This window comes from Salmo salar, chromosome 17 (assembly GCF_965601325.2).
Source record: "Salmo salar chromosome 17, fSalSal1, whole genome shotgun sequence".
Lineage (NCBI taxonomy): Eukaryota > Metazoa > Chordata > Actinopteri > Salmoniformes > Salmonidae > Salmo > Salmo salar.
Window position 1 is genome coordinate 20,221,369 of NC_138307.1, and position 144,179 is coordinate 20,365,547.

General features: G+C 43.2%; 3 protein-coding genes across 6 annotated transcripts; 1 reads left to right on the forward strand and 2 right to left on the reverse strand.

The window, feature by feature from the left end:
- Window positions 1-27,663: 27,663 nt before the first annotated feature.
- Window positions 27,664-32,594, reverse strand: LOC106575653 (uncharacterized). 2 transcript variants are annotated; one of them, XM_014152270.3, is made up of 5 exons: window positions 32,266-32,594; window positions 31,545-31,652; window positions 31,156-31,454; window positions 30,669-30,895; window positions 27,664-28,356 (listed from the first exon to the last, which is right to left on the reverse strand). In XM_014152270.3, exons 1-5 carry the CDS (start codon window positions 32,330-32,332, stop codon window positions 28,254-28,256), a joined length of 804 nt encoding a protein of 267 aa, XP_014007745.1. In that variant the 5' UTR covers window positions 32,333-32,594; the 3' UTR covers window positions 27,664-28,253. The 2 variants fall into 2 exon arrangements, with proteins under 2 accessions (XP_014007745.1, XP_045555134.1); XM_045699178.2 differs by having other exon boundaries at window positions 31,557-31,652; window positions 32,266-32,542.
- Window positions 32,595-37,950: 5,356 nt separating this feature from the next.
- LOC106575645 (filamin A-interacting protein 1-like) lies at window positions 37,951-119,750 on the reverse strand. Of its 2 annotated transcripts, XM_014152260.3 has the most exons (6): window positions 119,463-119,750; window positions 83,310-83,640; window positions 81,721-81,894; window positions 81,103-81,281; window positions 44,660-47,474; window positions 37,951-40,489 (listed from the first exon to the last, which is right to left on the reverse strand). In XM_014152260.3, the coding sequence occupies exons 2-6, from the start codon at window positions 83,628-83,630 to the stop codon at window positions 40,283-40,285; spliced, it is 3,696 nt and encodes a 1,231-aa protein (XP_014007735.2). In that variant the 5' UTR covers window positions 83,631-83,640; window positions 119,463-119,750; the 3' UTR covers window positions 37,951-40,282. The 2 variants fall into 2 exon arrangements, with proteins under 2 accessions (XP_014007735.2, XP_014007738.2); XM_014152263.3 differs by lacking the exons at window positions 81,103-81,281; window positions 81,721-81,894; window positions 83,310-83,640; window positions 119,463-119,750 and adding an exon at window positions 51,503-51,698.
- A 6,318-nt stretch (window positions 119,751-126,068) lies between these two features.
- Window positions 126,069-138,691, forward strand: LOC106575654 (uncharacterized). 2 transcript variants are annotated; one of them, XM_014152274.3, is made up of 9 exons: window positions 126,077-126,178; window positions 126,278-126,507; window positions 128,211-128,331; window positions 130,821-130,951; window positions 131,360-131,458; window positions 132,261-132,457; window positions 132,727-132,790; window positions 132,919-132,981; window positions 133,117-138,691. In XM_014152274.3, the coding sequence occupies exons 2-9, from the start codon at window positions 126,298-126,300 to the stop codon at window positions 133,444-133,446; spliced, it is 1,215 nt and encodes a 404-aa protein (XP_014007749.1). In that variant the 5' UTR covers window positions 126,077-126,178; window positions 126,278-126,297; the 3' UTR covers window positions 133,447-138,691. The 2 variants fall into 2 exon arrangements, with proteins under 2 accessions (XP_014007747.1, XP_014007749.1); XM_014152272.3 differs by having other exon boundaries at window positions 126,069-126,507.
- The last annotated feature ends 5,488 nt before the right edge of the window (window positions 138,692-144,179 follow it).

Consider the following 144,179-nt stretch of genomic DNA (forward strand, 5'->3'; position numbering starts at 1 on the left):
GTCTGTTTCGTGAGGGATATTAATATATTAGGTGCATGTGGTCCATGGTAACAGACTAGACATGTGATAGAGTGTGATTGCTGTGAGAAGCGTCTCACTGCTGTTTATGATCTTCTTTACGGCTTACTGTATGTACTCAGTGGAGGCTGCTGAGGGGAGGGCAGCTCATAATAATGTCTGGAACGGAGCACATGGAATGGCATCAAACACCTGGAAACCGTGTGTTTGATGTATTTGATACCATTCCACTGATACCACTCCAGCCATTGCCATTAGCCTGTGTTCCCCAAATAAGCTGGCACCAACCTCCTGTGATGTACATCTTCCTCATTTAACTGGGATATGTCTTCTGTAGGGATATGTCTTCTGTTGACGCCATTCCATTTACTCTGTTCCACCCATTATTATGAGCCGTCCTCCCCTCAGCAGCCTCCACTGGTGTGGAAGCACCTGCTTTCAATATACTTTGCATCCCTCATTTACTCAAGTGTTTCCTTTATTTTGGTAGCTACCTGTACGTTTAGTGTCATCCACCTACACTACACTCACAAAGAAGCATTGTGGATAATGTTGACTCCCCTGACCTTGTGGAAACCTTCTGGCCTGCTTCAGGAATCTAACCAGCTGTGACTCATAATCATTAAACTATACCAGCAGAAGCTTTCAGCGAGTTAAAGAACAAGATCTGTGCGCAAGTACCTCATGTTAGTCAAATGTCAACACAGAACTACTTGAATAGCCTACACACCCCCTCACATCGTTTTTCCAGTGCCTTCAGAAAGTATACATACCCCTTGACTTATTCCACATTTTGTTGTGTTACAGCCTGAATTCAAAATGGATTTCTCACTCATCTACAAACAATACCCCATAATTTCAAAGAGAAAACATGTTTTAATAAATGTTTGCAAATTTATTGAGAATGAAATATAGAAATATAGTATTCAAACCCCTGAGTGAATGTATGTTAAAATCAACTTTGACAGATTACAGCTGTGAGTTTTTCTGGGTAAGTCTCTAAGAGCTTTGCACACCTGGATTGTACAATATTTGCCCATTATTCTTTAAAAATTATTCAAGCTTTGTCAAATTGGTCGTTGCTAATTGGTAGAGAACACTTTTCAAGTCTTGCCATAGATTTTCAAGCAGATTTAAGTCAAAACTATAACTCGGCCACTCAGGAACATTCAATGTCTTCTTGGTAAGCAACTCCAGTGTAGATTTAGCCTTGTGTTTTAGGTTATTGTCTTGCTGAAAGGTGAATTCATCTCCCAGTGTCTGATGGAAGATTTTGTTTATGCTTAGCTCCATTCCATTTCTTTTTTTTATCTTGAAAAACTCTCCAGTCCTTAATGATTGCAAGCATACCCATAACATGATGCAGCCACCACTGTGCTTGAAAATATGGAGTTGACTGTTGTATTTTATTTGCCCCAAACATACCACAAAAAGTGAATTGCTTTGCCACATTTTTTGCAGTATTACTTTAGTGCATTGTTGCAAACCGGATGTATGTTTTGGAATATTTTTTATTCTTTACAGGCTTTCTTCTTTTCACTTTGTCAATTAGGTTAGTATTGTGGAGTAACTACAATCATGTTTTCTCCTATCACAACCATTAAATTCTGTAACTGTTTTAATGTCACCATTGGTCTCACTGCGAAATCCCTGAGCGGTTTCCTCACTCTCTCACAAGTGAGTCAGGAAGGACGCCTGTATCTTTGTAATGACTGGGTGTATTGATACACCATCCAAAGTTCACCATGCTCAAAGGGATGCTTTTTATTTTACCCATCTACTAATAGGTATCCTTCTTTGTGAGGTATAGGCAAGTCAGTTAAGAACAAATTCTTATTTACAATGACCAAAAGGCAAAAGGCCTCCTGCGGTGACAGGGGCCTGGGATTACAAATATAAAATAAATACTATATAAATATATGACAAAACACACATCAAAACAAGAGAGACAACACAACACTACATCAAGAGAGACCAAAGATGACAACATAGCAAAGCAGCAACACATGACAACACAGCATGACATAACAACAACATGGTAGTAACACAACTTGGTAGCAGCACAAAACATGGTACAAACATTATTGGGCACAGACAACAGCACAAAGGGCAAGAAGGTAGAGACAACAATACATCACACAAAGCAGCCAAAACTGTCTGTAAGAGTGTCCATGAATGACTGAGGGACTGAAGGACCTTACAGATAATTGTATGTGTGGGGTACAGCGATGAGGTAGTCATAAAAAAATACAGTTAAACACTATTAATGTACAAGGAGTCCATGCAACTTTTACTCCTGAACTTATTTAGGCTTGCCATAGCAAAGGGGCTGAATACTTATTGACTCAAGACATTACAGCTTTTCATTTTTTATTAATTTGTTAATATTTCTAAAAATATCATTCCACTTTGACATTATGGGGTGTTGTGTGTAGGCCAGTAACAAACAAAAAACTAAATTTAATACATTTTCAATTCAGGTTGTAACACAACAAAATGTGGAAAAAGTCAAGGGGTGTGAATACTTTCTGCAGGCACTGTATCTACTCATCAGTCAGTGAACCACCAGGCACTGGGAGAGATAGAACTGACCTAGTGTAGATTATAACAGTTCAATGATTTATAGACACTCATCAGTCAATGTCTTCCTGAAGGACATCACTACAAATGCTCCAGAGCATGATTGTGTATGAACAGAACACAAAGATGAGGACATTGCAGGTTCGCTTATTTATCAGAGCAGTAATCCAAGGTGAAGAGAAACAACTACAACAGATCTTTCATCAACTGAGAACACATTCTCATTTACAGCAACGACCTGGGGAATAGTTACATGGGACAGGGAGGATGAATGAGCCAATTGGAAGGTGGGGATGATTAGGTGGCCATGATGATACGAGGTCCAGATTGGGAATTTAGCCAGGATTTAGCTACTCTGAGTTCTGTATTTTAAAAAAACATATATACAAAAAAGTTAGCTGTCAGACTGGTGTGTTCTACAAGACAGATATCTTCCAAATACTGTAATATTGAGAGCCTTGAGGAGTACTATTATTAAGTAGAGTATCTATGTTTGAAGTGACATTGAGGTATTCTCAGTGTTCAACGCTCAGATGACATGTCAATCAACATACATAATAATGTCTGTTCATGCATTAAACATTCACATTAACTCATGTATTTGAAACAGTTTCCAACAATCAGCTGTTACAAAGAGCATTGACAGCATGGTGCCTGGCTTCGGGTAATTTTTACAAATGTAACCGTTGGAGGAAATTGGGACATGTGAAGCCTAAAAAGGGAATTACACATCAAGACAAATGGTCTCTATCTTAAAGGGACTATTCGCCCATGTTACAAATGTGTGACTGAGTTGCTCTAGTTCCTCACTGGCACAGCTAGCAGAGCTCAGAAAAGCACCTTATAGTTGAAAACTCTTCTTTGAGTCACAAGTGCATTGAAATGACTTAGGAACTGTGCATACTTTGGAGACGTGCGTGGACACTTGCAGACACCAGTTAGTCCTCTCATTCAAACCTTTGTCATTTTTGTGTCTTATGTTGCACCTACAACACATTTTCCAGGAATATTCTTATCGTGTTACTGAATGTATCCAGAATATTTTCAGAAGCAGCAAAAAGTACAGAAAATGTAAAATGCACATAAAATCAACAGTGTAATGTTTGGATTCAGTCTTGCAGGTGAACTTTTGTGTCCTCACCTTTGTTTTAATAATGCTTCCATAACCTCCCAACTGTTCCCTTAAAATTGCTGCCATGGTTTTGCATATGCTTTTCATATTTCTTCTGTTAGAAACATTTCAATTTAGCCCTATCCATATGGACCAATTCCCACAAATGTGAGAGGTTAAACATTCACATTAACTCATGTATTTGAAACAGTTTCCTACAATCAGCTGTTGCAAAGAGCATTGACCGCATGGTGTGTGGCTTTGGGTAATGAGGGTTAGAAAGAGAGAGTGTAAAATTGCTGCTTTATTTCTTATTCTTTTAACCTTTGGGAAAATGTAGACATTTGAAGCCTTAAAGGGGAATCACACAATACTTATTTTCTCTATCTTAAAGGGACTGTTCACCCAGATTACAAATGTGTGACTGAGTTGATGTAGGCACACAACTGTACTCGGCACGCTATTGTATTTATGACATGCTACCACTCCCATTGGTTTGCACGCAACAATGTTAAAACTAACTAGAGTAAGCAAACTATCCTGCATGGAGTGTATAAAACATTAGGAACACCTTCCTAATATTGAGTTGCACCCCCTTTTGCCCTCAGAACAGCCTCAAATCGTTGAGACATGGACTCTACAAGGTGTCAAGCGTTTCACAGGGATGCTGGCCCATGTTGACTCCAATGCTTCCAATATTTGTGTCAAGTTGGCTGGATGTCCTTTGGGTGGTAGACCATTCTTGATACACACAGGAAACTGTTGAATGTGACAAACCCACCAGCATTGCAGTTCTTGACACAAGCCGATGCGCCTGGCACATAGTACCATACCACATTCAAATGCACTTTTGTCTTGCCCATTCACTCTCTGAATGGCAAACATACACAATCCGTCTCAATTGTCTCAAGGCTTAAAAATCATTCTTTAACTGTCTCTTTCTCATCATTTACACTGATTGAAGTGGATTTAACAAGTGACATCAATAAGGGATCATCGCTTTCACATGGTCAGTTCATGTCATGGAAAGAGCAGGTGTTCCTAATGTTTTGTACACTCAGTGTATATTGTTAGTCACTGACTGACTTACCATAGAGCGACACATTTCTCTGGATACATTTGTAATGTTTCATTCAATCAAAAGCCATACTGACTATACCCTTCCTTAACTAAAACCCACACCTGCTCAACTCTCAAGGAAATCACATCCTGTTCACACAGAGGGTGAACCAGCCAAAGCAAGTGGACAGGGTGTTGTATGGGTCTGCCAAAATGGTCTAGTAGTCCAGAAACACCTTTCCCCCTTCCCTCCAGATGGCCAGAGGAGTCTGCCATGGCAGGGCTGGCCTGCCTGCTCAACCATGACCTCCAGCTCTGGATCAATTAGCCCAACATTAATGTTGTTAGTTTGCTACACATACAGAGATGCCATCTCTCATGAAAATCAGCTGAGAGGAATTCTCCATACAAGTCTGTAAACATGGTTAAAGATGGAATCCGCATTAGGGGAAACAGCGCCAATGTTCGCCCCCAGAGCCTTTGTTATTGTTTTGTTGATGAGAACGGAGGAGAGGTGCGTCCGACAGCGTGGTAATAACAATGTGCACTACATATTCTGCTGTTCTATCGCGCGTGCGATGATGTCAGAGGGAAAGTTAAAACAGTGTTCGTTGTTTGCAGTTGTTTGCAGTGGTTGTAATATCCAAACGGACTTGGCAGTTTCACCAATTAAGGATCCTAGCTTTCAATTAGGGGGGAAAAGCACTAACTCTATTTTTGCAACAATATTATCATTCTGGAACCACAGAGGGTCCCTTTAAAGATGGCATCCGCAGTATGGGAAACAGCGCCACTGGCCGCCCCACTACGTTGTTATTGTTGTTAGCTGCAGAGCTGAGGAGCGTCAGGCAGCATGGTAACAAAATCAGCGCAGTACATATTGTGCTCTTCTATCACACGTGCGATGATGTCAGAGGGGAAAAAAACTGTGTTCATTGTTTGCAGTTACTTCTTTGTCGTTGTAATATCCCAAACGGACATGGCTGTTTAACCAATTAAGGATTACAGGTTTAAGAGATTGTATGTGTCATTTTAACATGAAAATAAAGTACATAAAATACGAGGAATGGGATATTCCTAAAATGACACCATTCCCAAGATCTTGATTTTCCTTCATTGTGAGTATGTCAGCTCCACACCCCATATCTATTAACAGATGGGAAAGTGTGCCTTGCTTCCTCCTCTCCTCTTATATGGAGGCAGGAGACCCATGTAGGCTACACTGCTCCGGGGACCATATGTTACTCCTTCCTTCAAGGAAGAGATGGAGGCATGGAGACTTGCCAGATCACATTGGCTAGACCCCAGGGTCTTTCTCTATTGTGTCAGGGAGAGCTTTGATGGACTTCCTCCAACAATATGGACCATTTCAATTGACCCTCCAATAAACCACCTCTTCTGGTACTCCCCAAAGACCAAGAGACCCAAGCATCCATTGAGTTGAGACAGTGAGTAACTGAAGCAGTCAGGGTCTGTGTGTCACACCCTGATCTGTTTCACCTGTCCTTGAGCTTGTCTCCACCCCCTCCAGGTGTCGCTCATCATCCCCGGTGTATTTTTTTTTTTTACGTCTTGTTTGCTAAGTCAACCAGCGTTTATCTCCTAGCTCCTATTTTTCCCAGTCTCTGCTTTTCCTAGCCCTCCTGGGTTTGACCCTTGCCTGTCCTGACACCGAACCCGCCTGCCTGACCATTCTTCCTGCCCTGACCTCAAGCCTGCCTAACGCCTTGTACTCTTTTGTACTCGGACCTGGTTACTGAACCCCTACCTATTCTGACCTCGAGACTGTCTAACGCCCTGTACTGTTTGGACTCTGACCTAGTTTATGAACTCTCGCCTGTACTAGCCTGCCTTTTGCCTACCCCTTGTGTTATAATAAATATCAGAGCTCAACCCTCTGCTTCCTGTGTCTGCATATGGGTCTAGCCTTGTGCCCTTATACTGGGATTTCAAAACAGAGGTTATATTGTGCTGGGCATGACACAAACACTATCAGTTTTCTACCCAGAATACCTATGGTGATGTCTGGTTAACACCGTCATCTCCCGCAAGGAGACACATCAACTATCAGCATCATTAGTGTCTACTGGGTCTATATGAATGACCTACTGTATGTTGGGCTATACACTCACAAGAATCAATATGAATAATCCAAATGGAGTTTACATAACAGAGTATGGATAGCAGGCGTTCCCTATCTCCAATCTATTTCTAGCAGTTAATCATTCACCCACCGAGGCTACAAGCAACATTTACCACTTTGTAATAACATGGAAGGATAATGAAATAGAAAATATAAATGTAGTTACACTGCATGGATGCGAGGGAGATATCAATATCTCAGACCCTCCTGGTTGGTTTCTGCCGGAGCACTCTCCTGTTCTCTATGGCTGGGAGTGAGGTGTTAGGCTCTCTATCTCTGCAATCATAATCAACATCGATTCGACTACACTACACGCACGCCAGCATAGATTCATCTGAAGGGAGACTACCTATGTTTTCATCTTTTCTTATTTGGAATCTACCTGCAAAATGTAGACAGGATACATGTGATCACAGATTCACATTATTCAGGAATATTTACAGTGTAGTAATCTACAACTTTCTTCAGGCTTGCAGTGACCTGTATCTATTCATTTGTGGTTGGTGGAAAGAGATTAGTGATTAGAAAACACATTCAAATGTTGTAGGGTTACATCCTGCAGCTCAGGTGAAGAATAGAAAACTCCACAAAATACCATAAGACTAATGTAGGTTTCTGAGTTTCCTGGAAGCCATAACTGAGATATACAACATGCCGCCAATGACCGTCCTCAGCTTGTAGTTGTCTCTAACTTACTCGTTTTACACATTCAGTGTTAATTGTCACCTATTTTAGATTTAGTTTAGGCTTAGTATTTATGACTAAAACACTTTCTAATCATAGTCACATTTTAGTAATTTCATCCTTCTTAGTTTTAGTTATGATCGGTCGACTAAAACTTAGTCAGTCATTTAGTCAGTCATTTTAGTCCTATTTTAGTCATTGTAACTTTCTTTTGTTTTGTTAAATAGTTCATACAAACCTCTAACTTAACTTCCATCATAGCTTCCACTCCCTTAGTCACAGCCATTTCAGTCACATAATAGTCAGTGCAATCTTTTTTCAAGAGGGTAAATAACAGCAGTTTTCTGAGAAAAGGGGAGAATTGAAGCTTCACAGAAATGGCAGAAGTATTACTTGCACTCCTAATATTCAACAAATACCATTTGTTTTTCCCATAGGAAAAAAGCAACCTCAACCCGCATTTACGGACTGCAAAAGACCGCATCAATGAACAACAGCGCACATGGGAAAATAGAGCATCTGATGAGATCAAAGCAAAAAATAGCCTCCATGAAAGTAAGAGGGAGAGTAATCATTATTGTTTCTAGTTCAGGTTAGTTACTTGTGAAGTGTCCTTACTTTGCATCTGAAGAGACCGCCTGGGAGCTGTGATGGGATTGAGCAGATCAGCTCCATAAGACTGCGCAACTGAAAGATCTTAATTAATGAGAGGATTGCATGCATGCTTGCTTATGATTGGACAAAACAGATGAAAAGGAACCTGTCAAATGTCAAATGTCCAGAAATTATCGTCTAGTCACATTTTCAACAACTAAAATGAAAAGTAAATTGTAATAGTTAGCGTTTTTTTTCCAGTGTCTCCTCTCATTATCATAATAGTTTTGGTGAAGAAAAATTGGTAATTGACAAGTATTTTTCGTCATAGTTATTGTCGACGAAATTATATCTAACTGTATCAAACTTATCGACTAAAGGTTACAAATACTTTAATGTACACAACAAGCCCCCAGCAAGCTTAGTAATTAAAGCAGTGCAGTTGACAAAGCCCCTATGGTGGAGCTGAGGTAATTCTCACTGAGGTGGGATAGCCGATAAACACCTTAAAAGCCCAAACATTAAGCCTTTATTTATCTACAGCTCTCACCACGAGAGAAGGTACAGACCCTTATGCTGTGGCCCAGTGAGTTCTAGGTATGGAACCATAGGGCCGAGCCTTATTCTCTCTAGCAGATGTACAGAGTGTAATTACTGTTCGCAAAGGGGGTTCTAGCAGCACGCTATGGGCCTCGGGTCCTGTCCTACACAGCCTTTCTCTAGGAAGAGCCCTCTGGGAAAGAGCTCTGATGGGGTGGCTTGAGTCCCTGTGCCCCCTGTCACCCCCTGCCTCATGCTGTCAGATATGTAGAAGACCTTTGACCCATAAAACTGTCCCTAGATGGAAACAGGGCATATGTGCCACTACCATCGTGTTCAGTAGCAGGGCCATGTTTTGTAACCGTATGCTGGATAACGTGGAAAGGCAGCAGAGGCAGTCAAGAGAGGCGAATTACAAGGTAATTGGGGTGCAATTTTAGGAGAACATGACAGATTTGTGAGTTTAATGAGCATAGAATGTTCAGCATTTTGGTCTGTCATCTGATTTGAAATGGTTAGACATTATGTCCAAATTATTACAAGGCAATTGATTTAATGAGAAGCTGCAGAGCCAAAAGTCTGGTTTCTTGCTACCAATGCATGAAGTGGTTGAAGCTGGTTTTATTAACATACTTTTTCTTTTTTTTTACTTCAACATAGCCTACGTAACCATGAGTTATAGTCAATATGGAACTACACACTTACAACTTGGAGGCAGTTGAAGTAAAGACACATTTTAACTGTATCCTTTCAGTTTCTCTACTAGTATAACTTCCATTTTCATTGGCACTTTTATGGCCTGGTTCCCAGGTGAAAACCCCTGTAAGGTATGGCTGTTTCCTCCCCTAGTTATTAATCAAACAACAATCCTTCTAAAAAAAAAACATAGGGCGGAATGCTCTATTCCCCCGACTACGACACTCCACTGACCAATTTCCCATCAGGCACAGTGACTCACCCCCAGGTTGGTAGAAGCTGCAGCGAGACTTTATTACCTCAGCACAGGCAGACAGGGAGTCATAAAGCTGACAGGTGTGATAACTCGTCCCCACCTTGTCAGGGTGGAGCGAGGAATGGGACAAAGGTGTGATGGGGAAGGGCAGGAAGTGATCATCTTTGGAGGTGCTGAATGGTGCTGAATGGTGCAGCGACACGCCGCTGCCATGCGCCAGCCAGGGACTGACAGAGTGAGAGAGAGCCGTGGACAGTGATGGGTGACTGAAGGGGAAGCGTGACAGATCAGATCCGGCTGCTATGGGTACGTTCCAAATGGCACCCCATTCATTCTCTATATAGTGCACTACCATGGGCCCTGGTCGAAAGTAGTGCACTAAATTGAGAAAAGGGAGCCATTTGGGATGTAGCCTATGTCTCCCGTTGTTCCTCCTCTATAGAGTACAGCCGTCCTCTGGGTTGGCACTGGGGAAGCACACTCACAGGCCCTGTGCCAGGTTCTACCCCTTCTACCCTCTGCCAAACCCCCATCTCACCCTACAGTCTCAATGAAACTGTACAGCCACTGTGGGTTTGGCTACAGTTTTAAAAGGTAAAAGTAGCCTAACATTTTGTCATCAATCTACTTCAACAATAACAAATGGATAGGTCATGTAGAAGCTTTGTGACTGTCTTCTTATAACTAACTAATGACGACCTTGAAAAGATAATCAACTAAAACCTTTGAGGTGCACTATGAAGAAATTGCTCCGCCATTTCCTGGTTGCTAAAATTCTAATAGTTCGCCTAATTTCAGTTTATGTGACAAAACACGCAATCTATAGTGTAGAGAATCATAGTACCATCTAAACTGCTGTGAAATATATTTTCAATAAACAAAAATATCGTATTTTCAGCTGCTTGAAGCTGGTGTACAAAATGGAAAGTAAAAGACGCAAAAACGAAATTTAAGAACGGGAAGAATAGAACTAGTGCACATAGAAAAGATCTACAGCTTCTTAGACTTGCTTTCAATAAGAATGACTGATCTATAACACACATTCCTATTTGAATTTAGTCGGGTTACATATTGCAGCTTCGATAACAGTCTTGGGGGCCGAGGTGGGTGGGAAAAAAGGGTGAATGACTTTGATAATCTCTTACATCTAGCCTACATACTTAACAAGCTATGCCACAAAGCAAAATGTCAAGTATATATTTTGATCTCTATCAGTTTATATTTATAAAACATTAATAGAAGTGCAAGGATTTACAGCAAGAGAGCGTTTTTGATTTAAAGGTCATTCTACTGCCAAATGTCAAAATGGCCAATCGTTCCTGGGAGGCCATCATATCGTATTCATGGATCTCTGTATAACTTTGTGGCTGGGAGGCAGTACTGTCAACCAGAGCACAGACAATAACTTATTGCTGATGTAGATCACAACCAGACAGCACACAGCCACTGCCCTCTACATGAATATTTTATCTCATACATATATGCCACAGTGCCCTCAGAAACACATGATCTTCTTTCCTCTTGCCCTAGCAGTAACATGTGAATTATGCCTCTGTCAGGAGATTTGGCTTAAGACCATATTTTTACCCACCAAGCACATACACTTACACATAATAGCATACTATCATAATATCCAAATGCATGCAGGCTATATAGCCTTTATGTACAGTGTAACTCTCAGGGGGCACAGATAACTGCCTGCTTGTTTCAGCACGAATGCCCCTAGCTCCGAGGCAGAGACAGATGACACACCTCCAGACCCACCGTCAGTTCATTTACCTCCAGAATAAAGATTCAGTACTCTATTTTGTTTCTATGGTGTTTGCCAGAGGTCCTCTGTTTTGCTCAGGGTTAAATGAATTAAATGGGCGTATCGCCAAACCACTGTAGCTCCAAACCATAAGATATTTGCAGCCCCTTCCCTTCCAAGGCCTGGAGAAAGAGAGATATCGGGTTGTGTGAGTGTGTTTATCGCTTTGGCTGTCGGTGGCTCGGTGGGAAAAGTTTATCGTGCCAAAAGAAGAGTAGTCTGCAAGGGCTTTCTTTGGATACTAAGAGGGTCAGAATGCAAGGGCTTTCTTTGGATACTAAAAGGATCAGTCTGCAAGGGCTTTCTTTGGATACTAGAGGGTCAGTCTGCAAGGGCTTTCTTTGGATACTAGAGGGTCAGTCTGCAAGGGCTTTCTTTGGATACTATAAGGGTCAGTCTGCTTGGGATTTCTTTGGATACTAGAGGGTCAGTCTGCTTAGGATATCTTTGGATACTAGAGGGTCAGTCTGCTTGGGATATCTTTGGATACTATTCTGTATGAAAGGAGAAATAATATTAAGCAAGGAGCTATGTTTTTCTGATGAAACATGAAATAGTCTCTCACTGGAATCGTTCTAGTATAGAATAGTACAACATAATAGTACAAGTTCCTCAGACATTTCCCTAAAGACATCATGGAGTTGAGATCAACATCCATGTAAACAAGAAAGCAATGTAAACATCAATGTAAACAAGTCAGTTGACTAAAGTGCGTTCCAAATACACTGAGCCTACAAAACATTCTGAACAGGATGTAACTTCCTTGTGAGTTAAGCAGGGGTGGGTCTTAGTTGAGGAAGGGTATAGGTAGTATGGCTTTTGGTTGAATGAAACATTACAAATGCATCCAGAGAAATGTGTCAAACAGTGACTAACAATATACATTAGGAACACCTGCTCTTTCCATGACATAGACTGACCAGGTGAATCTAGGTGAAAGTGATGATCCCATATTGATGTCACTTGTTAACTCCACTTCAATCAGTATAGATGAAGGGGGGAGACAGGTTAAAGAAGGATTTTTAAGCCTTGAGACAAATGAGACATGGCTTGTGTATGTGTGTGATTCAGAGGGGGAATGGGCAAGACAAAACATTTAAGTGCCTTTGAACGGGGTATGGTAGTATGTGCCAGGAGCACCAGTTAATGTGAAAAACTACAGCGTTGCTGGATTTTTCACGCTCAACAGTTTACCGTGCGTATCAAGAATCGTCCACCACCCAAAGGACATCCAGCCAACTTGACACAACTGTGGGAAGCATTGGAGTCAACATGGGCCAGCATCCCTGTGGAACGCTTTCGACACCTTCTAGAGTCCATGCCCCAACTCAATGTTCGTAATGTTTTGTACACTCAGTGTGTGGTTTTTCTATATTCAGTAACCTAACTACAAACTATTTATTTATTTGAAGAAATTCCATCAGAGCTCCTCATTCATAAAGAAGATGCAGCAAACGTCCCTGTAAGTCATCAGTCAGCAGCCAGTACAGTCAGTACCAGTGTGAAGTGTGCCCATGAGCTGCATGACTGCCTTCGTCATGGGTGGCATATGGAGGCCCTGAGTCCACCAGGTGGCCCACACATCTGGCTCATTACCTCTCAGCTACCGCCATGACTCTCCACCGCTCTGACAGCCTGTTGGAATAATCTCATCAGGACCAGGGAGGCAGGGAGGGAGTCACACACTGTCATCGTAACATGCTGCTGTCTGAAATGTGCTGGAGCAGGACAGCGAAGGCAGCCATGTGCAGACCGTGCAGTGGGAATGAGTTTACATTCTTGTGACGTAAGAACGAGATGGACCTTATTCATACTTTTTCAGATAAGTGATACAATTAGGAAATGTACTAACCAGGAAGTTCCCCGTAGCCATAATATGACTGATTTAATATGGCTTCCGACAGTCGTGGACTCAGAGCTCTAAAAGACAGGAGAGGAGGACGTTAGACGTTAATTGCTGTTGTCTGGCTGACTGTCACTGTTAATGACTTACTTTGCCTGTCAGGTACTGTCTGATGATGATCTTCTAGAACAGGGATAGGCAACTTTGATGGGGTTGGGGGCCACAAAAACTCTGAACTCGCGCACACACACACACACACACATTGAGAGCAAAACATTTTAGTGGCCCTCCTCTTGACAACGGAGAGAAAGTTTTGGAGTTAATGTTGTGCAATTCTACACATTTTGCTATGGGGTGTAGAGAAAATGTTGCAAGTTTTCTGCAATTCTACACATTTTGCCATGGGGCGGAGAGAAGATTTAGGAATTTTACAGCTAATTTCCTGCAGTTTTACACATTTTGCCATAAGGTGGAGAGAAATGTTTGCCGTTTTTAATAAGATATCTGAGTGAGACTGACTAACAAAATCAATGGTGGCCCCCCGGACGGTAATTCAACCATGATAACAAGTTCAGATAGCTGGCCGCTAAACTAACTAAAATGTTAGCTGACATGGGCTAATTGACTGAATATCAGAGACTGACATTACAAGAGAAAAACTCCTGAAGCACAACCAAATGTCGTAAGTAAGCATTTCACGGTAAGGTCTAGACCTGTTGTATTCAGTGCATGTGACAAATAAAGTTTGATTTGATATATAACGTGATGATCCTCTAGGACTGTCACCAGGACTCCAGTCTATATATAACATGATAATCCTCTAGGACTGTCACCAGGACTCCAGTCTATATATAACATGATAATCCTCTAGGACTGTCACCAGGACTCCAGTCTATATATAACGTGATGATCCTCTAGGACTGTCACCAGGACTCCAGTCTATATATAACATGATAATCCTCTAGGACTGTCACCAGGACTCCAGTCTATATATAACGTGATGATCCTCTAGGACTGTCACCAGGACTCCAGTCTATATATAACGTGATAATCCTCTAGGACTGTCACCAGGACTCCAGTCTATATATAACGTGATGATCCTCTAGGACTGTCACCAGGACTCCAGTCTATATATAACGTGATGATCCTCTAGGACTGTCACCAGGACTCCAGTCTATATATAACGTGATGATCCTCTAGAAGGACTGTCACCAGGACTCCAGTCTATATATAACATGATAATCCTCTAGAAGGACTGTCACCAGGACTCCAGTCTATATATAACGTGATGATCCTCTAGGACTGTCACCAGGACTCCAGTCTATATATAACATGATAATCCTCTAGAAGGACTGTCACCAGGACTCCAGTCTATATATAACGTGATGATCCTCTAGGACTGTCACCAGGACTCCAGTCTATATATAGCACGATGTGCTTCTGACCGAGGTCAGCCTTGTTAGCTTATTAGCTCTGAGCACTAACCTCATTAAGGACAGAGTCCTCGGCCTTTACCTTCCAGTACCCTCCGCTGACTCTCTGGTCACGCTAGGGGGACGCGATGGCATTTCAAAGGTGTGCCACTTGGCCCCGAGGGCCCCAAGTGCTGCCAATCCAACCGGCATTTTCTATCCACCATAGTTACAGCGTTGAGGCAAAACTGCTGTCACGGCAGATTTTTCATGCATACAATATTCCGGCTACAGCCACTGCCTTTAATCCCAGAGAGAACGGGAGAGGGCAAGAGGAGCTCTGATGATGGATTACCACTTCCTGTCATATACTGTAGTACTAACTAGACCATGGCTATGAGCACTAGCAACAATTTCAAACACAGGCACTCAGTGAATACAGAATACAGCATGCAAGACGAAGGTGACTGGAATACCTGGAATACACTCCTACTACTACTACAGATCCCTGCCGGTTTCCTGAAATAGCCTTGTTTATTTCAATGTCAACAGAGTTATGCCTCCCTAAGAAGATTGACACTGTCGATTCCAAAATGTCACACCCCTGATATATTTAACACAACTTTTCCATCCTTTGAAATCAATAAAACACTTTAATTAACTGAAAATCTAATATTGACTCCCCATACAAGCCATAATTCAGAAATGATGAGGACCGTATTCCAACATGCATGCTTTTCCTTCTCTGTATGCACAGCCAGCTAAACCTGAAACATCAAACATTCAGCATATCAACACGGTATGTGGTGACTGCACCTCATTCCTGTGTATACCCTCATTTAGGGCCGTAATTCAGTGTTTGATAAATTGCATAAACCTATCAGAACACAGCAGGACAGGCTAGTACAGCGAGGCGAATGTGACGACAACAATGGTGTCAAGCGCCGGTACGATGACAGATCCTCTATTTATCACAGAGATAGAAAGCGAGAGATGAGGTGAAATGGGAATGTTGTTATTCCGTCCCTGGCTGTCTGGCACTCTCCCCACCCCCAGCTTCACTCCCCTTGCTTCAGCCTCTGTCTGTCCATGCCCTCCTGGCTCCTGTTTAAACTGGACTGCTTTTGTCCTTAAATGACAGGAGCTGCTGATGAAGCTGCTCCTAAATAAAGAAAGACTAGTGTAATGAATGCTGGGCCTCCTCCTGCCAAAAACTGCATTACAGGCTCTAATGCGCTCCCTTGTCTGAATCAGTCTATCAGCTAACCTGTTCCCAGAGTGAATTAAATATCCAGAGAGGAATTAAAGATGATATTGGAGGAGAAGGGGTTAGTCGGAATGAGGGAGGGAAGGAAAGCCAATGAGAGATGCATCGAGGGTCACCCAGGGCAGGTACACGACCCCGATTACCGACCCGGTGCCCAGGCGACCATTACCTTTTAAAGCCTTTGAAATGAGAGGCCTCTCCATCCTTTCCAAGGTGAACAGCTCTCCCTCTATGTTGAATGGTTCATTTCTCTGTCAGCAGGAGAAAGCAGCAAGATGGTGATAGTCAGAGAGATACCTGCTTCCACAGACTCCAAAACAATCTTGAATGTTCTCAGCTTATTTATTTATTTGCCAGGGACCATGTACAACATGTCATTGCACCAGATTTAGCTTGATAGCTCATTTTCATCTGTAGTCCCTGGGCAGAAAACAATCAACATCAATGCTACAATACACTGAGTGTACAAAACATTAAGGACACCTGCTCTTTCCATGACATAGACTGAACAGGTGAATCCAGGTGAAAGCTATGATCCATTATTGATGTCACTTGTTAAATACACTTCAATCAGTGAATGTGAAGGGGAAGAGACAGGTTAAATAAGGATTTTTAAGCCTTGAGACAATTGTGATATGGATTGTGTATGTGTGTATTCACAGAGTGAATGGGCAAGACAAAAACTGCAAGTGCCTTTGAATGGAACGGGGTATGCTAGTGGGTGCCAGGCGCACCGGTTTGTGTCAAGAACTGCAACGCTGCGGTGTTTTTCACGCTCAACAGTTTCCCGTGTGAATCAAGAATGTTCCACCACCCAAAGGACATCTAGCCAACTTGACACAACTGTGAGAAACATTGGAGTCAACATGGGCCAGCATCCCTGTGGAACATGTCCAACACCTTGTAGAGTCCATGCCCTGACGAACTGAGGCTGTTCTGAGGGCAAAATGGGGGGACGCAACTCAATATTAGGAAGGTGTTCCTAATGTTTGATATAGTCAATGTATATATATATATATATATTATTTTTTTGTATATATATACACACACATATATATATATATATATATATGTTTATATATAAAAATCTAAATATAGTATAACAATAGCAATACGTAGGGAAGACCATTTAGTGTGAATGCAATGATACTTTTGTTAAAATAGATGATTCATCTTGTCTGAAACCATGCAATTTCTACTCAGACGAGGCCGGAGATATTTTTGTGAAAATAGATTATTCATCTCGTCTGAAAACATGTATTTTGGGTACTCAGACTAGGCTGTAGACATACCATAAATCTTTCAGACTCCAAAACAATTTCTACATAGTGTTCTCAGCTTAGTGATGCCTGATGAAGACAATGGTGACAAAATATGGACCAGAACTAGTATCTCTTGCTGTTGATATAACTCAGTTTTATTGGGTCCTTCAGAGACCAACTAAAGTACTATTTTCAAACCAGGTCATCTTGCGATGAGAAAACAGGCCTATAATAGGAAAATGAGCAATGGTGAATTGTTAATTCATTATCCCAATGAATTAGTGATTGAGAGAGGGTGAGATACATGAGGCATATGAAGAAGAGGGGCTGCAGATGCTCCCTAGTGCTCAGGGGGCTCAGAGCAAAACAAACACACAACCCATGTCACAAAACCAACCTCTCCCACTCTATTTCAGAACACTTTTCTTTGTGTAGGGCACCAGGTTACTAGATGTCTTTCACCAACACATTTGTAAGCCCAGTGATAGAACTCTGGATGCATAAAACAAATAACCATATGCATATTAATTCCCTTCTTCGATCCATATGACGTTTGTACTCTTACCGAGATATTGTCAGTTTCAAGTTTAATCTTTGAATTTCAACTTGAATATATCAACTTCCCTTCCATCGCTGAATACTGTACATATAGAAAATACAAATTTATTCTGGGAAGTGCGTTTTCTCCCCCTCAAGGAACGAAGCAGAAGTCTTTAAAAAGAAATCCCAGAAGGATTATCTGGACAGGCCACAAAGAAATGTCTCTGGAGTGAGAATATTGGGCATCCTGTCTTCTGACACACAATACTGCCAAGGGAAGGAGAGGAGTCTGACAGTGGCAATAAGAGCGCATCTCCTCCTTCTGCTATCAATATGTACAGCTCGTAAAAAAATCAAAAATGTGTTTATGCTTTGACAATAACACTAGGATTGGAAACCGCAGAGCATTTTGTTAAAAAAACTGCAAGAAGTGCAAGTTTTTTATTTTATTATTTAGGCACACAGACTCTGATATGGAACTGGGTTTCTATGGATAATGATGTATGTGGCTTTTTTCACCTCAAATAAATATTGTATTGCTCTTCAATACAAAAATACATCAAACCTGACGCACAGGTCAATGCTAGATATAATGTCCTCCGTAAATGTCTTCCTAACCTTTAGCAATATCAGCATAACAAATAGATTATGTAATTTCGATAAATAATGAATGATTATCAAAAAGCAGTGGTGGAAAAAGTACCCAATTGTCATAAAAGTAAAGTAAAGATACCTTCAGAGAAAACGACTCAAGTAAAAGTGAGTCACCCAATAAAATACTACTTGAGTAAAAGTCTATAAGTATTTGGTTTTAAATGTACTTAAGTATCAAAAGTAAATGTAATTGCTAAAATATACTTAAGTATCAAAAGTAAAAGTAAAAGTATAAATCATTTCAAATTCCTTATATTAGGCAAACCACACGGCACGATTTTCTATTTTTACGGATAGCCAGGGGTACTCTCCAACACTCAGACATAAATTATAGTTTATTTTTGTACTGGCCCCCCGTGGGAATCGAAACCACAACCCTGGCGTTGCACACACCATGCTGGCGTTGCAAACACCATGCTCTACCAACTGAGCCACAGGGAATGACCTGTCCTGCTAAGCATTCAACATGTAATGAGTACTTTTGGGTGTCAGAGAAAATGTATGGAGTAAAAAATACATTATTTTCTTTAGGAATGTAGTGGAGTAAAAGTAAAAGTTGTCAAAAATAGAAATAATAAGTACAGATACCCCCCAAAAACGACTTAAGTAGTACTTTAAAGTATTTTTACACCACTGTCAAACAGTTGTACCATTAGAAAATAACAGCTGACAATTGAGGCTACATGATTATATGGAATTAAGGAGGAATTTTACCTCCGTCGCTAAACACGTCCATTCACCAGCTGACTTTGCAATTAGTTGAAAACCTTCCTTAACTCAGCACAGGTTGTGTGGAGCATACCGAAGAGACTACCTCCATCTGTGAAATAACAGTAGTGGGCGCACAAAGGCTGGTACGTACCGTACCAGGGAGTACGTTCACATAGTACAGTAATAATTGGATATTAAACTGATTATGGCAGAAGGCCGAATATGGCAATAGTCATGTAAACACCTTACTCTGCTTATCTTAATCGTCGTATGGTCAAAATCGAAGTAAGCATACGATGACTAAAATACCTGGTTTTCTGATCAATTTTTCAAATTATTAGGCCATGTAAACACCTTAATCGGCGTTCCAGCGGTTTGATCTGCGCATGTCCTAGCATCAGACGAGCCCTCTATAGGGTGAGTGAAGTGACTTCGGAACAACTGAATGTATGCGTCTTAGAAGTCGTTTTCACATACACGCTATATATGTCCGAACTCAGAATCAAATATGCTTCCCAAAAATAACATGGTCGCTGTGTTAAAACGTTTATTTTGATATGGCGATTTTCTGCATTTATCAGTGCCATCCGTTAGCCTGATTTCAGATGTGTCCACGTAAACAAGATTATTAGGGAAATAGTTTTTCTTGCGAAGCATGCAAACGTTTTAATCGAACTATTATATGAATCTGACTATACCGTACTCAGTAAATCCTCCTCATGTTTAGTTTATCACAGGTATGTCATGTGTCACCTGTTTGGAAGAAATGTAAGTGAAGTTTATTAAGCAGTAAGTACCCCGTACTCAGTAAATCCTCCTCGTGTATATGTAACAAGTATCCCTTATGGTAATCTCTTGTGGACAGACTACGCAAACATAAATGGTACCGTAGATATGTCATGATACAACGGATGCGATAAAGAGCAGCATTTGTCCTTAGATTTTCGTCACTGTTTATTTGGAGAAATCCCGATTTCACAGGTGTTAGCATCTTTTGAATTAAGGAAAGGGTTCCGATTTTCTTTCTCCCTCTTCTCTTAACACGTATGGACCCAGAATTGAATCGAGCATCTGACCAATTACGCAATACTTTAGTTCTAGGTTAATTTAGGCAACATGCTCTTCTTCCTCTACTAGATGGGATGGCTGGAGGAGACACGTGCTATTCTGCTGTAGTTTGGTACCACAGATGGGTGCGATCTGTCCTAAAGATGCCTGAGCTGTGCTGACTGTACATCTCTGGTGTTTGTTGTCAACATGCGGCACAGGCCTGTACGCGCACACTTGCACACAAAACACAGCCTGCAATTGGAGGCAGTGCACGTGCACACTCAATGTGACGTTCTCAAAAATCTACCTCTGTGGATGAGAAGAAAAACTAACTGAAATAGCATTTCTAAAAGGTATTCTTCAGAATCCAACCAGCCTTTATAGATTAATGATATAAAATGTGCCATACTCTTGACATCAGACAGCAAGCTATGTCAAGTCTAATTATACCCGGTCTATAATTATACTGCATGTATATTCAGAAAGCCAAAAAACAGAAACCAGAGACTCTAAATAAAATTAAAATCAATGCGAACAAATACAGTCTCATGCAATTCCTTGTAACCATCTCAATATATCTAAGAGTACCCCCTTATCCACAGCAAATCATCAGTGCATTCAGTACAAGTTCTTCACAGCACTAACAATAGTGCACTAGCAGTGCAGAAGTTCTTCATGTTAAATACCTAAGGTCATAACTTAAATTGGTATTTTATCTTTCTTTTTTGACAGACATTTCCTAATTTCTGCAGTTGACATGAATTAGCATGCTATCTAATATCCTTGTCATCACATTAAGCTGTCTGAGCTTGATTTGTTGAAAAATGACACACTCATGTCAGGTAAGTGTCACAGATGAGCAGCTAGCGTTGCCTTACTCCCTACGGTAGAGCAGAGCCAACAAAACATACTTGTGTGTTAAGAGTAAACCCATGGAAGAAAGACTGACTGCCAGACATCACTGATTGTTTGGCTTGTATTCATGTTATCCTCCTGATGGCACCAACACAGATAGAGAATCAGCTGCCAGCCCCCTCCCTCTCTTCTGAGGAGTAGGCACTGATCTGCCAGAGGACCCTGTACCTCTCTCCGTTTATCTGACAGTTGATCCTCTTCCTCTGGGCACTGCCGCTACTGCCTTCCATCTGTGGAGGCGACCGTCAGGACAGGACAGACATGTCACTGTAGCATGGCGACTGGGAAGGTCCCGTGCAGAGCTGCTTGTGATTTAGAAACTTGGCCTTGCCAGAATCCCTCCTCCTCACATTAATTTGTCATGCACAAGTTCACCGCTCAACGCACAGACACACACACACACACCAAAGGAGATCTCAAGACATTATAAGCAAAATGGAAAAATACAGGAAGTACAGATGATTGCCCAACAGGGAGAGAACGATAATCCTAATCAATATACTATACTACTCTCCTCCACCCACCCAAATCACTAAGCTATAATCGGCACACTTGCCCGTATCATTCAGCCAGCTCTGGATGGTAATATCATCAAGGGAAATTCTGATTCTTCCCTGATTCTTTTGTCGGTTCTGATAGGAGGCTACATAAGGGAGAGAGGAGTTCCATGTAGACGGAGAGTAAACAAAACCTTATGACTGAAACACAGCGACTCTGTCTGTCTGTCTGTCTGTCTCCAGGGCTTTGGTCACAGTCACTTTTCTCATTTCTAACTTGTCAGACTCGGCTTCATCTTTTTTGAAATCGCCATTGAAATCCCCATTCGCACCATGAGGCACTGGAGCAACTTGACAGTGCAAATATGACAGTAACACATTTGGACCGAAGAGCAAAGAGAATGTATACAGACACCACCACCAAGGCCTACTGAGACTGTAGACACTGGAGCCTACTACAGCCCAACTTTAATAGACACTATATCAGTGTTCTATATCTATGCTGTCTGTTACTACGTAAAAGCTTCAAGAAGTGAGAAAGTCATCCACCTATGCCATGTTGTATAGGCTAAATCACCATCCTCCATCTTGGCCCCGGGAGCAGTAATATAGAATGAGGGTTTATTTCTGTGCCACTGCGGTCGGGTGATACTGAGTAAGTACACCTTTCTTTCTTCCGTGCAGGTGAGTGTGTGATAATAGTTTGTGCAATCCAAGGCTGCTGGAGATAGTGCCTGCAGGACTCTGGTTAATTTGCTGTTGCCAGTGATGTGTTAAATGGCCATCTGTGAAAAGGTGAGAGCCTCAGTAATGACTTCCTGTCTGGATGAGAAGGAACGGTGGAGTTTGGGTCTGACTTGGGGGGGGGAGTACTCACACTTGATGTTCCTGGTATAAACTGGTATCATACTCACTGTACAGGGCAAGTTGAAACTGCATGCATTTGTGCCACTGGCGCTACACAACCAGAACTGTCAGTCAAAGTTACCTACAGTGATATGGCACCATGGGGAATTTGAGAGTGAGTTTTGCTCTATTTCATTAATTTAAAAAATGACAAAGTGTTTTCTGGTTCACTAACCACATTCTTTAATAATGGTTAGTTAATACAAATATATACAGTATATCCATTTATGATTTGGAGCTCAGCAAAATTTCAGCAAGTAATTTAACTATTTCCAAAATCCCAGAACTAGATAAAATGCGTAGTGAGGAGTTATTACTGCACATGTTTTACTGGCCTTACCTCACCAAGTATAGTATAGATTGAAAGGGCCACATCAGCTATACTCAGACATTGCAGTTCAACTCCAGCCCTGTATTTGAGGGTATTATGCTGGTCACCTCTGAAATAGAGTTCTCCCACCTTAGAGAACGTTCACCAGTGGATAATTATCCCTAATCATCAGCTCAACAAGCCTACTGTGTAATTTTACAGTAGTTACTTTGGACAGCTACAGCTAGCATTCTGCTTTCAGCTTGATCAGCAATTCTCTGTGCAGGTTTGGTCACAGCAAGGTCACACCAGATCGACTTCAGCATTCAATGTTTGTCCAAGTCCCCAGGACGTTGGGAGAGGCCTTTAATGCATCCACTAGGGGCAACGTGAGCACCGATCACCATCTGGTGCAATGGTTGCCAACTCCAGTCCTCATGTACCCCCAACAGTACACATTTCTATTGTAGCTCTGGACAAGCACACCTGATTCAACTAGTCAACTAATCAACAGGCCCTCATTTAATATATATATATATATATATATTTTTTTTTTTTTATTAAAACATGTTATTGTTTTTATTTCATTCAGTGGTCATGCTGCTGCTCCCCCTATGATCATTCCACTCCACCTCAACAGTCTTTACTCTGCCTCCACACCACTGGACATTTATATGCCACAGTTGTTATGTATATTTATTTATTTAAGTAGGCAAGTCAGTTAAGAACAAATTCTTATTTTCAATGACGGCCTAGGAACAGTGGGTTAACTGCCTTGTTCAGGGGCAGAACGACAGATTTGTTCCTTGTCAGCTCGGTGATTCGATCTTGCAACCTTTCGGTTACTAGCCCAACGCTCTAACCACTAGGCTACCCTGCCGCCCCAGTGCTAATTGTATTGTTTTATTACCATTTCCATAATTTTATTTAACTTAGTCCTGCATGTTGGAGCTCAAAACTGTTTTTACCCCTTTTTTGTCCCCAATTTCGTGGTATCCAATTGGTAGTTACAGTCTTCTCTCATCGCTGCAACTCCCGTACGGTCTCAGGAGAGGCGACGGTCGAGAGCCGTGCATCCCCCGAAACACAACCCCACCAAGCAGCACTGCTTCTTGACACAATGCCCATCTAATCCGGAAGCCAGCCGCACCATTGTGTCGGAGGAAACACCGTACACCTGGCCACCGTGTCAGCGTGCACTGTGCTCGGCCCGCCACAGGAGTCACTAGTGCACGATGAGACAAGGATATCCCTGCTAGCCAAACCCTCCCTAAGCCGGATGACGCTGGGCCAATTGTGCGCCGCCTCATGGGCCTCCCGGTCGCGGCCGGCTGCGACAGAGCCTGGACTCGAACCCAGAACCTCTTGCACAGTGGTCTAACGCAGGGCCACCACCCGGGAGGCCTAAACTTAAGATTTTAACTCTACCCTGCAACCAAACCTGCCACCCTGTACATGTGACTATTAAATAATCTGAATCAATGAGTTGTCTGGGGGCTACAACAAAAATATGTGCAGTTGGAGATACTGGAGGACTGGAGTTGGGAACCACTAGTCTAGTAGTGTCAGAGGATCGCAGGTTCAATCCCAGGGCTGGAGTTGGGAACCACTGGTCTAGTAGTGTCAGAGGATCGCAGGTTCAATCCCAGGGATGGAGTTGGGAACCACTGGTCTAGTAGTCTCAGAGGATCGCAGGTTCAATCCCAGGGCAGGGCACTCATTTTCATTTTTTCTGTTATTACCCTATCCCCAACCTTAATCAGTTGGAATGAATGTCTAAACTTAACCCCCGGACAAACGTTGAATACTGAAGTGAGATCTTATTGGTAATTTACCTTTCACTCTAGACCGAATCCTTCATGCCTATCACTGTGATGTGCTTGATATAAATTCAAATGGAAAATGGCACTTTCTGATTTATTGAGAATGCAAAGTGTGTTTGACTGATTGGGTTTCTACTGTGTTCCGTTTGATGGTGCGATTTCATTGAAACTAAATTGATCATTGAAAAGTTGGACTGTAAGAAGCAAACAAAATGTAACCGTATTGGATACTGCTTATCTGCCTCAATTGTTCAATACAGACCATGAACTCTGAATCAGAATCTAGCATGGGAGTGTTTGAGTCAGAGTAATGACATTGTAGTCCTAGGGGGGAAATTCTGGGATGATGCATGAACTAATTACATTTTTATCACACTATTTTACAAGGGCTTTATTTTACAGCACCTGATTGAAAAGCGAATAACTAATAACATATTTTCAAAACAGTAAAAAAATCTGTGAAAAGGCTTTAACATGCAAGTGTTGATTTCTAGATCATTCAGCACAAATCTTTCTAAGGAGCGTTGTCACTCAGCTCTTGAGTGTGTGTGTGAGCGAGAGAGAGAGAGAGAGAGGAGAGAAGGGGACTGCTGCCCGTACTGTGTTTTGTTCGATGGGCCACTCTCCTGGAGAGAGGCAAAGTGAGGACACACTCGCCAAAAGTGCTGTCCCCAGTCAGCCATGAAAACAGCATCAGTGTTCCTGCTGCTAAGCTGCCAGCACTGAAATGAGACTGTCTAATGACACAATGCCCTAGGAAGGCTCAGGTCAGCAGCCCTGCCTAGGCCCTCACAGAGGGCAGTCTGCCGTGTCACTTCAGCTGGCCGGCCCACTCTCCACACAGGGACGAAAGTGAGAGGACTGAGAATGTCCCCATAACAATCTCTACCTCTCAGAGTGGGTGTTATTACTCAACAGGGACCAGTTTCTGTTTCTGAAAAGGACTGCATGGGCAGTTAATGATCGAATGTCTTAATTACTTTTTAATGAAAATAACTTTTTTTACCCACATAAGACAACGTAACAAAATATCATGAAGGCAATGGTCTGAGCTCTAAACCCAACGGTCAAGCTCCAAAACATTCCAAAATAGTTTTGATGTTTAACATGCAGTCTAATTCTGTTTGCTCCCCAGGTCAAATAAGCCAGGTGCTCATGAATATAGAAGGAATTAAAGATGCGTGAAGTTATTAATTACAAGTTCGAGATTTTTAACAAGGTTATTCTTTCGTTTTGCTTTCCAGTCAGAGACACTGCTGTCAGGTCATCTCCTGTTCTCTCTCCCCAGGTGGCCCTGAGGGCTGGATACTCAGACAGCAACAACAGCCCTCGCAATTCATCCAAATGCAACAGTCAGCCATGGTTCTCATAAAGGAAGGTTGGTACGGGAGTGTACATGGTTCATAAACACAGGTCAATGTTGAATGTGAAAAGGGAAGAACGATAATGAATACCGAAATGAAAAATGCACTTTAAAAAAAACCTACTCATTGTTCATTTTACTTACTGAAAGGAGTAAACAAATGTAGCAAGATTACATTTTACAGTAGATGGCCAGTTAGAATCAAACTCCCAGACAGGAAATGTACATTTTTCCGTACCGCCAGTGTGCATTGAAGAGCTCTCTCTCCCCCCATCCCAGCTCCATACAACAACCAGCGCATGGCTGTCTCATTGGGAACGCCAATTAGAGTTAAACTGAAATGTTCTGTGAGGATATTGTGATCAAGGCTGCTAACAATGGATAAATATCTCCACATGATTGCCTGTCAAACTGATTTATAAGGAATTCGGAAAGAAAATGCCCCCCATGCTCATCCTGATGTCATTATTTACTTCTTAAAACCTTAATTCGGACTTTAAAAAAAACGTATTTCTTGGTTCAAAAATGCTCCTCTCTAGACTTTACCAGAGATATGCTGAGATGGATGTAATGGAATTAAATCATGAAGGAATACATAGAAGTAAAATAGCAGCAATGCTGCAGAGTACTTGGGTTGTGTCTGAAAACGCAAGCCATCAAATCCTTGCTTCCTCCGTCCTTACCTCAATATTCTTCTCAAAGCAAATGAGGCGGCGCTCCTCGAACCTCCCCAGAGCTTTGAGGAAACAACGACTGAGGAAGCAAGGATTTAGGAATGTTTTCAGACACCATTATGGACACTGAGGAAACGAGAGCGTTCTGATAATTGAGCAGTTGTCAAGGACACTGATAACACACTGCAGAGATGGCAACACCCTCCTGTGTCCTGCGAGGTACGCTAATCACAGTGTTTGAGAGTGTGAACACAAGGCTTCATCTGCTGCGGGTTAGTCTTCATTCAGATCTCTTCCAAAAAGCAATGAATGTTACTGCTAGAACTGGATGTAATGCCACACATCTGGTGATAAAGCTTTATGTAATAGTGTAAACGAATTAGCGGGCAAGGCTAGATTTCACTCTCCTCATTCATTCAGCGTTAACCCATTGGCTATTTCTGAATGCCAGTGAGTGTGTGCTGGTTTATACAGAGGTTGGTGCACAGGATAAATCATGTAACATGGGCTCCACACAGTGGTGGCACAGGAAAATCAGACACCATCACTGAGTAAAAGGGCAACCAACTACTGCAGTGCTCAGCAGAAAACATTGAGGAACATTCTGATGGAAATATATATGACGTTAATTAGAACATAATGTCCCAGTGACGTGCAGCCTGAGGAATCACGTCAGTTCTGTTCATGAGGCTGTCCCACTTCTATTGCAAAGAAGTATTGCTAATGAGATGTAGCCATCACAGACAAGTCAGTCACAGACCATCTAAACAAGAAGAAAATGGAATTCTCGCATGCTTGCACTGAACTTCTGTCCTCTGGATGAGACAAAATGCAAGGGGAGAACCAGCAAATTAAGTCAGTGACAAAGCAGGTCTCCAATGTCTCAAAACAGTAAATCAGTGGCATGTGTTTTAGATGAGACAAAACCAGAAATTGACAACAGAATGTTGAAAAACTAAGTAGAATTTTATTAAATTAGATTCTATTATCAAAATGTCAAGTTTCCAGGATGAAGAAAACAGTGCAAAACAGTTACTTTAGACAAATATTTACAAGACAGGTAGCATTCAGCCAAGTTGAAATAAGGCAGCTGTATCATGGCATTTTTCAAAACATCCACAAAAACATCCCCCACATATAAAACATCTTGGTGAAAAGGACATTCATAATTTCCCTATGACAGCATTTCACATTTTAAAGGCCATTTCATACTTTCCTTATGATAACATTCAATAGTTCAATGGCAATAAACACATTTTACAAAACAACTTAAATACAAAAACTTAAATTCATATTTAAAAAACAGCTTACCAAAATTCAAAGCTTTCTCTTGTATTTACTCTGAGGGAATACTGTAGGCAAGGCGGAATACTGTAGGCAAGGGGGAATAGCGCAACACAAGGCAAGGATACCAAACATAGTTGAATGGCAACCACTGATATACGCTGTTCAATAGTGCAACCCCATAGACTTGGAAGCCGTGCTGATTGTTGTCAGCTGATCTTAGTGTTGGCCATTTCAGCAGGTTGGCCATTTCAGCGGGTGTTCATGGAACAAACCTGTGCTTCGCCGAGGCTTCTCTCCAGCTCCTGAATACAAGGATAGATCAACTGACTGTGCAGCTGTGCCATTTTAAACCTGAAGGAAAGAGTTATAGAAGAGTTGAAAGGAGCAGTATTCCCACTGATTTCGCTTCACAGTTGGAAAGAAAAAGTATCTGAACCCTTTGGAATTAGCTGGATTTCTGCATAAATTGGTCATCAAATTTGATCTCCATCTAAGTCACAACAATACAGTGTGCTTAAACTAATACACACATTGTATTTCTTGTCTATATTGAATACATCATTTAAACATGCACAGTGTAGGTTAGAAAAAGTTTGTGAACCCCTAGGCTAATAACTTCTCCAAAAGCAAATTGGAGTCAGGAGTTGGCTAACCTGGAGTCCGATCAATGAGACAATTGGAGATGTTGGTTAGAGCTGCCTTGCCCTATAAAAACACACAATTTGAGTTTGCTATTCACAAGAAGCATTGCCTGATGTGAACCATGCCTCAAACAAGATAGATATCAGAAGACCTAAGATTAAGGATTGTTGACTTGCATAAAGCTGGAAAGGGTTACAAAATGATCTCTAAAAGCCTTGATGTTCATCAGTCCACGGGAACACAAATTGTCTATAAATGAAGTGCAGCACTGTTGCTACTCTCCCTAGGAGTGGCCGTCCTGCAATTATGACTGCAAGAGCACAGCACAGAATGCTCAATGAGGTTAAGTAGAATCAGCTAAAGACTTACAGAAATCTCTGGAACATGCTAATTTCTCATCTGTTGATGAGACTACAATACGTAAAACAAGAATGGTTTTCACGGGAGGACACCACGGAAGAAGCCACTGCTGTCCAAAAAAACATTGCTGCACGTCTGAAGTTTGTGAAAGTGAACCTGGATGTTCCAAAGCACTACTGGCAAAATATTCTGTGGACAGATGAAACTACAGTTGAGTTGTTTGGAAGGAACACACAACACTGTGTGTGGAGGAAAAAAAAGGCACAGCACACCAACATCAAAACCTCATCCAAACTGTAAAGTATGGTGGAGGGAGCGCCATGGTTTGGGGCTGCTTTGCTGCCTCAGGGCCTGGACAGCTTGCCATTATCGACGGAAAAATGAATTCCCAAGTTTATCAAGACATTTTGCAGGAGAATGTTAGGCTATCTGTCCGCCAATTAAAGCTCAACAGAAGTCCAGTGATGCAACAGGACAATGACCCAAAACACAGAAGTAAATCAACAACAGAATGGCTTCAACAGAAGAAAATACACCTTCTGGAGTGGCCCAGTCAGCGTCCTGACCTCAACCCGATTGAGATGCTGTGGCATAACCTCAAGAGAGTGGTTCACACCAGACATCAAGAATATTGCTGAACTGAAACAGTTTTGTAAAGAGTAATTGTCCAAAATTCCTCCTGACCATTGTGCAGGTCTCATCTGCAACTACAGAAAACATTTGGTTGAGGTTATTGCTGCCAAAGGGTCAACCAGTTATTAAATTCAAGGGTTCATACTTTTTCCCACCCTGCACTGTGAATGTTTACACGGTGTGTTCAATACAGACATAAACATAATTGTTTGTGTGATTAGTTTAAGCAGAGTGTTTGTCTTGTTTTGTGACCGAGATGAAGATCAAATTTTATGACCAATTTATGCAGAAATCCAAGTATTTCCAAAGGGTTCACATACTTTTTCTTGCCACTGTAGGTGTCTTTTACTCCCGGTGTTTCCATCAGGAAAAAGTTGTGCCGGTCAAATGTCCAAACATATTTCAATTTGCCAGACTGATGCCAATGTGCAGTTTCTCTAGAGAAAAATCTGATCAAGCACAGGCTGGGCGATGTAGTAGGAGGTTGTAATTTCCAACAGACCAATGTTCTACATAATTACCACGTTTTCTGCGCTGAACTAACTACAATGACCATAATCCATTTGTCCGGTCTGTGTGTTTTTACACAACTTATTTACACGAGGTAATAAAGCTAGAATCCATAATGTTGCTAGGTGCACTGTTGCTCCTAAATTAGAATTCCAAGCTGCACAGCAGAATATTTAAGGGCATATGCGAGTAAAATGGTCACACTGGAGCCTCATCTGTCAGACTCACTTTGTGAACCGGTATCAGGTAATACAGTGTTGAAAGTTTGCTATAGCAAGAGCTCAAGACTAACAGGCAGAGTTTACAGACTAGAGAGATACGATTAAAAAACAACCAGAACCAACCTCCATGCATAGCCAAAGTGATTTTATAGAGCATATTTATTTATCTGGTTTTATGCATTTTTACCGTCCAAACGCTGCCAATTCTCAGTCAACGGAAACAGTTTAAAACCCAATACAGTGTTAACAATTCAAGCATGACCTGTGAAAAGGTTCCAAAGAAAGGAGGACTCTTACCTCCTGTGCAGCTCTATTGCTTTGCTGGGGTCTGGGCAATAGTGCTGTAGAGCTGTGATGCAGTGTGCTGCCAGCATGCTGTAACACTGTTCCCTCACCAAGTTGTGGCTGCTGGTGTCCCACTGTGGCAGTTCACTGGTGTACCTCCACGCCACTAGGGCGTGCTCCAGAGCAGACTCCCACTCCTCATTCTGCAGCAGCAGCTGACCCCACTCCTGGCAGGAAACCTGGGAGGAAAAAGACAAGGTTCGTTCAAACACATAGCAGGTGATGCAGCGTAGTACCAATCACCATGACAACCCAGAATTTCTAGCTATTAAACCATCTTAGAAGGACTTAAGTCACACACAATCAGCTTGAATAAAGTTAGAGTGTAAATCTTAAGACGTATATTATTTACTGCAAGATTAAACTTCAGGTCAATTACCCGAGTTACATTCACATAAGGGTAACTTAAAGAGCATAAAACATAAATGTTGATACTCACTTTAAACACCACCAGGTGTGGATATGCCTTTCTGTAACAGTGTGCGTCTCTGTTGGACCCCAGGCGTGAGTAGGGTATAGATCTATAGACATTGGTCTTCTTCAGGTGCAGGTCCTCCTGTAAAGGTTTCAGGTCCGTAGTGAGGGCTCTGGGCTCCTGCCTCTGCCCCTGTTCTACTAAGATGAAAGATCTTATGAGCTGCACAAGCTGCTGGTTGGACAGGGGTGTCTGGTTGTCTTCCATTCTCTCACTTTGGGCCTCACTCCGACTACTCCCTGTTCTGTATATGGCTGGGTTCACTGCAAAACATACACCACCGTATTGAACACAGGCAAACTAATATAAGACTAGAAAATGAATGACATGATCCATTTAATTTGCTTACTAACATGAATGCCCACGTTTTGAGTTGCTGGTCAGGTTTCTGCCTCTAGAGGTGGTTGAGAATGGAGCTATGCGTGAACTTAGAACCTCCAGGTATGACCTTCTCAGTCGAGCTGCAAAAAAACATTTGGCATTACTTTAGAGTGCATTTGTGACTACTAACGTTACAGGATCATAGTTATCCCAGTTACAATATTCTTCTAGTTGTACTAGATAGCAAGGCAGATGCAATGTTTTGGTACTTGCATAAAACAAACAAAAATTGTCATGTCTTGCTTAATTAATAGCTACAAACATCTCACCCACAATCTTTATTACTTAGCTAAATGTCCAATATCAGCACGTTAGCTAGTTATAACTAGGTAAAGTTGTTAGCAAAGGCTAACAATAGGTACCATGTTGTGTCAATGCAATTGCTAACTCAAAGCTGGCTAACTAGCTAGTTGACCACAAGTTAAAATGGACTTATTTCCATTATTAGCAAATTGACACAATTTGTTTGTTCAGACTCAGTGTTTTATGGGATCTTACTGGCTGACTTCATTGTTATGATTTAACATATTTAGAAAATAAAGGTAGCCGTTACTTAGCTAGTTAGCCACATTTGTTCCTGGCGCGCGCTTACTTTACCAAGGACAGCTGTTATGATGCTGAAGTTGGAGGGAAATTTAGCGGGCTAACCAGCTAACGTTACCTACTTTATGAAGTTGTTGAAGTCAGACGTACCTGCAATTTTCGGCTGTGGAGCTGGGATTTCCATCAGGGCACGTCTTGAGTGACACATGGTTGCCATATTAGATACTTTGGATCAAAACGACAGACCTCTTTCAAAAAGTTTGCCAGTTATGTTGTTAGCTGTCTAGTAGTGTGCAGCCAACAGACTGTAAAGGTTGTACTAATAACACGCAGCTACCGTCTGCCAAGTACCTCAAATAAATGACATTAAATTAAATAGTTGCTGACAAAACTTTGCAAAGCTGTTCTCCCGCGAATGTATGACAAAATACTGCTTCAAGAACATAGCGCGCGGGCGTTGCTTCAATACCCATCAATCTGATTGGTTATTGTCGAAACAGGCGCGTGCATTTTTATTGGAGAATGGGATCTGTGAAACAGGCGCTGTGTTGAAATACAACAAACAATAGCTGCTTAAATACAGTAGGCCGACACATGTACTGTTGTGAATTAGGACTTACGTAGCCATTTGTGAAGTGGTTGAAGTCTGACATACATGCAATTTCTGGCTGGAGGATAGTTAGCTTGCTACTTTACAGCAAAAAGACATAGACCTTGCAAACATTTGACCAGTTCTGTTGTGGGCGACCATTGATGGACTTTCTTTTAATAACATGCAGCTGCAAAGTAGCAAACAAATGACAACAAATGTATTATGGTAATAGTCATTGCTATGAATTTAAAAAATATTCTTCTGTGGGGTTTATCAGAGGTTGGCATCCAACGTTATGAAGCATTACCGCCACCTACTGTACTGGCCTCTTATGAAAAAAGATTGCAGTAAGAGTGCAGTATATACTGGGTGGTTCGAGCCCTGAATGCTGATTGGCTGACAGCTGTGGTATATCAGACCGTATAACACGGTTATGAAAAAACATGTATTTCTACTGCTCTAATTAATTTGGTATCCAGTTTATAATAGCAATAAGGCACCTTGTGATATTGTGATATATGGCCAATATACCAGAGGTGTGGACTCAAGTGACATGACTTGGACTTGAGTCAGACTCGAGTCACAAATATGATGACTTGCAACTCGACTTTGACTTTAACACCAATGACTCGTGACTTATCTTGGACTTAAGCCTTTTGACTCGACCTGACTTGATACCCTTCCCAAGCCCAAATATGAAAAATGATGCTATTAAAAAAGGTGTGCAGCGCATCAACTCTTCATTTAACGGATTACAGTTTGAATCAGACAGCAGCCAATCAAATTGTGCCAGTTGAGAAAAAGTTGAGCGTGGCAGTGCAGAGGAACGTCGGCGAGTGAATTCAGATGGAGCCCTTGGAAAGATGATACCCAAAATTATTATTTTCGGATATAAAGACTACGCTGTAGTCATCAAAAAATGGATTGTAACTTGCAAAACATGTGGGAAGAAAATTCCAGAAAATCACAGAAAGCAACAATTTCCAACTTTGTTCAACATTTGAAGCTGCACAAAGAACAGTAAGTCGTGGCTAATATAGCCGACAGCTATATATAACTTTGCTAGTGTAGCATGTAGGCTAACGTAACGTTAAATCAATGAGCCTCCACACAGTCAGTCAGTGCGGGAACGTGATCATTGCACCCAAGATTGAGCTACAGCTGGCCAGGCAGTTGGTAGTCTAAAGCCTGCCTGATGTTACTGCTGTTCCTAAAACCACTGACATACGTTAGCCTACTGTAACCACACAGAGAGGGTGTGTGTGTGTGTGTGTGTGTGTGTGTGTGTGTGTTTGTGTGTGTGTGTGTGTGTTTGCGTGCCTGTGTGTTTGCGCCCCATAGCGATCCTCGATAGTCGATCGCTACGGGGGGAGGGGGGGTCTTTCTCATGGCTACACGTATTTCCATGGAAATAGATAGTTTATTTGGAAAGTAATAAATATATCTATTTTTAAAGCATTCATGATTTGCGTAAATGTAATATACTAACTATTACTATTGTTAAAAATATGAAATGGTGTTACATTTGGTGAAGAGCACATTATAACTTGTTTAGGACTCAAAACTCAAAGTTTAGGACTTGAGACTTGACTTGAGACTTGTCGGTCTTGACTTGAGACTTGACTCGGACTTGCCTGTCTTGACTTGGGACTTGACTTGGGACTTGAGTGCTAAGACTTGAGACATACTTGTGACTTGTAAAATAATGACTTGGTCCCACCTCTGCAATATACCACGGCTAAGGGCTGTGTCTAGGCACTCCGCGTTGCGTATTTCAGAAGAACAGCCCTTAGCCGTGGTATATTGGCCATATACCACACCCCCTCATGCCTTATTGCTTAATTAGAGTGCAGTATAACGGCGGTATGCAGCAAAATAAATAACAATGTTTATAATAACAATAACAATGTTTTTATACTGCAGTAATTTTGCAGTGGAACTGCAGTTAGAGTGCATTTATTCTGCAATTACTGCGTCCAAAATACCACAGTCAACTGCAGTTACTGCACTTTTACTGCAGTTTCAAAACTGCAATCTTTATTTGTAAGGGGCCTGTGGGCCAGAGAGGGAGGAACTAAATTCTACCTGCCAGCCCCTTTTCTCTTAAAAAAGATAACAAAATATTTGAGACTGTATATCTGCCACGCTGATCCTCAACACAGGGGCCCCTCATGGGTGTATGCTCAGTCCCCTCCTGTACTCCCCATTCACCCATGACTGCATGGCCAAGCACGAATCCAACACCATCATTAAGTTTGCCGACGACACAACAGTGGTAGGCCTGATCACCGACAACGATGAGACAGGAAGGAGGTCAGAGACCTGGCAGTGCGATGCCAGGATAACAACCTCTCCCTCAATGTGATCAAGACAAAGGAGATGATTGTGGACTACAGAAAAAGAAGGACCGAGCACCCCCCACCCCCCCATTCTCATCAACAGGGCTGTAGTGGAGCAGGTTGAGAGCTTCAAGTTCCTTGGTGTCCACATCACGAACAAACAATTTTTGTTATTTATTTCACCTTTATTTAACCAGGTAGGCTAGTGCAAAGGAGCAAAGTAAATAAATAAATACAGTATGGGGATGAGGTAGTTGGATGGGCTATTTACAGATGGGCTATGTACAGGTGTAGTGATCTGTGAGCTGCTCTGACAGCTGGTGCTTAAAGTTAGTGAGGGAGATATGAGTCTCCAGCTTCAGTGATTTTTGCAGTTCGTTACAGTCATTGGCAGCAGAGAACTGGAAGGAAAGGCGGCCAAAGGAGGAATTGGCTTTGGGGGTAACCAGTGAAATATACCTGCTGGAGCACGTGCTACGGGTGGGTGCTGCTATGGTGACCAGTGAGCTGAGATAAGGCGGGGCTTTACCTAGCAAAGACTTGTAGATGACCTGGAGCCAGTGGGTTTGGCGACGAGTATGAAGCAAGGGCCAGCCAATGAGAGCATACAGGTTGCAGTGGTGGATAGTATATGGGGCTTTGGTGACAAAAACGGATGGAACTGTGATAGACTGCATCCAATTTGTTGAGTAGAGTGTTGGAGGCTATTTTGTAAATGACATCGCAGAAGTCGAGGATCGGTAGGATAGTCAGTTTTACGAGGGAATGTTTGGCAGCATGAGTGAAGGATGCTTTGTTTCAAAATAGGAAGCCGATTCTAGATTTCATTTTGGATTGGAGATGCTTAATGTGAGTCTGGAAGGAGAGTTTACATTCTAACCAGACACCTAGGTATTTGTAGTTGTCTATATATTCTAAGTCAGAACCGTCCAGAGTAGTGATGCTGGACGGGCGGACAGGTGCGGGCAGCGATCGGTTGAAGAGCATGCATTTAGTTTTACTTGCATTTAAGAGCAGTTGGAGGCCACGGAAGGAGAATTGTATGGCATTGAAGCTCGTCTGGAGGTTAGTTAACACAGTGTCCAAAGAAGGGCCAGAATTATACAGAATGGTGTCGTCTGCGTAGAGGTGGATCAGACAATCACCAGCAGCAAGAGCGACATCATTGATATATACAGAGAAGAGAGTCGGCCCGAGAATTGAACCTTGTGGCACCCCCATAGAGACTGCCAGAGGTCCGGACAATCATAGTCCAAACACACTAAGACAGTCGTGAAGAGGGCACGACAACACCTATTCCCCCTTGGGAGACTGAAAAGATTTGGCATGGGTCCTTAGATCCTCAAAAAGTTCTACAGCTGCACCATCGATAGCATCCTGACTGGTTGCATCACCGCCTGGTATGGCAACTGCTCGGCCTCCGACCGCAAGGCATACGGCCCAGTACATCACTGGGGCCAAGCTTCCTGCCATCCAGGACCTCTATACCAGGCGGTGTCAGAGGAAGGCCCCAAAAATTGCCAAGGACTCCAGCCACCCTAGTCAGAAAATAATCTCTTTGCTACCGCACGGCAAGCGGTACCGGAGCGCCAAGTCTAGGTCTAAAAGGCTTCTTAACAGCTTCTACCCCCAAGCCATAAGACTCTTGAACAGTTAATCAAATGGCTACCCGGACTATTTGCATTGTCCCCACCCCACCCCCCATTTTTACGCTGCTGCTCCTCTGTGTTTATTATCCATGCATAGTCACTTTACCTCTATCTACATGTACATATTACCTCAATTACCTCGACTAACCGGTGCCCCCGCACGTTGACTCTGTACCGGAACCGCTTGTATATAGCCTTGCTACTGTTATTTTATTGTTGCTCCTTAATTATTTGTTATATTTCTATATTTCTTTCTTAAAACTGCATTGTTGGTTAAGGGCTTGTAAGTAAGCATTTCACTGTAAGGCCTACACCTGTTGTATTCGGCGCATGTAACAAATACAATTTGATTTGATTTGATTTTGTATCTAAGGATGTTCTACTCAGTATGCTCTTTAAACTCAATTCCTGCACCACCTTCTCCCTCATACTGCATCTCTATTTCCCTCTCATACTGCCCACGCTATCAGTGCATGCTCCACTATCTCTGTTTCCTGGCAGTAATCATACCTTCCTGTGGTTGGTGACTAGAGGGAGTACAGCTCTGACCGGAAGTTACTTTTTGTAGCAGGTTAGCAGAGAATTTGAGCTAAACCTAACCCTTTTCCTAACCTTAATCTAAGTCTTCTAACCTGCCATGTTAATTATCCTAACCTGCTGCGTAAATTGTCCTAACCTGCTATGAAAAAGTCTGGTCTTAGCTGTACTACCTATAGTGAGAACCCCTTCCTGTTGGATGCGTTCCTATCACATTTAATGTCTTATTCAACCTGCAGTGTCCCACCGTTAGCCTTGTAAAGATGTCCTCCTCTCTTCTGTCTCTTCCTGCCATCCTCTCCTCCCCAACTTTCCTCTGTACTTGGAATAGATGCCTGCCCTTAGTGTTGCTGTTCCACTGCTCCTGCCATCTCTGCACCACGACTGTTCTTATTACTCCCTTAAGCCTCTTCCTTGCTAATCGGCATCTGCACATCCACCTCCTCTCTCCTAAGGGCCTGTTTAGCCAGCACATCTACTTCCTCATTCCCTTCCACCACCACATGGGCTGGTACCAAATCAAAACCTAGGCCTGCATTTACACAGTGGTGAAATTCTGTGATGGAATACTGTGAGAATTACCAATTTAAAAAAAACACAATTATTAGTTTGCACAATTCATATTCCCACCAGATTGGGAGTTTTTTTTTAATGTCCTATATGTCAGGCAGAGCAAGCTGGATTTCATTTTATATAAAATAAAATGTAAATGTGTATATGTAGATATAAAAACAATATTTATTGATAACCAAGTAATAGGCTGATCATTACATTTCAGAGATCATCACTGAGGAGGTCGCATTCAACATAAAATACCAATAATACATTATTGAAACTGTTAATAGCATTCCCTTTTTTGCCACTCAGAATTAGACTAATTAAGTAGTGGATGTAAATGGTCTACCACATTAAAATAGCAATACAGTTCATGTTTCAAGGGGAAAATACACATTCATATTTTAATGGTATTAGCAATAACAGTAGCATATATATCATAATTGATCAATTACTGCAATTACTGCTCACCAGGGGCGCAACTTTGGTTTTAGAGGTGGGGGGAAATTATATATATATATAATGTATATATACACAGTTGAAGTCGGAAGTTTACATACACTTAGGTTGGAGTCATTAAAACTTGTTTTTCAACCACTCCGCAAATTTCTTGTTAACAAACTATAGTTTTGGCAGGTCGGTTAGGACATCTCCTTTGTGCATGACACAAGTCATTTTTCCAATAATTGTTTACAGACAGATTATTTCACTTGTAATTCACTGTATCACAATTCCAGTGGGTCAGAAGTTTACATACACTAAGTTGACTGTGCCTTTAAACAGCTTGGAAAATTCCATAAAATGATGTCATGGCTTTAGAAGCTTCTGATAGGCTAATTGACATAATTTGAGTCAATTGGAGGTGTACCTGTGGATGTATTTCAAGGCCTACTTTCAATCTCAGTGCCTCTTTGCTTGACATCATGGGGAAATCAAAAGAAATCAGCCAAGACTTCAGAAAGACAATTGTAGACCTCTACAAGTCTGGTTCATCCTTGGGAGCAATTTCCAAATGGCTGAAGGGACCACGTTCATCTGTACAAACAATAGTACGCGAGTATAAACACCATGGGAGCACGCAGCTGTCATACCGCTCAGGAAGGAGACGCGTTCTGTCTCCTAGAGTTGAACGTACTTTGGTGCGAAAAGTGCAAATCAATCCCAGAACAACAGCAAAGGACCTTGTGAAGATGCTGGAGGAAACGGTTACAAAAGTATCTATATCCACAGTAAAACGAGTCCTATATCCACATAACCTGAAAGGCCGCTCAGCAAGGAAGAAGTCACTGCTCCAAAACCGCCATAAAAATGCCAGACTGCGGTTTGCAACTGCACATGGGGACAAAGATTGTACTTTTTGGAGAAATGTCCTCTAGTCTGTTGAAACAAAAATAGAACTGTTTGGCCATAATGACCATTATTATGTTTGGAGGAAAAAGGGGGAGGCTTGCAAGCCAAAGAATACCATCCCAACTGTGAAGCACGGGGGTGGCAGCATCATGTTGTGGGTTGTGCTTTGCTGCAGGAGGGACTGGTGCACTTCACAAAATAGATGGCATCATGAGGAGGAAAATAATGTGGATATATTGAAGCAACATCTCAAGACATCAGTCAGGAAGTTAGGACTTGGTCGCAAATGGGTCTTCCAAATGGACAATAACCCCAAGCATACTTCCAAAGTTGTTGCAAAATGGCTTAAGGACAACAAAGTCAAGGTATTGGAGTGGCCATCACAAAGACCTGACCTCAATCCTATAGAAGATTTGTGGGCAGAACTGAAAAAGCGTGTGCGAGCAAGGAGGCCTACAAACCTGACTCAGTTACACCAGCTCTGTCAGGAGGAATGGGCCAAAATTCACCCAACTTATTCTGGGAAACTTGCGGAAGGCTACCTGAAACGTTTGACCCAGGTGAAACAATTTAAAGGCAATGCTACCAAATACTAATTGAGTGTATGTAAACTTCTGACCCACTGGGAATGTGATGAAATAAATAAAAGCTGAAATAAATCATTGTCTCTACTATTATTCTGACATTTCACATTCTTAAAATAAAGTGGTGATCCTAACTGACCTAAGACAGGGAATGTTTACTTGGATTAAATGTCAGGAATTGTGAAAAACTGAGTTTAAATGTATTTGCCTAAGGTGTATGTTAACTTCCGACTTCAAATGTATATATATTTAATTTTTCCTACCCGACTGCTCGGAGGCGTCCGCATGGTCCTAAAGTAAACCGTTGCCTTGTTTTGTATCACATTCCAATTATAAAGTCCCGTCCCCAGTAAAAGTTGCACCCCTGCTGCTTACACAGACAGATCAGTGATTTTGTTTGTTGTTGTGAAAGACATATGCTAGTTAACCTAGGCCTACTAATCTTCCTATTTTGGTGTTTTCATTATCAATACCGAGGCACACAAAAGCAGAAGTCTTTGTAGCAACAGGAATACATCATAATTGAGATCATAATGTGATGATACATCCAAGTGTGTGACGTTATATTCTAGTGGGGCGGTTGACCATATTGAGGTTGTTGGCTGCACTCTGAGTACCCTGCAGCGCCTTCTCTGAGGAGAGAGCTGTCTGGGGCTGTCCTTTATTGCTCTGCCCTGGATTGACCACACTGTTTGTTCCTTTTGTACTGTAGGCTTTAGGTTTGGGGATCCTGGTTGGGCCTGGGCGTCGGAATGCTTCCAAGGGGATCTGAGAATAGATGGAGAGAAAAAAGGGTTCAATATCCTTACGATATATAACTTTAGGTTGTTTATCAAACTGACCACAAGATGGTGCCAAATAATGTTTTTTGGCATACAGTAGCAAATATCTAGCAGTTTTTGACAAAACACATTACAAAATAATTCATTACATGCTTATTAAGACATGTACAGGCTCATGTATGCTGCAGTATAACAAGTAGACTAATAAAACATTACTCTTTAAGTAAAGCTTTGACCATTTTTTCAACACAACCGACCGCTGTAAAGAATGGAACTAAAGAAATCCATGATTCCCTTTCTGATACCGTCTTTGGAGTTTATAGAGCTATTCACACACAAGTAATTGTTATACTCCCAAAGAAGGCTTATAAGAGAGAGTGGGGAGGGAAAATGTTTGGAGACAGGTATTGGATCTTGTTTTAGCACCAACTGCCAAAACAGCCACAGGAAATGTCTCCTATGGGGTTTGCATCACTGCATTGTTTACTGCACAATCAGCTTAAACTGTCATCTAATGCTCCTAGCTCTCCGTCTCATCTCTGCCAGAAGGTGATGTCACCGTAGGAGCTCTTCATGTTTGTCATCGCTCTGCGTTTAGTTTAAACCCCTCTTTGTTCTCTGCTCAGTCTAAACCCCTCTCTGCTCAGTCTAACCCCCCCTCTCTCTTTGCTCAGTTTAAACCCCAGTTATTGCCCAGTTTAAACCCCTCTCTCTCTCTGCTCAGTTTAAACCCCACTCTCTCTCTGCTCAGTTTAAACCCTGCTCTCTCTTGGCTCAGTTTAAGCCCTACTCTCTCTTTCTACTCAGTTTAAATCCCTCTCTCACCCTCTCTCTCTCTCGCTCTCTCTCTCTCTTTCTCTCTGCTCAGTTTAGACCCCCCTCTCTCTCTCTGCTCTGTTTAAACCTCTCTCTCTCTCTCTCTCTCTCTATTCAGTTTAAACCCCACTCTCTCTCTGCTCAGTTTAACCCCACTCTCTCTCTCTACTCAGTTTAAATCCCTCTCTCCCTCTCTCTCGTTCTCTTTCTCTCTGCTCAGTTTAAACCCCACTCTGATCTCTCTCTCTGCTCAGTTTAAACCCCCCTCTCTCTCTGCTCAGTTTAAACCCCTCTCTCATGCTCTCTCTCTGCTCAGTTAAAAACTCCCCTCTCTCTTTCTCCTCTGGCTTTAATGTAACTGCATGTGAGACTAGAGGGATGATGATGAGGGCGCTTAGAGCAAAGAAAGACAAGAAGGGGAATAGATGATGATGATTTACGTCCCAAATGGCAGCCTATACCTATGGGCCCTGGTCAAAAGTAGTGTGCTATATAGGGAATAGGGTGTCATTGGGGAGGCGGTTCATCATGCACATTAAGGCATTCTCCCAGACCTGTTGCGCAATATAGGTTATTATACTGTAGTTTTAAACGTTGCAGCTTATTTCATCACTCTTTCTTTCTCTGAGAGAGAGCTCTTGTGAGACACTCCACTTTCATGCCAAAAGCTATTGAGTGAATCTACCCAGTCCAAGGAGTGAGTGGTTAAACGCTGTTAAAGACCAACTGTAAGTGAGTGTGTATAAGTGTTTTATGGTTTCGAAAATTTATTCTAAAACGTGCAATGAACCATGTCCTTAAATCCATGCAGGACATCAATTTGAAATGTGTTTTGAAAATGAGGTTAATGGACCAGCAAATCTGTGTGGGTCATTTCAGGGGGCCATGTTGATTTTACACGGAATGACCTTTAATTATAAGCCTCCTCCCTTTGGAGGCATGCAGCAGGAGTACTAGAGTAAGCACTTCCTCTGCCACGGACAGACCAGCCTGCAGTTCAGTAGGCCGGCCTGCGTTCTGCAATACTGGCAAAGATGCACGGTTGTCTCCATGGCAACAAAACACAGGATTTGTTTGGTGCTTGGATTGTGGTGTGAGACACTATTTCACAGCACACTAATGGGCCTCAGGATCCTCTTTCGTTCACAATATGAGGCCTTTGTTTGAAATGGGCCCTGCCCTGTCCATTTATTTTCCTCTCCTTGTTCATTGGGCCTATCGGTCAAGGTGTTTGGATACAATTGTGATGATGACCGTTATTGTAAACTATACGTGAATCCCATCAACTCCTAAACTAGCCTGGGATTAGCCTATGCAGGGTCGCCAGAAACCGCTTACATCCGGTTTTCATAGATACAATATTTTCAACCTAACTTCTGTTTCCCCTGAATAACGGATGTGGGAACTCCGCTCAGGCGTCTTTTTACGCCTGCTAAATTAGGCTAGCCTGTGATGTACACTGAAGATTAGTCTCGCCTCTGATTGGCTACTTTATTTTCTGTATTGAAAAACAGCACAGTGGATGATGGTGCTGTGTGATTGTATAGCTTACATAGACCTTAGATTTAGCTGACATGCCAAAGGTCATGTGTCAAGTGAGATATAAAAAAGGAAAGGGTGTGTCGGACTATGAAGCCATCATCTATACTACTTGCACTTTGCTCTCGTTCAATATGGACTGTGATGTTATTTTGACATCAGAACATATGATCTGCCTGGCTCGAACAATGACCTCACTAGATGTGAATAAGTACGATCAGATAGATAATGACATGGAGGATATTTAAGGACACAGCTGCTCTGATCCCTTGAATGAATAGCATCTTGTTTAGCCTGCAAATTATTCTTGGGCATTGAGAGATTGGGATCCTGTTTCCAAACTTCAATGCTCCCAGCCTGAATCGATTTAAAGCTTGATATAGACACCTCTTTATAGTGATACTGACTCAGAGGGTATTTGGATTGGGTGAATGCGTGAATAGATCTGACACATGTATGCTTCATTCAGGTGAGCTTTATATTACCAATGTCACTCAGAAGTCTCTTCATGATAAGCCAGTGCTTTGAGTGATGAGTGTGGTTTTTCTTCATTCCTATACCGCAATCTATTTGCGTTGTTGTGTAGGTTGCATGATAATTTGCCATTAAAACAACTGTATGTATTTGCAAAAGAATCATACAACACTATGATGAATTTAAAGAATATTGATTCAAATTGATGCAGAGAGTTGCAGCAAAGAAACATCCACGTGGAGAAGACCCTCAATAGTTAAAGCACCTCTTGTTCGTCCAAGCTGACTTACATGTACTTTCCATGGTATCATTAAAGAGGAACTTCAAATTCACTCATGCTAGTCTTTACTCTTGGTAACTGGGTTTTTGTGTTTGGGATAGAAGGAGAAACTATGACATCACCAGCCTATGAATTTAACTCAGCCAAGAAAACACATGTCAGAATTCCCTGGCCTTTTTTTTCGTTTTCTAATAAATTCTGGATGTTCACACAAGAGTTCTTCTGAGAGTCCTGCTAGTAAAAAACATAAATTAAGTGGCTCTAAAATGTCCTATTCATTGTATGTGTGTGTCTTGATGGTTGAAGGACAATGGACTTCTATCAGAGGTTGTATTGATTGAAGACTATTTCAAATGGTTAAGGTAGCACTTGAGGAGTGAAAATTAGATCACAATGAAAAAATTAAATATAAAAACTAGAAGTTAGAAAACATGCATAAATAAAAAACATTTAAATATATATTTTAACCTTGAAATATATTCCTCATTTTCATCATTCAGCATGCAGGGTTTACCACTTTTGAATGAGTAAATGAAATATGCAAGCATGGATGACAAACTAAAACATAACTTTTGCACACTTTAATATTTAGAAAATAAATCAGCTTAAACAAAATGCAAGTTGTGTAATATGAAGTTTAAACAATTGAAACGGTCCATCAGTGAATAGTCTTAGTACATGGTATATTTACCAAATAGCATATACAGTAAAGTTACCCCGGTGTTCAGTAAAAGTTTCTTACTACAAGTGCCTTCAAAGGGTTATTGTTTTGTTTTCTATTTGAATGACAATTCATGCATGCAAACATCTTTCCAAACAGAACCAACCAAACAAACAAACCCCAAACACAAACAGAGAAGTGGTTAGGTCGGCCTCTCTTCATACAGATCAAGTAAAATGGAGGTGGATGGATCAAGATCGGATGACTAGGGACTGAGGAGGTTGGGTTGGGATAGGTGGTGGTAATGGGCGGCGGACAAACTAGGGTTTACTAATGGGGTGAGGTATCTTGGGATGGGGAGTCAGTCAATCATAGGCATTACTTACTGTAATTTGTGAAGGCCTTTTGATTGGGGTGGATGTTGGCTTTATAGTGATGCTACTTGTGATTTTGCTGTTGCCTTTGACAGGGGTACCATTGGATAATACAGGAGTTCTCTGCTCCTGCCCAGGTGAGTAGCATGGGCTCACAGGCTGGGGTGTAGTGTTTAAGCTCTGAATGAAGGGGCTCCCTAAGTGAATGTGGATTTTGTTGTCCTCCGTGGTGATGACGTTGGGGCCGGAGCTGTTGGACCTCTGAACCTGCCAGCTGCTCTGCCTCTCTGGTGTCACCCTGAAGACTGCATGACCTCCCATGACCTCTACTGGCTCCGTGGACAGGGACCGGTCAGGAGTGCCTGTTGTGACCGACACAATCTGGATGGGTGACATAGCCCTGTCTGGAGTGACCGACCCAGAGGAGTCTGGGGTCATTGCTCTAGAGTAGGTGGCCATGGTGAAGGGAGATATGGCTCGATCAGGAGTGCAGGGGGAACCATCTGACGAGGGGGACCTTTGACCTTTGTTTCTGGTAGTCGGGGAGATGGATGCGTTCTGAATTATGGTGATTCTTTGTTTGGGTGGACCTCCGCTTGTGGGGATGACTGCAGTGCTGGTGTATGACTGGGTGTTTTCTGCGGTGGGGCTGGTGATTTCTAGCATGGCCATGTTATGCCCGTGGTCTGGGGTTACCTTGATGTGCAGTGGTTGCCCGGGGCTGTGTGTCAGAAACACATCTCCTTGCTGCACATGGTTCCCATTCTGTCTGGGAACCTGCACTTTCCCATTGACTGGGTTGTGGCTTTCTTTGGTTTTGAGAAAGGGGACTCTCCTGATGTTGTTGTTGAGGTTGTTGACATTGTTGAAGAGGGAGGGGTTACATTGGGCGAGGGGCAGCTCATTGTTGTAGTTTGGATTGTGCTCAGAGTCACTCTCTTCGTACAGTTTTCCATTCACCACGGCCCGCTCCAGTGGGGCGATGCTCTTGTAGTTGGGTCGAAGGTGTTCTGCTGGATCTGTCTGTACCTCCTTGGTGCACACCTGTAAGTCTGAGAAACGTCTGCCGTTCATGCCTGGGCGGAGACTTTTGCTGAAGCGACGGTATCGCTCCAGCTCCCGATTGAGGGTTTCCATCTCTCTGGCCAGTTCTTTATTTTTCACCTCTTGCAGAGTCAGTTTTCTTTGCAAGGTGGAGTGGTCGTTTTTCATGCGACAGATGTTTTCCTCTGTGCCCATATATTCATGGATCTTCTCTTTTAGGGCCGCCACCTCTCGGGTCAGATGACTGGACTTGGCCTCTTCCTCTTTCAGACGCTTGTAGAGGATGTGCTCCTGGTTGGACTCTTGCTTCTCTGCCAGTTGGTACTTTAAGAGCTCGTTCCTGGATATTTCCAACTCCTCCATCAAGGCCTTTGCTCGCTCTTGTTCCCTGGAGTATCTCTTCTCCATTGACTCAAACTCATCCTCAGTCTTCAACAAGTCGTCTTCGACAACCTTCATATCTTTAAGTTTTCGCCTCAGGCGCTCAACTTCCTGTGTAAGGTCTTTGACTTTGTAGTCCTCTTGTTGGGAGTGCTTGGCGATGGGCGCCTTGATGTTTTCCTCTTTGGCTTTGTTCCTCAGGAATTCCCTCTCTGCAGCTTCCAGTGACTGCAACCTCTTTTTCATCATGGTAACTTTGGACTGCAGGTCGTTGCTCTTTTCCTCCTCGGCTTGGAGCTTGGCCTTGAGTTCATCCCTGTCCTTGGTGGCGCCACACATTTTCTCCTCAAGCTCAGCATTCGACCTTAGGGCTTTCTTGCTTTCCTCGATAAGCTTCTCTGTTACTGTTGTGACTTTGTCCTGCTCAGCTTGCAGTTTTCCAGTGCTGTTATGGACCTTGTCCTCCATCGCTTTCAGTTTCTCAGCCATGGTCTTCCTTTCATCCACCAGCATGACCGTCAGCGTCTTCAGCTTGGTGAGGTCTTCCTTTAGTGTAAGCTCTGTCTTCTCCAACTGACCCTCCACGGCCTCCAGTTCTTTGACCCTCGCTTTCAGGATGTCCATCTCTCTGGACAGAACCTTTGACACTGTCCTCTCTTTGTCCAGATTGCACTTTAGTGCGTTGCACTCCTGTTTGCTCTTGCCGAACGCATCCTCTAGTTTCTCCAGCTCCATGATCCTGTGGTTCAGCTTGTCCACATCAGCCTTCAGGCTACGGCTTTGGCTGGCTTCCTTCTCCAGCTTCTTGTTGAGGTCCCTGCACTGGTCCTCCATTCTGACCAGCTCCTCGTCCTTCCCCTCCATCTCCAGAACCCTTTTCCGTAACTCCTCCACCTCATCCATGAGGCTGGAGTTGCCACATTCCCCACGGCTGATCTTGTCCCTCAGCTCCTGGAGCTCGTCCTCGGCCCTCCGGAGGGTCTTGTTGGTCTCCTCCAGTTCATCCAGCTGCCGGCTGAGTGTGGACAGTTTCTGCTTGAGCTGCCGGTTCTGGGCATCCTCGCTGGTCAGTTTGGCTGTCATGGTCTCCTGTTCCTGGTGAAAGCGACTGGCTTGGTCGCCTAGCTCTGTCTCCAAGCGAAAAACTTTCTCCTCCCCCTCTTGCACCTTTGCATTAGCAGAGCTCAGCTCTTCCTGGGTGTGGGAGGCGCTGGCAGTCAGTTCCTGGACCTTAGCAGTCTGTTGGGTCAATTGCTCTGTGAGGCGCTGCTGCTCGTCCACGACCATCAACGCAAACGACTTCAGCTTGGTCAGCTCCTCCTTTAGGCTGGTGACCTTCTTGTTGTTCTCCTCCTCTTTCCTTTCCTGATAGGCCTTTTCCTGGTCAATGAGCAACTTCAGTCTGAAAGAAAAGCACAAGAAGAAGAGAAAAAAGTTTGAAAAAAAAGAATGTTGAACTTTTCACTGATACACACATTGGACAACTGACACATGGGTGGAGAAGGTGATGGATGACACAGGGAGCAACATAACACAACATCAATAATATAACATAAACAATATACAGTATATCAGCTTGGTAGAAAATTGTCATTCGTTGTTTGCTTGTGAAGTGTCAAATGTGTCTAATTCTTATTCCCAAAGTGCCATCGGGCCTATTATTAGTAGGAATGCAGACACACCATAAACACTCATGGGTGTCACATTTGTCTGACCATACTGAATGGATTTCTGAAGGGGTTTGACATTTTATGTAATGGAAACTTTAACAGTTCATAAATATAACTGTGCTAACTTTCCCAAGTCGGTAGCCTGACATACACTTGCAGTGTGTTCCTTTTAAGGTCCCCCAATAGCAGTTAACTCTCATATGGGATGGAAACTCTACACGCCGTAGTAAAAGTCCAAAATAGTACTTCTTATAGTCATTCCTATACAAATTTACTATCTATATTACCCTTATTAGGATTTGCATTACTGATTACTGATGTCCTGTATTGCTTATCTACTGTTACTTGAAAGAAGAAAAAGAATAGAGAATGGACTAAATGCAGTGTTTGTACTGTGTGAGGATGTTCCATCCAAATGCACTCTGATCTTTGGCTGTGGTGGCTAGACTTTTCTAGAATGCTGAATGTTTACCCTGACCCCTATCTGACAAAAATACTCCCATCAGTCCCCATCAAACTGTAGACTAAACCCGTATTCAGCCACACTGCTGTTTTTTAAATGTCCCAGTGAATACAGTCCTCTTTCATACCTGTTAGAGGCAGCTACCCTGCTTCAAGAAACAACTAAGCTTACATTGCAGTTATTTTAACGTCTAGAGTGATATTGAGTTCATAGTGTGTACTTGTGAGCATGTGTGTAGGTGTATGCCCAGTGTAAATGTACAGTCTACTGTATATACAGCATATGTAACAGAATCACGGGGGAAGCTGGGGTCACAGTAGCTGGCAGGGCATGCATCGCACCGGGCCAGTGTGCCTTCGCTCCAGGCAGCGTCGGAGGGGATGTTATGACTGCTGAATGTGCAGCTGCCAGCATGCTAGCACAGATGTCGCATTGGCATGGAACAATCCCCTAATTAAGGGGTTCCTCTACTACCCCCTGCCTCCCTCTCTCTCTGGTTATATATTTAAAGGAATCCCCCCCGCTTCCAGAGGCAATTACAGCCTGGCCGGATAAACAGAGGGCCTCTCTCAGGGATCACTAATTACACCTAGTCTCCTGTAGAGGAACATGATGTCAGCATGATAGCTGGTAGAACTGGGGCTAAGGCAGGTCCATGGTAGGGCTGGGGCCGTCCTATGTCCTATGATGTTAATCCCATGATGTTCCACATCTTCCACTGTGCCAGAGATCTGATGATCAAAGCTGATCAGCTTGAAGTTGATGTACAGTAGGATAGCATCAGATGGGGAGGAGTTTGTAAAGGCCTCTGGTGTCCCACTGAGAAAGTTCACAATGGGAATGTGTGGTATAGTCAGTTCTACAATATCTGAAGACGTCTTTCTGGCAGAAACGATCGTTTTGAAAAATCATCTAAATCATGATATTCTATTAACATTGCTGAGACGTCAGGGCAGAGCAGAGGAGTGGCAGCCATATAAAGGCCTGCAAATGTAGCTAGAATGTAGCTAGAGCTAGACTGCTTTATTTGTATCCTTGTTTACTCTAGCAGTTATCTCTGCTACCCAGTTATGCGCCGTTTTCCCAGTGATGTAATCAAACCAGAATAGAATGTGAGCCGAGGTCCTGGACTTTAGACTCTGCTAGTTAGTACAAGTCATCCTGGTTTCCCCATTTTTAAACACAGAGGGTTACATTGTGAAGATACATTATGGAAACAGAAGATACATTCAGGGAAACTTCCATGTATTATTAATCAGGTGCTTGAGATCAGCCAAGGCATAATAGGCTATATGATGTCTCTGGAGAGGAATTACATGTATTCCCTAGGATCTTAATAGCTTGACATGAGAATACTGTGTCCCTCCTAATGGACAATCATTGGATTCTGTTTCCCATGGACTCAGAATTCTGCTGGACTAGTGGGACTTGACAATCGAATAACACAACTTGGGAGAGCAGACGTTGAACTGCCAGTGAGTCAACTGTGACTATATGGTTGAAAGGGGAATAAGAGGGGCATGAAGGTTACCACTTGAAATTCTCAACGGTTGCCAATGAATGATGTACTAGTTTACCCAGTTCATCCTGATACGGCTTTGCCATCAAACTTGGTTATACAAGATGTGAGCTGCAGAGAACAGCGACTTTGTTTATTAATCATTGAAAAACGACCAAATCCTATTCTAGATGAATTAATTCTATTGCGCGATTAACTTTGGGATTTTACTGGAATGTTGATTACAAGGTACGGTAAAGGCCACACTTGATTGAACAATTTATTTTATCACTGCCAATTTTCCAAATAGAGCCAGTCTGTCTAAAACGGTACATTCCCATAAGGAGTTTCTATGTCATGGAAAATAGAGTGGTGCCTTCTGCATGGTAAGCAGTTAAGAAATGGGTGTGGGTGCAGATGGCTATTAACCCAAAGCCAACCATTCACCTACTGACCTCTTCTGAGCAACATCAGCATGCAGAGGGGAAAACACACACACACAGCCGGCAGCAGGATGTCACCATGCCCACCATTATTGCGAAGGCCACAGAGGGCTTTTCCTCACATTTAAACAAGCAGCTGTGGCCAGTGGCCTCAGAGCTGGAAACTACGGCTCAGACTCTGTAAACAGTGCTGCTGCTGAGATGATACAGGACATGCCAGTATTCTGTGTGTATGTTTTAGAAGTCAACATCCAAGACAATGCCCTTGTAATAGGTCAATTTCTTGCCCTTTCCCTTAAAACACCAGATTTTATTTGACATTTATATTAACAGGGAGTCTCATTGAGACCAAGCTTCGAGGCCTCTTTCACACGGGAGCATACACATAATTTACAGAAGACATTATAAAACAATGATCTGTTCATGTTTGATCCTGAACCCTGTTTTTAGTGTAAATAGATAGAAGCAGTCAGTTTGTTACGAGGATTATTCCTGGAGTGCTTTATGAAAGAGACAGGAAGCTGACCAGCATACGTCCAGCAGAGTGCAATCAGTAAGCAGTATGGGCTCATAAAATTATAGCCAATATTTGTATGCCTTTAGTTGAATGACTGTGCTAGTTAAATATTTTATTTTTAATAATGACATTTTAGGGGTTTAGCTGGCTATGCTGTACGTTACACAATCAATAGCTCGTCAAAAAATCTATATTTTTCAGGTTGTTGAATCCATTGTAATATCTGAGTTTTATATTCAAACTTAACTTGTTGGTTCATAAATGTATCACTCAGAAGTGATTCATTTTTTCACAGGAGAGCAGGTTCAAATAACAATTACCATCTCTTTTATTTCACCAGGCACATTTCCCCCGGATTCTCACAGACATTAGAGTGTCGTGTGAGTGTTGAGTGGCCCGTTCAACTACGCTTAGGAAATGAACCACTGAATTACCCATAGTTTTAACTCACACACTGAATCAGCTTCTATCAATGTCCTCCCTCAATGGTACATTTGAAAATCACAATTAGGGAATAAACATATTGTTACAATATTTAGTTACTGTACTCAGCATCCGTTTAATTGTATTCACAGTTTCCAAAATATCAGACTGAAATTTGTCAAAATTGTTTCCGCATTTTTTCACGAACTTGTTGAATGAAACCTTTATTTCTAATAGATTGCCTATAATTGTATCCCAAAAGACACAACTTTCCCAGAGTCAGAAATCAATTCTTTACACTAACCCAACTGAATGTCAACATCAAAGCTGTACTTATCCCCCTTGCACTCAGTCACAGTGCTCCATAACGAACCAACAGAGCAGCTAAGTTGAGTTAAAGTTGCCTTGCCTCCTACCTGTTCCATAGGTCTGTCCGGTGGCAGCCTCAGTGATTGAAGCTCATTATGTTGCCGTACTCTCTCTGTCTCTCAGCTCTCACACAGCGGTCTGTGATGTGGACATTCCAGCAGGGAGACCAAACAATAAGATATGTCTCACTGCATGCTCCCTGCCTATGGAGCATTACATCATCAACATGCCCTTATATGGAACTTTGTGTTGTACAGCCTCCCTGCCTCTCAAAGGGGTGTGTACTCCTGTGTGTGTGTGTGTGTGTGTGTGTGTGTGTGTGTGTGTGTGGTGTGTGTGTGTGTGTGTGTGTGTGTGTGTGTGTGTGTGTGTGTGTGTGTGTGTGTGTGTGTGTGTGTGTGTGTGTGTGTGTGTGTGTGTGTGTGTGTGTGTGTACAGCCTCCCTGCCTCTCAAAGCGGTGTGTGTGTGTGTGCGTGTGATAGAGAGAGATTCTTTGCATGTGGGCTTAAGCGTATGTGTGTGTGTGTGTGTGTTTGTCCACCTAGGTGTGGTGTGGGCCTTAAAACAAGAACAGAGAGGAAAAGTGTTGAGTGACGTCTGTAACGTGTGAAATATCTGCTCTCTCCGGTCTGTCTGTACTCCAGAGGCAGAGGGTGAGGAGAGACAAGCGATTTAGGTTACAACATTTCCTTCTGGCTTTCCTCAGTAGGAGTCATTGATTCAACAGAAGAAAAAAAGACAAAATTAACGTGACCGACAACCGTGTTTAGTAAGGAAATCTGTGTGTGTTTGGAATTTATTCTTGTAATACACTATTAGAGCTGAACCGAATTAGAAACACGCCAAACATTTACATGCAACACTTCACACAATCAACAACACAAACATACAGCAACAGTATAGGACACTACTAATCCATAATGTTGGATTGTCTGTAAGACTGTTATTAGGGACTGCTAATCGAGTGCTGTCTGGACTTTTATTGCCGGGATTTCAACATGACCGTTCATCTAGAACCGATCCTCACATTTACAGTACATCTCACAATTCACATTTACAGCCCTCTGTATTATCACAGACGGCTCATTGCTCAGTCTATTCTACAGTGTGCCTATCTTTCCCTTGATACCAAGACTCCTCTCTCCACTTCACACAAGCAAAATGATAGATTCACACTAAATAGCTGGCAGCGAACTACACTCAAACTAAGCTAGTACCCAACTGCATTACGTTCAGCGGGCCAAAATACTGGATATAGCCTGCTAATAGAGATCATTGAGTAAATTGTCCTCCCGTATCGGTTCAATGTCCCCATTGTCGTCGGACAGAACATCAGCTGTTCGCTGAAACAACGGAGTTCACATCGTCAGCACGGACGTAACATGACATCAATCATCCTCGTTAGGGGGAATCAAGGAAACACTGGGACATTTCCTGTCCCAAAATCCTCTAAATCAGATGTCACAGCTTCACAATGGGCGCCAAAGCTCGGTTGCCAAGCTGTAGAAAATTAGGAAATACTGCAAAGACAATGTAGAATAGAGATGTCCATGGAAGGCCAGAGAGCAAGGAGCCCAACACCCCCCCCCCCTTGTTAGTGGTTTGAAAATGGCAGCAACCACAATGAAACAAATACGTCATTTGACACGGTGCAATCAAGTTTCTTGAGAACATTTTGTGGTGATAACCCAGATTATACAACGGACCGAAGGACCAAATACTGATTACATTTGACTCTGTCATGATCTTTCTAGAATTTTTGAACAATTTGTTTGTTCCTGACGTAAACACATTCCTTCATTTAGAAAGCCCAATTAGGGTTGGTCTATTTCTGAATCTGTACATTTCCAACACATCCTAGACAGAGTGCTCCCGATCCCAGATGTTCTTCGTTGAACATGAAAGTTGGCCACACAAACATGTTCTCTATGTGAAGCATCTGCCAAATTATAAATAGTGGAAAAACGAATCCGTTTTATGTAATGTCTTGGTACATGAGTCTTCCTCTGATACTCCGAAATGGAATGTAGAGTATTATGAATCAGCTAGATTGAGTGAAAATGTGTGGTTTCAGAGAACATTTCCCATGAACACACAATCTTAGAGCTACATGTGTATCCACGGCTCCCAAAGTGTGTTGTACTGAATAACGCTTATATCTATGACGTTTTCGTATATACATGATTTGTAAAGCATTTATGTAGGCCTTTTAACGGTCTTACGTCTTTATCAGGCCTTTGTAAGACATGATTGGTTCAAGTGACCTTCTCTTGAGACTTGCCAAGTGAATAAAACCAATGTTTCAAGCCATAAGTTCTTTACCATATAGGAAGAACCACCATGACCCACCATTTGGGAATCAAACCGTGCCCCGAGATGACAAATGGACTCTCTCCCTCCTGTGAGTGCTGTAGGAGTATGCAGACTGTTACTGCTGTAGGAGTATGCAGACTGTTACTGCTGTAGGAGTATGCAGACTGTTACTGCTGTAGGAGTATGCAGACTGTTAGTGCTGTAGGAGTATGCAGACTGTTAGTGCTGTGGGAGTATGCAGACTGTTAGTGCTGTAGGAGTATGCAGACTGTTAGTGCTGTAGGAGTATGCAGACTGTTAGTGCTGTAGGAGTATGCAGACTGTTACTGCTGTGGGAGTATGCAGACTGTTAGTGCTGTGGAAGTATGCAGACTGTTAGTGCTGTAGGAGTATGCAGACTGTTAGTGCTGTGGGAGTATGCAGACTGTTAGTGCTGTGGGATTATGCAGACTGTTAGTGCTGTGGGAGTATGCAGACTGTTAGTGCTGTGGGAGTATGCAGACTGTTAGTGCTGTGGGAGTATGCAGACTGTTAGTGCTGTGGGAGTATGCAGACTGTTAGTGCTGTAGGAGTATACAGACTGTTAGTGCTGTGGGAGTATGCAGACTGTTAGTGCTGTGGGAGTATGCAGACTGTTAGTGCTGTGGGAGTATGCAGACTGTTAGTGCTGTAGGAGTATGCAGACTGTTAGTGCTGTGGGAGTAAGCAGAATGTTAGTGCTGTGGGAGTAAGCAGACTGTTAGTGCTGTGGGAGTATGCAAATTGTTAGTGCTGTGGGAGTATGCAGACTGTTAGTGCTGTGGGAGTATGCAGACTGTTAGTGCTGTGGGAGTATGCAGACTGTTAGTGCTGTGGGAGTATGCAGACTGTTAGTGCTGTGGGAGTATGCAGACTGTTAGTGCTGTGGGAGTATGCAGACTGTTAGTGCTGTGGGAGTATGCAGACTGTTAGTGCTGTGGGAGTATGCAGACTGTTAGTGCTGTGGGAGTATGCAGACTGTTAGTGCTGTAGGAGTATGCAGACTGTTAGTGCTGTGGGAGTATGCAGACTGAGACACATGTTTGCGTAATACTCAATCCATGCCTGGGGCCTGAGTACCTGACACATATGACATCACTAGTCCCTAAATCAAATCCATATGGCTACTATGTTCTCTCTCTCTCTCTCTCTCTCTCTCTCTCTCTCTCTCTCTCTCTCTCTCTCGTCTCTGTCTCTGTCTCTGTCTCTGTCTCTGTCTCTGTCTCTCTCTCTCTCTCTCTCTCTCTGTCTCTGTCTCTGTCTCTCTGTCTTCTCCGTGTTTGTGTAAAGGCTGAACTGACTATGTAGTAGGCCAGAGTGAGTCTGGGATCCTTTGACCTCGTAACACAATAACCTGTCTGTGGAATCTGGCCATCCTGAGGGCTGCTTTAGTTATACTGTCTCAGAAACAGGCTACCTGATAGAAGTGTATCAGCGTTAGATAATATATAGTATTGAGTACCACAGTATGAGTCATAAAAACAGAAATGGTTCCAATCGTTTTTTCACCATTCATTTTTCCATCTGGGATTTTAGAACTACTTCAAATAAGGTCTGTGTTTCATGTAGACTTACCCTGGCGTGACGTTTTGATAGCCTGGTCTGTGTTTCATGTAGATAGCCGAGCAAATCTACTTCGGACAAGGTAACTTTGATCAATAATTAGCGTTGTGAATTGTTTTAAGTAAATTGAGACTAATATATTGATAAAACACCTTGTCTGAGAGAGAATTACTCGGCTATCAAAACGTCATGCCAAGTAAGCCTACACTGAACACACAATTAATTTACAATTGTTGCCAAATTCACGATGTGAAAAATAAATGGCGGAAAAAACATTGGAAACATTTCTGTGTTTTTATGGCAGACTATACTATACATGGTATACTATATCTATATGAAGGCAGTGGCATAATGGACAAAACAAGTGTGATATCACCAGGAGAAGATTATAGGTACAGTACCAGTCAAAAGTTTGGACACACCTAATCATTCAAGGTTTTTTCTTTAGGCAAGTCAGTTAAAAAAAATAAAAAATCTTCTTTTAAAATGAGGAAGACATCAAAACTATGAAATAACACATATGGAATCATGTAGTAACCAAAAAAGTGTTAAACAAATCTAAATATATTTTAGATTCTTCAAAGTAGCCACCCTTTGCCTTGATGACAGCTTTGCACACTCTTGGCATTCTCTCAACCAGCTTCACCTGAAATGTTTTCCAACAGCCTTGAAGGAGTTCCCACATATGCTGAGCCCTTGTTGGCTGCTTTTCCGTCACTCTGCGGTCCAACTCATCCCAAACCATCTCAATTGGGTTGAGGTCAGGTGATTGTGAAGGCCAGGTCATCTGATGCAGCACTCCATCACTGTCCTTCTTGGTCAAATAACCTTTACACAGCATGGAGGTGTGTTGGGTCATAGTCCTGTTGAAAAACAAATGATAGTTCCACTAAGTGCAAACCAGATGGGATGGCGTATCGCTGCAGAATGCTGTGGTAGCCATGCTGGTTAAGTGTGTCTTGAATTATAAATAAATCACAGTGTCACCAGCAAAGCACCCGCACACCATCACACCTCTTCCTCCATGCTTCACAGTGGGAACCACACATGCGGAGATCATCCGTTCACCTACTCTGCGTCTCACAAAGACACGGTGGTTGGATCCAAAAATCTCAAATTTGTACTTATCAGACCAAAGGACAGATTTCCACAGGTCTAATGTCCATTGCTCATGTTTCTTGGCCCAGGAAAGTCTCTTCTTCTTATTAGTGTCCTTTAGTAGTGGTTTCTTTGCAGAAATTCGACCATGAAGGCCTGATTCACGCAGTCTCCTCTGAACAACTGATGTTGAGATGTGTCTGTTACTTGAACTCGGTGAAGCATTTATTTGGGCTGCAATTTCTGAGGCTGGTAACTCTAATGAACTTATCCTCTGCAGCAGAGGTAACTCTGTGTCTTCCTTTCCTGTGGCGGTCCTCATGAGAGTCAGTTTCATCATAGCGCTTGATGGTTTTTGCGACTGCACTTGAAGAAACTTTCAAAGTTCTTGAAATTTTCCGGAGTGACTGATCTTCATATCTTAAAGTTCATGTCTTCTGTATACCACCCCTAACTTGTCACAATACAACTGATTGGCTCAAACTCATTAAGACAGAATACAATTCCACAAATTAACTTTTAACAAGGCACACCTGTTAATTGAAATCCATTCCAGGTGACTACCTCATGAAGCTGGTTGAGAGAATGCCAAGAGTGTGCAAAGCTGTCATCAAGGCAAAGCGAGGCTACTTTGAAGAATCTCAAATATAAAATATATTTTGATTTGTTTAACACTTTTTTGGTTACTACATGATTCCATGTGTGTTATTTCATAGTTTTGATGTCTTCACTATTATTCTACAATGTTGAAAATAGTAAAAATAAAGAAAAACCCTTGAATGATTAGGTGTGTCCAAACTTTTGACTGATACTGTATATATAAAATTGACAATGTAACAGTTGAATTTGAAGAGCGACACCAAACAGGCCATAATTTAGGACAAAATAACTGCCATCACCTCATAAAGGACACACTCCTGTTCTAGCCTTTGGTGAGAGGACGGGTGTGTGTGAGTGTGTGTGAGTGTGTGTGTGTGTGCGTGTGAATGCTTGCATTAGTGTGTGTGTGTGTGTGTGTGTGTGTGTGTGTGTGTGTGTGTGTGTGTGTGTGTGTGTGTGTGTGTGTGTGTGTGTGTGTGTCGACAGGGCTGTGGTGTGTGTCTGTTGCCATTTCTGGGTGCAGGCAGCTGATAATAATTACCTCTCAAGTGTTTGGACTGATGCTGCAGCTCTGGAGTGCTTTGGAGTAGGATGTTTCCAATGGTTGTTTCACAGGAGGCACAGTGGATTTCAAAGCCTGGGTCCTGGGGCCATTACAGACATAGGTCCTGAGACCTGGGGCCATTAAAAGGTCCTGGGGCAGTTACGGACAGAGGTCCTGGCGCCATTACAGACAGAGGGCCTGGGGCCATTACAGACAGAGGTCCTGGGGTCATTACAGACAGAGGTCCTGGGGCCATTACAGACAGAGGTCCTGGGGTCATTACAGACATAGGTCCTGGGGTCATTACAGACAGAGGTCCTGGGGTCATTACAGACAGAGGTCCTGGGGCCATTACAGACAGAGGTCCTGGGGTCATTACAGACAGACGTCATGGGGTCATTACAGACAGACGTCCTAGGGCCATTACAGACAGAGGTCCTGGGGTCATTACAGACAGAGGTCCTGGGGTCATTACAGACAGAGGTCATGGGGTCATTCAGACAGACGTCCTGGGGTCATTACAGACAGACGTCCTAGGGCCATTACAGACAGACGTCATAGGGTCATTACAGACAGAGGTCCTGGGGTCATTACAGACAGAGGTCCTGGGGCCATTACAGACAGAGGTCCTGGGGTCATTACAGACAGAGGTCCAGGGGTCATTACAGACAGAGGTCCTAGGGCCATTACAGACAGAGGTCCTGGGGCCATTACAGACAGAGGTCCTGGGGCCATTACAGACAGAGGTCCTGGGGCCATTACAGACAGACGTCCTAGGGCCATGACAGACAGAGGTCCTAGGGCCATTACAGACAGAGGTCCTAGGGCCATTACAGACAGAGGTCCTAGGGCCATTACAGACAGAGGTCCTGGGGTCATTACACACAGACGTCCTAGGGCCATTACAGACAGAGGTCCTGGGGTCATTACAGACAGACGTCATAGGGCTATTACAGACAGACGTCATAGGGCCATTACAGACAGAGGTCCTGGGTTCATTACAGACAGAGGTCCTGGGGTCATTACAGACAGAGGTCCTGGGGCCATTACAGACAGGCATCCTAGGGTCATTACAGACAGACGTCACAGGGCCATTACAGACAGAGGTCCTGGGGTCATTACAGACAGAGGTCCTGGGGTCATTCAGACAGACGTCCTGGGGCCATTACAGACAGACGTCCTAGGGCCATTACAGACAGACGTCATAGGGTCATTACAGACAGAGGTCCTGGGGTCATTACAGACAGAGGTCCTGGGGCCATTACAGACAGAGGTCCTGGGGCCATTACAGACAGAGGTCCTGGGGTCATTACAGACAGAGGTCCTGGGGTCATTACAGACAGAGGTCCTGGGGCCATTACAGACAGAGGTCCTGGGGCCATTACAGACAGACGTCATAGGGCCATTACAGACAGACGTCATAGGGCCATTACAGACAGACGTCATAGGGCCATTACAGACAGACGTCCTAGGGCCATTACAGACAGAGGTCCTGGGGCCATTACAGACAGAGGTCCTGGGGCCATTACAGACAGACGTCCTAGGGCCATTACAGACAGACGTCCTAGGGCCATTACAGACATACGTCATAGGGCCATTACAGACAGAGGTCCTAGGGCCATTACAGACAGAGGTCCTAGGGCCATTACAGACATACATCATAGGGCCATTACGGACAGAGGTCCTGGGGCCATTACAGACAGAGGTCCTGGGGTCATTACAGACAGACGTCATGGGGTCATTACAGACAGACGTCCTAGGGCCATTACAGACACAGGTCCTAGGGCCATTACAGACAGAGGTCCTGGGGCCATTACAGACAGAGGTCCTAGGGCCATTACAGACAGAGGTCCTGGGGCCATTACAGACAGAGGTCCTGGGGTCATTACAGACAGACGTCATGGGGTCATTACAGACAGACGTCCTAGGGCCATTACAGACAGAGGTCCTGGGGTCATTACAGACAGAGGTCCTGGGGTCATTACAGACAGAGGTCCTGGGGTCATTCAGACAGAGGTCCTGGGGTCATTCAGACAGACGTCCTGGGGCCATTACAGACAGACGTCCTAGGGCCATTACAGACAGACGTCATAGGGTCATTACAGACAGACGTCCTAGGGCCATTACAGACAGAGGTCCTGGGGTCATTACAGACAGACGTCATAGGGCTATTACAGAATAGAGGTCCTGGGTTCATTACAGACTGAGGTCCTGGGGTCATTACAGACAGAGGTCCTGGGGTCATTACAGACAGACGTCACAGGGCCATTACAGACAGAGGTCCTGGGGTCATTACAGACAGAGGTCCTGGGGTCATTCAGACAGACGTCCTGGGGCCATTACAGACAGACGTCCTAGGGCCATTACAGACAGACGTCATAGGGTCATTACAGACAGAGGTCCTGGGGTCATTACAGACAGAGATCCTGGGGCCATTACAGACAGAGGTCCTGGGGTCATTACAGACAGAGGTCCTGGGGTCATTACAGACAGAGGTCCTAGGGCCATTACAGACAGAGGTCCTGGGGCCATTACAGACAGAGGTCCTGGGGCCATTACAGACAGACGTCCTAGGGCCATTACAGACAGACGTCATAGGGCCATTACAGACAGAGGTCCTAGGGCCATTACAGACAGAGGTCCTAGGGCCATTACAGACATACATCATAGGGCCATTACAGACAGAGGTCCTAGGGCCATTACAGACAGAGGTCCTAGGGCCATTACGGACAGAGGTCCTGGGGCCTGGGGTCATTACAGACAGACATCCTAGGGCCATTACAGACAGAGGTCCTGCGGTCATTACAGACAGACGTCCTAGGGCCATTTCAGACAGAGGTCCTGGGGCCTGGGTTCATTATAGACAGACGTCCTAGGGCCATTACAGACAGAGGTCCTAGGGCCATTACAGACAGACGTCCTGGGGCCATTACAGACAGACGTCATAGGGCCATTACAGACAGACGTCATAGGGTCATTACAGACAGACGTCCTAGGGCCATTTCAGACAGAGGTCCTGAGGTCATTACAGACAGAGGTCCTGGGGCCATTACAGACATACGTCCTGGTCCTCTTACATACAGATTAGTGAGGAGCTGGCAGGAATAAGCCTTCCACTGCATCCCAAATGTCACCCTATTCCCTATAAAGCACAGTGCCCTGGTCAAAAGTAGTGCACTATATAAGGAATACACACTACAGATGGGCAGGTCCCAAGTGTGGTCAGTCGGTTGAAGAGTACTTCACCGCTTAGCAGCTATGGCTTCCTATGAGAGTACACTGCAGGGGAAAACACATTACTTAGGCTACATAACATGCTATTTTCTTATAGCTCTGGCTGGCCACAGTCTCTACTCCCTATCTTCAGCCAGTGATTAGTGCAATGTCTGCTTTGCTTTGGCTTCTTAAACTGTATAGGAAGCACGGGAGAGATAAACAGACATTACTAACAGATCTGGGTCTGCCTGGGCGATCCTTAGATCCAGATCAGCTGTCAGTTGTGTCTAACGAGGGGCGACAGGTAGCCTAGTGGTTAGAGCGTTGGGCCAGTAAGGTTGCTCGATCGAATCCCTGAGCTGACAAGGTACAAATCTTTTGTTCTGCCCCTGAACAAGGCAGTTAACCCCCTGTTCCTAGGCCGTCATTATAAATAAGAATTTCTTCTTAACTGACTTGCCGAGTTAAATAAAGGATAAACATTTAAATATCTGTTATTAATCCTTGGCCATATCCTCCTGGATTATCAGGAGTCTCAGGTTATCACAGATCTAGGATCAGATTACACAACCCTAAATCCCAACCTTAACAATAAAGAGCATGAAATACAGTTCCTTCAGAAAGTATTCATACCCATTGACTAATTCCACATTTTGTTGTGTTAGTCTGAATTCAAAATGGATAAAAAATAAATATATATCACCCATCTACACACACCATTGACAAAGTGAAAACATGTTTTTTGACATTTATGCATATTTAATGAAAATGATATACAGAAATATCTAATTTACATATAGTGCCAGTCAAAAGTTTGGACACACCTACTCATTCCAGGGTTTTTCTTTATTTTTACTATTTTCTACATTGCAGAATAATTGTGAAGACATCAAAACTATGAAATAACACACATGGAATCATGTAGTAATCAAAACACTGTTAAACAAATGAAAATATATTTTATATTTGAGATTCTTCAAAGTAGCCACTCTTTGCCTTGATGACAGATTTGCACACTCTTGGCATTCTCTCAACCAGCTTCATGAGGTAGTCACCTGGAATGCATTTCAATTAACAGGTGTGCCTCGTTAAAAGTTCATTTGTGGAATTTTTTTCCGTCTTAATGCGTTTGAGCCAATCAGTTGTGTTGTGATAAGGTAGGGGTGGCATACAGAAGATAGTCCTATTTGGTAAAATACCAAGTCCATATTATGGTATGAACAGCTCAAATAAGCAAAGAGAAACGACAGTCCATCATTACTTTATTTAAGACATGAATGTCAGTCAATGCTGAAAATTTCAAGAACTTTGAAAGTTTCTTCCAATGCAGTCGCAACAACTATAAAGCGCTATGATGAATCTGTCTCTCATGACCGCCACAGGAAAGGAAGACCCAGAGTTTCCTCTGCTGCTGAGGATAAGTTCATTAGAGTTACCAGACTCAAAAATTGCAGCCCAAATAAATGCTTCACAGAGTTCCAGTAACAGACATCTCAACATCAACTGTTCAGAGGAGACTGCGTGAATCAGGCCTTCATGGTCGAATTGCTGCAAAGAAACCAGTACTAAAGGACACTACTAAGAGGAAGAGACTTGCTTGGGCCAAGAAACACAAGCAATGGACATTAGACCGGTGGAAATCTGTGCTTTGGTCCGATGAGTCCAAATTTTAGATTTTTGATTCCAACTGCCGTGTCTTTGTGAGACGCAGAGTAGGTGAACGGATTATCTCCGCATGTGTGGTTCCCACCGTGAAGCATGGAGGAAGAGGTGTGATGGTGTGCGGGTGCTTTGCTGGTGTGTGCCAAGTGTGCCAAGCTGTCATCAAGGCAAAGGGTGGAAGAATCTAAAATCTAAAATATTTTTGAAAAATATTTTTTGGTTACTACATAATTCCATGTGTTATTTCATAGTTTTGCTGTCTTCACTATTATAGTAAAAATGTAGTAAAAACATTTTTTTAAATAAAGAAAAACACTTGAATGAGTAGGCGTATCCAAATTTTTGAATAGTACTGTAAGTACTCAATACATGTTATAATCATCTTTGGCAGCAATTACAGCCATGAGTCTTTCTCGGTAAGTCTCTAAGAGTTTTGCACACCTGGATTGCACATTATAATTTTTTTAATTCTTCAAGCTCTGTCAAGTTGGTTGTTGATCATTTCTAGACAGCCAATTGTAAGTCTTGCCATAGATTTTCAAGTTGATTTAAGTCAAAACTAGGCCACTCAGGAACATTCAATGTCGTCTTAGTAAGCAACTCCAGTGTATATTTGGCCGTTTGTTAAAAGGTGAATTTAAAGGTGAATTTGTCTGTCAGTGTCTGATGGAAAGCAGACTTAACCAGGATTTCCTCTAGGATTTTGCCTTTGCTTAGCTCTATTCTGTTTATTTTTATCCTAAAAAGATCACCTTAGTCCTTGCCGATGACAAGCATACCCATAACATGATGCAGCCACCACCATGCTTGAAAATATGAAGAGTGGTACTCAGTAATGTGTTGTGCTGGATTTGCCCCAAACATAAGGCTTTGTATTCAGGACATAAAGTTAATTTCTTTGCCAAAATGTTTGCAGTTTTACTTTAGTGCCTTATTGCCTTTTTATTTTGTACAGGCTTCCTTCTTTTCACTCTGTCATTTAGGTTAGTATTGTGGAGTAACTACAATGTTGTTGATTCATCCTCAGTTTTCTCCTATCACAGCCATTAAACTGTAACTGTTTTAAAGTCAACATTGGCCTCATGGTAGAATCCCTGAGAGGTTTCCTACTTCTCTGTGAACTGAGTTAGGAAGGTCACGTGTATCTTTGTAGTGACTGAGTGCATTGATACACCATCCAAAGTGTAATTAATAACTTCACCATGCTCAAAGGGATATTCAATGTCTGTTGTTCTTTTTACCCATCTACCAATAGGTGCCTTTATTCACGAGGCATTTGAAAACCTCCCTGGTCTTTGTGGTTGAATCTGTGTTTGAAATTCACTGCTTCACTGAGGGACCTTACAGATAATTGTATGTGTGGAGTACAGAGATGAAGTAGTCATTCAAAAATCATGTTAAACACTATTATAGCACACAGGGTGAGTCCATGCAACTTATGTGACTTGTTAAGGACATTTTTACCCCTGAACTTTTTTAGGCTTGCCATAACAAAGGGGTTGAATACTTATTGACTCAAGACATTTCAGCTTTTGATGTTTAATTAATTTGTTTAAAAAAATAAAGTGTATTGTGTGTATGCAAATGACCAAAAAACCTAAATGTTATCAATTGTAAATGCAGGCTGTAACACAACAAAATGTGGAAAGAGTCAAGTAGTGTGTGTACTTTCCAAAGGCACTGTAGATCTGACTCTGGACCAGCACCTGCTACCATGCACATGGTATAAAGGCTCTGATCATAAACTTATATGTTGTGTATCAACCTGCATTATTTAATAGTAGTCATGTATCACTCCAAAGACTTGTATTCCAGTCATCTTTCATACGCTCCAGATGGAAACTTATATATGTCTGATATATGGAGATGACCTGCTCATGAACCTCAATGTCATTCCCTGTCTGTCCTATCCCCATGAACATGAACCCAGGACTGATATGCTAGGCCTAGCTACTGTAGGTAGAACGATAATTCAGTAAACCTCAAATATTCTGTTGCTAAGCGTTAAATCACTGGTTGCCTTTGTTATTTACGGTTTGGGAAAAGGTGCTAAGGAGGGGAAGCTGCTATTTAACTTGTACAGCCACTCCCTTCCACCCCTACTGCTGTTCTAAGTGTCTAGTGTTCCTTCCAGCAAGGTCCCAGCTTGAAACAATACAGGGCTAGGATTAGTGCAATTAACATACCTGCACTTCAAAGTCGAAAAACACCGGAGCTGAGTTAGATTACAGCTAACATAAGCAACACTTGTTAAACGCAAGCCACCGGGGGCTGCAGCTGTAGCCTGGGACTAAAGTTGTTCTTAAGAAAGATATATCCGTCATTTCCCTCTGCATGCATCATCTATAAACAGTATTCAGTGACTATATACAGCGGAAATGGTTTCCTAATCCATGGTTTCATTATTTTGCAATGCAACGGTGGAAGAATCCACAGGCTATGTCCCCTATTAGGAAATAATGCCCCCCGTGACACAACTTCATCGCGTAGCTATTTCAAAACAACCCTGGACCGTGGGGACACTTTTCTGTCTCTTCTCTGGAAACAATTCTATAATTAGATTTAAACATGACTTGTTCTACAGAAGAAGTAACCAGCATTAGAACAAGACTTTTACTTTAACCAGACACCCAAGAGAGAGCCAGGTCTCAAGAAGACGACCCTATTCTACTGTACATCTGTTATGACCCCGACAAGGTGGGGTCAGATTGTGGGCTGTTCCCATGAATAGGCCTCTGATGGCACATTAAGGCACATCAACGACAACCAAGGGATCGCTACTATCACTTCACATGCTTTATTACAGGAGTTGTCCACTCCCTAATCCTCCCTAGACCCTGCCTTATCATTCAGCTGGCTAGTCAGGGTTTCCGTTACAGCAAGCCAACCAACTGCTAGTTGGAGCTCTGGGTTGAACCCACTGGCCTAGACAACAGATGAAGATGTGAGTCTGTGTGTTGACCAGGAATGTAAATGATGGTGATTGGGGCTTTAGGCGTGACACTCACTGGAATTTACTTAGCAGAGACTCTAGACGGCAGATGACAGATTTCTTCTGTGGTGTGTGTGTGTGTGTGTGTATGTGTGTGTTTAGGTTGAGATTGTGGCTCATTGTGTCTGACTGAGAATGACATCATCCCCCGTCCTTGAGCTTCCATAAGGGAGGAGAGGAAGGAGAGATGGGAGGAGAAGGGATGGGAGGCTAGGAGGAATGGGAGGATGGGAGGAGGAGGGCTGTGGTTTGGGATCCTGGTTAGTTGGAGAGTTCACTCTATTGTCTAGCTGCTTCCTGGCCAGGCAGCTCAGCTCTCATTGAGTGTCTGAAACACCCCCATCACCACGGCCATTATCTCTCCCTCATTGAATTCATCAAGCTTTCCTCAGCATGAGGCCTGTAGGCCTGATAAACAAGACATGGTGGACGTCACTACTACAGGCCCATGTCAGGGACTGGCTGACACAGACTTAGTGTTGATTTATTAATGAGAGCTTCCCTTGCACTCACGACTCACACGGCCCATGTTGATGCCGTCATCGTCTGGTCCGAGAGTGTTCTCACCTCAGCGACAAGACACAACAGATGGTTTGGATCTGTCTGAGCCCTTGGGGTCTCTACAGTGGGAAATCTTGGAGAGATGAGAGAGAGAATTGTAGAGTGGCCAAACTAGCCTAGCCCAGCCTAGGCCATCTGGCCCCTCCCAAGTGTGAAGGAAGACGTATAGAGGACGACTTTTAGGTTTGATATAAAGGTCTGCCATTGAGCCTAGAGCAGAGTCACCGTAGTCAAGTTAATGCACGTTGTCTACAAACAGTTATACCCGCAATTTATAATAGGATGTTCAAGTTTGGACACTTCTACGGTGCGGCGGTGCCAAACGGAACCGAGCCAAAACTTTACCTGCAGTCACAGAGCCAAAAAGCTACATCAGATTTGGTCTTTGTTATTTTGGTTAATCATAAAACTGCCAGTAATACCTGGGAGCTTGAAACGTGAGATCATTATGTTCTTTGTTTAAACAATGAGTGTGCTTTAAAATATGAGGTCATACTATACTTATATTAAATTAGAGATCCAGGCACAGTGTTTATGCACAGGGTTTTATTCTCATGTGCTTGCTTGTCCACATCGTTCCTACCTTCTCTCTAGCTACATACTGAACGTTTATGAGTATTGGCTAAAACCATTCCCTGCTGTCATCCTGAGGATATAGAAAAGGGAGGAGCAGGTGGAAGAGGAATGATGTGTAATGTCCTCAATCTAACCCTAGACTTGTTAATCGGATGTTAATGTCTTGGTATGTGTGGTGCTAACTTGTTGCCGTGGTTAAAACTACATCTGGATCCCAAGTTGCAGAAGTACTGTAGTATCTATGGTACATGGTAACAACAAGCGTTACAATAGTATTCTACGTTTCAGTTTACGGGCCTACATTGTGTGTCGATTGGAACCATTTTCTTATGACTTGAGGGAGGCTGAAATATTGAATACAAGAAACACAAAAATACAAAAAAGTAACCAAAGACTGTAAACCCTTTGATATAACACCACTTCAACCAGCAGCATCCCTGATAGAGACTTACAGTATCAGAACCTGACTTGTGTTCAGCCTCCTCACTCTGACCTTGATCCTCCCCAGTTCACTCTCTCTCTAAGCCAACTCTATGGCCTCTTCAACTCTCTAGACTCCTTCATGAACTTCTTTTGACCCCCCCCCAACTCTCAGTTCTCCGTAAGGCACCTCTTTTATTACCAGAGGATTACCTTGGGTGACCCCCACACATTTATCTCCAGATATTGGCTCCCTTTGGTCTTGCTGCTTGATACAGACTGACAATATGTTTTTATGTGGAGGGAGAGAAAAGTAAAGTAAGGGGGGGGGGGGGAGTTAATGGTACTGTAGATATCTGATCCTGTTCACTTCCCCCTGGCCTCATGTGCTGTTGCTGTATCCTTTAATGTTACACAAATTGCCCTCTCAGGTTTCTCTAAACCTGTGGTAAACTGTACCCCTCCGAAACGCTCATAACATCGAGAGAATAATATGAGATCTGCATCAAACACCAACATTATACGATAATCACACACAGTGTGCTGCTTATTCGGTCATGTAGAAAGATAGAATGGCTGAGGGTAGAGCAGGTACTTGATTATTCACTTGAAATGGTTGCTCAAAAGCAGTTGTGCCAAGGACGGATTTGCTAACCACCATTTTGTAATTAGATGATGTTTCTGGGGGGGATGTTGTTTTTCTATAGTGCTGCAGTTGATGGAAGTAGTCTTTCGAGTTGTGTGGCCTTTAAAACTACTGTAATTAGCCACTCCAGCCATTGGGCCTGCTGTATACTTGTTACAATTGACTGAGAACTGGTCAAGTCTCTGGATTCCTGTCGTAAAAAGCCTGGATTTCGTTTTATGTTGAGCCATGGGTATTCACACGATTTGAATTACATTTCTGTAATGTTCTCCAAGAAGCTTGGTGGGCTTGTAAAATGTTAAAGTGTCTTAATGCTTTTACACCTTGTCCACGTGGCTTTTGTGAACAACTTACATTAGTCTGGTTGTCTTGTATTGTGTGTCGTTGTGTTGCCTTCGGAAGTGTTGCATTTTTTCAGTTTTTGCTACACAGCCAAGTTTTGCCATTTTGAATATAGACGGATTTCACAATCGTCTTCATTCCTATGACCTTTAGAATAAATGGAAACAGACACCTGCATTGGGCCAGGCCAAGAGAAGAGGAAGGAGACATTTCAGACACTACTGGGTTTCTTATTTCCCTGGTTGAAACATCTCATCAAAGCCCCCAAGATGCAGTGGGACAGGGTGGTCCCTGTGACAGCTCTTCATTGTTTCCTGCCAAACACCTAGTCTAGTTTTATGGTTTGGTTTCTATATCATGACTTGACATCCGACCACCTTCAGTCTCGACAAGTTCTCCCAAGGCTTCAGGATATGGCCTTGAATTAATCTCTCCCATTTTAACCACAAACTATTCATCTGTCCCATTGTAACCACAAACTCAACCCCTTGTCTCAGTTTCAGCCAGTCTATTCTTCTTGGACTTGCTACATTTGAAAGTCGACACTTGTAAATTCCCTGTGTTAGTGAAGGGTGTGTGGGGACATGTTAGATAACAGTTATTAGCAGACTGACCTAGCTTGCCTCTAACAAAGGGCTGCATTCACACAAAACAAGTAAACAAACTTGATGGCAGCCGTGTCGAGTCTGCGTCAGCAGCCGAATTCCCGTCAAGGAAAAGTAAATTGAACCTCCATCCCCATAAATGTTAGTAATGAACAGTTATCACCTCAGAATTAGCAGTTTCCTAACTCTTTGCGCGAGTTACGAGGTCAACTTTAGATTTTACACAAAGTTAATAAAACTGTGTGTACACACAGATGCTGGACGTGTGTACACCACATTACCTTCCATGTTGATGGGATAGCCCCATGAATAATAGCAGATAGAAATCCAACTCTGACTCATTGAGGACGTAACACAACATCTCCTTGGAACATTACTCCTAGTATATGGTGAATGCTCACGTTTATATCTGTGGAATAGAAGTATGTCCAATGATCAGAAGTAAAACAAATATTTTATTTGTCACATGCGCCGAATACAACAGGTGTAGACCTTACCATAAAATGCTTACTTACAAGCCCTTAACCAACAATGCAGTTAAGAAAATAGAGTTAAGAAAATATTTACTAAATAAAGTAAAGTAATTTTTTTTCAATAAAAGTAACACAATAACAATAATGATATACAGGGGGTACCGGTACCGAGTCAATGTGCGGGGGTACAGGTTAGTCCAGGTAATTTGTACATGTAGGTAGGGGTATGGCTTAGAATTCGTTGGTGTTTGTAACAATACAGAGTTGTATTTTTACATTTTTTGTATTTAACTAGGCAAGTCCGTTAAGAACAAATTCTTATTTACAATGATGGCCTACACCGGCCAAACCCGGACGACGCTAGGCCAATTGTGCGCCGCCCTATCGGACTCCCAATCACGGTCGGTTGTGTTACAGCCTGGAATCGCACCAGGGTGTCTGGAGTGACGCCTCAAGCAGTGCCTTAGACTGCTGCGCCAATGAAAATTAAGCAACACACAGCACTTGACATAAACCATTAGACTTTACATCAGGGGCAAGTCATGTCAGAGAGAAGCCCCTTATCTCTGGTTGTTCTGAGCAATCCAGCCCCCTGGCTTGTACAAAACATGTTCATGTCTCTTTTGGCATGTGTTGTTACTGACTGCTCAATGTCATACGACATGACAGAACACAGAATGACACAAGATTGCAAATATAATTCCTCCGAAAAGATTTGCATGAAATGCCACTGTGATTACGGGCAGATGCCATCAAAACACAAAGAATGTTTGTTTGCCACATCCCAGTTTGAATGAAACATTTTCACAATTCAGCCAGACAGAGAGAGCCGTCCGGCCCGGAGAATGGAGAATGCATTCACCTCGACGAGAGATTAACTCTGGGCTCCTTTTCCCCCATAATTCACTCACTATCTTGACACCATGTTGGCGGGAGAGCGTGAGCAGCTCCAGCACATTGTACAGACAGACACAGCTGCTGCTGCCAGCGTCAGAGATGTCATGTTCAAGTCTATGTCCAAAATGGCACCCTTTTCCCGTTATAGTGCGGTATACCAGGGTCCATAGGGCTCTGATCATAATTAGTGCACTATATAGGGAATGGGGTGCCATTTGGGACGCACACAACCTTCAAGCTGTCAGTCGCTTCCTTCCAGCATGACAATATGAAAAGAACTTCCTTTACCCATGTTGTGCCAGCCATAATTTAAGAGGTACTGTGTAGGCTATCCACTCAAACAACTGCTACAGAGAGAGAGAAATCAGATTGCTGGTAAAAGTATCCTCAACATGTAATTCCTGGCACTTTTGCTTCTCTGTTGTAATTGAAGACTTGTCTTTACTCACTCATCCGATTCTACGGAGGCAGAACATGGGGAAGACATTTCAGGCTTACTGGTGTGTTAACTGCTAGATTTCCTTCCCAAAGTTCCATTTACTTTTTGGAATACCTCTGGGGGAGTGGAATGAAACCCTAATAGCTGGACACACTTACTCAAGGGAGGAATCCATTTATACAAGGGACAGTGACACAAACTTGGCAAATCTTAACTGGGCTTAAATTCCCCAAAAGTTGGAGTTTTACAGTACATGAAAATGCGGGAGGGAAGGAGTGGGAGGCATAGTTCATTATGAAAAGCACTGATGTGCTTAATCATCCAAAGTAATACACTCTCTCTCTTTCTCTGTCTCACAGGGTGAAAATAGGAGCTGAGAGTAAAGTATGTACTCTGTGGTCTGCCAGGCTAATCACTGCATTCTGTCAGAGATATGTAATCACACGACGCCATACAATGACGGCTACCGGACCTAATTGGCCCACACATTTACAGAGGTAACGGAGAAGCGTCTGACAGCTCTGCACACTAAGAAAAGCACTTACATGTCGTAAAACGGGTCTTTAATCATTATGTCCAAGGTTTTAGTTATAGTTCACCTCCTAGACACATTACTGGTTGAGGTTCAGCTAGGTACTGTACTGTGGTAAAAATATGGCCATCATTATACAGTGGGGGAAAAAAGTATTTGATCCCCTGCTGATTTTGTACGTTTGCCCACTTACAAAGGAATGATCAGTCTATCATTTTAATGATAGGTTTATTTGAACAGTGAGAGACAGAATAACAACAACAAAAAATCCAGAAAAACGCATGTCAAAAATGTTATAAAATGATTTGCATTTTAATGAGGGAAATAAGTATTTGACCCCTCTGCAAAACATGACTTAGTACTTGGTGGCAAAACCCTTGTTGGCAATCACAGAGGTCAGATGTTTCTTGTAGTTGGCCACCAGGTTTGCACACATCTCAGGAGGGATTTTGTCCCACTCCTCTTTGCAGATCTTCTCCAAGTTATTAAGGTTTCGAGGCTGACGTTTGGCAACTCGAACCTTCAGCTCCTTCCACAGATTTTCTATGGGATTAAGGTCTGGAGACTGGCTAGGCCACTCCAGGACCTTAATGTGCTTCTTCTTGAGCCACTCCTTTGTTGCCTTGGCCGTGTGTTTTGGGTCATTGTCATGCTGGAATACCCATCCACGATCCATTTTCAATGCCCTGGCTGAGGGAAGGAGGTTCTCACCCAAGATTTGACGGTACATGGCCCCGTCCATCGTCCCTTTGATGCGGTGAAGTTGTCCTGTCCCCTTAGCAGAAAAACACCCCCAAAGCATAATGTTTCCACCTCCATGTTTGACGGTGGAGATGGTGTTCTTGGGGTCATAGGCAGCATTCCTCCTCCTCCAAACACGGCGAGTTGAGTTGATGTCAAAGAGCTCCATTTTGGTCTCATCTGACCACAACACTTTCATCAGTTGTCCTCTGAGTCATTCAGATGTTCATTGGCAAACTTCAGATGGGCATGTATATGTATTCTTGAGCAGGGGGACCTTGCGGGCGCTGCAGGATTTCAGTCCTTCACGGCGTAGTGTGTTACCAATTGTTTTCTTGGTGACTATGGTCCCAGCTGCCTTGAGATCATTGACAAGATCCTCTCGTGTAGTTCTGGGCTGATTCCTTACCGTTCTCATGATCATTGCAACTCCACGAGGTGAGATCTTGCATGGAGCCCCAGGCCGAGGGATATTGACAGTTCTTTTGTGTTTCTTCCATTTGCGAATCATCGCACCAAATGTTGTCACCTTCTCACCAAGCTGCTTGGCGATGGTCTTGTAGCCCATTCCAGCCTTGTGTAGGTCTACATCCTTGGAGAGCTCTTTGGTCTTGGCCATGGTGGAGAGTTTGGAATCTGATTGATTGATTGCTTCTGTGGACAGGTGTCTTTTTACAGGTAACAAGCTGCGGTTAGGAGCACTCCCTTTAAGAGTGTGCTCCTAATCTCAGCTCGTTACCTGTATAAAAGACACCTGGGAGCCAGAAATCTTCCGGATTGAGAGGGGGTCAAATACTTATTTCCCTCATTAAAATGCAAATCAATTTATAACATTTCTGACATGCGTTTTTCTGGATATTTTTGTTGTTATTCTGTCTCTCACTGTTCAAATAAACCTACCATTAAAATTATAGACTGATCCTTTCTTTGTCAGTGGGCAAACGTACAAAATCAGCAGGGGATCAAATGCTTTTTTCCCCCACTGTATATCTTGTGTATTGAGTACAGTGCAGTAAAAGTGTCCATTAGTTGTGCAGTGGGTTTTTAACAGGCTTTCTCATCACAATACGTAACCTGGTGGGATCTGCTTCAGTTCTATTAGAGGCAGACCTTAGTGGAGCACACAGATCAAAGCGTTGGTCTCATCATTGTCACGTCCATGGCTAGACAATCCTCTCACTATCTGGCAGTAGAGGAGGAAGAGAGACTGTTGGCAGACTAGTCTGTCAGGTCACAATCAGGAATCAGCTCACATTTTCCAATCGGTCCAAGGCCACGCCTGTGTGACACAATTACAGTATGTACAGGTGTGGGATCTTAATTTGACCAGTTTCTCACAGCAGGAACGTAATCCTGCAGCAACAGGACATGTGAATAATTATATGGATTATAATGAAATGGACATTTTTGTAGGGGTTGATGCATTTTTCGTGAGGGAAAATCAAGTCTGAAATTTCAGAGTGGAAACTTTAGAATCCTTTTTAAACTTCTCCTGGTTTGGTTTTTAGGTTTGATTTATTCACACCCAAAAAAATAAGTGAAAGACAAAACAGTAGACATAAAAAAACAGGTAAAAAGAGTGTGCAGGTGAGGTATGAAGCCCAAAAGGGCTTATATGAAAACCACACCATAACTATAAGCACAACAACTAAAAGTTTGCAACAGGGTGATCAAATGAACTGTAAAGACAGAAAAGAAAAGAGAAGTGGATTTCCCCTTAGGTTCCATATTTAGTTTAGTTTGTAGCTTCAGCCACCTCAAGAGGATACGTTTCTACCTGAATACACACTGTATCATGTGAACTGCCATAAAACATATATACAGGCTTTTCAAGTTCAGACAAGAAAGTATTCAGAGAGGAAGTCATAAAGCAAACCACATTAACTACAATAATCGTCTAACAAGTCTGGATAGTAGGTATGGTATTTTCGTACGAAAAAAGCAGTTTTCTTGTGAATGAGAGTTTTCAAAGGATGAATCGTAGGACACTGACACAACTCTCACACTTGCAGAAATTCTGAAAGCACGGAGTTATGCTGGCTGAATCGCTTAAGCCAAAATTCCCTCAGTCCGTATTTCCCAGAAGTGGAAGGGCAAAGATGTACTGACACAACCGGAGCCGAGTTCCAGCCCGCTTTGTTTGGACAAAGCACATCGAGGGGAGTCTGTGTCATCTGTATGTTTAGAAGGAGTTGGTGAATATGTCATAGCTGTGTGATGATTCTGGACCTCACCACAGTTCCTGTGGTTGGACCTTAGAGCACACTACTACACACATTTCAAACAATGTCTCCCCTTCACACATGGAAAACAAAGTCATTGAGAGTTTGCTTACTGCAAGTGTGTGTGTGTGTCTCTGCTCTTCTCCTTTCCAAGTCCATGACCACTGTTTGCAACTCTTTCCACATCAAAAAGCAGAGACAAACGATCATATAACATTTTTTACATTCCAATTAAAGATGGTTTCATGTTTCTTTTATCTGATTCCTTGCTGGGGATAAACATTTTGCTGGCAAGTCGCAACATTCTGTCATGTTTTCTCTATACCTTCAGCCCTACATTGAAATTCCAAACAGGAATGTACAGCCTGCGTAAGTGTAGCAAAGCATTCTGGGAGCCGTGGCAATACAGGTGTGCTATTCCTTAATTAAAGTCATGACCAACTGTTATGAGTCTTGGCTGGATGCTCTGGAATCTAATTGGTCAGCAACAGATGATTCATCACTCTGCTGCCTCTAGTAGTTAATGAGAGAGTAATAGCATCTAAAAGGGATAGTCAAGATGTGACAGGGGATCCTGCTTGTGCCTGCACCAGTAACAGCTGGATGATAACTTCTTAAAACATAGTTCTAGACATTTGTAGTCGATCCTACCCTGAAGGTGTAGTCATACTGAGAGAGGTATGCTGTTCCTGCTCATACATTATAATGAGTTAATGGAAGCAGATCAAAATGCCCCAATGTTTTATCTTCGAGAACTGAGAAGGATCTGTGTCCCAAATGGCACCCTATTCCCTATATAGTGCACTACTTTTGACCAGAGCCCAATATGGTGTTCGGGTCAAAAGTAGTACCCTACATAGGGAACAGGGTGCCATTTGGGACGCAAGGTGATAATAAGCATCACAAGGAATGATGGAATGGCAGTGGAATGTTCCAGATGCACCTGAATGATGTAATCATGACAGGGTCAGTGGACCGGCACACTGAGTCCCTGTGTGTGAGATGGGACAGTAGAGATGTAGAGAAAGAACACCCATCCATCTTACTATGCTGTCAAACCAATGACCAGAGCGCTACTATTTCAAGAGAAACAGCATTTTTGTCTAAAGGTATAGTCACCCACTAACAAGAAAAGAAAAACGTCCAGATTTGCATATTAACATATTAGTCAAGCAAATGAACCTTTCACCTTTCAAACCCAAAAGAGACAGAGTGAGCTGAAGTGCCTCGGTGCTGTACGTTACACACGTGTTGAAGTCATGTTTCAGACAACATCTGCTGATGGTTAGAGTGCTCAGTGCTACTCTACTCTCACACCCCACTACTGCCACACACAACACACTGTACACTGTAGTGAGGTCCTCAGGCCTGGACATGGCTCAATAGCCAATTAATCAGAGGGGGCTACTTGACCTCTATCAACCCCCCCCAAATCCCCTCTCCCCCTTTGCCCCTTTACTCCCAGATTAACATGCTACATGATCTTTCCAGGACCAGGAAGGGTCACCCAACAGTTGGAGGCTCAGTGCAAAAATAAAGAGGGAGAAAGAGACAATGAGAAAAGAGAAAGAGGGAGAGAAAGAGAGGAGGAAATGGAGGGAGAGAGGGAGAGAGAGAGAGAGAAAGAGGAGAGATAGAGGAGAGAGAGAGAGAAGAGAGAAGGGGAGCTCTGGTGTCTCATCTGTTCTTAAATCCCTACACATAGCCCTTGTAGTATGTAATCACACTCGCTGTTTGCCAGCAGGGTCCAGAAAGGAAATGACTACATCCAGCGAAAATGCATCATACAACAATGGATTAACGGGCTTCAAATCAAAAACTGGTGCTGCACAGTGCTCTTCAAATGGGTGAGCTATGGCCAAGCTTTAGTGCTTAGATCACAGAGGCTATTGTTGCTCTCTTCAGACCAGTGATAATTGGTTTGTCCATCTACATTCTGTGTGTTCTGAGGTTTTGCTGTTTTGTGTTTCTGCCCCCTGTGATTATTTTGGGGAATGGCTGTCTTCAGAACAGAAGCTGCCACACGATGTATCAGGTCCTGAAATGGGACGTCTGCTACAGTTAAAGTATTTATTGAAATTGCTTTGGGGAATTATTTTTGCTGTAGACATCCAAGAGAGTCGAAGAGAATGTGTTCCCATTTTGAGCAAAAAGGTTTATGGTTCAAAGAAGCCTTTTTGCCCCTGGTTCATGTCCATGTTCGGTCCAAATGGTAAACACAAGACAAGACAGCAACACATGTGACAGTCTGGTGGGCTATTGAATGTCAATACTCAGAGTTACTTTGAGCAAGTGACTCCACTGTTTCTTTGTCCAGGCCCAACTCTATTTAGTTATTTTGTTTGGCTTGAATAAACACTGTTCGTCATACATGCTACTTATTAAGAGCCTAAATGATACAGTCTTAATAGAACAGAACCCTTCAGTAATGTTAAGGGTTGCTGACTCTCTAGACATTTGATAGTTTGTAACAGTATAGGATGATAGCATAATTACCCAGAATTCAGCCATGTAAAATGAATCAGTCCTTTGACGATAGTCTAGACCAGGTATTCCCAAACTGGGGTTCCGTGCAATGCCGCCGGGGGTACGCCAAATAAAAATGTGATTCACATTTTTTTTAAATTATAATTGAAAATTCTTCACATTTTCAAACAGTCCATTTATATTTTCCAACGGGGTTATACATTTGGGTGAGATTTTTCCCCTCGCCTGAGTAGCCTCGTTTCACTGCCAAAAATAAAATTAAACAATCTAGTGTTCAGCGAAATAACAACACAATGTCAAATACAGGTAGCCTAGTCAAATAACTAACATCCAATCACATTAACCGTTACTCTCTCACGGGAATTCCACTAACGGTCCATATGTAGCCAAACGTAGCTGCTGCTCATTCCGTTTGCTCGAAAATTGATAAATGGTTAAAAAAGTAAGGCCCACGTCCATAGAGACACATACCAGCTCTACTGGTAGTACTGCTACTACCAGGAGTACTACACCTGCACCTGTCAACAAGTTGGTCTGCTTCCACAAGCACATCCAATGCTAGCATCAGTAATACTACATTTGTTGTTAGCCCAGGTAGCATGGACACTGACAGTTGTGAATCTGATGCAGCCAAAGTGCTACTGCCCCCTTACTCGGGAAAGCACCAAACAACAGACAGGGATGTTGGACCATCGAAGAGGCGCAAATATGATGAGAACTACATTGACTTGGGGTTCACATATATTGGCAGTAGTGCCTTTCCTCATCCACAGTGTGTTATATGTGTAAAAGTACTATCTCACAACTGGATGAAACCTTCACTGTTGCGCAGACATTTAGAAACAGAACATGCCTATTTGAAAAATAAGCCACAGGAGTTTTTTGAGCGAGAATTATGACAACTTTCGAGTAATAAGACATGTATAAAAGCAAAAGATACCATTAATAAGAAGGGGCTAGAAGAGTCTTAAATGGGAAAAGGCCAACAAAAACTATACAGACAATGACTTCATTAAACAACACTGTTTCACGACGCATCAGTGACATGGCAGGAGATGTTTTGAAACAATTACTGCTTCGCATATAAGCCAGTGAATTCTATTCGTTACAGCTGGATGAGTCAACAGACTTGGCGGGCCTGGCACAGATCCTGGTATATGTCCGTTACGTTTATGGGGGGTCAATTAAGGAAGACACCCTCTTCTGCAAACCAGGAGAGGATATTTTTAAGGTACTGGACAGCTTTGTGACATCAAATGGACTTTGGTGGTCAAGATGTGTTGGAATCTGTACTGATGGCACAAAAGCCATGACAGGGAGAAATAGTAGAGTGGCAACAAACGTGCAAGCAGTTGCAGTTGTGTACACTGCAGCATCCACTGAGAGGCTCTTGCTGCCAAAGGAATGCCTGACAGCTTGAAGGACGTTTTGGACACTGTGAAAATGGTTAACTTTGTTAAAGCAAGGCCCCTGAACTCTTGTGTATTTTCTGGCCTATCTGGGTGACATTTTTACTCGCCTGAATGATCTGAATCTAGGATTACAGGGACTCTCCGCAACTATATTCAATGTGCGAGACAAAATTGAGGCTATGATTAAGAAGTTGGAGCTCTTCTCTGTCTGCATTAACAAGGTCAACACACAGGTCTTTCCATCATTGTATGATTTTTTTGTGTGCAACTGAACTGACAATGTCAAATGTGATATAGCGAAGCACCTGAGTGAGTTGGGTGTGCAATTATGCAGGTACTTTCCCGAAACGGATGACACAAACAACTGGATTCATTATCCCTTTCATGCCCTGCCTCCAGTCCACTTACCGATATCTGAACAAGAGAGCCTCATCGAAATTCCACCAAGCGGTTCTGTGAAAATAGAATTTAATCAGAAGCCACTGCCAGATTTCTGGATTGGGCTGCGCTCAGAGTATCCTGCCTTGGCAAATTGTGCTGTTAAGACACTGATGCCCTTTGCGTACCTATGTGAGAGTGGATTCTCGGCCCTCACTAGCATGAAAACTAAATACAGTGTGGCAAAGAAGGGGGTCGAGTGATAAATGGCAGATATGTGAGGGCAGAACTAATAAACGGGCTCTGCCCGATCACTAAAATGGCCACCCCGATCAGAACTACAGATCACAAAAAAATACAATTCCCAGAAGCAAGGGGAACCCTCAGAAGGTGGAGCCGACCCACAGATAAAAGGTCAAGAAAAACCAGGAAGAGAGAGAGAGGGCGGGAAGGATCTATGAACCATAGAGAAAGAGACAATCTACATTGGCTGGATATACCGTGTACGAGCTGGACTGTTTTGGACTTACCTGTTGGCGTTTAGACCTGGACCTACCGAGAACCAGATTTGTGTACCGAACCCTGCTATCCTTGACCTTACCTGCGGCCCGGGTGGACCAGGACAGCGAAACAAACACACAGGTACTGTCATGTTCGAAAGAACTTTCATTCTGGGCTGACTTTGGTGACAGTTTCCCACTTAATTTGTGACAAACGCTCCTAACTTTGAAGAGGTTTGCCACAACAGGCACAGACTCTGTGTGGAAGATGATTCCCACGAGCCGGGTTATGACAAAAACTCACAGTCATTCTTATGTTTAATAAATGTATTGTGTAGCGTGTGTGTGGCAGGCTTACAATGATGGCAAAAAACAACATTTGAGAGTGCGCTGACTCTGGTGCTAGAGGGGGTACGCAGCTGGAGGTTGAATGTTTGAAGCGATACGGGACTATAAAAAGTTTGGGAACCACTGGTCTAGACAAACAACCAGGGATTAGATGAGGTAAGACAACACCTCAGAGACACCCACCTTTACTCTACTGTCGTTCCCCAAGCACTTCACGTGTTGCTCTAGTTCTGCTCTAGCCGGTCTCTGAGCAAAGACAGATGACGAAGCTCTACTTTTTTTACAGTTTACGCACTCAAGCCCAAATCTGGATGTCCTCTAGTCTACAAAGCTATGGTCAAACTTTAGTCATTACCATGGCGACCTGATATCTTGTTGAACATGCAGTATGATTAATGCTCTTTTCCTCCTAGACCATTGTGTTCTTTCTCTCCCGTATAAATCTTTCACCTTGTTCTCACAGAGTAATTAATGTGAACCCTGGAAGGAGGGATATTTATCATGGCACTCCATCACTTCCTGACACGCTCCTCCGAACCGTGACTGAGCCCAGTCCTGCAGGCCCAGGCCGTGGCCACGGTCCGCCAAGCCAAACACACCGACCGACCCAGAGAGGTTCTGATAATGCGGTCATCATAATTAGGGCACCTCGCTCTGGACCGGGCTGATGGCCAAATCTCTCTCTCTCTCTCTGAATTGATTTGGTGGACGTGTGAATGAATCTGGCTGAGGCAGCAGGGGCGGATAGAGGGAGAGATGGATGGAGGGAGAGATAGAGGGAGGAGGTCATACTATACCTGTATGGTACAGTCTAGTCCGTTTTACACAGATTTACAATGATAGATGTCTCTACAGGAAGGCATAGCCTCAGTCAGAAGGTGAACTCCCTGTTAGGGCTTGAAAGTTCTCTGTCAGGGTGGATACACTTAAGCCAGATCTCTCTGACTTCACTTCACACTGACTGACATTTCCATATAAAGACATTACTATTGAGAGAGAGAGAGAGAGAGAGAGAGAGAGAGAGAGAGAGAGAGAGAGAGAGAGAGAGAGAGAGAGAGAGAGAGAGAGAGAGAGAGAGAGAGAGAGAGAGAGAGAGAGAGAGAGAGAGAGAGAGAGATATGTTGCTTATAACAACGGCAAATGCAGTTTAATTTTGGGCCAAGTCATCGAGTTTGACTTCAACACACCCGATCTGAACACTATGGTCGAGTTTCTAAGTACCGAAATGAGTCTGGGTCATGTTTGAGTTACGACACAATTAATGTCTATAATAGGGGAACTCTGTACTCTGTCAGATGGTCTGTTAATGTGTATAAAGTGTAATGTAGTGTTTGTTTTGGACATCTCCTTGGCATGCCCATTCATTTGCTGTAATATTATACATAGAGTATATTACAGTTCAATTATCACAGAGTTGCAGAAACCTGGATGAAACCTAAACATGTGTAAAACTGGGAACCTTCAAGAAAGTTTTTCTCTGTATGTAACTATTCATAATGTCGTTCTAAATTCCAGGTAAATACCAGCTAACCTAAAAGAACACGTATTAATCTAATATCTAGCCTACACAAACATCAGTATGAATCTGTCTATAGCAGCTATTCAGGATTGGGTTATTGTGCTTTGGAAGCCAATGAGTAACGTTTCTTCTGGCATCATGCATCACTCTGTCGTCCTACGATAACATGTCTCAACACAACCTGGGTTATAATGCAGTCACGTCATTTATAAGGGGATTACCAATCAAAGGCAACCTGATTCTGATGTATTGAATTATTTATCAAGCATTTGATAAATAAAAGTCCCTATTTTCTATGTGAAAACAGCAAATAAAAATCATCCACAAAGGTTTTGGAATGTAAGTGTTCATTTCAAGATCATTCATTCAACACCTTGAGGAGCCTTTCTGAGGGGCGAGCTCAGCTCTTGTGTGTGTGTGTGTGTGTGTGTGTGTGTGTGTGTGTGTGTGTGTGTGTGTGTGCGTATATGTGCATACATGCGTGTGTGCCTGCCTTTGCGCATATATGTTTGTTAAGTTGAGAAACAGATCAACCAACAGACCTCTCTCGTTCCTGCTCCAGCAGGTTGGTGAACTCGTCACTCTTCCTCATGAAGTCTCCATGGTTCCTCTTCTCGTCATCCAGCTTGTACAGGGCGCGCTTGTGGGACTGCTCAGTTAGCAGCAGCTGCTCCAGCATGCGACGGTGGGTCTCCCTCTGCTTCTCCACCAGCTTGTCCAGCTAAGAGAGACCAGAGCGTTTACTGACCACTCCAAATACACTTCCTGTCACCTCTATGTGAGGTGATATCGGATGTATAAATGTATTTCAAAACGTGATTGTCCAGTCATGAGACAAAAACCCAAAGTTGATCTTTGAACCTACAAAGTAGCTACTTCATATACATTTTAGCAGACTCTTATCTAGAGTGACTTACAGGAGCAATTAGGGTTAAGGGCCTTGCTCACGGGCACATCAACAGATTTTTCACCTAGTTGGCTTGGGGATTCGAACCAGCGACCTTTCTGTTACTGGCCCAACGCTCTTAACTGCTAGGCTACCTGCCACCCATATACTGTAGCTGAAGTTTCAACCCTTCCAAGTCGTCTTATCTGGGTGCTACACTTCACTGACCCCAGACTTTACTGAGCTGCTGTATTGAATGTTGAGACTGTGCTACCTCAGCCATGGGCCTCTCGTAGATGTCTTCCTGGAAGGTCTCAGCCTTGCTCTGGACGGTGTCTCTCTGCAAGGCCTGAAGGACCTTCTGTGGGGTGACGAACCCATACTGGGCCTCCAAGAGGGCCAAGTCAATCTTCTCAGCCTTCAATACCGTGATCACCTCGTCTCTGGCCTGTGGTAGGGGAGAGAGAGAGGGAGAGAGAGAGAAGAGGACACAGTTCTATGAGCATGATAGCTAGACTACCCATGGTTTAGTATTACCAAGAAGAAAGACTACCCATGGTTTAGTATGACCAAAAGCTAGGTTACCCATGGTTTAGTATTACAAAGCAGCCTGTCCTATAGCTAGACTACCCATGGTTCAGTATTACAAAGAAGCCTGTCCTATAGCTAGACTACCCATGGTTCAGTATTACCAAGAAGCCTGTCCTATGGCTAGACTACCCATGGTTTAGTATGACTGTACCAAGAAGCCTGTCCTATAGCTAGACTACCCATGGTTCAGTATTACCAAGAAGCCTGTCCTATAGCTAGACTACCCATGGTTCAGTATTACCAAGAAGCCTGTCCTATAGCTAGACTACCCATGGTTCAGTATTACCAAGAAGCCTGTCCTATAGCTAGACTACCCATGGTTCAGTATTACCAAGAAGCCTGTCCTATAGCTAGACTACCCATGGTTCAGTATTACCAAGAAGCCTGTCCTATAGCTAGACTACCCATGGTTCAGTATTACCAAGAAGCCTGTCCTATAGCTAGACTACCCATGGTTCAGTATTACAAAGAAGCCTGTCCTATAGCTAGACTACCCATGGTTCAGTATTACCAAGAAGCCTGTCCTATAGCTAGACTACCCATGGTTCAGTATTACCAAGAAGCCTGTCCTATAGCTGGACTCCCATGGTTTAGTATTACCAAGAAGCCTGTCCTATAGCTAGACTACCCATGGTTCAGTATTACCAAGAAGCCTGTCCTAAAGCTAGACTACCCATGGTTCAGTATTACCAAGAAGCCTGTCCTATAGCTAGACTACCCATGGTTCAGTATTACCAAGAAGCCTGTCCTATAGCTAGACTACCCATGGTTCAGTATTACCAAGAAGCCTGTCCTATAGCTAGACTACCCATGGTTCAGTATTACCAAGAAGCCTGTCCTATAGCTAGACTACCCATGGTTTACTTTATCAAGAAGCCTGTCCTATAGCTAGACTACCCATGGTTCAGTATTACCAAGAAGCCTGTCCTATAGCTGGACACCCATGGTTCAGTATTACCAAGAAGCCTGTCCTATAGCTAGACTACCCATGGTTCAGTATTACCAAGAAGCCTGTCCTATAGCTAGACTACCCATGGTTCAGTATTACCAAGAAGCCTGTCCTATAGCTAGACTACCCATGGTTCAGTATTACCAAGAAGCCTGTCCTATAGCTAGACTACCCATGGTTTACTTTATCAAGAAGCCAAGTATTCTGCCTCTCCTCACCAGATAACCCAGAACCAGCCAAACCCTTGCCCAGTCTCCTAGTCTCTCCTCACCAAACAACCCAGAACCATCCAAACCCTGGCCAGTCCCACAGTCTCTCCTCACCTGCAGTTCTCCTTCTAGCATGGAGAGCAGGAACAGAAGGTCGTCTCGGGAGAGGTCCCTGGCCTTCCCGCCTGCTGCCTTCTCCCTCCGACTGTTACTGCTGGCACTGCCACTCCCACTGCTGCCGCTGCCCTCCTTTTCCTTCCTCTGGACAGTGCCTGTGTTTGTGCCTGTGTCATCGGGGGGCTCCCTGTGCCTGGCCCGTCCTGCACCCCTGCCCTGGGGCTCCTCACGTTCTGTGGCCCGCCGCTGCGATCGTGCCTGGTGCTGAGCCAGCTTGGCATTTGCTGTGTCCTCTAGGCTGTTGCTACGGGAACGCATGGTTTTTTACCTGCAGGGGGAACAGGAAGGAACATAGTGGGAGGAGATTGATAGGTGGGTTGGGGTGGGGTTGGGTGTAGCCGTGGGGTAAAGGGTTGGTGGGTTGAGGCGGGTGAGAGCTGTGTGAGGGGAGTGATCTGTTTTATTCAGCCCCGAAGCTCAGTCGTCCAGGCTCTGTATCATTGTATAAGATGGTGGTTTGGTTAAATCACTGACTCATGACAATGATGAAGCCATGAATGGCCCGATAGTCTTAAGCTCCATTCACTGTGTCATTTATCATTTTCTGCGTTATATAGTACCGGGAAAGGTAAACGTACACCTTGATGAAAAAGTGATTGTAAATACAAATCCTGAATAAACATAGGCCAATCTCTGTTCTGTGTGTTTGATCTGAGGATGAAAAGAAAAACGCCTTGAATCATTCATTACATCACCAGTTGTATTAGTGGCCTGGCCTGGCTGACAGTTTATGAGTAAGAGGGATAGCTGTTTGACTGCATATGTACACATGCAAGGCACGGAATGATTCGGGGATGATGTCATCGCCGCAAGCAGCAGTCTGCTTGAACAGATCTAAACTCAGAGATCTGGGCTCCAGGCGAGAGCAGAGAGCAGCCATATCCGTTAGTGAGTGTTTGCTTACACCATCACAATGCACTAGTCCCAGGAGGATAGCGTGTAATTCCGTAAACCTTCATCAGGGTTCTGTTGATGAGTAAACTGTGCCACAGTAGACACTAAAGCAATCAGGCCCTGTTTTGTCCTAATGGATTGCAGCTATTACTCACAGTTAGTCTTGCAACATTTGAGCTGTTCAAACAGACAAAGGGCACAGCTGGGATCCAGGTCGACAAGGAGCTGGTTACGCAACACCTCTAAAGAGTTCAACCCGGGTCACTGTCTTTGGCTGTCCCCATAGGAGAACCCTTTGAAGAACCCTTTTTGGTTCCAGGTAGAACGCTTTTGGGTTTCATGAAGAACCATTTACACAGAGAGTTCTACATGGAACCCAAAAGGGTTCTACCTGGAACCAAAAAGGGTTCTCCTATGGGGACAGCCGAAGAACCCTTTTTTCTAAGTGTGTACTGCCAAAGTGCCAAACCTGACGATTGCAGAGTGCTCAGTGAGTGTATAATAATATCTAACAATCTCTTTGATTGACTGTCCTGACAGCTCAGATATGCCCCAGTGTTCTCTGCTGTGCTGTGTGTGTTTGTGTGAGACTGAAATAGAGCTGGCTGGAGTGGAGCATCTGGCATGTCTCCATATCAACTCTGGCTGTTGTACGCTCACTTCCCTGACAAAGCTGTGTGTTTTGAGAGTAAACATTGCCGAGGGCCAACGCTACTGGTCAGTGTTGGGTTTGACAGTCACACAGGCTGTCCTGTTCCATGACTGTAATGGTTGGAAGTAGGAGTGCTGGGAAACCTATACTGTGAGAGAACTATACTTCTGTTTAGACCTCTCACTGGGAACATCTAGGGTTCCAATCCTAGGCTGGATCACTCCCTTTGGCACATCTATACTGGCTTTGTACACTACTTTCAGAGAAACATTGGTAACACTTTATTTTTAGAGCCTACTTTCCTTTGGAAGCTCTCACCCATTTCACTCCCTCCAGATCATGTCATAGTCCAACAATAAAGTAAACAAAAACTAACAAGAATGTGCAAAGAGAGACTTTTGCTGGAAAGTACCAGTTATTCAAGCAAGCCAAATGAAAGCAAGGTTTGAGATGATGATGTTTTTGGAATTATCTCTGAACTTCTCAGAAGAGCACAAAACAAAAACACCAGTTATGTAACTGCTGATGTAGTCTATGTATGAACTATGAGCATGGTTTTTAATGTTGATGTGTAGTCTATGTATGAACTATGAGCATGGTTTTTACTGTTGCTGATGTAGTCTATGTATGGACTATGAGCATGGTTTTTAATGTTGATGTGTACGCTATGTATGAACTATGAACATGGTTTTAAATGTTGCTGATGTAGTCTATGTATGAACTATGAGCATGGTTTTTAATGTTGCTGTGTACGCTAGGTACGAAACCACAAACATAGTTTGTCGATGAGCACATTCTGTTTTGCTGCCTGTCAGCTTGGCCAAGGTGTGAAGTGGAATCTGCCAGAACACAATTAGTTAGTCACCATATGAGGTAAGAGACCTTGCATGGCCTCTTCTACTGCTAATGATGATGAGGTGCACTACAGTGGTATTATTTTACCAGAACATTCCCTCCTCCATAGTGTTCTGAACAGCAAACAACATCTTCACGTCAAGTATAATCCTGGGGAGAGTTCATAACGATACAATCTGTAACCTGGAAATGACCACTGAACAGATTCCCAATCCCCAGAATGTACCTTTAAAGTCAACTCACCTACAACTTTATAAGGAAGGTGATTGTTATGAAATACTGATACACTACACTAAACCCAATGGGCAAAACTGGTTGAATCAATGTTGGTTCCACGTCATTTCAACCAAAAATGTCTATGCAATGACGTTGAATCAACGTGGAAAACTGATTGGATTTGCAAAAAGTTATCAACGTCAGGGTATTTCGTATTTTTTTTACCCACCTTTCAACCTAAATCCAATGATATGGTGAAATGTTTTACTTAATTCACATTAGATGACAACTCAACCCAATGTAAATCAAATCTAGATGTTGAACTAAAAAAGCACAATGCCATGACAGTCTTCTCCCCCTCCATGTAGTAAACTGACCAGACTAGTTTGACATTCATACTCTGTGACACTATGAATGAAAGAGTTTGTAACGTGTGTGAATCTGCCCAGAGAGATTACATTTAATCATGATTTGTTTTCCTACTAATCTGGCCAGCTGAACATCACACAGGGTGAGTCCCAAATGGCCCCTTACTAACAACATAGTGCACTACCTTTGACCAGAGCCCAATAGGCCCGGTCAAAAGTAGTGCAATGCAAAGGGAATAGGTTACCATTTGGGAAGCAAACACAGTCATTGTGTCAAACCGGCTCAGGCCCTTTCACATCTCATTGTCTCAGTCTTCTACAGGTCCACAATAGGAGCAGGATCACAGCCAAAAGGTGATGTAATGATAAACAGCACTTCATACTGTTTGCAGAGGATTAGCTATTGCTTTTGGCAGAGAGGACATTACCATATGCACGCAACATGGACTCATGCTTGTGCATGTCTATAGGCCTATACTTTACTGCATTTTAAGTAATATCAGTACACACACACACACACACATCTCTCTTTCTCACACACACGGTACTAACTAGTACAGGTAGGTACTGTAGATACTACCTCTATAGCCAGTACACAAAGCTTGCCTGAAAGACCTGTAACATATCTGTAACATAACAGTCATCATTCCTCAACACAAACTTTGTCTAAAATAGAGTAGAAAATCGTTTGACAAGTATCATGACATCCTGATGTGATTATTACCAGAGTAATGACCTAGGAAAGAGTGCTGTGAGTTGGGTGGATGTGAGGGATCTGAGGTTGGGTTTATAAGGCTGCACTGTGCCCTCGGCTTGATGAGGTCACAGACCTGGCAGAACTAGACTCAGCCTCTATCTTACTAAATGGAAACAAAGTTTGTCAAAGGCGCCTGACCTTTACATTGATGCCATGCCTGCCTCTCACTCTCTCTCTCTGACGTGCTCAAAGTAATAGTTGTTCTCTCTCTCTCTCTCTCTCTCTCTCTCTCTCTCTCTCTCTCTCTCTCTCTCTCTCTCTCAGGACAGGAGCTGCTGCTTGTAATTCAGACTGTAGTCTGCTCTTACATACAGATGAAGTCGGAAGTTTACATAAACTTAGGTTGGAGTCTCATTTTTCAACCACTCCACAAATTTCTTGTGAACAAACTATAGTTTTGGCAAGTCGGTTAGGACAGCTACTTTGTGCATGACACAAGACATTTTTCCAACAATTGTTTACAGACAGATTATTTCACTTATAATTCACTGTTTCATAATTCCAGTGGGTCAGAAGTTTACATACACTAAGTTGACTGTGCCTTTAAACAGCTAAGAAAATTCCAGAAAATGATGTCATGGCTTTAGAAGCTTCTGATAGGCTAATTTACATCATTTGAGTCAATTGGTGGTGTACCTGTGGATGTATTTCAAGGCCTACCTTCAAACTCAGTGCCTCTTTGCTTGACATCATGGGAAAATGAAAAGAAATAAGCCAAGACATCAGTTTTTTTTTTTTTACCACCACAAGTCTGGTTCATCCTTGGGGGCACTTTCCAAACGCCTGAAGGTACCACGTTCATCTGTACAAACAATAGTACGTAAGTATGGGACCACGCAGCTGTCATACCGCTCAGGAAGGAGACAAGTTCTGTCTCCTAGAGATGAACGTGCTTTGGTGCGAAAAGTGCAAATCAATCCCAGAACAACAGCAAAGGACCTTGTGAAGATGCTGGATGAAACAGGTACAAAAGTATCTATATCCACAGTAAAACGAGTCCTATATCAACATAACCTGAAAGGCCGCTCAGCAAGGAAGAAGCCACTGCTCCAAAACCGCCATAAAAAAGCCAGGCTATGGTTTGCAACTGCACATGGGGACAAAGATCGTACTTTTTGGAGAAATGTCCTCTGGTCTGATGAAACAAAAATAGAACTGTTTGGTCATAATGACCATTGTTATGTTTGGAGGAAAAAGGGGGAGGCTTGCTAGCCGAAGAACACCATCCCAACCGTGAAGCACGGGAGTGGCAGCATCATGTTGTGGGGGTGCTTTGCTGCAGGAGGGACTGGTGCACTTCACAAAATAGATGGCATCATGAGGAGGAAAATTATGTGGAAATATTGAAGCAACATCTCAAGACATCAGTCAGGAAGTTAAAGCTTGGTCGCAAATGGGTCTTCCAAATGGACAATGACCCCAAGCATACTTCCAAAGTTGTGGCAAAATGGCTTAAGGACAACAAAGTCAAGGCATTGGAGTGGCCATCACAAAGACCTGACCTCAATCCTATAGAACATTTGTGGGTAGAACTGAAAAAGCGTGTGGAAACAAGGAGGCCTACAAACCTGACTCAGTTACACCAGCTCTGTCAAGAGGAATGGGCCAAAATTCACCCAACTTATTGTGGGACGCTTGTGGAAGGCTACCCGAAACGTTTGACCCAAGTGAACCAATATAAGGGCAATGCTACCAAATACTAATTGAGTGTATGTAAACTTCTGACCGACTGGGAATGTGATGAAAGAAATAAAAGCTGAAATAAATCATTCTTTCTACTATTATTCTGACATTTCACATTCTTAAAATAAAGTGGTGATCCTAACTGACCTAAGACAGGGAATTTTTACTAGGATTAAATGTCAGGAATTGTGAAAAACTGAGTTTAAATATATTTGGCTAAGGTGTATGTAAACTTCCGACTTCAACTGTACATATCACTTGGTAACGATTAAATCTTGACGATTATACGCGACACACATAGCAGTCCTGGCGGCAGACAAAACCCATCCTCCCATGAAACCTCTCTGCTCTCCAGACCCTGACCGTGGGACCTGTCCCACATGGACCCACACCACCTGAAACACTTGTTTGAGTAACGCAGACTGATATTGTATTTCAAGCCCACTCTTCACATTCCATAGACCGCAATGTATTTACCATTAACTTATTTATTACCAGAAGTCAGTCCATGGTCTTTAAAAGGAGTATTTTCTGTCCCGGTTTACAGATAGGGTTATGGTGATGACTTCAATTTACGTGCGTGGGGAGGAGGGTTGGAGGGATGGGGGAATGAAGGAGTGGGGAGGCTGTTAAACAGAGAGGTCAAAAGGTGAGGATGCAGGTGTGCTTTTAACACACTCCTCTTTTTCCCTTGCACACACATACAAACACACACACACATAGTATGCACACACACGTATGCAATGCACATACCCAGGTGCACACACAGACAAATAGACACTTTCCTCTTAGATCACTGAGATTTCCTCTTGATCTGTATTTATCTATTTCATAATAATGATTTGTTTTTTTGGATCAGACATTATGTATTTTATCACAATTTCCACAAAACTCTCATTACCGCAACAGATTTCAAAGTCCAAAAAAGATATAAACAAAGGGCTGTTTGAGAATAAGAACCTCATCCTGAAGGCATATAAGTGAAAAACATTTACTGAACTAAGGACTACTCCTCTAGATGATGCATCGTGGGGGAATAAAACTTTATTGAAAAACTGATTGGAGATTTTACAGGAATTTGAAAAAGTGTTACGGTAATGAGACATGTTCACAAAACGCTGTGTTTGTACGTAATAAATATTATAGTTTTATGTACACTTCAGCTAGTATACAGTACCTTTGTTCATAAATCATAATCTACAGCAACATATTTTGTGTTTTATTGAAATAAATTACATTGTAGCTATTGGCTAGACTCTAATCCCTTTGTTTAGATATCTGGAGCTATAGGTTACCCTCTAATCCCTCTGTTTAGGTATCCATTGCTATAGGTTACCCTCTAATGCCTCTGTTTAGATATTTGGAGCTATTGGTTACCCTCTAATCCCTCTGTTTAGATATCTAGCTATAGGCTACCCTCTCATCTCTCTGTTTATATATCTGGTGCTATAGGTTACCCTCTAATCCCTCTGTTTAGATATCTGGAGCTATAGGTTACCTTCTAATCCCTCTTTTTATATATCTGGTGCTATAGATTACCCTCTAATCCCTCTGTTTAGATATCTGGAGCTATAGGTTACCTTCTAATCCCTCTTTTTATATATCTGGTGCTATAGGCTACCCTCTAATCCCTCTGTTTAGATATGCATTGCTATAGGTTACCCTCTAATCCTCCTGTTTAGATATCTGGTCATATAGGCTAGTCTCTAATCCCTCTGTTTAGATATGCATTGCTATAGGTTACCCTCTAATCCCTCTGTTTAGATATCTAGCTATAGGCTACCCTCTAATCCCTCTGTTTAGATATCTGGTCATATAGGCTAGTCTCTAATCCCTCTGTTTAGATATCTGGTCACATAGGCTAGTCTCTAATCCCTCTGTTTAGATATCTGGTCACATAGGCTAGTCTCTAATCCCTCTGTTTAGATATCTGGTCATATAGGCTAGTCTCTAATCCCTCTGTTTAGATATCTGGTCATATAGGCTAGTCTCTAATCCCTCTGTTTAGATATCTGGTCATATAGGCTAGTCTCTAATCCCTCTGTTTAGATATCTGGTCACATAGGCTAGTCTCTGATCCCTCTGTTTAGATATCTGGTCACATAGGCTAGTCTCTAATCCCTCTGTTTAGATATCTGGTCATATAGGCTAGTCTCTAATCCCTCTGTTTAGATATCTGGTCATATAGGCTAGTCTCTAATCCCTCTGTTTAGATATCTGGTCATATAGGCTAGTCTCTAATCCCTCTGTTTAGATATCTGGTCATATAGGCTAGTCTCTAATCCCTCTGTTTAGATATCTGGTCATATAGGCTAGTCTCTAATCCCTCTGTTTAGATATCTGGTCATATAGGCTAGTGTCTAATCCCTCTCTTTAGATATCTGGTCATATAGGCTAGTCTCTAATCCCTCTGTTTAGATATCTGGTCATATAGCACGTAGCACGCGCTCCAGCAGGTATATCTCTCTGGTCACCCCTAAAGCCAACTCCTCCTTTGGTCGTCTCTCCTTCCAGTTCTCTGCTGCCAATGACTGGAACGAACTACAAAAATCTCTGAAACTGGAAACACTTAACTCCCTCACTAGCTTTAAGCACCAGCTGTCAGAGCAGCTCACAGATCACTGCACCTGTACATAGCCCATCTATAATTTAGCCCAAACTACTACCTCTTCCCCTACTGTATTTATTTATTTTATTTATTTTGCTCCTTTGCACCATATTATTTATATTTTAACTTTGAACTTTTTTCAAACTACAAATCTACCATTCCAGTGATTTTCTTGCTATACTTTATTTACTTTGCCACCATGGCTTTTTTTGCCTTTACCTCCCTTATCTCACATCATTTGCTCACATTGTATATAGTCTTTTTTTTCTTTTTTCTACTGCATCATTGATTGTATGTTGTTTTACTCCATGTGTAACTCTGTGTTTTTGTATGTTGTCGAACTGCTTTGCTTTATCTTGGCCAGGTCGCAATTGTAAATGAGAACTTGTTCTCAACTTGCCTACCTGGTTAAATAAAGGTGAAATAAATAAATAAATAAATAAAAATATAGGCTAGTCTCTAATCCCTCTGTTTAGATAACACACCACAGTCAACTCATCCTGAAATCTCTAAAACACAGTTGTCTAACTCATTCCACAGAGGACCGGGTGTCTGTGTGTTTTCGTTCCTCCCTTGTACTTGATTGATGAATGAAGGTTACTATTTAGTAAGGAACTCCCCTCACCTGGTTGTCTAGGTCTTAATTGAAAGGGAAAACCAAAAACCTGCAGACACTAGGCCCTCCATGGAATGAGTTTGACAGCCCTGATCTAGGGGTGTCAGCTGATGGACACTATGATACATCCAACACACAGAGTTACATCACTTTTATCACGCCATTTCAGCACTTGCATTTGTACGCTTTAATTGCACATTCCAATGTTCCATTTCCATAGTGTAGGCTATAGCATTTCTCTCAGGAGACATGAACATGAACTAGAGGTCACAGAATAGGACAGACAGTATGGTATGCTACAACACAATGTACTCTAAGTCTAGGAAAGAGAGAGCACTAGAAAGTCACTGCGATGTAAAACCAGATCAGATTACTCTTCTCCTCTCCCTTTCTTTCAGTCTCAGAGCATTGTGTAAGAAGCATGAATACAGGCAGGGGTGGATAAATGATCATTCACGTCAGTTGTTCAACTATGTAATCGTAGATGACATTTTGTGCAATGATTTACGAGAGCTATCTCTTATTTGGTACTGGATGTTTCCCTCCAGTCTAAATGCCAGAGGTAACAGATTCCCGTCCTCAGTTTGTAAAGACTGTTAGTATTCTCTGCTTCACATTGTATTGTTGTTTATCACAATGAGACAATGGGAGATTCATCCCTGCCTATCCTCTCTGACTTGACCTATGCACTGACACAGAGAAACACAGACACAGACACCGGTGTGTGTATGTTGTGTTCTCGTAGTGTGATACAGTACAGTTAGCAGCCGATGTGTAACGTAGCGATACAGTACAGTTAGCAGCCAACACATAACCTAGTGATACAGTACAGTTAGCAGCCGATGTGTAACGTAGCAATACAGTAAAGTTAGCAGCCGAGGATTAACCTAGTAATACAGTAAAGTTAGCAGCTGAGGAGTAACCTAGTGATACAGTACAGTTAGCAGCTGAGGAGTAACCTAGTGATACAGTACAGTTAGCAGCCGAGGAGTAACCTAGTGATACAGTACAGTTAGCAGCCGACGACGTAACCTAGTGATACAGTACAGTTAGCAGCCGAGGAGTAACCTAGTGATACAGTACAGTTAGCAGCCGAGGAGTAACCTAGTGATACAGTACAGTTAGCAGCCGAGGAGTAACCTAGTGATACAGTACAGTTAGCAGCCGAGGAGTAACCTAGTGATACAGTACAGTTAGCAGCCGAGGCACGTAACCTAGTGATACAGTACAGTTAGCAGCCGAGGAGTAACCTAGTGATACAGTACAGTTAGCAGCCGAGGACGTAACCTAGTGATACAGTACAGTTAGCAGCCGACGACGTAACCTAGTGATACAGTACAGTTAGCAGCCGAGGAGTAACCTAGTGATACAGTAAAGTTAGCAGCCGAGGAGTAACCTAGTGATACAGTTAAGTTAGCAGCCGAGGAGTAGCCTAGTGATACAGTACAGTTAGCAGCCGACACGTAACCTAGTGATACAGTACAGTTAGCAGCCGACACGTAACCTAGTGATACAGTACAGTTAGCAGCCAAGGAGTAACCTAGTGATACAGTACAGTTAGCAGCCGAGGCGTAACCTAGTGATACAGTACAGTTAGCAGCCGAGGAGTAACCTAGTGATACAGTACAGTTAGCAGCCGAGGAGTAACCTAGTGATACAGTACAGTTAGCAGCCGAGGAGTAACCTAGTGATACAGTACAGTTAGCAGCCGAGGAGTAACCTAGTGATACAGTACAGTTAGCAGCCGAGGAGTAACCTAGTGATACAGTAAAGTTAGCAGCCGAGGAGTAACCTAGTGATACAGTACAGTTAGCAGCCGAGGAGTAACCTAGTGATACAGTACAGTTAGCAGCCGAGGAGTAACCTAGTGATACAGTACAGTTAGCAGCCGAGGAGTAACCTAGTGATACAGTACAGTTAGCAGCCTGAGGAGTAACCTAGTGATACAGTACAGTTAGCAGCCTGAGGAGTAACCTAGTGATACAGTACAGTTAGCAGCCGAGGCACGTAACCTAGTGATACAGTACAGTTAGCAGCCGAGGAGTAACCTAGTGATACAGTACAGTTAGCAGCCGAGGAGTAACCTAGTGATACAGTAAAGTTAGCAGCCGAGGAGTAACCTAGTGATACAGTACAGTTAGCAGCCGACGCGTAACCTAGTGATACAGTACAGTTAGCAGCCGAGGAGTAACCTAGTGATACAGTACAGTTAGCAGCCGAGGAGTAACCTAGTGATACAGTACAGTTAGCAGCTGAGGAGTAACCTAGTGATACAGTACAGTTAGCAGCCGAGGAGTAACCTAGTGATACAGTACAGTTAGCAGCCGAGCACGTAACCTAGTGATACAGTAAAGTTAGCAGCCGAGGAGTAACCTAGTGATACAGTACAGTTAGCAGCCGACACGTAACCTAGTGATACAGTACAGTTAGCAGCCGAGGAGTAACCTAGTGATACAGTACAGTTAGCAGCTGAGGAGTAACCTAGTGATACAGTACAGTTAGCAGCCGAGCACGTAACCTAGTGATACAGTACAGTTAGCAGCCGAGGAGTAACCTAGTGATACAGTACAGTTAGCAGCCGATGTGTAACTTAGTGATACAGTACAGTTAGCAGCCGAGGAGTAACCTAGTGATACAGTACAGTTAGCAGCCGAGGAGTAACCTAGTGATACAGTACAGTTAGCAGCCGAGGAGTAACCTAGTGATACAGTACAGTTAGCAGCCGAGGAGTAACCTAGTGATACAGTACAGTTAGCAGCCGAGGAGTAACCTAGTGATACAGTACAGTTAGCAGCCGAGGAGTAACCTAGTGATACAGTACAGTTAGCAGCCGAGGACGTAACCTAGTGATACAGTACAGTTAGCAGCCGAGGAGTAACCTAGTGATACAGTACAGTTAGCAGCCGAGGAGTAACCTAGTGATACAGTACAGTTAGCAGCCGAGGAGTAACCTAGTGATACAGTACAGTTAGCAGCCGAGGACGTAACCTAGTGATACAGTACAGTTAGCAGCCGACGACGTAACCTAGTGATACAGTACAGTTAGCAGCCGACACGTAACCTAGTGATACAGTACAGTTAGCAGCCGAGGAGTAACCTAGTGATACAGTACAGTTAGCAGCCGAGGAGTAACCTAGTGATACAGTACAGTTAGCAGCCGAGGAGTAACCTAGTGATACAGTACAGTTAGCAGCCGAGGAGTAACCTAGTGATACAGTACAGTTAGCAGCCGAGGAGTAACCTAGTGATACAGTACAGTTAGCAGCCAAGGAGTAACCTAGTGATACAGTTACAGTTAGCAGCCGAGGAGTAACCTAGTGATACAGTTAAGTTAGTGTAACCGATGTGAAATGGCTAGTTAGTTAGCGGTGGTGTGCGCTAATGGCGTTTCAATCAGTGACGTCGCTCGCTCTGAGACTTGAAGTAGAGTTTCCCCTTGCGTTGCAAGGGCCGCGGCTTTTGTGGCGCAATGGGTAACGATGCTTCGTGGGGTGTCAGTTGTTGATGTGTGCAAGGGTCCCTGGTTCGAGCCCAGGTTGGGGCGAAGAGAGGGACGGAACCTACACTTTTACATTGGTGCCGTGACCCGGATCGTTGGTTGCTGCGAAAAAGGAGGAGGTCAAAGGGGGGGTGAGTGTAACCGATGTGGAATGGCTAGTTAGTTAGCGGTGGTGCGCGCTAATAGCGTTTCAATCGGTGACGTCACTCGCTCTGAGACTTGAAGTAGGGTTGCCCCTTGCGTTGCCAGGGCCGCGGCTTTTGTGGCGCGATGGGTAACGATGCTTCGTGGGGTGTCAGTTGTTGATGTGTGCAAGGGTCCCTGGTTCGAGCCCAGGTTGGGGCGAAGAGAGGGACGGAACCTACACTGTTACATTAGCAGCCGAGGAGTAACCTAGTGATACAGTACAGTTAGCAGCCGAGGAGTAACCTAGTGATACAGTACAGTTAGCAGCCGACACGTAACCTAGTGATACAGTACAGTTAGCAGCCGAGGAGTAACCTAGTGATACAGTACAGTTAGCAGCCGAGGAGTAACCTAGTGATACAGTACAGTTAGCAGCCGACACGTAACCTAGTGATACAGTAAAGTTAGCAGCCGAGGAGTAACCTAGTTATAGTTAGCAGCCGAGGAGTAACCTAGTGATACAGTACAGTTAGCAGCCGAGGAGTAACCTAGTGATACAGTAAAGTTAGCAGCCGAGGAGTAACCTAGTGATACAGTAAAGTTAGCAGCTGAGGAGTAACCTAGTGATACAGTACAGTTAGCAGCCGATGTGTAACTTAGTGATACAGTACAGTTAGCAGCCGAGGAGTAACCTAGTGATACAGTACAGTTAGCAGCCGAGGAGTAACCTAGTGATACAGTACAGTTAGCAGCCGAGGAGTAACCTAGTGATACAGTACAGTTAGCAGCCGAGGAGTAACCTATTGATACAGTACAGTTAGCAGCCGAGGATTAACCTAGTGATACAGTACAGTTAGCAGCCGAGGAGTAACCTAGTGATACAGTACAGTTAGCAGCCGAGGAGTAACCTAGTGATACAGTACAGTTAGCAGCCGAGGAGTAACCTAGTGATACAGTACAGTTAGCAGCCGAGGAGTAACCTAGTGATACAGTACAGTTAGCAGCCGAGGAGTAACCTAGTGATACAGTACAGTTAGCAGCCGAGGAGTAACCTAGTGATACAGTACAGTTAGCAGCCGAGGAGTAACCTAGTGATACAGTACAGTTAGCAGCCGAGGAGTAACCTAGTGATACAGTACAGTTAGCAGCCGAGGATTAACCTAGTGATACAGTACAGTTAGCAGCCGTGGAGTAACCTAGTGATACAGTACAGTTAGCAGCTGAGGAGTAACCTAGTGATACAGTACAGTTAGCAGCCGAGCACGTAACCTAGTGATACAGTACAGTTAGCAGCCGAGGATTAACCTAGTGATACAGTACAGTTAGCAGCCGAGGAGTAACCTAGTGATACAGTACAGTTAGCAGCCGAGGAGTAACCTAGTGATACAGTACAGTTAGCAGCCGAGGAGTAACCTAGTGATACAGTACAGTTAGCAGCCGAGGATTAACCTAGTGATACAGTACAGTTAGCAGCCGAGGAGTAACCTAGTGATACAGTACAGTTAGCAGCCGAGGAGTAACCTAGTGATACAGTACAGTTAGCAGCCGAGGCGTATTCTTGATGCCACCTTACTGTCCTTCTGTATTTGACCATCATCAATCATCCATGATGCTTTATACTCTACTCCATGATTCACCTTTATCACTCTCCTAAAGTATTTCACACCAGCTCCTTGGCCCGGGACACTCTGTCCATACCACAGTCATCCTCGGAGTACGACCTCCAAACTGTTTATAGCTGTGCCTATGGAGTTTCTTAATCATCAGGATATTCCCATCCTGAATTCCAACATGCCTACTGTCTACACTTGTTATTATGTTAAAGTTAGTGTTAATATCAGTAAGTGTTTATGCATGTGTGGTTATTAGCGTGTTAGTAGCGAATAAGGGCTACTTTTCTCTCCAAATACTGTGAACTGAAAGTTGGAAAGGCCTACAGGCTTTTCCATCCAGCGCCAGCCCCTAGAAAATGAATTGTTTACAAACAGCAGGGGGATCTCCTTGGTTACGGGCAGCGATCACAGTTTAGACTCTGAGGTGGATGGGGCGCCGGGCAATAAAACCGTTCCCTGAGTTTCCTGCTACAACAGAGAACTCATTTGGGAATTCCACAACTCTGAGATAAATCAATTGCTGGGGACACATGGCTGTAATTCCTCCAAACTGACCAGAGAGATGTTCAGGAGCGGGTCAGGTGAACAGGATGTTTTAGTACGGCCATAAAGTATGCCATTCTAAAACGCCTCTATATATGACGTTGTTGTAGACCTATATTTCCGTTGCTGTCGTGTGGGCCTATAGCAGGGAGTGTAAATACTAAGCAGTGCTTTGCAGTGCTCCAAGTGATGCAATCGAATCAACTTTAGTTATCTAGAGATAACCAAGTGTTGACTTTGAAATGTTTTCATTTGCAGGAGTGGACTTTAACTTTAAGTATATTGTGTCACTACATTCTAATTTCTGTCACCACACCTACAGAATAGCTCATTGAATTAAAACATAACCTTCAAGCCAGCATGGCTACAACTCATACCAAGAATGACCCCAACTTCATGAGCCCCAGAGTACAGAGTAGACACACAGTGACATATGACATGACACGTGCATGAGTGCAACACAGTCCCAAGGGTCCCCAGAAAGAGAGAGGACGAGGGGTGAAACTTGATGATGAATTACAAGACACATGAAAATACAACACAACCCTGTGCTGGATGCAAACATCCAAACCTCCTCCTCCTCGTCGAACTCCCACGCAGCGGCCAAAACAAATAGAGGAATCTGTTTAGAGTCTCAGGCCTCGCTCAAGTAGCATGACACAAGCTGTTGACAGAGGGACAAAGGGCTACGTCCCCCTGGGAGGAGAGGAAAGACAGATCCTGTCTCTACACAGAGGTCCTGCCAGGTTTGGCTTGAGGGGTCTGTCTGGGAAGACATCCATGCGTGCGTGCGTGTGTGTGTCAGTCTGTCTGCTTATGTTGAGGTGTAGTGGTTGCCATGGGGATTATATCACATGATCTCATGGTCTGGGCCAGATGCCAAACTCCAATCCCACTTTTATGACCGACCAGGAATGCAAAAGCACCTAGGGTTGGTATATGGGTTGATGTGTGTGTGTGTGTCTGTCTGTATGTTTGTTGGTATGTTTGTCTGTTTGTTTATGTACTGTTCTGCTCTGTAATTTTCAGTCTATAAAGTATAAACTTATTGCCTTGTACTGTACTTTTGAGCTTTGGTATTCATGAATCTGTCTCTGTCTATCTCTGTGCGTGTGCTCTTCCATACAGTATATTTGATACTGACTCTCTTGTTTCATTAGTTGGCAATGGGGACAAACCGCAATATCATCTTTAGCAACACACTGTACCTTTTAATTTATGCAGGTAATTATGATGAGAGGTGTCAGTTAGTGACACCCACCTCCCCCTGGTTTCACACTCTGTAGGCAGCTGACACCAGAGCCCAGGGAGGAAGCTGCCAAACCCTCAGGAGTACTGACACAGACAGATGTTCCTGGATTTTCCTTGGATATGTTTTTGTAGAGAGATGGGGAGACAGACACAGTATGTTTTCAGGTCATGGCTATTAATGTTGGGTCTCTTCATACGGAATACGGTACAAAGAGCCTGGTCCCAGATCTGTATAGATCCTCTCTGTTATGTTCGTTCATGATGATGCCAAACATGACAACAGTAGTCAGGGCAGAGGACTTGGCTGAAGCACACTGTATATGTCTGGGATAGATATGGGACCAGGCTATATTACAATATTTGGCTGAAGCACATACAGTATTATCTGGGACCAGCAGGCTATGAAAGCGTGGTGCATTCTCAGGGAAATATCCACTTCCACCGGCCCGGAGCACTGGCATATCAACACAGCGGTTGGCGGTCGCAGACAAGACTCACCGGGTTGGGTGTGAATATCTGGGATGTTCTATCACCACATGGGCCCCCCGTCCCGGGGCAGAAGACACATCATGATGAACTTTACTGGTGCAGCCAGCCTGGTACTCTCCATTCCTTCCTCCATAGATAGTATGGTCAAGACCCCACACTTACACTGCACTTGTTGCTGCCCTGTACATGAAACCTCACCTGGGACATGTTCTATGCTATCAAATGTAATTTTATTGGTCACATACACATTTTTAGAAAATGTTATTACAGGTGTAGCGAAATGCTTGTGTTCCTAGCTCCAGCAGTGCAGTAATATCTAACAATTACCAACAATACACACAGATCTAAAAGAATAGTGCGACTTTTACCACATTTTGTTACGTTACAGCCTTATTTGAAAGATTTAAATGTTTTTTTTTCCTAATCAATCTACACACAATACCCCATAATGATAAAGTAAAAACTGTTTTTTAGATTTCTTTTGCAAATTTATTCCAAATAAAAAACTATTACATAAGTATTCAGACCTTTTACTCAGTTCTTTGTTGAAGCACCTTTGGCAGCGATTACAGCCTCGAGTCTTCTTGGGTAAGACGCTACAAGCTTGGCACACCTGTATTTGGGGAGTTTCTCCCATTCTTCTCTGCAGATCTTCTCAAACTCTGTTAGGTTGGACGAGGAGCATCGCTGCACAGCTATTTTCAGGTCTCTCAAGAGATGTTCGATCGGGTTCAAATCCGGGTTCTGGCCACTCAAGGACATAGTCCCAAAGCCACTCCTGCATTGTCTTGTGTGTGCTTAGGGTCAATGTCCTGTTGGAAGGTTAACCTTGGCATTCAGGCCAAAGAGTTCAAGCCTATGGGTTTGTAGCTTCAACACTGCAGCACACACACACACACACACCAATTGATTAATGGACTGCTGAATGTATCTTTTTTTTCTCTTGCTTTGTTTGCTTTTTTCCATATAATGTCTATCTCTGATAAGCTACCCAGGAAAGAGATGAAAATAGCCCATATGAATATATGTAGCCTTAGAAATAAGGTTCATGAAATCAAAAATTTGCTAACATCAGATAACATTAATATATTAGCCATTTCTGATACTCACTTAGATAATTAATTTGATGATACAGCAGTAGCAATACAAGGATATAACATCTACAGTGAGGGAAAAAAGTATTTGATCCCCTGCTGATTTTGTACATTTGCCCACTGACAAAGAAATGATCAGTCTATAATTTTAATGGTAGGTTTATTTGAACAGTGAGAGACAGAATAACAACAAAAGAATCCAGAAAAATGCATGTCAAAAATGTTATTAATTGATTTGCATTTTAATGAGGGAAATAAGTATTTAACCCCTCTGCAAAACATGACTTAGTACTTGGTGGCAAAACCCTTGTTGGCAATCACAGAGGTCAGACGTTTCTTGTAGTTGGCCACCAGGTTTGCACACATCTCAGGAGGGATTTTGTCCCACTCCTCTTTGCAGATCTTCTCCAAGTCATTAAGGTTTCGAGGCTGACGTTTGGCAACTCGAACCTTCAGCTCCCTCCACAGATTCTCTATGGGATTAAGGTCTGGAGACTGGCTAGGCCACTCCAGGACCTTAATGTGCTTCTTCTTGAGCCACTCCTTTGTTGCCTTGGCCGTGTGTTGTGGGTCATTGTCATGTTGGAATACCCATCCACGACCCATTTTCAATGCCCTGGCTGAGGGAAGGAGGTTCTCACCCAAGATTTGACGGTACATGGCCCCGTCCATCGTCCCTTTGATGCGGTGAAGTTGTCCTGTCCCCTTAGCAGAAAAACACCCCCAAAGCATAATGTTTCCACCTCCATGTTTGACGGTGGGGATGGTTTTCTTGGGGTCATAGGCAGCATTCCTCCTCCTCCAAACATGGCGAGTTGAGTTGATGCCAAAGAGCTCAATTTTGGTCTCATCTGACCACAACACTTTCACCCAGTTGTCCTCTGGAATCTGATTGATTGATTGCTTCTGTGGACAGGTGTCTTTTTTACAGGTAACAAGCTGCGGTTAGGAGCACTCCCTTTAAGAGTGTGCTCCTAATCTCAGCTCGTTACCTGTCTAAAAGACACATGGGAGCCAGAAATCTTTCTGATTGAGAGGTGGTCAAATACTTATTTCCCTCATTAAAATGCAAATACATTTCTAACATTTTTGACATGAGTTTTTCTGGATTCTTTTGTTGTTATTCTGTCTCTCACTGTTCAAATAAACCTACCATTAAAATTATAGACTGATCATTTCTTTGTCAGTGGGCAAATGTACAAAATCAGCAGGGGATCAAATACTTTTTTCCATCATTGTATAGAAGAGACAGATATGCTTATGGGGAGGTGTTGCTGTATATATTCAGAGTCATATCCCTGTATTGCTTAGAGAAGATCTTGTGTAGAGTGTTATTGAAGTGTTGTGGTTGCAGGTTCACTTGGCACATCTAAAGCCTTTTCTTTTGGGGTGTTGCTATAGGCTTGCTTGTAACAGATGACATTCATATTCTGACTATCTCTAAAACTGACTTTGATAATACCTTTGATACAGTGGTAGCAATACATGGTTATAACATCTACCAAAAAGACAGAAATGCCAACGGAGGTGGTGTTGCGGTCTATATTCAGAACCACATTCCTGTAAAGCTTAGAGACAATTTAATGTTAAATACTGTTGAAGTAATATGGCTACAGGTTCATCTGCCTCACCGAAAGGCCATTCTTGTGGGAAGCTGCTATAGACCACCAAGTGCTAACAGTCAGTATCTAAATAATATGTGTGAAATGTTTGATAGTGTATGGGATGTAAACAGGGAGGTCTACTTTCTTGGGGACCTGAATATTGACTAGTTTTCATCAAGCTGTCTGCTCAAGAGGATGCTTCTCACTGTAACCAGTGCCTGTAATCTGGTTCTTGTTATTAATCAACATACCAGAGTGTTTACAAACACTACAGTACCAAGATTATCCACATGTATCAATCACATGTTTATTAATATGTTGATTACTGTACACATTGGATACAGTAATCACAATATAGTGGCTATATCCAGGAAAGCCAAAGTTCCAAAAGCTGGGCCTAAAATGGTATATAAGAGATTATACAAAATATTTTGCTGTGACTCTTATGTGGATGATGTTAAAAATATTTGTTGGTCTGATGTGATTAATAAGGAGCATCCAGACGCTGCATTTGATGAATTTATGAAATTGCTTCTTCCAAGTATTGATAAACATGCACCTGTTAAGAAACTAACTGTTAGAACTGTTAAGGCTCCATGGATTGATGAGGAATTGAAAAAATGTATGGTTGAAAGGGATGGGGAAAAAGTAGTGGCTAATAAGTCTGGCTGCACATCTGACTGGCTGACTTGCTTCAAATTGAATAATTATGTGACTAAACTCCACAAAAAGAAGCCAAGATCAATGATATAAAGAATGATGGAAAAAAAACGTGAGTACTTTAAATGACATTATGGGCAGAAACACAAATTCAACTCCATCTTTCATTGAATCAGATGGCTTATTCATCACAATTGGCAAAGTGGGCAGACTTAGGCAGGAAATGCCAACAACCAACTGTGAGCCATTGTACTCATGTATAAAAAAACTAATAATGAAAGAAAAGCATTGCAAGTTAGAATTTTGTAAAGTTAGTGTGGGAGAGGTGGAAAAATGATTGTTATCGATCAATAATGACAAACCTCCTGGCAATGAAAACTTATATGGAAAGCTACTGAGGATGGTAGCTGACTCTATAGCCACTCCTATCTGTCATATCTTTAATCTGAGCCTAGAGCTCTTAGCAAACTGTTGGAGAAGATTGTGTTTGACCAAATACAATGCTATTTCTCCGTAACCAAATTAACAACAGACTTTCAGCATGCTTATAGAGAAGGGCACTCAACATGTACTGCACTGACACAAATGATGATTGGTTGAAAGAAATTGATAATTAGAAGATTGTGGGAGCTGTACTGTTAGATTTCAGTGCAGCCTTTGATATTATTGACCATAACCTGTTGTTGAAAAAACATATGTGTCATGGCTTTTCAACCTCAGCTCAGAATCCACGATATGGCAATCTATCTAACAGAACTCAAAGTGTTTTCTTTAATGGAAGCTTCTCTAATGTCAAACATGTAAAGTGTGGTGTACTGCAGGGCAGCTCTCTAGGCCCTCTACTCTTTTATATTTTTACCAATGACCTGCCACTGACATTAAACAAAGCATGTGTGTCCATGTATGCTGATGATTCAACCATATACGCATCAGCAACCACAGCTAATGAAGTCACTGAAACCCTTAACAAAGAGTTGCAGTCTGTTTTGGAATGGGTGGCCAGTAATAAATCGGTCCTGAACATCTCTAAAACTAAAAGCATTGTATTTGGTACTAATCATTCCCACAACTGAACCTGGTAATGAATTGTGTGGCTGTTAAACAAATTGAGGAGACTAAATTACTTGGTGTTACCTTAGATTGTAAACTGTCATGGTCAAAACATATGGATTCAATGGTTGTAAAAATGGGGAGAGGTTTGTAATAAGGAAATTATCAGCTTTTTTGACGCCACACTCCAAAAAGTAAGTTCTGCAGGCTCTAGTTTTGTCTTATCTTGATTATTGTCCAGTTGTGTGGTCGAGTGCTGCAAGGAAAGACCTAATTAAGCTGCCTCTGGCCCAGAACAAAGCATCACGTCTTGCTCTTCATTGTAATTAGAGGGCTGATATAAATACTATGTATGCTAGTCACTCTTGGCTAGAGACACTGCATCACTTCTTCTTTTAATAAGAAACATTAATGTGTTGAGAATCCCAAATTGTTTGCATAGTCAACTTATACACAGCTCTGAGACACACACTTACCCCACCAGACATGGCACCAGGGGTATTTTCACAGTCCCCAAATCCAGAACAAAAGAAAGTGTACAGTATTATATAGAGCCCTTATTGCATGGAACTCTGTTCCATCTCATATTGCTCAAATAAACAGCAAACCTGGCTAAAAAAACAGATAAAGCAACACCTCACGACACAACGCCTCTCCCCTATTTGACCTAGATAGTTTGTGTGTAGTTCTGTCCTTGAGCTGTTGTCTATTAATGTTCTGTATTATGTCATGTTTCATGTTTTGTGTGGACCCCAGGAAGAGTAGGTGCTGCTTTTGAAACAGCTATTGGGGATCCTAATAAAATACAGAAATACCAATCTTGGTTTCATCAGACCAGAGAATCTTGTTTCTCATGGTGTGAGAGTCTTTATGTACTTTCTGGCAAACTCCAAGTGGACTGTTATGTGCCTTTTACTGAGGAGTGGCTTCTGTCTGGCCACTCTACCATAAAGGCCTGATTGGTGGAGTGCTGCAGAGATGGTTGTCCTTCTGGAAGATTCTCCCATCTCCACAGAGGAACTCTAGAGCTCTGTCAGAGTGACCATCGGGTTCTTGGTCACCCTGACCAAGGCCCTTCTCCCCCGATTTCTCAGTTTGGCCAGGCGGCCAGCTCTAGGAAGAGTCTTGGTGGTTCCAAACGTCTTCCATTTAAGGCCACTGTGTTCTTGGGGACCTTCAATGCTGCAGAAATGTTTTGGTAGCCTTCCCCAGATCTGTGCCTCAACACAATCCTGTCTCGGAGCTCTACGGACAATTCCTTCGACCTCATGGCTTGGTTTTTACTCTGATATGCACTGTCAACTGTTGGACCTTTATATAGACAGGTGTGTACCTTTCCAAATCATGTCCAATTAATTGACTTTACCACAGGTGGACTCCAATCAAGTTGTAGAAACATCTCAAGGATGCTCAATGGAAACAGGATGAACCTGAGCTCAGTTTCGAGTCTCACAGCAAAGGGTCTGAATACTTATGTAAATAAGGTAGTTATGTTTTTTGTTATAAATTTGCAAAAAAATCTAAAAACCTGTTTTCGCTTTGTGATTATGGGGTATTGTGTGTAGATTGATAAAGGAAAAATAAATAATATAATCAATTTTAGAATACGGTTATAAAGTAACAAAATGTTTAAAAAAGTCAAGGGGTCTGAATACTTTGTGAATGCACTGTAAAATAATGGAATTAGAAATCTAACACAAAAAAACTTTCTGGGCTAATAATGTAAGAGATAACACAACATTTGTTTTACAATACTGCAAAGTTTCTTAGGAGCTAGAAGCAGAGCTGCCATGTCTGTTGGCACCATCTCATATAGCTATAGAGATGTCACTAGGCTATGTTGAGCCAGCAATGGTAATGATCGCCTATCATAAATCGCTATGGTAAATGTTACTCTCAAATGTCTGACATACAGTAGGGCAGCCTACAGCATAAACTTGAGTTGTAGCGTCCTCTATACTGTTTTCCCATGCAGGAAGAAGAGTGCTCACTCCATAGGGTCCCCTGTGGAACAGTGGGTAGAGGATGGCGTTTGCAACTTTAGGGTTGTGGGTTTGACTCCCACGGGGGACCAGTACAAAAATGCCCCACTACAGTAAGTTGCTCTGGATAAGAGCGTCTGCTATATTGCTGAAACGTTTAAAAAAAATGCATTGGCCTAAAGCTCTACATTCTGGTGATGCTTTTTACAGGATAACCTGCAGAGGGCAGCAATTTGTAACTTTTGGGACGTTGTCCTTTATCCTGCACACAAGCGCCACAGCAGCACTGAGTAAGATAACATCATTCTTAAAGGCACTATACAGGCCTCATGACCCTCCTCCCAAAGAGCCCATCCTCTCTGGCAGTTCTGTGCAGAAGGCACCTGTAAACACTGATTTAGGATTAGTGACTTTCCCGAATTCTTACCTTCACGATAAAGGAAAGAAATGTAAAGCTGACCTTAGATCAGTGTCTCTGACAAAGGACTGACAAGAACGCAGAAATGGGTAATAGGGTCCATTAGGCTGGTCATCAGGTTGTCAGTGTGTCTGATACAGCCTAGATCCCTCTTAATGGTGATTCCTCCTTTCACCACATCCTGTAACTGTCCATGTCTAGGCCTGACTCACCCTGCCCTGTCTGAGAGATCAAATCAAGTCAAATTTTATTAGTCACATGTGCCGAATACAACAGACCTTACAGTGAAATGCTTACTTATGAGCCCCTAACCGACAGTGCAGTTAAAAAAAATAAAAAAATAAATACGAAATAAAAAGATACCTACCACTACGACCTTATGACCCCGAGTGACCTCACAACAAGTCAGTTGATTCCTTCTCATCGTCACGCCAACTGAAGTACACACAACTATCCGTTTGCGGAGGTTGAAAATCCCTCTTTGTAGGGTTTTCTAATCTCTCACTGTTTCTGGTTGACTCTTTCTGACCGTTCATCTATTGGAGAGGAATGACACCGCCTTGTAACCCTTCATAGTCTTGTCTGTTGTCTCCCCTTGAAAGAGTCCCATGTCCGTTTCTCTGGTCTATTTCTCCCATAAAAGCATGTTATGCCTCTCTCCGCCCACGTTCAATCTTACAATGATAGCCTTTCTATATATATATCCTCAGTATTTTGGTGCTTCCGGCATCGTACGATATGGGACAATGAATGTAATGGCACTGTGTGCCAACCACTGTTCTAAGAATACCAGGCCCTTTCTAAGAATCTAAGAATACTAGAATAAGTTAAGCATACTATGATCCAATTAGTCCACTTAATGTAAAAAACTTCAAGTTCCATTTTTCAGACTTCAGCTTGGAGCTTTATGCCCCCTACTGGGGAAAGGGGAAGGAAACATGTAAAACAAGAAGTGGAGCTCCAGTATGGAAGAGGAGAGAAGTAATGGTGGAAATTCAGCTAGACCTCCATACCATACACCCTGCATCCATCCCATTGCTGGCATGCCTCTGAAGCTAAGCAGGGTTGGTCCTAGTTGGTCCCTGGATGGGAGACCAGATGCTGCTGGAAGTGGTGTTGGAGGGCCAGTAGGAGGCACACTTTCCTCTGGTCTAAAAAAATATCCTCGTACCCCAGGGCAGTGATTGGAGACATTGCCCTGTGTAGGGTGCCGTCTTTCAGATGGGATGTTAAATGGGTGTCCTGTCTCTCTGTGGTCACTAAAGATCCCATGGCACTTATTGTAAGAGTAGGGGTGGTAACCCTGGTGTCCTGGCTAAATTCCCAATCTGACCATCATGACTATCTAATCATCCCCAGCTTCCAATTGGCTCATTCATCCTGCCTCCTGTAACTATTCCCCAGGTCATTGCTGTAAATGAGAATGTGTTCTCAGTCAACATACCTGGTAAAAAAAAAATACAGAACACATTGATGCTAGGAAAGTAGACCAGTTATGTTATCAGGCAATCCTCACAATTGAATGGCTCATATGTGAAGAGGCCAACTAGGCTATATTGCAAAGGTCACTTCCTTCTCAGTAAACACCAGGCCTATACAAAATACCCACATGGGATTATAAAATACCAATGGATTCATTCTGCTGAGTAGGAGTCATGAAAGCCCCCAAAAAAGAGAAATGGCTCCACAGAACTGTGAACCATCTCTATGCTTCGTCCTTAACATGTCCCACAGTTTATAGTCTGTTGAGCAAGACGCGGCTATGGCTATTAGCCATGCTGCTAATTCGGCCCTGCTAGCTGTTGGAGTGGGGCTAGCCTAGCCTTCACGCATATATGCTCTATGGCTGTTGGAGTGGGTCAAGCCTAGCCTGTGATGGCTGCTGCAGTGGGGCTAGCCAGTGCTAGCTGTTGGAGTGGGGCTAGCTGTTGCAGTGCTCGTGTTGCTGTTATTAAGCCTCTGTGCTTGCTGCTTTGCGTGATGTATTGTTGTTTCTACCTTCTTGCCCTTTGTGCTGTTGTCTGTGCCAATAATGTTTGTACCATATTTTGTGCTGCTACCATGTGTTGCTACTGTGTTGTTGTCATGTTGTGTTGCTGCCTTGTTATGTTGTTGTCTTAGGTCTCTCTTTATGTAGTGTTGTCTCTCTTGTCGTGATGTGTGTTTTGTCCTATATATATATATATTTTGTCCTATATATATATATATTATATATATATATTTATTTTTTTATTTTATTTTATTTTTTATCCCAGCCTCCGTCCCTGCAGTAGGCCTTTTGCCTTTTGGTAGGCCATCATTGTAAGTAAGAATTTGCTCTTTAACTGACTTGCCTAGTTAAATAAAGGTGTGTTTATGTGCCCAGACTTGAGGCGGGATGATCTCTCTGTAATCCACGCCTGCCCAACGGCCCGCTGCCTGCTATAATTAGGGTCACTCGATCCGCCCCACTACGGGGGAGGGGGGTTAAATATATATACCTAATATATTTAAATATATTGGGAAAATGTATTTATCAAATATATAAATAAATAAAATATATGTACATTATTTGTAAAATGTATGTGTAAAATACACACTCACACCTCACAATCTTTTCTACCCCGATGATAATGTCGAGTCTCATTGACCTCTGGTACCTTAGCATTAGGTTTCCAAAGTTGCGTTTTGCACTGATTGAAGTGGATTTAACAAGTGACATCAATAACCGATCATAGCTTTCACTTGGATTCGCCTGGTCATGGAAAAACCAGGTGTTATTAATGTTTTGTATACTCAGTGTATAAACCTCTATGTAGAAGTATATGAAAATGGCCAATTTTGTAATATGTCCATATATTTTTGTACATATATTAAAATATGTACATATCAGGTTTAAACATGTATTTCGGTATCTGTAATTTACATATACGTAAATACATGTACATACACGTACATATACCAGCCTGACACTGTGATTGTAATCTTTTCTGTTTAATCCATGTGGTGTTTTTAATCAAACTAAATGGTTAGCCACACAGTGAAAACATCCATAGGTGATTTATAACCAGTTTAGCTCACTGTTGCTCACGGCAACAGACCCTCAATGGTAGTTGTCTGTCTGTCTGTCTGTCTGTCTGTCTGTCTGTCTGTCTGTCTGTCTGTCAGACTGAAATCTCATGTATCTAAGAATTTGGACAGCTACAATATCAGTTCAATAAGCTTTCAACTCCTTACTAAGAATAACACATATTGTTATTTGCTAGCGCAGCAGGCTGAGGTAACCAATTAGGCCATTGACCAGCTGTCAAGGTCACAATTGATGTCACTCTTCCCCCTTGATGGTGATTAGTTAAGCATTAAACATCTCCTCATTGACTGACTCGCTGGGAAAGAGGGAATTGATCGGCTATTTAAAATCACTCACTTGTATTGATCGTAATGTATTGACTAACACTGGCTCGTGTCTCCTGTTTGGAGATTTGAACCTTTACGTTAACAAATCTAAGATGGAAAACACCAGGGCCCGGTTTCCCAAAAGCATAGTAGGAGCATCGTTAAATCTCCGAGCTGTTTCCCAAAAACATAGTAGGAGCATCGTTAAATCTCCGAGCTGTTTCCCAAAAACATCGTAGGAGCATCGTTAAATCTCTGAGTTGTTTCCCAAAAACATTGTAGGAGCATCGTTAAATCTCAGAGCTGTTTCCCAAAAACATCGTTATTAGCGTTGCACTTGAAAACGCTCTTAATCTAACGACCGCCTCAGACCACTCGTAGAACAGCTAAGTCAAATCAAATCAAATTTATTTATAAAGCCCTTCTTACATCAGTTGATATCTCAAAGTGCTGTACAGAAACCCAGCCTAAAACCACAAACAGCAAGCAATGCAGGTGTAGAAGCACTGTGGCTAGGAAAAACTCCCTAGAAAGGTCAGAACCTAGGAAGAAACCTAGAGAGGAACCAGGCTATGAGGGGTGGCCAGTCCTCTTCTGGCTGTGCCGGGTGGAGATTATAACAGAACATGGCCAAGATGTTCAAATGTTCATAGGTGACCAGCAGGGTTAAATAATAATAATCACAGTGGATGTCGAGGGTGCAACAGGTCAGCACCTCAGGAGTAAATGTCAGTTGGCTTTTCATAGCCGATCATTCAGAGTATCTCTACTGCTCCTGCTGTCTCTAGAGAGTTGAAAACAGCAGGTCTGGGACAGGTAGCACGTCCGGTGAACAGTGCGTCGTTAGATGCTTTTTTTTGCCCTCCCAAGTCACTTTATACACAGAAGATCTCCGCTAAACATAGAATCCCATGTTTTATCTGTCTCTCTGTGACTGATGACAACTTCACAACGAAGTTGACTACAAATACTAAGTTGCCTACGGTAGGCTATAGGCCTATGTAAATCATATTGCAATACATTTAATGTTCAATCAATTTAGTTCTATTTTGATACTTGTATGCTACTGTCTGTAATTTGTCTCAATATATTTCATGTTGTGTAACAACATGTGCGCAATGATGCGCCAAATCTTGATTTAGTGCATTATAATAAGCTGCCTAATATTTTCAGCCATAGGTGATAATATCTTTCTAGGAGCTGATCCGTCGTCAGTACTGTGGAATAATTAGAATGTTAAGGTAAGATTTGAATAGAGAAAGCTGATCCGAGAGCAGCGCTGCCTTTCGATCCTATCAGTATCGACCCATGCCTCAATGACGCACTTAGTGAACGTTCTCTCTGCGTGGTGTTTTGGGAAACCTATTTTACATCTTCAGCCGTTGTAGGAAAGATGCATCGTTAAAACGCTCGTAAGACTAAATGCCAACACTTTTGGGAAACCTGGCCCAGGTTGATTATTCCTGGCAATGATTAGCTAGCGAAGCATGGCTGTAGATCTAAGTGATCTGTTGTGGTATCGATATAGCTGTGGACCCCAGGAAGAGTAGATGCTGCTTCTGCAAAGGCTAATGAGGATCCAAATAAACAAAACAGCTGCCTAACTACCAAAACCACCTAGCAGGTCATTTGGGTCACATTCATATAGACATGTCATAAAAAAGAGCTGACAAGATTCCTTACTCTACATGTAATAGAGCCATGTCTGTTCTACTAAATATATTTCTATCTGAATGCTCCACACCACTGCGCCCTACTTCCTTTACTGGTATCCTGAGTGAAAGACGATGTGGAGAAAAGCTGCAGTGTAAGAGAGATTGGACCATAGCTTAAGCCTGGCCTGTTATAAGGTCTAACTGGACTATATGGCAGACAGACGGTGTACTGTACCCTGCTCACACCTCATGGGTAGCTCAGCTCTGGGCCCCATGCCAGCCTGACACTGCACCATGCTGTGTCCTGGAGGCCAGAGCTCATATCCAGTGCTGTGTGTGTGTAACATGCCTCAGTCAATCAGTAGCCTTAAATAAGAAGGGAACGGTTGAGGGGAACATGTTCTAGGGGGAGAAAATAGCCTGATAATTGCTCCTGACGTTTGATGAATTCCAGAGTGGCACAAGGTGGATAAGCTCTCTGTCATTTTTAGTATGACCGTCCCTAGCGACGTGATGTCATAGACGGGACAACAACAAGGGTCACTGCAACCAGTGGGGCCGTTTTTAACCAATTGGAACTCAATGACCTTTTATTCTTTCACTAGCTCGCATTTAGCAAGGAACCCAGTACTTGTGCCGTCTTATCCAATCCTTCGATTTCATGTCTTGGTTTTTGCTCTGACAACTGACACTGTCAACTGTGGGACCTTATATAGACAGGTGTGTGCCTTTCCAAACCATGTCAAATCAATTGAATTTACCCCAGGTGGACTCCAATCCAAGTTGTAGAAACATCTCAAGGATGATCAATGGAAACAGGATGCACCTGAGCTTAGTTTTGAACCTCATAGCAAAGGGTCTGAATACTTATGTAAATAACGTATTTCTGTGTTTTTATTTTTGATAAATTAGCAAAAAATGTCTAAAAATCAATTTTTGCTTTGTCATTATGGGGTATTGTGTGTAGATTGATGAAGGGGGAAAAAACAATTTCATCAATTTTAGAATAAGGCTGTAATGTAATAAAATGTGGAAAAAGTGAAGGGGTCTGAATAGTTTCCGAATGAACTGTATATGTTCAATCAAGAAATGGTTCATCCAATCAGCCTAAAACCTAATCCCTTCTTAATTCACTAGCTCACCAGCAATATGTCTCACACCAGGCTTAGTCTGGACCTCAGGCTGAGCAGGTCCAGCCTCCTCTGACAAGTTTAAAAGCTGGGGATTCACCCTGTAACACCCCAGCTATAGGATTCCACAGGCACGGCACATTCAGACATTAAAATGAGGCCTTTTCATCTGCTGCTGAGTGTCTAATGTAGCACGGACGCTCATCCATCACTCCAGGCCTAATGTACTGTGTATAGACACAGCGAGTGGCCAATGCTCCCTGCCTGCTCTGTGGCTTTAGGAGTCTGAGCAGGATACAATCAGACCAACCATTTCATGTGTATATTTGTTTACTTACGCCATATCACTACCACTACATACACCTGTCTCATCCTGAAAGCTGTACCCCTTAGAAGAACCCTTTTTGGTTCCAGGTAAAACCCTATGCGGTTCCATGTAGAACCCTTTCCACAGAAGGTTCTACATGGAACCACATAGGGTTTTACCTGGAACCAAAAATAGTTCTTCAAAGGGTTCCCCTATGGGGACAGCCGAAGTACCCTTTTATGTTCTAGATAGCACCCTTTTTTCTAAGAGTGTACCTATTTCTACCTATCTGTGAGATGATTCTATCAGCTGTTTCTACAATGCAGTACCCAAAGATCATTGTGTGATTTGACTTGATTGTAGGGAAAAAGGTATATTCAACTGTGTAAATACTGCAGTGCAGGCTTGTTTTGACAGAGCTCATGGTCACTCTGGTAGCTAGGCCAGAAGGTCTCAAGAGGGACTAGTAAACAACTCACTTCTCTGCCTCCCTACATATTCTCTAACTGGGGAGAGAGAAGTCCCTACAGCTCTGAATTCTCCTTCAACCAACAGATACAACGACTGCAGTGCAGCGTGAAGCTATGCTGTGATTTTAAATGACAAATAGAGGATTATTTAAGAGTAAACATGCTGATATTTAACTGCAATGTGCAGCAAGGCACAACATTGTGGCTGGCAGGCAGAAGGAGGAGAAGGAGATGTGGGGGTGAACAACATTAGAATTTCTCTTCAGATATATATATATATATATATATATATATATATATATATATATATATATATATAGAGAGAGCTCTTTTCCCAGAGACTACACCAGTGGCATTCTGTGAGGAAACAGGATACCTGGTCTAAAAAGGAAGCAACCTCGCTGCTCTTTGGGGAGCTAGCTACATGTGCTTGGCTCAGGTCCCACTGGCACTGGTCAACCCCCGCTACAGCCCCCATCTCAACCCCCTCTCTAGCCACTGTCTCTCTGACCAGCCCCCATCTCAACCCCCTCTCTAGCCACTGTCTCTCTGACCATCCCCCATCTCAACCCCCTCTCTAGCCACTGTCTCTCTGACCAGCCCCCATCTCAACCCCCTCTCTAGTCACTGTCTCTCTGACCATCCCCCATCTCAACCCCCTCTCTAGTCACTGTCTCTCTGACCATCCCCCATCTCAACCCCCTCTCTAGCCACTGTCTCTCTGACCATCCCCCATCTCAACCCCCTCTCTAGCCACTGTCTCTCTGACCATCCCCATCTCAGCCCCCTCTCTAGCCACTGTCTCTCTGACCAGCCCCCATCTCAACCCCCTCTCTAGCCACTGTCTCTCTGACCATCCCCCATCTCAACCCCCTCTCTAGCCACTGTCTCTCTGACCATCCCCCATCTCAACCCCCTCTCTAGCCACTGTCTCTCTGACCATCCCCCATCTCAACCCCCTCTCTAGCCACTGTCTCTCTGACCAGCCCCCATCTCAACCCCCTCTCTAGCCACTGTCTCTCTGACCATCCCCCATCTCAACCCCCTCTCTAGCCACTGTCTCTCTGACCAGCCCCCATCTCAACCCCCTCTCTAGCCACTGTCTCTCTGACCAGCCCCCATCTCAACCCCCTCTCTAGCCACTGTCTCTCTGACCATCCCCCATCTCAACCCCCTCTCTAGCCCCTGTCTCGCTGACCAGCCCCCATCTCAACCCCCTCTCTAGCCACTGTCTCTCTGACCATCCCCCATCTCAACCCCCTCTCTAGCCACTGTCTCTCTGACCATCCCCCATCTCAGCCCCCTCTCTAGCCACTGTCTCTCTGACCATCCCCCATCTCAGCCCCCTCTCTAGCCACTGTCTCTCTGACCAGCCCCCATTTCAACCCCGGCCCCTCTCTAGCCCCTGTCTCTCTGACCAGCCCCCATTTCAAACCCGGCCCCTCTCTAGCCCCTGTCTCTCTGACCATCCCCCATCTCAGACCCGGCCCTCTCTAGCCCCTGTCTCTCTGACCAGCCCCCATTTCAAACCCGGCCCCTCTCTAGCCCCTGTCTCTCTGACCAGCCCCCATCTAAAACCCGGCCCCTCTCTAGCCCCTGTCTCTCTGACCAGCCCCCATTTCAAACCCGGCCCCTCTCTAGCCACTGTCTCTCTGACCATCCCCATCTCAGCCCCCTCTCTAGCCACTGTCTCTCTGACCAGCCCCCATTTCAACCCCGGCCCCTCTCTAGCCCCTGTCTCTCTGACCAGCCCCTATTTCAAACCCGGCCCCTCTCTAGCCCCTGTCTCTCTGACCATCCCCCATTTCAAACCCGGCCCTCTCTAGCCCCTGTCTCTCTGACCAGCCCCCATTTCAAACCCGGCCCCTCTCTAGCCCCTGTCTCTCTGACCAGCCCCCATCTAAAACCCGGCCCCTCTCTAGCCCCTGTCTCTCTGACCAGCCCCCATTTCAAACCCGGCCCCTCTCTAGCCCCTGTCTCTCTGACCAGCCCCCTCCATGGCCTCCCTCAGACCACATGATGGACAAACCACAAGACCTGGTCCAGCACTAACACACTGGGTTCAGTGAGTCCAGGGATTGGTGCTATTGGATTTGTTGAATTACAGTACCAGTCAAAAGTTTGGACACACCTACTCATTCAAGGATTTTTCTTTATTTTTTACTATTTTCTACATTGTAGAATAATAGTGAAGACATCAAAATGATGAAATGACACATGGAATCATGTAGAAAATAGTCAAAATAAAGAAAAACCCTTGAATGAGTAGGTGTATCCAAACTTTTTACTGGTACTGTAGGTGTGGTTGTGGTTGTGCTGGAACAAAAGCCAGCATGCACAGTATCAATGTCCACAGCAGTAGGAGGGGCAGCTTGTTGGGGATGTCAGTTTTAATGCAGTCAACACCTGTGTCTACTTTCTGAAGAAACTCCCTGTGTGGTTTCAGTTCATCTGCAATTGGGGCCAAAGAAGTGTTACTGCAGAATCCAACTACTGTCATGAGCAGACAGATGAAGTGTTAATGAAGCCTGGCAAACACTCCGGCCAGCCCCCCTTAAACCCTTAGTGAAGGGATTTGGCTGAGGGGAAGACGGGAGGAGTCTACAGCCATGCTTGGTATTAGGGGCCACGGCCTCACATACACATGTTAATGAGACAGAATGATGGTGGCAGTAACTTGTGACGATCTCACTGCCTGCAGACATGGCTTCATATCTGGCCGTACAGCAGCATCAGCTGTACCTGTTCATGTATTCATTTGATACCTGCACGGACGCACAAACACACACAACTCTGAAGGGAAACACTTAACTAACCCATTTCCTCTCTAGCGCTAGACAGCAGGAGGTGTGACTAATGCTTGTCAGTCTGATGTACTGATTACTGCCCTACTTCCCCCAAACTGTCAATCACACTGAAGGAACCAGACGGCAGAGCATGCCGGTGCCAAACCAAGGTAAAAATCTCTACGGTAACCATGGGCTCAACACTGCATCAGTATCCCATCCAATCCATCACTCTGCACAAATGGCCCAATGGAATTTATAAGCCCAAATCCCTGGGCTCTGCTGATTCAGCTGTTCCTTGATCCCTCTCTCCTCACCCCCCTGTCTCCCTTGTTCACCCCACACATACTGTACACTCCTACTGGGACTTCACATGTAACCTGGGCATACACCAGTGGAGGCTGGTGAGGGGAGGGCAGCTCATAGTAATGACGGTTTGATACTGTTCCATTACTATGAGCCCGACCTTTGATTTAAAGTTTTACCAGCCACTGTCATACACACACCCTCAGATCCTCCCTAGGCCCTAGCTGTCTCACCACATCCACACACCCTCAGACCCTCCCTAGGCCCTAGCTGTCTCACCACATCCACACACCCTCAGACCCTCCCTAGGCCCTAGCTGTCTCACCACATCCACACACCCTCAGACCGTCCCTAGGCCCTAGCTGTCTCACCACATCCCAGGCATACAGTCAGATTACAACGCCAGAGGAGGCAGGCACCACAGACAGGCCACGCCATGCCAGAAATACTTTAAGAAATGAGGAGATGGGAAACTCATTGGCCAATGAATAGAGGAAAGTACTATGCTGCCCCACTCAGCAGACTGTTAACCAATCACGTTCATGTTGTCATGCGGTTGCTAAGCTAATCGTCAAGCAATCCCTACTAAAAGTGAAATCAAAATTGAATCAAATCAAATTGCATTCATTACATGCTTTGTGAACAACAGGTGTGGACTAACAGTGAAATGTTTGCGGGCCCTTCCCAACAACGCAGAAAGAAAGAAAATAGAGAAATAATAGAAAAGTAAAACACGTAATAATAAAATGGTATGAATGGTATGTGCCGAGAAACCTGCCTATTGTCCTCAAAAGTACAAAATGTCACGATTTCAAAGCTATATGATATTACAGAGAACAAGTTAATTATCTCACATCTCAGAAAAGATTTATAATGTTGTGTTTCTTGTTCACGTAATTCATGCTAATGTTGGATTTTGGAGCTGGCGCACAATTGACTCCCACTGACTCCTTGAAGGAGGGCACTACTTGTGGGATTGTACCCAGAATGCACGGCCCATTGACAACATACGGGCAAGATACACAATGGTCGTTAATATGAATCCAATGACGTTTCCCATCTCCTCATTTCTTAAAGTATTTCAGGTCAGGCCTGGTTGTATGTGTTAGCCTGTTGCTTGGATTCACAAACCACTCTGTTGGGTCTCAAGGCTTTTAAAAGTTCATATGGAGCATTGCTGGGTGTCCTTCTGTCAGGACAAATATTTGCTTACAGCATAGATTAGTGTTGGGTTTAGGTTTAGTGTTAGGCTTATCAGGGTCATGTCTAGAGAAGAGCATGGAGCTTCGGCAGGTTCTAGATGAGGGAAGACAGACACCAACCATTCCTGTTTTATGCATGGATTGATGACCTCTAATGTTCAGTCTTAACGCTATAGGGATTGACGTAAAGTTCTGAACTATAGAAAGTATGTCCACAAGGAGAAAGGTAGGTGTTGACACCGAATGCCTTGGTGACTGTTAATGTTCACACTTAAAGCAAGAGGGATCAACCTCAAATGTCTGTACTGTCACCGAAGATGATGTGGTCCTTTCCATGTTACACAAACATCCAATGTGCTTTACCACTGTAGGGTTGCCATGCCAAACCCTGGAGCCTCCCGGGAATTGATAACATAAATGTAAACAATGTTGAAGGAGTTCTAATGGTCTTTAGGTTAGGAACCCTGAACGACCGACTCCTCTTGGGTCACATATTGACTGTTCTGTACCCACTAAATGAGCTACTCTAAACGTGGGAATGATCTGCTCTAGCTTGAGAAATGACGACCAAACACAGAGGGGCTTGTTTTGGGCGCCATGTTTGCGCCAGTCTGATCCACAGCCAGAAGAATCTGATCGCTGCTAAAATATATTGTTGACGGCCAGGCATCCGCCTCCCTCTCCTTGCTCTGGGACGGCACTTTCAAAACGGACCTGCTGGGTGAAGGCCTGATAACCCGATCTGGCTCGGCCCCTCCATATCCCCCACAGCCCCCTGGTGATCTGAGACGCACAGGGCCCTGAGCCTGGACCCGCTGCCCTTTGGAAATACCCTGCTGCTATCACTGTACCACTTCAATGTAGAACATCCATAGGCCCTCTTTGTTGATCTTTGTCTTTGATGTGTGGTAAGGAAATTGACTAGAAGGTAATCAGAACTTAACGTCACTACTGCCCAGTGGACTAGGTGGTAACTACTTCCTGCACTTCTCAGTTGACAATCGATAGATATGTTCATATTAGCTGCAGTCAATCACATGGGATTATGTTTAACTGGAAACTGATCTACACTCTTAGAAAAAAGGGTTCCAAAAGGGTTTTCCGGCTGTCCCCATAGGATAACCATTTTTGGTTCCAGGTAGAACCCTTTTGGGTTCCATGTAGAACCATCTGTGGAAAGGGTTCTAGATGCAACCCAAAAGGGTTACACCTACATTTACATTTGACATTTTAGTCATTTAGCAGACGCTATTATCCAGAGCGACTTACAGTAGTGAATGCATACATTTCATACATTTTTCCCCCCGTACTGGTCCCCCGTGGGAATCGAACCCACAACCCTGGCGTTGCAAACACCATGCTCTACCAACTGAGCCACCTGGAACCAAAAGGGTTCTTCAAAGGGATATGCTATGGGGACAGCCAAAGAACCCTTTCGGTTCTAGACAGCACCTTTTTTTCAGTACAATATTCTATCCAGATACACAAACATAACATCAATACTCATGCAGATATGCACCCAAAACATCAATAATGATGCAAAGATGTCAAATCAACAGGAGTCAATAGGATTGATAGTGGATCTGTAAACCAACTCCCTCAGCAGACCTCACTGAGAATACAACAGTGAGCAGAGTGGTCTATGTGGTCACTACATGTTCCCTTCATGCAGTCTACCTGCCCTGTCTGATGAGCCACAACACCGTCATAGCAACACCCACTCAACACCAGCCTGTCTCCATACACTGCAGAATGCACATGATAAACTGAATGAAATACTGTAGACAAAGAGGGTTGTCATGGGTACAGAGAGATACGTCCCTGTAGTTTGACCTCCCTCTCTGGGTTTAGCTGCAGCGTGTAGCTGACAACCAGTCTTACCTCAGAGAGCGGTGAGTCAAAGCTGTAGTCCAGACTGCTGCTTTCTGCTAGTGCTGCAGTGTCACTGTGTTGCTCTGTAGCCTCCTGCCAGCAGAGAGGAAATGTTATCCAGTGTGTAGTGTTTCCACGTCTTCCTTCCCTGATCGAGCCCTTTTTCTCCTCTCCTGTGTCCTCAGCTTGCCTCTGTCTGTACAATCCAGTTAGAGCGATGGGGGAGGAGGAGGGGGGTGAATCACTCTCCCGCCGATGCTGACGGAGAGAGGAGCGTGCCTGGGAGGGAGAGAGACAGAAAGAGGGGGAATGAGACGCTGCTGTGATAGAGGACTGGATAGAAGGACAGTGTGGTGCAGTGGAGAGAAATGACTGGGGAGGGAAGGAAGGAGAGAGAGAGGGAGGGAGGGGGTAAAGGGACAGATAGGACCTGGCATGCAGATATCAGCCTCGCTGCTAAATTTAACCTACCCCTAATGACACACACACACACACACACACACACACACACACACACACACACACACACACACACACACACACACACACACACACACACACACACACACACACACACACACACACACACACACACACTTGGCCAGATGGTCCTGTCAGGGAACTGATCCCTTAGGAGTCTGGGACTGTCCCCGTGGAGATGGAGAGAGAGAGGAAGGAGAGAGAAGAGAGAGGGGGGGGTTAACTTGTTTCAAGTGCCCAGGGGTAGGTTAGTCAGTTTGGGATTGGTTGTGGTTTTATGAAGAGAGTGAAAACCTTGACAAGGGAACATGAAGTATAGACAGTTCCCAAGTTGAAAGCGACTGGCCAGTAAGACCCGAATAGCATCTACCATACACATCCTATAGTTCAATATGTCATTCTATGGAATCTACCTTCATCAGGACAGCTTTGGAAAGCTGATCCCTACATGTAGTCAGGAACTTAGTTTTACTGAAGACACTGGTACCCACGTCACCCACAACTTAAACAATATGTGACACAAGGTGATAGAGTAAAATGCATTGTAGTTTTTATTTGACTCAGGTGGTCTATTCTGGATGACAATAGAGTCCGGGTGACCATGTCACCTGCTCTGGTACCTTAGGACAAGGCATTTGATTTGCATGTGGGGAATCAAAATGGTGGTCTGATAGGAGCATAGCAGTATTCAAAACAATGTCAAGATTCGATGATCATTTGCAAGTCAACTCTGAAAATAATAAAACTGTATTTTTCAAAGAATCACTGAATTTCACAGCATGTTTTTTCCCCTTTAAAACCCAGCATTCTATTCCAGAAGTATACTGTTCTATGCTTGGACCTTCACTGAGGCATGCTCTCCTGTGGGACTGTTTTCTGTCCGACCACGGCAACCACGGGACTACATCTCAGACTCCTTTCAATGTGTCCTTGGCTCCGTGCGGGTCTGTGTTTTCAATCAGTGAGCAGTGCTGCGGTGGGTGTGTGGGTGGGAAGGCTTTTCCTCTGGCCTTCTCCTGAGTAGCAGTGGTGTCAATGTTTCAGTGTCTGTAAGTGTGTCTGGACTGACACAAACTACGTGTGTGGTGAGGTAAAGGCATATTCGAGGCTTCCATTGTGTCAGTCCCCAGCTGTCATCGGAACCTCTCCTCTACTTGACACAAACACATACATCTTGTCAGAAACAGACTAAAAGGTGGGCCTCAGTGCCTGCTAGGGGAGGTAGAAAATATCCCCTTATCGATTTAGATCTCAATGGGCTCCCATCAACTCTGACCTTATTTACAATGTGCTGGGGGTTGTCATGGAGACGTGGCGGGGCCTGTACTGTCAGAGCCACCTGTTGTTCTACTCAGGAGAACAATAACGCAGGACAGCATGACAATACACACTCAGACCCCAGTGTAAAATAAACTGTTGGAATACAGGAAAATAGACTATATAGCCAAGCTAACTTTTTCCAGAGAGTTGAGAGGAGTCTCTTTATAGTGTGTGCAGTTCAAAAACACATTGAGTTGCCAACTACACACATCATTCTTCAACTCACTATGAACTCTGAGGGACGTTCCTGTCTAGCCTGACTCCCAACTCTGTTTGTGCCGTCTTGTGTAACTTTGGTGTGACGTTGACATAGCAGTTGGCAAGACAGCACAAACAGATGAGGGACTCAGGCTAGTTCCTGTGCCCTCAGATATAACTAGTTCATCGTTGGCCTTGCGGCCAGTCACTGTGGCATGATGGATGTGATCTGCCTCTTGGGGAGGCTGTGCTGAATGCCTGCGCTGATGTATTTCAATGATAGCTATGTCAGCCATTTTGAGAGTGATGTACAATCATTATATCCCAGCTAGGTTTATTTACGATACGTATCCTAGCAATTTAACATCCTCTCTAATTGACAACGTGAAGTAAGAAAGTTAATTTAGCCATCGGTTACTTTCAGTCATCAGTAAGAAATAGTCAACTGGAGAAAAATGGCTATAAAATATCTCGACTTCTATAAAAGGGAGCCGGATAGAATATTGACATTGAAGCATCTCAGACCTGGGACGATAAACCGAAAATGATCGACACCGACCAAACTGACCACTTATCATGGACATTTTGCTGATATCGTTCATTATGATAAATAACCCATAGGGCTGTACTAGAGAAATGTGTAGTTTGAAATGAAATAAGTTTGCTAATATGAGTGATTGTTGAGGCTTAACTTAACCCTGCCCACAAATCACAAGCATCACAAAATGAACCTCACTGACAGCTCCCAGCGTGGTCCAGCTGAATGTGCAGGGCTAGAAGTTTCCACCTGCCCATCATCTTTCATCGTCACCCGGCCCGCTGGGAGCCTTGCAGGAGGGGGAAGGCTATTCCCATCACACCTTGCAGGAGGGGGAAGGCTATTCCCGTCGCATCTCTGATCTGAGCCGTGATCCATCCCACTGAGTATATGTATATATAACACCTCCACCTGGAGAGGGAGGGAGGGAGAAAGAGAGAGAGTGGGAGGGAGGAGGGAGCGAGGGGGAGAGGGAGAGAGGGAGAGAGAGGGAGAGCGGGAGGGAGGGAGGAGGGAGCGAGGGGGAGAGAGAGATAGATAGAGAGAGAGAGAGAGAGAGAGAGGGAGAGCGGGAGAGGATTCCAGAAATAGACCCCAATACCAAAGACTGGTAACCAGAGAGGGGCATGCTCCTCAAGTGTACCATCTGTCAGTGGAGATAGAGCATACTTATGATGAAAGCTGAAGGATGTATGGGTCATTCAACCCCACACAGGTCTAGACCACTGACCTATAGACTAGGGTACTCTGGGTAATGAGGCACAACATCTAGCTCCTATCCCCTATGGGCTAGATCTTTAAGGACTCTATGACCTCATCCTCTCTCCATCTCTCCCATTGTGTTGTCCATCACTTAATGGCTGCTGAGCTGCACAATGCTATGCCTTTGACCTCTGCCAAAGTTAAGTGCTTTTCATTGTACCTGCCAGACATGACGTTGCCTAGTGCTCCATCCCAAAATGACTCAAACAGTACACACACACACACGCACACATACATACATGCACACACACACATACACACACACACACATGCACACACAATAACAAATGGGCCATTATCGCTAATAAAAGGCTCTCTGGTGCAAAGATGTTTCCCAGAAAGACCCTTCACAGCTGCTCTCTCCAGCCAGCGTTAGCTTAATGCGATACAGTTGAAGGAAACAGGTGGTGCAGTGGTAAAATAACCCTATGGATACTACCTTTTTACCCTACTGTCTATTCCCAATGTGATGACTGTTTAATGCACTTTTTAGGACATCACTTTGACTGCCTGGGTCTCAGAAGCATTGCTGATAGTGGAATCAGCCCCTGTGTGCTATTGACAGAATGAGCTACAGATGCTTGGTGAGGAAAAAAGAAAAAACACATTGAGAGTTTATTTGTTAAGCTATTGCTCATCCTGCAAATGTGCAATACCATATGGGATTTCCAACTTCCCAACTAGTGCTAAAATGTATATTTGGTTTCTTTGCCTGTATTAAACTACATTTCTGCTTCACAGAATAAAAAATAAAAAAACTTATCGGTGTCTAGAGGAAGAACTAAAGGGCTTATTCCCAGAGGGAGAACTACAGGGCTTATTCCCAGGCGGAGAACTACAGGGCTTATTCCCAGAGGGAGAACTACAGGGCTTATTCACAGGGGGAGAACTACAGGGCTTATTCACAGGCGGAGAGCTAAGGGGCTTGTTCCCAGGCGGAGAGCTAAGGGGCTTGTTCCCAGGCGGAGAACTAAGGGGCTTGTTCCCAGGGGAAGAACTACAGGGCTTGTTCCCAGGGGAAGAACTAAGTGGCTTGTTCCCAGGGAAGAACTAAGGGGCTTGTTCCCACGGGGAGAACTAAGGGGCTTGTTCCCAGGGAAGAACTAAGTGGCTTGTTCCCAGGGGAATAACTAAGGGGCTTGTTCCCAGGGGAAGAACTACAGGGCTTGTTCCCAGGGGAAGAACTAAGTGGCTTGTTCCCAGGGAAGAACTAAGGGGCTTGTTCCCACGGGGAGAACTAAGGGGCTTGTCCCCAGGGAAGAACTAAGTGGCTTGTTCCCAGGGGAATAACTAAGGGGCTTGCTCCCAGGGGAAGAGTAGATTGGTGTAAAGCCATGTGACTCTCATTCTCCTCCCTTGGCCCTAACCTCCTGGGAAGCAAGTGTTGTAAAGCTCAGATTTACACCCCCCGTTCTCTTCCTCAGTGTGATAGACCCGATCGGACAGTTTAAAAACAGAAGTATTTATGACTCAGCATTCACTCTCATCTTCCATTCCTGGAGCTCTCTTGAGCATGTGCCTTAGCCTCAGCCTGGCTGGACGAACGGCATGAAGAGCAGGTTTAAACTTAGCTGTCAGTTCTGCTTGGCTATACAGAGCCTTCCGAAAGTATTCAGACCCCTTGACTTTGTCCACATTTTGTTACGTTACAGCCTTATTCTAAAATGGATTAAATAAAAAAAAAATGGTCATCAATCTACACCCAATACCCCATAATGACAAAGTGAAAAGAGATTTTTAGAAATTTTAGCAAATGTAGAAAACCTTTAAAACAGAAATACCTTATTTACATAGGTATTAAGACCCTTTGCTATGAGACTCGAAATTGATCTCAGGTGCATCCTATTTCTATGGTCATCCTTGACCGTGCATGTCAGAGCATGGTTTGTCATTACGGGATATTGTGGGTAGATGGATGAGGGAAAAAAAACTATTTAATCAATTTTAGAATAACGCTGTAACGTAACAAAATGTGGAAAAAGTCAAGCGGTCTGAATACCTTCTGAATACACTGTATGTTCCCTTACGGCTTGTTCTTTGGTGGAAGCACACGGTGTGTGTGTGTGTGTGTTCTCAGTTCAAAAACATGTATTTTTTAGCTCATAAACATAGTATGAAATGCACTTTTTTATTTTGAATTGTATAAAAAGGTATCCTCATAGTGTTTGATATTGCTGCTTCAGGTCATAAGCAGATTGTGGCTGTCTGCTACTGATGGTGTCTGAGCACTAAGGCCAGGTACACATCACTGTCCCATTGTTGTGGCACAGGGCTCTGATGTGGACAAGGAGGAGAGGGCAGATCTGGCTTCAAAGGACAACTCCTGTAGAAACTGTTGACACTGCATTATGCTATTTTGATACCCGAGCAGACAAGGTGAAAAATATGTCGATGTTGCAAGGCACTTACCTCTAATTTGCTCCAGGGGCACCATACTACTATGGCTGACCCTGTAAAACAACACATATCACTGTCTGCACCTATCTGGTGTATGTGACAATAAAACCTGATTTCTTTGATTTCTTTCATTCCCTGAGCACTAGTTGATGACGTGGTCGTGGAATAAGGCAGCCCCCCGCACCTCTGCAGGTGCAACCTCTTGTCTCCCTCTACTGGTCATACACTACTAGTACATGTTCTCATCTGCAGCTGGCTCATTTGATCTTTGCTGTTTTCCTCTCTGGATGTCTCCCTGCTCCAGACCATTTTTAGAGGTGCCAAGAGCCTTGGCATTTACAGTCAGCTGTTTAGGGAGGATTTAGCCTCGCTGGAAGGTAGAATTTCAAGCAATGCAATTTACCATCCATTATGTTTTATGTTTACTGTATTTATATTATACATGATGTATGTTGACTGTGTAAATTCCTCTGTCTGTATTCTGTCTGTATATTTGTCTATTGCTGGGTATGAGTAAAATGTACTCATTTAATATACTGGTGAATAAGTACCTTCTGATTCTGATAGTGAAATGATGGTGAAATGTTTGTCAAGTGAAAGCATCCAATGGCCTGTTAGTCTCCTCTCACCGCTTTCTGACCTCCCCTATGGCCTCCCTCTGACCTTTGAGGGTGAAAACGGACTATCACACACCTACTGTATCTCTGTCTGAGATATCATCTACTGTAGGAATGTTTTTGTTATGTACAGTAGGCTATATATATATATATATATATATATTTTTTTTTAATCCTGCAACATAATTTAATATCTCAGTATTGTCAGATCAGACCTCCCGCCCTCACCTACCGTTAACCAATCATGTCAATGCAGAGCTATACGGAGCCCCCCACATTGTTACAACATTTAAGAGGCGGACAGCGATGCGGTACAGAGCTTAATTTAGCCTCCGCCCCGCTATTGCGTCTCAGACCACATTTTCGGATCAAGCATAAATTGGCTCTTAGCCACGGCCTCGCGAGCATTACAGGTGCGCGCCAACAGGTGATTTTGATTCGATTGTCACATAATTCCTCTTCTCTTTTTCTGAATGGTTTAGTCAACATATGTTGCAATTTGGCTACTTTAGGTTTCAACACAACAAGAAAAATGGATCGCTCAAAGAATTCCGTTGCAAAGAGGAGAAACAGAAATGCAACCAAAGGGAAAAAAGTTACTCACAAGTCAAATGTTTCACCGGCGATCAGTAGACTCATTCAAGACACTTCAAATCATATTCCATTGGGACGACAACTTCAGAGGACGCCGCCAACGTCAGAGTTGAAAATAACTTGGCCTTTGAGCTTTGAAACACAAACGGTAGGCCGAATCTCGTTCACCACACTTCTGCCTAGGCGCACTGGGGTTTTTACAGTGCCTTCAGAAAGTATTCACCCCTAGACTTTTCCTACGTTTTGTAGTTACAGCTGAAATTTTGTCCCTGGCGTACACACAATACCCCATACTGTCAAAGTGGAATCATTATGTTTTTAGAAATGTTCACAAATTAATTAAAAGCTGATGCATTGAGTCAAGTATTCAACTGCTTTATGGCAAGCCTAGATAAGTAAAAATGTGCTTAAGTTGCATGGACTCTGTGCAATAATAGTGTTTAACATGATTTTTCAATGACTACCTAATCTCTGTACCCCACACATACAATAACTGTATCAGTAATGTCCCTCAGTCGAGAAGTGCATTTCAAACAGAGATTCTACCGAAAAGACCAGCGGTTTTACAATTCCTCACAAAGAAGGGCACCTATTGGTAAATGGGTTAAAAATGTAAAAAGTAGACATTGAATATCCCTTTTGAGCATGGTGAAGTTATTAATTACACTTTGGACGGGGCGTCAATACACCCAGTCACTACAAAGGTACAGGCGTCCTTCCTAACTCAGTTGCCGGAGAGGAAGGAAACTGCTCAAGGATTTCACCATGAGCTCAAAGTGTACTTTAAAACAGTTTGAGTTGAATGGCTGTGATAGAACTGAGGATGGATCAACAACGTTGTAGTTACTCCAGAATAGTAACCAAAGTGAAAAGAAGGAAGCCTGCACAGAATGCAAATATTGCAAAACATACATCCTGTTTGCAACAAGTGCCTAATGTAATACTGCAAAAAATGTGGCAAAGCAATTTAACTTTGTCCTGAATACAAAGTGTTATGTTTGGTACAAATCCAATAAAAAACATGAGCAGGTGCACACCCAGAAAAAATTATTTAGTGTAAAGGTGCTGACTAACGGAGAATAAACGAAGCTGTAAAAGAGTCGCACACTTCGTTGTATAACCTCCCAGTAATTTGTAGGTTAAAAAAAAAACTTTTGGCATCACTGTGCCTTCTTCAGGGTGGGGCAAATCCAATACAACACATTACTGAGTACCACTCTCCATTTTTTTTCAAGCATAGTGGTGGCTACATCATGTCATGGGTATGCTTGTAATCGTTAAGGACTGTGGAGTTTTTCCGGATAAAAAAGAGCTTACCAAGAAGAGTGAATCTTCCTGAGTGGCAGAGTTAGTTTTGACTTAAATCTGCTTGAATATCTATGGCAAGACCTGAAAATAGTTGTCTAGCAATGATCAACAACCCATTTCACAGAGCTTGAAGAATTTTGAAAAGAGTAATGGGCAAATGTAGCACAATCCAGGAGTGGAACGCTCATCCAGAAAGACTCACAGATGTAATTGATGCAGAAGTTGATTCTAACGTATTGACTCTGCGTTTTAATACTTATCTAATAAAGATATATATTAGTGTCTTATTTGTTGTGCATTTTTTGCAAATGTTCGAATTTTTCTTCCACTTTGACATTAGAGTATATTGTGTCTGGTTGACAAAAAACATCAATTAAATACATTTTAATCCAACTTTTCATCACAACAAACTGTAAAATCAAGGGGTGTGAATACTTTATGAAGGCATTGTAGTTTGTAGGCCAACTTGAGCCAATTATTGTGGAGGGTGGGCCTAGCCAACTAATTAATTTCTATCTGTTACAATTTTGTCTTTCCATCCAGATTGAAACCACCCCTGGGCAAGAACCCTTGTCTCCTGCGCTAAATATGACCATGGACCTTAACACAATTGAGCCTGCAGAAACGGAAACGTGCCGACGGTCTCGCATCACTTCAAGCACACGTGGGTGTTTCCCATATTGTTCACAATCCTTTAGCTGTATATTTGCACCAATATGTGATTTGATATATCTGAGGTGACAAACATAAACGCACACGGATGTCGTCCACCCCCAAAATCTGAGGGGCCACAAAGTACGTGAGGATGGGAGGGTGGTCTGGAGGGGGGCTTGGCCCCATCTGCAAGTGGGAGAATTTAGCCTGAAATGGCTTTTTCCTGCAATTTAGAGTCATAATCATTATGCTTAATTCTATGTGCAAAAATGTATCTTTTTCTGCATATGTAACCATACCTCTTGAGCTGTCTGTTCTTTTTTTGCTAATATCTGGGTAAAATAATGAAAGGAATGTGAGTCTTACTCAGTTCATTTAGTATTTGCTTGCTTTCCTAAAGTCTTCCAACCTTGCCAGCAGGCATGCCAAATATTTCTGTAGTTGTCACATGTGCCGAATACAACGTGTTTAGACTATCGTGAAATGCTAAGATGGTTAGACAAGCTAGCTACTGTAACTTGATTAGTAGCCTGAAATGGCTTCTTGGTAGCTAGTTATGAGGTTGGGAGATAGGTTCTCAATCTGGGCTAGCCAAAATCAACTTCATAAAATTGCTAGGTGGCAAGTAGTATTTCAGAGAAACGACAACTATATATACAGTTGAAGTCGGAAGTTTACATACACTTATGTTGGCGTCATTAAAACTCGTTTTTCAACCGCTCAACACATTTCTTGTTAACACACTATAGTTCTGGCAAGTTGGTTCGGACATCTACTTTGTGCATGACACAATTTTTCAAACAATTGTTTACAGACAGTGAATTATAAGTAAAATAATCTATCACAATTCCAGTGGGTCAGAAGTTTACATACACTAAATTGACTGTGCCTTTAAAGAGCTTGGAAAATTCCAGAAAATGTCATGGCTTTAGAAGCTTCTGGTAGGCTAATAGACATCATTTGAGTTAAACGGAGTTGTACCTGTGGATGTATTTCAAGGCCTACCTTCAAACTCAGTGCCTCTTTGCTTGACATCATGGGAAAATCAAAAGATATCAGCCAAGACCTCAGAAAATAAGTATAGACCTCCACAAGTCTGGTTCTTCCTTGGGAGCAATTTCCAAATGCCTGAAGGTACCACGTTCATCTGTACAAACAATAGTACGCAAGTATAAACACCATGGGACCATGCAGCCCTCATACCGCTCAGGAAGGATACGCGTTCTGTCTCCTAGAGATGAACTACTTTGGTGCGAAAAGTGCAAATCAATCCCAGAACAACAGCAAAGGACCTTGTGAAGATGCTGGAGGAAACGGGTACAAAAGTATGTCCACAGTGAAACGTGTTCTATATCGACTTAACATGAAATGCCGCTCAGCAAGGAAGATGCCACTGCTCCAAAACCGCCATAAAAAAAGCCAGACTATGGTTTACAACTGCATATGGGGACAAAGATCATACTTTTTGGAGAAATGTCCTCTGGTCTGATGAAACAAAAATAGTACTGTTTGGCCATAACCACCATCGCTGTGTTTGGAGGAAAAAGCGGGCGCCTTGCAAGCCGAGGAACACCATCCGAACCATGAAGCATGGGGGTGGCAGCATCATGTTGTGGGGGTGCTTTGCATGCAGGAGGGACTGGTGCACTTCAGAAAATAGATGGCATCATGAGGAATGAAAATGATGTGGATATATTGAAGAAACATCTCAAGACCTCAGTCAGGAAGTTAAAGCTTGGTCGCAATTGGGTCTTCCAAATGGTCAATGATCCCAAGCATACTTCCAAAGTTGTGCAAAATGGCTTAAGGACAACAAAGTCAAGGTATTGGAGTGGCCATCACAAAGCCCTGACCTCAATCCTATAGAAAATTTGTGGGCAGAACTGAAAAAGTGTGTGTGAGCAAGGAGGCCTACAAACCTGACTCAAACCTGACCAGCTCTGTCAGGAGGAATGTGCCAAAATTCTCCCAACTTATTTTGGGAAGCTTGTGGAAGGCTACTGAAAACGTTTGATCCAAGTTAAACAATTTTAAAGGCAATGCTACCAAATACTAATTGAGTTTATTTAAACTTCTTACCCAGTGGGAATGTGGTGAAATAAATAACCGCTGAAATTAGTCATTCTCTACTATTATTCTGACATTTCACATTCTTAAAATAAAGTGGTGATCCTAACTGACCTAAGACAGGGAATTTTTACTAGGATTAAATGTCAGGAATTGTGAAAAACTGAGTTTAAATGTATTTGGCTAAGGTGTATGTAAACTTATATATATATATATATTTAACATGACAGATCTGAGTGGGTACGCGTCCTCTGAAAACACATTTCATTAAAGTTCCAATTCTTATCTATTTTAATGTATTCCTATGTCACATGACCCTACTGTATGTCTATAAATCTGAATGTTAAATGCTTTGGTTTATGATGGTGCAGAAGCTTGTAATGAAAAATATATTAGCACAATCCACCAAATGTTATCAATGTACATGTTCAGTCTGTTCAGGCAGTGTGCTGGAAGAGGACCCCTACTCATTGATAAGAGACATGCAGGGCTATGAGGTTACCCCGGCAGACCTTGTATTCCTGAAGAGAGCCAGGCAGGAGAGGCAGATCAACGCCTTACAGGTGAAAATTCATATCTGATGTTGAAAACACCCACTTGATTATTTTAATGACTGATGCTCATGGTACCTCAAATTGAAATTACGCAGCCATTTTGTGCTGCTTTGATCACACATTTAAAGATATCGTCAATATTCCCTCAATCACCTGGGGTGTGTTCATTATTCACACACACAGCAAAACTTTTTTGCAGCAAAATGTTTTGCCACGAAAAATTCTGGTAGGTTTTGTTCCGTTTGCGTTTGGTTCAGTTTGCAACTAAAAATGTTTTGCAGTGAAAACGAGTGTTTCTATTAGACAAATTCAGGTAGGTTTGGTTCCATTTGCGCCTAGTGAGTACACCCCATTAGAGCCTACTTGATACAGTTGAATGATGTTATGTTCAAGGCTGTCATTGTGTTTCCTATGCAGAGAGAGCTGGATGAGTTACTGAGGCAGCAGAGGAACCAGATGCTGGCCAGGAATCTGTCCTTGGCCTCCAGAGAGAAGATCCAAACTGACCTTGACGAGGTGAGGTCACTTGTTATTGTACAGTAATGTAGCTACTAGGGATGTGACAAATGTACAATTGTTCTTAACTTTTAAACTGCCGTTATGTTTATACGCTAAGAAAACTCAGATATGGTCCTTCGTATGACCCTGTGTGTATTTGTGTATGTATGTGTATATAAATGGTATGACCACTAGGGGGCAATGCAGTTCAGTCTACCTCAGTCCTGCCTAGCTAATAGACGCCGCTCATCTTACTGCTGTCTCCCACCCACTCAGCAACAATGGTAGTTAATGCCGTTTTAGGTTCTCTGCTGTGTCCCTCTCCTCCATGTTTTCAGGACTTTGCTACTGTCGCTTCTCTGTCTCACTCTGACATTTCTCCAACTGTTAAATAGGATGTGCAGAGCGCTTTTATATCCGTGACTAATCATTTGAAAGATGCATATCTCCTGCTAATAACGTTACAGCATTGTTGCGTTAGGTATTTCTTACATTTGTATTTTTCCCTTGATGATGATGATGATGGGGATCTGATAGTGGTAGTTTTGTGATGACTACACTGAAGGTTCTTCAGTTAAGGATTTTCTCCTTTAAAAGTTTACACCATTACTAGATACTGTCCTATGCTGAATGTCATGTTGCCAACCTCTGAAGTTATGACCTTGAGTTAATACTGCCTCTTAACTTTACTGTGTTATATCTTATCATTTATCTATACAAATGTTTATATATTCATAATTTTCACATACTCATATTCGTAGTGTTTGTGGATATGTCGATGCATTCTCTGAAAATTGTTCTGTTGGACATTACGTTTCAGGTCCTGTCCTGTGAGCAGACTGTTCAAATGGGGCAAGTGTTCCTCTCGAGGAAGCTGAGCTCAACGGAGGTAGAGGCCCTGGACTCCAAGTCCCTCCTGGCCCAGATAAAGACTGCTGATGTCCAGCAAGCTGTAGAGGAGGAACAAGCTGAGATCACTGAGCTAGAGGACAGAGTGGCCAGAGCCCTGGAGCTCAGGTAGCTAGCTATTTCACTTCATGTTACTGCAGTGGCCAGGATCATATTTATTAGGCACCAAATGGAAGAACATTTACTGGAAAAGGGACAGGAAAACAAGCAGGGACTTACAATAAGAAGCATTCATTTTTGTTCTGATGCAAAACGTTTTTGCTACAGTGTGCCTTAATGAATATGACCCATGGAAGACCTGGCCAGTGTGCAGTTTGTTGATGTTTACAGAAACAGGAGTTCTGGCTTTATATTAATATTATTGTTTATAATTTCAGAGAGAGAGGGGAGCAAAGACAACAGGAGATTGAGAATCGAAACAGAGCCATCCTCACGAAAAAGGTGCTATTTGTTCAACACTTGTCACCATGTAGTTTTTAGTTATACGATGAATCACCAGCAGTACTGTACGGTCATGGGCCAGTTCTTTCTGGACATGTATAACTGATGAGCACTGCTTCATCTCTAAGGCAAAAATCAAACATCTGATGAAGGAACTATCAGAGCTCAAATCCCAACTGGCTGGGGCAGAGGTAAGTCTGTATGTAATGTAATAAGCTCTGTGTCTGACCTTGTGGTGTCTGGGGTGTTGGGAATTTTCAGTCGCAGTGAAAAATATTTGTACTTCCTCAAGAGATTCCATGAGCCAGTTCCTTGTAACTTCACAGGAGTCTTTGCTAACCATTCAAGGCAAGATGGACACTTTGAAAGACACAGAAAAAGAGGAAGACACGGGTCCCCAGGAGGCATTGCAAGTCGCCCCAAGCCAAGCAAAAGCTCCCAAGGCACCCAGGACAAAAAGGAATGGTGGAGAAACAATTACCCAACAGGTTTCTCATGTCCGAATTAAAGCTGAAAATACACCTACCATAGTTGGAGAGTCCCATATGGCCAGTATTCTCAGACGATCTACGAGAATAGCTACCAAGAAGAGCTGCGTTGAGAATAAGCCTGTTTTGAGGAAAACTCGCCCTGTCAAAGCAAGCATTTCACTTTGAGAATTTTTCTCTTTTCCTGGAACTTTTGAGTGTTAAGGAGTTGTTTTCCACTGCTTGTTTGGTACTGTGGTTAGGTTTCCATCCAGTTGGCAACAGATTTTAATGCAGATAGTCAAAATTCCGCACAGAAACAATATATGCATTTTTCCCACCAGACGTGCTTTCATCAAACTGACTTTTTAGCGGATAAAATGTTGTATGACAGTGCACATAACACTTTTGCGCTTATGTTTTCATGTACAGAATAAAATAGAAGTTTTAATGTGTTTCCATAGCATTTTAGAAATAGCCTACTTGCCCAACCTGGTTTTTGGCCCATTCGCTATGGACTACAGTGTGCTGATAAAGTGTACAGGGTAGGTTATACACTGAGTGTACAAAACATTAAGAAGCTCTTCCCATGACAGACTGACCAGGTGAATCTATGATCTCTTATTGATGTCACTTGTTAAATCCACTTCAATCAGTGTAGACGAAGGGGAGGAGACCGGTTAAAGAAGGATTTTTAAGCCTTGAGACATGAATTGTGTATATGGGCCATTCAGAGGGGAATGGACAAGACAACTGAACAGGGTATGGTAGTAGGTGCCAGGCGCACCGGTTTGTGTCAAGAACTGCAACGCTGCTGGGTTTTCCATGCTCAACAGTTTCCCATGTGTATCAAGAATGGTCCACCAGCCAACTTGACACAACTGTGGGAAGCATTGGAGTCAACATGGGCCAGCATCCCTGTGGAATGCTTTCAACACCGTGTAGAGTCCATGCCCTGACGAATTGAGGCTGTTCTGAGGGCAAAAGGGGGTGCAACTCAATATTAGCAAATTGCTCTTAATGTTTGCTATACTCGGTGTATGATGAGATATGGATAAAGGCAGCCAATCACTGTTCATGTCACCCGCATCATTCAAATGATGGCCTAACCTCAATATTTTTGCATGAAAATTTGCATGAAGCTTATCACTGTGGCGTGCATTTAACCACCAGTTATTGAAACAACAACAAAGCAGCCACCCCGGCTGCGTTTTGGTGAGAAACTGAGGGAAGGGGCTGGAGAAATATCACCACTCAAATTCATAGACTGAGCTATGGATGCAAGCAGTGACCATCCATGATAACAACATTATAGTTTGAACCATGTTTTGAAGCTGTAGTGTTGTTGTTTTTTTACCAATACTTTGAGTAAAACAAGCTCATATTTGGGGTTCTGATGGGGTATGACAGAACTAGGGTCATTAGTAAGTTATATTCTTCAAGGTGTAATGGGTATTCAGTATATCATTCATTTAGAAGTCCAAAAATGGATGTAGCAACTAAGGATTCCAGCAACAAAAAAATCAAGATGTTGAGTGAAATTGTATTCTCCTTTTCATCTATTCTAAATTTGTTTGGCTCTGTGTACAGATTGATCCTCTTGTACCTTTGATCAGATATATTGCTGAATAGACAAATACTGTTATTACTGGAATAGAATCTTCTAGAAATTGATTTCTCTGAGACCAGTGTTTTCAGATCTAGAATAATAGAGCCCTCTTGTGGACACTTTGGAATCTGACATAATGCAGGATCTGTTAGTGTAATTGGTATGTATAGTTGTGAACTCTAGAATGTCTACAGTGAAGGCCAGGGATATTTCTGCTGATGCATGTCTTTCTGTGTGCCAAGTTGGCGACAGTCCAGTCAAGCCCTGGACGAGTTTTAATATGAAGGAAACTGATGTCCTGCTGCATATGATCATAACACTGAGTCATAACCTTGGCCTATTGGCGAGACCAGTGTTCAGATTATCCTCAGTGACCCTGTAGCTAAGGGGCATCTTATACACATTTTGACGTCACTCCTCTTCAGAAGCATGAGAACACACAGATGCTCTCACTCATCTGGTGTACAGCAGCTCGGCCCAGTGGAGAGGGAACAGTAGGAAATGGGTGGTGAACAGCAGAATTACCCAGAACTCCCAGTTATTCTTGGCTACCAGACAAGGGAGCTGAGACGAGGAACGAGATGGCTGCCATATTGTTAACATATCACAATCAAGCCTTCTGTGTCTTTTAGAAGAGTGGAGGAACCCGTCCCAAATTTCTGTCCACTTTATTTCAGTTGGAGCAGAGAATTTGCACATTTTCTTTAGACATGTAGATTTAGAAATTGTTGAAATGCTGTTGACGTTTCCCAGACTTGCCCTGACAGTTTCATGCCACACTGCAGTATTCCAGTCATCTGAAAGAACAATTTTCTTATTCTTTATCCGGCGTGAAAGTTTACCGTCTTTCTCACTCCTCTGCTCTCCTGTCTTGATCTCGAGGTCTGGGATGTAATGCTAACTGTGCTGTTCCACATTGACATGCATTTTCAGTAAACTGTGCAGTGAGTTATTTACTCAGTGAGATTAAATAGAATTCAAATTATATTTTTGTGTAAGCATGCATGCAGCATTTTCCCATGCAGAATTTTCCTGTTGTGCAGATTTGATTGAATGCATCCCTAGGTTCCCTCGGTACATACAGTATCTGTTGAAGTGGGTCAGGCCCCTCCACGGACTGATGTGGTGTATTTCTAGATCACCTAGTCCTTTCTGTTTGGCTCTACTGCTTTCCGTGTGAAAGGAGACCGATTACCAGTATGTGGCCTTGTATTTAAAGTAGTGCTGGCTGTACAGTTTGCTCTGGTTGGATTGACTTGTAGTTCCCTCTTCAGAAGTGCTTGACGGGGTGAACACAGATGCCCTATTCATCATCCAGCAGGCCTGTCCTCTGCCGTCCCTAGTCTAGACAAGAACCAACATGCCACCCTCTGTCTTTGTGCTCTGTGCCAGCAGATCAAAGTCGAGAGGGACAGGATGCAGCTTTGACAGGAACCAGGCTTATATCTTTACTGTTTGGTTGTTGTCCTGGCGAGTGACGTAAACGAGTCCCTGCTGCTAGCGTACATCAAGGAATTTATATTTCTGCTACAGTACCTTTTTGTTCATTTCAAAATTGAATCTGTCGCAGATGACATCATGGTAATGATGGATGGTTGTTTGCAACCGGTGGTCACATCTGTCAATCAGGACAGATTTTCTGTTGAAGGACTGCTGTTTATAAACATAGTAGGCTGATACAGGCAGTCAGGCAAACTTGCTCGTTACTGTCCCAGCCATATCCATTCCTCCCCCTTACACTGTAATGCTAATTAGCATAGTCATTTGACATACTGTTGCACAGCGTCAGTATGGTGTGGCATTGTTCGGGGGGGGGGGGTGTGATGATGCAACGTGCAATCTGACTCTGCAGGGTTCAATCAGCGTCTCTCTGCCTGTTTAACTTTCCTCCTCTGGCTCCAGACCCCCAGTGTTTCATATGACATCTTTACTAGACAGCTGCGCTGCCCAGTCGGCTTGTCCTGGAGTCGTCTGTCTCAACGAGCCTTTGTAGAGGCCAGGGTAAGTGATCTATTACCCTCGGTCTGTGAGCCCTGAGCTGAGCTAACTCAACCCTCTGGCCTTTTGGAAGGGAGTGGTGGATCTACCTCCATGAACCCACTCCCCTGTTCTCTGTCCAGGCCAAGATGAAGGACAATGGGACCAGGCCTCTCTGACCAGATGGTTGCTCTGTAAAAAGAGTGAAGGTTATAAAAGATGATTGTGAAACTGCAGGACAGCAAGCGCATGAGTCCATGGTCTGAATATGCAGGGGTATATGTACTGTAGTTTGTTTGGATCAGAAACTCTATCTCCAGACGCTCACTAGCTTGTTTTGGGCTGTTCAGCTAGGTTCCGCTGCTGCACATTTCATTAACCTGAGGTAGTCCGTGCCTGATTCCACATATTCAAACCCTTTGGTACAAGGAGACGCTAATCTGGAGTGAAATGCAGATTCTGTGAAATGGATGCTGCTGTTCAAAACAGTTTAATACTTCCCTGAAATGTTTCATATGGTGTTTTTATTTTTTGAAGTACTTTGGAATATTTTGACCAATATTTGCTAATGCAGGGCCAGCCATTGTTCAGAAGCTTTCTGGGTATGAGTGCTTCACCTCAAATACGTCAAGTTAAAGAACCAGATCGTGTTTATAGACCAAGTCCAAGCAGACAGGGGAGATCCCAGGCCAAGAAGCTGTGGGCAGAGAATTATCCCCAAATTGCTCATGTCTTTCTCTCTGCGGTCGGTGGAAACCTTCTCTGTTTAAACACTTTTAAATTAACACTTTACCTATTGTCTGCCACAGGAAAACAGGTAACACCTCTGCCTCCAACTGTGTAGTACTTCATTCTGCGTCTCTTTTTGGATGTATTTTCAGTGAAATTATATCGATACTAAAAGAGAAATATTAACATAGGTCTAGAAACAAACCGCATCCATATTGATATCTGTTTTTATAAAATCTATTTTGTCTGCCCGTCATCCTCTAGACTTCATGTGGACTCTGTAATGGCTGGTTCTACCACAAGGAGGTGGTGTGGGACATGTCTGACATCTGTAAACCTTGGGTCTATCATGGAGGTTAGTCGGGACAACCCAGAATGAGACGGAATGGAAGACACACACAGACTCAGTTATCTAATTTCCATCGCTTAGCACTCTGCCAAAGTCATCTGTCGTCTCTAGTAGTGTTGTTCTGTTTAGTTTGGACAGTCCCTTACTGCCAAGTAAAACCCTATAATAGTATATTACACAGAATGAGCCCGGCTAACAGTATGTGAATCAGTGGCACATGTAACAGTAGTCGTGCCAAGTCTAACTGGGCAGCAGGAGCGGGTGCACTGTGAACACATCCAACCGCTCTGTGGGACCAGTGTGTGAAACCAGCCACTCAAGTCCCCGGCCAACACCGATAAAATCCCAAACCATCAGTGTTTCGCTCTAGACAATTCTCCCTTTTGTTGTTCCACAGCATTAAACAGTAATAATGACTATAGTTTATATACTAGATTGATTTATCAAGGATGGTGGCCAAATTGAACATCCTATATATTGCTATAATAAATGTTCACTCGCGTTAGGCTGAGATATTAAGACCTCTTTACTTGTCTTTGTACTGGTGCAAGTAGGCCTATGGACCCACCAAGAAGTAAACATCTGACGTTTTTCTTTTTTACATGGCATCAATTTGGTGTCTTTCAATTATAGGATCATTTGAATTTTGATTATAGAATGTTGAATGATTTGCAGGAAATGCTCAATATTGTTTCAATTTTCAGCTGAATGTGATATATGCATTAATGTAATTCACATTATCATTAAGAATAAAGGACTGTTCAATCAGATTACATGAATCATTCACATGATCAATCAAGTTATAAAAAAATATGCCCAGAATATCTACCTCCCCTCCCTGCTCCAAATACCCTCCAAATACACCCTCCTCTCCACAGCTCTTTTGGATAACACAGACATCCGCATGTTGAGAGTTTGATAAACGCTTCAATCCACTGATTGAGCGATTGCAGCGGTATTAGAATGAGTAGTTAGTCTTCCAGCTAGCAGTTGTTTATATAACTAGTTGGATGAAAGAGCAGCAGTGTGTCATTGGTTTCTGTGGCACCGTTACAGCCAATGGAGATGGACACTGTTCCTGTTCTTAATGTACTTTCTCAGCATGCCCTTTCTCCTCTTTTGATCATCCAATCCAATGTGTTTGAGGAGAGAACACTGGCTTGTCCTACATCTGTGTGCATCAGAGAGCACACAGCAAAGCTCTGATGTCATTTGTTTTGCTACTCTGTGTGGAGGCGGTAGCAAAACAAGCATGGCAGCGGCTCCGCTAAGTGTTGGCTGTGATGCTGAAGAGGCGCGTGGAAATAAAACACACCAGACTAAACATTTACACACTGTCTGCATGCCAGCTTGGTTTCCGACATGGGCTGGATGGAGGCTGGGGGGTTTAAGGGATGACATTCACTGCCAATAATACCTCCACCCCCCGTTATGTATACATTGTACATTCTATTAGAGTGAAAATAAACTCACATAAGGCCATTTTACTTTCATCATTAGAAATGAAAGTAGAGTGAGGGGTATGTTCAGACAAGCTTTGGGTTTCAGGTATGTATAGCCCTGAGTCCCCTTTCAACAGTTACCCCCCCCCCCTCACTCTTTCTCTCTCACACACACAGCGACCCCCCCCCCCCCCTCACCACCCTGCGGCCTCCAGCCCACAGCATCAGGTTTGGGCTCTGGCGTTGTAGAGGTTTGTTTTAGAATACCAAAGCCGTGAGCACCTCACAGTGCATACGCCTCTCAACTCCACAAATATGTCAGAAGCATATTAGATAAATATTCCCTCCAAGTGCAGTGCCAGTGTACACACCCCAGAGTTCCTCCCATCTATCAACTCATGCTGAAGTGTTACTCTGGAGGCAGGAGATTTACGGTGATCAAAGTGTCCTTTTGGCTGACCCGTTAGCTAGAGGCTATGGAAAGGAGAGACAAGGGCAAGGCTACACTGACTGCGCTGTCCCAACAGCTTATCACATGCAATAGTGATTACTGCATTTCTGTTGGATGCTATGCTACCTCGCGTTAGCTAACGTGTAGACCAGGGGTGCCCAACCAGTCGATCATGGAGTGCTTGCCAGTCGATCGTGAGATGATTATACATGTACTTAAATTCAGCCACACAAATCAACGCCTATAATCTCTTTCTGTTTTAACGTTCAACAGTCCTCCATTCACAGCAATGTCTGAGAAGTCACGTGATTTACATCAAATATGACCAGTCCCTGCCCACTTATTGACGTATGCCTAGTTAGCGCGGTCAGATGTCGCCCGCCATCTCCAAGTCGAGGTCTAGCTAACTTAGTAGCCAATTAGTTCTTAAGTTGTGTAGTTGACAGCAGCAATAATGAGTGGAGGGAAGGATACAGAAAATGTATAATTTCCACAAGGAAAGGAGGATTATTTTTTCATCATGTCAAACTCAAAAAATGTGTGCCTCATCTGCCATAATAGCATCGCTATCCCAAAGAAAGGTAACACAGAACGACATTTTAAAACCACACACAAAACCCAGGAAAGAGATTTTCCAGCAAAGACTGAATTACGAAGAAGGAAGGTACACTAACTAAAAAATCAACTGGCAGCGCTGCAGTCAATTTTCACAAGGCCTGTGACCAAAGGGAAGCGGCAACCATAGCATCTTATCGTGTGAGTCGCGTTTTTGCTAAGCATAAAAAGTTGTTCAAAGACGGGAAGATGATCAAGGAAGCATTTATTGAGGCTGCAGACTCACTGTTTGGGGATTTTAAGAATAAGACTGAAATTATGGCTGACATCAATGACATTCAGTTGTCCAGAAATACAGTGACAAGAAGATGTGAGGGAATAGCAGAGAATCTTGAGCATCAACTGAAGAAGGATATTGACATCTGCGAGTGTTATTCACTCCAGTTTGACCAGTCCACAGATATGGTAGATGTGGCACAGTTATACCTTTTCATCAGAATGGTATTTGACAACATGAAAGGACATCCAAGGGGTGAAGGTATTTTTCAAGCTTTTAGGGAGTTTGCTAACAAATTCCAACTGCCCTTTTGTAAGCTTGTCTACATTACTACTTATGGGGCACCCACTATGGAAGGCCGCATTAGTGGGTTTGTTGCATTGTGCAAACGAGGTGATTCTTTCACCGTCTTTCTTAGTTATCACTATGTAATTCGTCAGCTAGCTTTGTGCAGGAAGATGTTAAACATGAAAGAGGTGAAAAATGCTGCGATTAAGATTGTGTGTTCTATTCGTGCAAGAAGCCTACAGCGGAGGCTTTTTCACGCTCACTTAGAAGAGACTGAAGCGGGGCACACAGACCTGCTGCTGCACACGGATGTGCGGTGGCTGAGCCGAGGTACATTTTTAGGTTGATTCAGTGAGTTGTTGACTGAAATCAAGGAGTTTCTCAAGGTCTCCAAACATGCAGAGTATGCACAGCCAGAGGACATACAGTGGCTCCTGGATTTATCTTTTCTCACTGACCTAACTTACATGCTTAATGAATTGAATGTAGAGCTGCAAGGAAAAGGCATAATCAGCTCTGTGAACACTTAAATGCAAACCACAACTGCTCACAAGAAAGCTGCAACGTAAGGACCTGCACTTCTTTCAACACGTGCATTCAGAACTTGAACATCAGGGCAAGGATACAGCACAGCTTTAGAGTCCAGAGCATCTTATCTGAGTTTTGCAGTCGTTTCACTGACTTTGCATCACTTGAGCCTATTGCCACTTATATGTGCTTTCCGTTTGGTACAGACAAATGTGGAAGTCATTACCTCCAAAATGGGGTTACTTGTTCAGTTGGACACAACTATAGCAGAAACCGAAATTCTCACCCATCAAAATGACATTCAGCTGAAATCCAGGGCAACCACTGAGATGAAGGAAGAGTTCTGGGGGCTACTGCTAGAGGAGAAGTATCCCAACATAAGAAGATGTGCTCTCAACATATCAGTCCTTTTTGGATCAACCTACCTCTGTGAGTCTGCAATTTCTCACATGAAGATAATACAGTCCAAGTACAGATCTACTATGACTGATGACCACCTTGTGGCCTGCATGAGACCTGAAACAAGCTGCTACAGCCCTGACTATGACAAACTACTTGCCTCCACCCAATGCCAAAAGTCACACTAAGGTCGGAAATGAAATTTGTTTCACTTATTTGTGGAATACATGTTATTGGTCCACATATTTGCGTATCAAATGGGTCTCATAGCAACAGGTCCATACTCAGTGTTGGTTGGTTTAGATTTAAAGACTGGTAGATCTCATCAGGCTGGCAAATGGAAAAAGTAGATCTGATGTCAAAGAAGGTTGGGCACACCTGGTGTAGACTGACTGGGCACACCTGGTGTAGACTGACTGGGCACACCTGGTGTAGACTGACTGGGCACACCTGGTGTAGACTGACTGCCCAGCATGCCCTTTGTGCTACTGCTACTGGCAGGTGTCCAAATCTAGCTGATTGATGCAGTGGCAATCTGACAATCATTTGATCCCATGGCCAACATCTTAAGAACTTGGGTTCCAGTGAAGTCCTGGATGGACTGATGGCTCTCTCCTGGATGGACTGATGGCTCTCTCCTGGATGGACTGATGGCTCTCTCCTGGATGGACTGATGGCTCTCTCCTGGATGGACTGATGGCTCTCTCCTGGATGGACTGATGGCTCTCCTGGATGGACTGATGGCTCCCTCCTGGATGGACTGATGGCTCCCTCCTGGATGGACTGATGGCTCCCTCCTGGATGGACTGATGGCTCCCTCCTGGATGGACTGATGGCTCTCTCCTGGATGGACTGATGGCTCTCTCCTGGATGGACTGATGGCTCTCTCCTGGATGGACTGATGGCTCCCTCCTGGATGGACTGATGGCTCCCTCCTGGATGGACTGATGGCTCTCTCCTGGATGGACTGATGGCTCTCCTGGATGGACTGATGGCTCTCTCCTGGTTGGACTGATGGCTGGATTGATTAATGGATGTTGACCACCAGCAGTTTGAGAAGGCTGTCTGTTGCTGCTGAGCATCTTTGTCTCAACAAAGCGCTGGGGTTTATTTATGGACAAGGCAGGTCATGGATTCTCCCATCCCTTTTTGCCATGTTAAAGGTTGTGTGACTGATTTACAGATATATAAAGGTCTCCTCTGGCCCATGGGGCCTTAACATGTCTCCCTTTATAGAGATATGCCTCTACACACGCAAAACACAGCCCCTGTCAAAGGCAGACACTGAATCAATATATCTGAAAACACCATCAAATCCATAAAGGTTTTGTCTTGTTTTGTCACTGTGACCCTTGTCCTGCCAGGCCGTATCCTGACGCCCATTCCTACAAGCTTGTAAATCTGTCTTTGGTTCGTTGGAAGTTCATTCACTGGAGGTTCATACTCTTTTGACCTCTGGGAGCACACTCACCAGCTAGCTCACTGCTCTGACCTCACCATAATATATTTAAGCAATAAGGCCAGAAGCGATGTGCTATATGGCCAATATACCCCAGCATGACGCAACGCCGAGTGCCTGGATACAGCCCTTAGCCGTGGTATATTGGCCATAAATCAAAAACTCCTGAAGTGCCTTATTGCTATTATAAACTGGTTACCCAATGTAATTAGAGCAGTAAAAATAAATGTTTTGTCATACCCCGTGGTCTACGGTCTGATATACCACGGCTGTCAGCCAATCAGCATTCAGGGCTCGAACCACCCAGTTTATAAAAATATAACACCATCGGCATCGAGGATAGCACTGTCCAGTGTGCTATTTTCCAAAAATAAGTCCAATTGACCATGTACATTCTTTAATATTTAGAGTCATTCATCATCTGCATATTCAAAAGGCATATTCATGCATATTCATGTTTATTGCACTTGGCCTCGCATCTGAAATAAAGGCCAGGCAGTTGTTGAAGTCCCACTTTTTATCCGGTCGATTCCAGACGATAATGTCGATGATACACTTGGTCTGCATATTTGTGGCTTTGTAAATGGCGTCAGATCATAGAAAGGGGGATCATCAGAATGGTAATGTGAGTCTCACTTCTGAATAAAAGGTGAGTGGAATAGAATGGAGGGAGACTGAACTCCATGGTTGTCACTAGTTAACACAGACACAAAGTCAAAATTGGCTATTAAAAAAATTCTAAAAACAAACATTTGCCTTTTGGTTTTAAGTTAGGGTTAGACAAGGTTAGTGGTGTGGTTAGGGTTAGGTTTTTAAAAAAATGTGAAGAGAAATTGTAGAAAATGGGCTGGTTTAGCCA

Bases quoted from the DNA above. Each gene is read 5' to 3' on its own strand.
- LOC106575645 (XM_014152260.3), bottom strand. From the start codon at position 83,630: ATGCGTTCCCGTAGCAACAGCCTAGAGGACACAGCAAATGCCAAGCTG. The intron at 81,895-83,309 runs GTGAGGAGAGAC...CCCCTACCACAG, and splicing joins TGCTAGAAGGAGAACTGCAG to GCCAGAGACGAGGTGATCAC. The intron at 47,475-81,102 runs GTCTGTTGGTTG...CTTTTCTTTCAG, and splicing joins CTGGAGCAGGAACGAGAGAG to ACTGAAGTTGCTCATTGACC.
- LOC106575654 (XM_014152272.3), top strand. From the start codon at position 126,298: ATGGATCGCTCAAAGAATTCCGTTGCAAAGAGGAGAAACAGAAATGCA. The intron at 132,458-132,726 runs GTAGCTAGCTAT...TTATAATTTCAG, and splicing joins GCCAGAGCCCTGGAGCTCAG to AGAGAGAGGGGAGCAAAGAC. The intron at 132,982-133,116 runs GTAAGTCTGTAT...GTAACTTCACAG, and splicing joins CCCAACTGGCTGGGGCAGAG to GAGTCTTTGCTAACCATTCA.
- LOC106575653 (XM_014152270.3), bottom strand. From the start codon at position 32,332: ATGGCAACCATGTGTCACTCAAGACGTGCCCTGATGGAAATCCCAGCT. The intron at 31,653-32,265 runs GTACGTCTGACT...GTTTTTTTGCAG, and splicing joins TCCACAGCCGAAAATTGCAG to CTCGACTGAGAAGGTCATAC. The intron at 31,455-31,544 runs GTTAGTAAGCAA...TATGTTTTGCAG, and splicing joins CTCAAAACGTGGGCATTCAT to TGAACCCAGCCATATACAGA.